The sequence below is a fragment of the Chelonoidis abingdonii genome, chromosome 4 (genome assembly GCF_003597395.2).
Source record: "Chelonoidis abingdonii isolate Lonesome George chromosome 4, CheloAbing_2.0, whole genome shotgun sequence".
Taxonomy (NCBI): domain Eukaryota; kingdom Metazoa; phylum Chordata; order Testudines; family Testudinidae; genus Chelonoidis; species Chelonoidis abingdonii.
Window position 1 is genome coordinate 89,192,082 of NC_133772.1, and position 144,179 is coordinate 89,336,260.

Consider the following 144,179-nt stretch of genomic DNA (forward strand, 5'->3'; position numbering starts at 1 on the left):
CTCCCAGGGGGAATTTCCTTTTGATTATTTCAAAATGATTTTTTTTTAATTTCCTGCCACAGGAAATTTCAAAACTTTTACTTTTTATTCTAAAACAGAATCCCCTCCCCCGCAACATTTTGGAATTTCTCATGACCTATTTTCATTCTGAAAAATGTGCCATCTGGGTTAGACACATCAGAATATCACTCCAAATATTACCAAGGTCTATGTTTGTCATACTGTAGTCATTCTTGCCTTTCTTTACAAAATACAGGCAAGTTAGCACCTGTACATTGAGGAACTGGAAAATATTTCACCAATGGCTGCTTCAAGCTATTATTCACATAAAATAGCCAGATAAAATCATGCATAAAGAGGTTGCTCAAACAACTTGAAGAAATCTCTATGGAAGCACAGCTGCATCTTAACATGGATAATAAGCTCCCAAAGAAATCATGGAATGGGAAAAGACCAAGAGGCAAACTGAGGAAGAGACATAAAGATTCTTGATAAAGAACTTCTTGTCTTGTGAAATCAATATTAACATGGGAAGCTACAGCAGAAATCAGTTTAGCAATCAGCAAAGTAATATCTGCTGTAGGAAGATTTGAAGTGAAGTGAGAGAAGAAGTATTTGGCAAACAGTAGTTACAGACTCAACAAGAAATACCCTCTTCTCTTGTATTTCTTTTCTTGGCCTGCAGAAATGCCTGTGAAACAATAATTAAACTTTCAAGCCATTTGAAGACTTATAAGAGCACTTGCTAGATCTGTGACAAGTGAAATATTTCACTGCACTGTATATTGATAACTACAGAGGTGGCTCTTAAAAACTTGCTAATTTTACCTATTAGCTTTCACTTAGCAATTTAACTATATGGTTTCTTGCTTGCATATATATACTGCCCCTGGAAATTTCCACTATATGCATCCAACGAAGTGGGTATTCACCCACGAAAGCTCATGCTCCAATACGTCTGTTAGTCTATAAGGTGCCACAGGACTCTCTGCTGCTTTGACAGACCCAGACTAACATGGCTACCCCTCTGATACTTAACTATATTTAGTTTTTTTAAAGTGTGAAAAAACCCAAAACAAAATGAGAAACTGAAAAAAATTGATTTGGATCAAAAACCACCATGAAAACTAAACAAAATGAAAGATGAGATACATTTGGTTTCATTTTGAATTTTTTGTTTTGTTTTGCATTTGTGTAGTGTGTTTTTTGTTTTTATCCAAAGCAAAAAAATTCTGTTTCTTGCTGTGGCAAGAAAACCTTAAAACAAAACAAAAAAACACTTTCAGTTCTAAAAGACTTTTATCCTGTTCCTTTCCCCCACCCCTGATATTTGGCAACTGAACTGAAAAAAAACAATGATTTGCTCAACTCCTAATATGTGACACTCATAATCTGGAATGGGACTGTCTACACAAGGAGTTAATCAGAAACAACTATATGTGTAGACTAGCCCTGAGTCTTCAGACAGCCTGAAATGATAGCTTTGTGACGTATGAACTGCTCTATTCATCTCAAGGTGCTGAGGTACTAACTCTGAAATACTATATATAGGTGACTTTTGAATGTCATTATTAATAACATTAACAATAGTAATACTAATAATAGCATTGTTAATACTGACCATTTTAAGCAGAAACATCAAATTAAAGAGTTTATGTCAGTTCCAAACTGCCTACCACACCTTCTCACTTTTCAACAGCTCCAACCCACGCCTCCTCACCTGCCAAAACCTAGTTTTTCCAGTGACAGTTTCTCTGAGGCAGTTGTGCTCTGTCAAAACAGAACTCTGCAATACATAACAAACTGAAAATGTGGGTGCCACACACAAAGTTGACAAGTTTTAATTAAACTGGTTTAACATCACATCTTTAGTTAATTCAGTGCAACTCTGTGTGTACACCAGATTTAAGTCAACACTATTATGAGAAGTTTAATATTTTTCATTTCCTGACTTGAATCTTTAACAAAGGAATTGGAAAGTTATATTGAAAATTCTTCTTGTTTATTTACTGATGGCAAGTGGGTGTCCTGAGTAGTGGGTAATGTAGCCTGTTTCCCTGCTTTCAATCAGCTCTGGCAATTGTACAGGGAAGGGGCTGTAGCCCTATATGGGGAGCATGCAAGGCAGCCCTGCCCACTGATCCCTGTTCAAGAGGCAATGAGTCTGGCCCCTTCACTAGTACTAATTTATAGAGCTGCTCAAAAATGATCAATATGTAGATTAAATATTGTTGCCAAAAGTTTTCATGAAAACTGTATACAGCATAAACTTTAAAAATCTCAAACATTTGAAATGTCATGAAAGTTTTTGCAAATAGTGCTTAAGGCTGTGCTAAATGGTGAAAAATATTTAAACTACTTTTCAAACAACATTTTTCACTCATCATTTCAGACAATTCTGACCTATGAAGTTTGTTTCTCCCCCTCCCCAAGGCCCCCCCTCCACTTAATGTATTTTCACATCTGAAACATAATGAGTCAAATTTGGAACCTTGAATTTCAAAGTCAAGCTTAACTCAGAATGAGCCTACTGTATTTTAAAGCAAAAAGTCATTGAAATTGTTACAAAATATGGAAATTTTGAGTAGTTTCACTATTTACTGAAAATATTTTGCATAGTCTTATGATGATTCATTTGCATTTTTAATCTTGCTACTGTGATGAAATCAGTTGTGTTTTGGCATCTGGTAAAGCAGGCAACTGCCGGTAAAACTTGAAAGGCAGCTGCTCTATTTCAGTGCAGCTCTGCTTGATTTGATATTGCATAATGTGAGTTGCTACCACACCCTTTCATATCCCAGGTCTATGGATTTAAGACACTTACTTACATTATAGCCCTCGTACTGCCAATTTCTAATCCTGAGTAGTAGCTATTTAGCATTAAAGTGCAGGTGAATACACATCAGCATAATTAAGCGCAACAGTAATGGTCTTTAAAAATACAACTGATTTTCATACATATTGCATACAAAACTCTTACAGAAATGAATGGCAAATAGGACAGAGAAATTAAGAGGCATAGGAAAGAAATTGGGGTGGGAGAGATTTCCAAATCCGTTTTGGAGAGAGATTTAGAGTAGATGAGGCAGCGAGACAGGGGACAGCTGCCACCTTATGACAGTTCAGGGTTATAACACTCATGTGACTGCTTATATTACAGGCAAAATGTAACAGGGCTCCATCCGTGAAAGCAGGCACTGTAGAGCTGTGAATATCTTAATATTCAGATGATGATCAGGTCTCCAGGAATGCCATTATTAGGAAGATATTCAGGAATCTTAGGAGAAACTTAAATCTGGAACTAAAAAAGCTAAAACTGAGGGATGATGGGCAGGGTAGTGAGAAGACACAAGAAAAGGCAAAGTGCAAGAGAAGTGAGCATTGTTCTATTTTTATAAATTACAAGTGTCTCCTTCATGAGAATAGTGGCAAAGATGCAGGGGGCACCTAGATTAAGGATGGTACAACAGTGACAGAAGTATGTGAGTGGAAGTGGCTGGAAGATGGGCAGCAGGCAGCACTGCATTGGCAGTCAGGCAGAAGAAATTCAGCACATACGTACCTCATGAGTGGGATGAACTTGCCCCAGCATCACAGTTGTAGACAGAAATGAGAGAAGAAGTCAGCCAGTCCTGGGATTTTATTGGTTTGGTTTTTTTACAGTATTTCACAATGAGTGGGGGGACTGTCTTCTTTTGCACTATGCCCCTTCATGAATGCAAAGGCTGAAATATCAGCAGATAGACATATGCTGTCTTGAGTGGGCATTGGGCACAGCACAATGTGGGCTAGGAATGACCCAGGAGTTCAAGAACTCAATGAAAACCCAAAGTTGATATTTAAAATCCAAAAGAGGGAAGTGGATCTTGAGAAATATTAGAGGCTCATAGTCCAGTATGGGGGATGCTGCATCCCCTTCAGTTCTAACTATCCTCTGTGGGAGAACAGTTGTAGGTAACTGGATGACAAGAGAAGCATTACGATAGTGTGCTAATATAAGCCAGGATTGTGACTCTTGAGCTCTGTGAGGCAGAGTACTCCCATATGGGAATGGGAGTTCTCCGTCTCACAGGTATGCCTTCAATACACGCTCAGGAGAAGGCAGATGTGTTCAGTAAGTAGGGAAATACTGAGCTCTGGCCAATCACTCTTGTGGCTGGTGCTTTCTAAGCTGACACACATAACGAGACAAGACATAATAGTTTAGTTTCCTGTGAACTGTAATACTTTGGTCTAATTTGTGTTGGGTTAAGTATGTGGGTGCTGGGTGGAGTTGGTGGCCTGTGATATGGAGGAGGTCAGACTAGATAGTCTGGTGGTCCCTTCTAGCCTTAAACTCTATGACTTTGTCATGTGCACTAGATTCCATGCTACCACTGGGTATATTGCCAAGGTTATGGATGTCCCACCCATAGCTGCTAAGGCCTCAGGTAGACTCACCGAATTCTGTCCCTGCTGCCTCCATGCTCCTTCCCATTTGTTCCCATATTTGCTGGCCCACTTGATAATAAAATTGTTCAACACCTTCAGTTTTCTGTACAAAATTCAGTAATGCAAAGACAGTGATTAACTGTCTGGGTAGCTTTACCCTTACAAGATTTGCAAGTTCTGTAGATCTGTCCTTGGATCTTCAATTCCCAGCTCCAGGAATCTAGGTATGGAAGTCTGGCTACATGCATGACAGGGCAGAGTTAGCTGAGTGAGGATGCTCTTTCTCTGGGCTCAAGTGTGCTGCGTTACACAGTTCTGGTCCCCTAACTAGTGCCTCCATTCAGAGCCAATGGAAGTGGCCTGGTATTTCTTCTGTAGTCTATGTCTAAGGCCCTTTGTTTTCAGATTTTACTGATTTTTTTTTTAACTGAAAATTTCCTGAGTTTTTGACAAGCTTTTATTTGATTGTTACCAGTTTTTCACCTGGAAGTGCTGGAACTCCCTGAACCCTGCTCCCAACTCTAGAAGGAAAGATGGTGGCTTGGTAACCTGGGCAAAGCCCAGGGGGATCCCCTGGACCTGACTCACTGCTCTGGAAGGAAAGACAGTGGCTCCAGGAAGCAGAAGTGGTGGAGAAGGAAGCATGATGAGATGTTGCCCTCACCGAGTCCACCTCTTCTGCCTCCAGGCCTACTCTGGAAGGCGAAATGGGCTGTCCAGGTTACTGAGCTGCCATGTCAGAAGTATTGGAATGCTGTTCAGTCCTCCAGTTCACCAATACTAAACCCAATATTTACCCAGAAAACTGTAAAAAGAACAGGAGTACTTGTGGCACCTTAGAGACTAACAAATTTATTTTGAGCATAAGCTTTCGTGGGCTACAGCCCACTTCATCAAATGCACAGAATGGAACATATAGCGAGAAGGTATATATACATACAGAGAACATAAAGTGGAAGTAGCCATACCAACTGTAAGAGGCTAATGTACATGGCCAAACCGGACAGTCTCTACGTAAAAGAATAAATGGACACAAATCTGACATCAGGAATCATAACTCCAATGAGAAACAGCTGAGCCTGAATTAATATGCAAACTAGATCCCATTAACTTGGGTTTGAATAGAGACTGGGAGTGGCTGGCTCATTACACATATTGAATCTATTTCCCCATGTTAAGTAGCCTCACACCTTCTTGTCAACTGTCTAAAATGGTCCATCTTGATTATCACTACAAAAGTCCTCCTGCTGATAATAGCTCATCTTAATTAATTAGCGTCTTACAGTTGGTATGGCTACTTCCACTTTTTCATATTCTCTGTAGGTATATATACTTCTTACTATATGTGCCATTCTATGAATCTGATGAAGTGGGCTGTAGCCCACGAAAGCTAATGCTCAAATAAGTTTATTAGCCTCTAAGGTGCCACAAGTACTCCTGTTCTTTTTGCTGATACAGACTAACAGGTTTGCTACTCTGAAACCAGAAAACTGTGACATTAATTGTTTACACTGCTTTTCACTTTTTACATTTTTGTAATAAGCACAGATCAATTCCATGTTCACAGCCTGACTTGAGCAGCTGCTGGCAGTGACAGAATGAGATTTATGGGCAAGAATGGCACTGCTGCTGCTGCTGCTGTTACTAGTCCCTAAGGAGGAGAGACATAAGGATAGCACTATCAGAAAGGGGGAAAGAGCATGACAAGGAAGAGGAGGAGGAGCAGGAGCAGGAAAGGGGGTGGGGGAGAGTGCTATCTGGCTTGTTGTCAACATCACTACATCTTCCCTCATACAGGGCAGGCAGTTCTGAATACATTGTACTGCCACTAGACATAGTGAGTGGGGCACACAGCTCAGGACCACACAGCTGTGATCCTTTGATGGCAACCAGCCACTACATGGAGATGTTTGCTACAGACAGGATTCTACATAAGTGCTTGTAATGTGGACTTTGTGAAATAATTCAGAATTAAGCCGACCCAACTGTCTCTTAAACTCAGGGAGCTGTGCTTAGGGTTCCATCAATTGAGAGGTGGAGGCGGCCCAGTGGCAGACCAAGTCTGTTCTGTTGTTGGACTCTCAGACTGTGAAGCATTTGTATTTGCTCAGGAACGGACCAAATGGCAAACGATCACTACAGCTGACTGTCTGGCTAAACATTGAAAAAAGAGAGAGAGAGCGAGAGAGAGCTGTGCTGGTGTTGACAAAGCACAGCCATCACTCATCCCCAAATGCAGTCTGATTGCAAAGCTGAGTGCACAGAAGAGCCCTGTTGTGTTGATCTTCCAAAGCTTTTCAACCCACCCCCAGTCTCACTGCTGTGCCACAGGGCGCCTCTGGCTTGCTTTCCTTGCTTCTCGCTCCTCCTGTAAATAAACAGGATTCATAAGGGAGAGTTTCAGGTTGTTACTAAATTATAAAATGTTTCTTCGGAGTATTTGACAGTGTGAAGCATTCGCTAGTAGAGACTTTCAAGGCCAAATTCACCATGGGCATAGGAGGTCTGCTGCAAATCAGTCAAGTTGTACCAGCTTTACTTCATTGAGTGAGCAGCAGAAACAGTTTCTACTCTCAGCCAGTGCCTATGACAGAGTGAACATTGAATGCAAATTCCAAAATAGCTGACTCACATAGGTCGGACGAGCAGCTAAAGCTGACCGCTGATAAACTGCAATGCTCTCCTGAGGCATATCTTCCTCTTCTCCCTTGGTAGTGCTATGTGTCCATATTCTCCAAAATGCTCGGGATCAGAGATTTTACACTTAAAAGGCCAAATCCACAGCCTGTGTAAAATCACTGCCTGGGATGGTCATTGTAAGGGAGGGAATGTGGGAGGTGGGAAATTTTGATTTGTAATATGCTTGAAGACTGGTGGTAAGTTTTTGGGGAAGAGGGAGAAAAGTGTTGCTGTTTTAGTTTTGTAATTTTGTAAATCTGTGCAACATTCAGAAATGTTCAGAATTCCCTGTGAGACAAAAACTTGCGACATTTGGAAAATGCCTATTGAGATGGTGCATCTTCAGCAAAAAATTGGTAGCCTTGAAATTATGCTCACCAGAGCCCTGCAAAAATTTGAATGGTATTAAACAAGTTTATGGAGAAAGACAAAAATAAGTTTTTCCATTAAAATATTTCCAAGACTAGCTCCAAATTGGTCTCTCTCCAGTCTCTCCCACTACAAAGGCATGTGGAGAAATGTCTGTTCCTATAATGTCAGATATTTGGCATTCACCCAACATTTCAGAGAACTTCTGGCAGAGGTGCACCAGAGATAAAGTGAATGATACTGTTTGGTTTTATGTCTATTTCTTCTGTACCTTTTTATGGATTTTTACATGAGTGCTGCATGGCCATCTGTCCCGACAACTGGATAAAATCTTTATGGAGGATTTTTAAATCCCACTGCAGACGAAGGGTGCTGAGTGTCCAATATATCTCTGCATATATAGATCAAAGTTGCACTGCCTGTCTGGTTGGTTTTCTGCTATCGTCCATTAGACCCTTTTTGGCAATACTGTTTTCTCGGTTTATTGCTCCGTTGGAATTTATGTGTGTGACTGTTTGTCTACAGATGCAATGTTGCTTAAATAGAAATATATTACCGCTAATGTTGCTTAAATAGATTATATTTGCCATGGTCCTTGCTGAAGAGCCGAAGCACTGTAATAGAGATTTCAGTACCCTGGACTGTGGTTACCCTTTTAACTAGTGTCAATGGAGGCTTGTAAATTTCTGTGTTGAATACCATTTTTATTTTCTGCTCTGATTTTTAATCTTTCAAGGTCCCTTTGTGTTCCCCACTTCCCTTCCCATGTTTGTATCCTCTTTGAATTGAATTAAAGTGCTCTTTACTACTTCGTCCAAATCATTAATTAAGACATTACATAAGACTGCAACTGACAGTAAAATGTCATGAGACATCTTCCCAAGTTGATACTTTGCCGTTTAGCATAACTCTTTCTCTTTGCTCCTTTGCAGTTTGTCAATCCTTTTGCCAGTGTTCCCATCCAAGCCAATTTGAAATAATTTTGGGAGACATAGGTCCAGTTTCTCAGCCCTACTTGCTTAAGTGGAATTGCACTGATTTATACCATCTGCAAATGCAGCACAGAATATCAAATAATTTCGGTTATCATACAATAGATTACTGTGCAAGTGTTGCTTCTTTCCAGCTGAGGTTTAAGATGTTTGTTTCCAGTCTAAGTTTGTTTTGTTAGAAGTTGCTTTTCTTTTTGCTCTGCGTGGAGGCTTTATTTGGGCATATGTTGTCTCACTTTATTGTGATTTACTTTCCTTTTGTTATGGTTACCAGAAGACATTGATCTTGGGTATCTAGACTTTTTAAATGTTTTATTACTACTACAAAGGACCATATCAAGCCATGAATATAGTCAACAAATGATTTTACTATTTCCTCTACTCCTCTGCAGAGGAAGAACTGCTTCTTCCTGGAAGGCCACATGAGTTGAATACTCATGTGGTTATTTCTGCATGTAAACTTACTGGTATTGTCTGAGAGGTCTTAACAGAATGTGTAACAGTTTCACAGTTCCACAGTTTCCTAGAGGACTTTCAGGTGTGCGAATACCAACACAACAAAGCTTTTAGCTGCAGCTATCAAAAGGTAAGGCCTCTTGATTTTAATTCTATCGTCGAGATGGTTTGGGTTCTGTTGTTTAGTGAAGTGACCTGCATTGTTTTTAAGTCCAGAGTTAAAAAATTGAAGATAATTTACTAAAGTGAATTGCCCCCCACCCCCCAGATGTTTAAAAATGGGTTTCTAGAGCTTGGCTCCTAAATCATTAATTAGGTGTTTAAGTAAGTGACCCAATTTTCAGAAATGATTAATATACAACAGCTCCCATTGACTTCGTTTGATACCTAACTAAGGATTTGGGAGCCTACCTTTAGGCACCTCTTTTTTAAAAAAACCTTGTCCCAAAATAGTTGCTCAATCAAGTATGTTGCATAGAATTGAAAATCCTTGTTATAACTGGCTTATTAGGTGGCAGTTACTTTTCCACTGGGTTTCAATTTAATTGGCAAAACAACTTCTGTTTTGGAATAATTCAGTTTTTCCTGAAAAGAGGGAAGAGTCTAACTGGATACATAGAATCTCCTTTCACTTCAGGAAAGAGAGGCCAGGCAGGTCAAGAATGGGTGGAAGGGATGTGAGAAAATCTACAAGTGAATGAACAGTTTCCTATCTCAGAGAGGTTTTTCTCCTCTAAGTCAAGGCTGAACTTCAGTGATATATCTTGGTGTATCAAGGACCAGTTGGAAATGAGAAGGTGAATTTTCCTCTCATTAGAGAAGAAGGACATCTACTGTTCTTGCAGGGTTCACTTAGTGCAAGAAATATTTGCCTTTTATATACTGTGCTAGACACTTTCCCCAAACAGCTAGTGGAAAAAGAAGGGATCTTGTCACTGGTAGATACTTCAAAGTACGCTGATATCAACCACCCACCGTTCATGAGGACAGAGATGAAAGTGCATATTTTCCTACATTTAAACTGTTCTTTAGGACCACAGCCATCAGTGAGAGCCGTCATATTGTTCTTTGCTTTCTTCAATAATGACCACGGTCTTATAGACCTTTAGCCCTTCAGGAGCCAGAATCACTGACTTCCCATTTCTACACATAAGATGGGGAAGCTGATTCCAAGTGAAAAAGATTTTCATTAGCAATACCAGTTCGTAAGTGCCCAGGTATCATCGTGCTGGGTTCTGTTCTGAATAGCACAGAAGTAATGTCAACCTTTTAAAATGTTCATTCTCATTACTCCTGGCCTAGATAACTGGCCATCTCCCTAAGCTTTCCCTCTTTCCAGAACCTTGAAATGGCTGGTTGTATTCCTTCTGTTGGTAATTTATTCTGGGTCCATTGTTTATGATGTCATGCTTTGGTTCCTAATTTCTGATCCTGTGCTCTCGCCTTTAGGAAGCTACATACATTAGGATAGTGAGAGGGATGCAATAACTTGCCCAGATGTCCTTGATAATATCTTGATTTTTTTCTTTTAGAGATTTGGAGGTGTCATAAATAGATAGCTACGGGTTAATGTTTCTTTTACCTGTAAAGGGTTAAGAAAGGGAACCAAACACCTGACCAGAGGACCAATCAGGAAACTGGATTTTTTCAAAGTCAGGGAGGGAATTTTTGGACTTTGAGTCTTGTTTGTTCTCAGTCTATGAAAGAAGCTTCTTTCTTCTTCTAATGCTTCTGTTCCAAACTGTAAGTACAGGTAGAAAAACAATTAGGCTTTATGTTGTTTGTGTATTTACATGTGTGGTAACTTGCCGAATGTTTCAAATTGGAGTATCTTTTTTTGACTCAGACTGTTATTCATGTTTTTCTTATAAGTCAATAGCCCTGTTAAATGTCATTTGTTACAGAGAAATGTTTATGTCTTTTTTCTTCTCTTTAATATAGAAGCTTCTTTTAAAACCTGTTTGAGTTTTTCTCTGGTTAAGGAGAAAGAAAGAAGGGGGAGGAAAACATACGCTCTGTGTTAACTCTCCAGTGTCCATGGGCGGAAACGAAGCTACGGGGAAGAGAGAGAGAATCTTTCTGTTTCTTAGCTATTTTGGGTTTGTCCTTTGGGTGGAACAGAAAAAAAGGAAGAAACAAAAACATGTTTTTCTTGTATTGGTGGATCGTAAAGAGATTGCATCAATATCTCAGGTAGCCCAGAGAGGAAAGTTGGAGTGGAGAGGAGGGGGAAGGGAAGTGGTTTAATTTCCCTTTGTTGGAGACTCAAAGCATCTGAGTCTTGCGGGGTTCCCCAGGGAAGGTTTTGGGGGGCTCAAGTGTACCAGGCACGGATTCCTGGTTGGTGGCAGCGAGATAAGATCCAAGCTGGTAATTAAGCTTGGAGGTTCATACTAAGCACCCAGATTTTGGACGCTAAGGTCCAGATTTGAGAAAGAGGCTTATGATAGGAGGCCAATCACACTTTGATGCCATGTTCATTACCCAACCCCAGATTAGATCTGGGCTCAGAATTAGTATAGTTAGTGGGTTTAAAAGTTTTAAATAGAACTTACTGAAGACTAAGGGTACGTCTACATGGGGATAAAAAGCCATGGCTGGTTCAGGTCAGCTGACTGAGGCTCGTGGGGCTTGGGCTCAGGGCTAAAAATTGCTGTGTAGATGTTCAGGCCTTGGCTGAAGCCTAAGGTCTGGGACTCTCCCCCCTCATAGGGTGGCAGAGCTTAGGCTCTTAACTTGGGAGTTTAAATCTCATTTAAAGTCAATGAGACTTATGCTCCTGAGTACCTAAGTCACTTTTCAAAATGTATCCTTTTGGCAGTTTTAGTGCAGCATTGTTAATACCATAAATTACAAATAACACCCTTATGAATTTGTTGTAGTGGTTTGTTTTTTTTAATTAAAACACATAGTTACTAGGGTGGCTGGAACTGTAAATATGAATGCAAATTAATTAATCACTAACACATTTTGAATCTTATGTCGTCCTAGCCCCTCCTTATAAATTGATTATCTGCATGTGAGTGAAGGAATTAGCATGCATTTCCCCAGAATTTCCTATTATTGCATGAGAGCATTACACAAAAGAACTGTGGAACTCAGCATGCGGATGCACCATCTAAGAAGCTAAAAAACAACAACCCACCAATGAGATTTTGGACACCTTGAAATGCCTGGGAATGCAGATGTTCTCCCAAGAGGTCTGTGGTGCCATTCATTAGGACGAAAATAAAGAAATTTACAAGCAACATGTATTATAGTTATGTCCGCACTGGTCCATAGTATCATTTTGCTTCCATCCTTGTTGTTCTATACTGAAAAGGGTGATGATGGAAAGGCTATTAACAGTAAGAGTGAGGAGGGCCTTAAGTTTCTCAGCACCCAGCTCTGAGCCCGTCTGTGGCGTCATCTGGAATTTGTAACACCCGAACAGAAGCCATTGGAAACAATACATTATGTTTTCACACTACAAGTTTTAAAAATGAAAGACTATCTGTCTGCATATAATACCCCAAAGTGCGACCTGAGCAAGAATGACCAATGGGAGGGCAGAGTGCCTCGCTTCCAGCAGAAGCAGCTTCCCCATTCTCAACTTCTGGTATGTGGATTAACAGGTAACATCTCGCACATCCTGATCTCCCTCACACCATTTATCATCCTTCCCCTATTACTCATCCTTAATTTCTCTCCCTCATGTGGCTTCTTTTCCTCTCCTCAAACAATCCATACTCTTTCCTATCTTTAGAAAACTCTCTCCAGCTACCACCCAATCTCCCTCCTCCTCTTTGCCCACATTCTTTGAAGTCTCTTGCTACCTCAGATTTCTTACCTTCAACTTGCCCTTCAACACCTAATTCTCTTCCTTTCTACTGATACCCCATAGGGTTCTGTCCAGGGCCTTTTTCTTTCCTTCCACCATATCCTATCTCTGAATGATCTCATCCACTCTAGTGACGTCATTTGTTAGCTCTGCACATGACTCCAAATCTATCGTTTGATCATCGGCCTCTCTCACTTGTTCAGACTTGCACATTCTGGGTTTCGCACTGCCTTGGAGAAGCAAGGGGAAAAAGAGAGGGAGAGAGACTTGGAAGACCAAGGGAGAAAATGATATGGAGTGGAGAATGGAAGGAGACCTGAAGGAGGGGGAAAGAATAACCAATACCTGAAGACAACTGAAAAGAGAGTTATGGAGGAAACTTGGCAATGGAGGGAAATAATAAGAGGTTGAGATGGGCTGGGGAGGAAAATAGATATGTGAGAGAGCATAGAGTCAAAAGTGGAAAATTAAGGTCTCCAGTATAGGATCATCAGCTGTTCCCAGCTTGCCTTTCTGGTAATTAGCCCTATACATTTGGAAGAGAAAAGTCCTTGGTCCCCTAAACTGGGTATTTTGCAGTTGGTTGTTGCTTGCTGTATCATCCTCTCTCCCAGCTAATAAACATTCTTAGCTTCTCTTGTTTTTCCCTCTGATTTTTCCCTTTCTTATTGTAAGGAAATGGCGCAACGTCATAAGGTCCTTCATTATACAGCTAGAAAACTGACATGTTTGCACATACAATAGCATGTTGTTTTAACTCAAGGTAAATTATTGTTTGTTTCTTCAAAATCACAATTCCCAGTGTTCATTTGGCTAAAGTCCAGCACTTCTCCCACCAATCTTGGTACTGTCTAATCCAAGCTGTGACCTCTTCCCTAGTGTGTATTTCTTCTATTTTGTCTAGCTACTTTGCAATTGCATAACATGGTTTGTTCTTGTGAGTCGTAGTGTGCAGTTACATCTTAAACAACTCTAGCTTCTCCTAGACAGAGTATGAGCAAGTAGGCCACAAAACATTTTCTGGGTCTCTTCACAGATCCATGCATTTTGGTCACACATGCATCAAAAACTACAGCCTATTATGGTCTTGAAGCCCCTCCTGCAAATTCACAACATAACAAAAATATTTATAGAGCATACTAACAATAGCAGCAGATGAGCCTATCAGCATAAGACTCATAAGAGTGAACCCTACACTGATAATTTAGAGAAACAAAATATGAGAAATACAAGATATGGCATAGATCACAGTTTGGATTAGACTGCCCCAAAACCCATTTGAGAAGTGTTCTGCTATAGTCACTGCACTGCAGTAATTATAATACAAACAGAACAAAAGCAAACACGAATATCATTGAGATAAAGCAACATACTACATCATTAATTTTGTTAGTCTCTTATTTGTGTACTGAATAAATAACACTTGTGAATATAACAATTGTACACCAAAATTTCATGTACCTAATATATAAACTGCATCAGTCTTGCTTATTTACATATAAATACAGAGGAGAATATACAAGTAGATGTACAGGTTTTAGGAATGATAATTATATACAGGGAAAGTTATTTGGTGCAGCAATGGTGTTGCATCAAATATTTGTATACTTCAGGGTTGGTATCAGTCATACTTAAAATCTGTATATCCACGTGTTTGTTGTGGATACACATTGATCTCTGTATTTATAGGTAAACATATATACTTTAAAAAGAACAAGATTCAGTACGACAGAGGCAAATGAGGCAAGTGAAGAGAGTTCTGGAATGGTGTTAATAATTTAAAGGATTTTTTAATTGAGATTCTAACTGCATTAGACATAATGAGAGAGGTCATTCTAGAAGTGTCGAAAATACTTCTGCAGCGTTTTATACGTTGTCATCAATGATATTAACAGAGTCCAAGGTAAAGATATGTTGCTGGTTTATAATGTCTTTTTCAGACTTCCTGGAAGGGCTAGAAAAGCCAGTTTTATAAGATATAGACAAGAATCCAAGGAAACTGCAGTGCTGTGGATAAGCTCTGCCTCTTTGTTTATAATTATTCAATATTCTTGTGTTTGAGGAAGCAGTGAGAAGACTATTAAACCCCCAATCTGGCAAAGCATTTAAGCAACAGGACTACACTTGAATTTAAAGTTAACATGTACTTAAGTGCTTTGCTAGGTTGGGGCTACACTCTTGGTTGGATGCTGAGGGATAGTCATTAAGGGCCTGATCCAAAGCTAATTGTAGTCAATGGAAAGATTTTAACAGGCTTCAATAAGCTTTGGATCAGGCCTGATTTTCAAAGGTGTTGAATTTCCAAAACACTCATTAAAGTCAACAGGAGCTTCTGGTGCTCAGCAAGTCTGGGGAATAAACAGAAATATTTCCATATCTTTTAAAACAAATTGCTATTGTTCTTAAAAGTTGCAAATGATAAATGGTAATGATGCAAGACATGGAGAAAACGGAAATATATTAGAGATGAGGGAAATATTTGTGGCAAACTAATATTTAGAGAATTTCATCTTTTTTCTTTTCAGGCAGCATTTGTGAACAGACTTGGATTTTCGCCAGTGAGTTCATTACTGAAGAGTATTCAATGACTGTTACATTCAAATGTATTTCAACCTATTTGTTTCTTGCAAAATTCACTCATAGCCTGCATTTGCTCTTTGTTCTTACCGTTATCACCTTCTGAGGGCCAGCTTCTAAGTCCTGTCACTGGAAGCATAGTGAGTGTGGGGCTGGGTGCAGGAGGAGCATGTCACAGGCACAGTGGCAGTATTTTAGGGAGCTGCAGACAGGCTGCCGTAACTTAGGCTCCCAGAGATATCTAAATTATGCCAGAGGCTGCAGCCAAGCCGAGTGCAGGATCAGGAAGGTGTTAAGGTGGCTTAAAGTCACCCTACCCCTCACTCTTTCTTAGGCTACGTCTACACTTGGAGCTAGGGGTGTGATTCCCACCTTGAGTAGACATACTAGCACTAGCTTATAGTAGGGTAGCTATGGTGGCACGGGCACCCTGCGTACGCATCCACTGGGTCTGTACTTAGAGCGGGTAGCCCTTGCTGTTGCTTGCCCTGCCTGTGAGCCCACGGGTACACTTCTGTTTTTAGCATGAGGGTATCTACTCAAACTGGGAACCCCCATCTCCAAATGTAGATGTAGCCTCAGAGGCATAGCACATGCCACCTGAGTCTTTAATTCTTCCAGGGAGAGAATAGAAGCATCTTGTGCAATTAGGACCTGGTGGATCACTAGGATTTGGGAATTTTGGGGACATTTAAAACCCGTTCCGTTACCAAACCTCTAGTCAGGCTTTGTCTCAGACATAACTGCTAGAAAGTGTATATTGTAAATTAAAAGCTGGGGGAAGATTTAAAATTAATTTTCTCTCATCATATTTACACACAGTACTTGCAAGTGATATGTGAGTGTGCTGTCCTAACTGTGAAGGACATGGCCATACCCTTGTCTGGCCTATTTAATTGCCCCTGTACTAGGACTGCAACCAGGGTTTTTGTGTGATCTTAGCTGTGATGGATGTGACACTCAACCTGTATGCTTCATTTACTTATGTCAGGGCCAGGGCTGTAGGGCCAGGTTTTTAAAGGTATTTAGACACCTAAAGATGCAGATAGGCACCTACTGGGACTTTCAAAAGCTCCTAGACACCCATCTCCCACTGATTTTAACACAGTGGACAGGCTAGCCAGCTCATCAGAGTTTCAGTGTTTATGTTGCTATGTGCACTGACATTCTACTGGACTGACCAACCTGGGGATACCTGGTCAGCTGTCTATAATAGGAGTACAGGTCTTTTGTTTCCCCTGGAAGGTGCTCCACAGTCAGAGGGTACTTTTTCTTTGTAGTGCTCCTGTAGGGAAGCCCCACAAAGTCAAATTTGTTTTTGAGTTCAGTTCCAGCAGGAGTTCTTGTAGGTGCTGCCGGGAGTATCCATGAGCTGAGGCAATAAGGTGTAACTGAACCTAGAGCGCTCTGAAGCTTAAACAGGGGGATGGCTTGGCTACTTTTATACTGGAGAGTGAGAGCTATGTATGTAGATATGCATGCCTGCCTAGATGCCAGGGCAAGAAGCTGTAGAAGCAGAAGAACTGTATTGGGTTAATAGAGAGTTCTGGCTGTGAAGGTGGCTTTTTTTTTTTTTTTTTTTTTTAATTTAAGTTGCATGTCCCCAGAGATTGTGGTGGATCTTTTTGTTTGTGTTCTTTTGGTTGAAGAAGAACTCTATAAAATAAACCTGAAACTGCATATAGCTTAATGTTTTAATTTACTTTACTTTACCTGACAGGCCTCCTGCAAAACTAATAATAATAATTCCTGCTTTGTAAAACCTGCTCCTATCACACTGCCTTTCTGTGGAGACCTTAATCAGTGAGCTTCTGTCTGCTTAGATGTTATTCATTTCCCTGCCGTTTTGGTCTAGTGGGGATTTGACCAAATATATCAGCCTAAATTTCCCCTCTTCTACTGAAAGTACTGGGGCCGGGGGGTGGGGGGTAGTTAAACTCTCTCCGCAACAAAGAAAGATGCATTTTGTTGTACAGACACAGAGAGAAGGTTTTTAGGATCTTGTTAGATTAAAAGTGCTTTACAAAGAATGGGGGACCCTTTTGGTCTGGTCTCCCTTGCCCGCTAGAGCTGCTTGGAGTCTGGAATTCCCATTTTGTGGAAATTCGAAAATGTTGGAGAAATTTTCTTTCCACATCAGAATGAAAACTCAAAATTTCAAATGTTCCCTGTGGAATGGGGGGTTCTGAAATTGGGTTTGGAAAAAAAGCAAAAAAAAACACCTTTTGAATTGATCTTTCTGAAATGTTTCCCAGGCTCTCAACCTGCCAGGGGCTCCAGATGCCCACCTCGTGGGATGCTGAGAAGCCAGGCACCTGCAAGTCCAAGGAACGGGACCTCAAGGGTATTTCCACACAGCAAGTGGCAGCTTGCAGCAATGAGTCTCAGTGCCTTGGTCCATAGACTTGGGCTTGCAGGGCTTGCACTATGATGCTAAAAACAGTTGCATAGGTGCATGCTTGGGCTCAGGCTTGGGCTGGAGCTGGGGCTCGGAAGTCCAGCCCCTCCCTAGGCTTCCGAACCTGAGCTCCAGCCCGAGCTGCTACGTTTGCATCTCTATTTTTAAGAGCCCGAGCCCAAGCCTGAATCTTTCAACCCAGACTCTGGGATTTGCTGCTGCAGGTTGCCACTTGCTGTAAGAGATGTATCCCCGGAAGGTCCCAGTTTCATTGGCAGCCCACCAAGTGGGCTGCAGAGGAGGCAGCTCAGATTGCAGGAAACCAGGTAGATTTCCCTTTTAAACCTGCATGATTTCTGTCCAAATTTTACTGAAAATGAGATGTTTCTGCAGAACATTTCAATTTTGATGAATCAGTATTTTACAATAAAAAAAATCCCATTGGAAAATTTCCTACCAGCTCTACTGCCCAATACAGCTGCAAAATAAATCTCTCCAGTTTACAGTCATCCAGTGCGTTCAATCACACTCTATAGTAGTGGGAGGAGGCTGGGAGGGGCCATCTTTCCTTGCAGAAATGAGCTGGGTGGAGCTCTAAGTAAGTCCATTTATAAAACAACTTCTCACTGACTCCGGCCAGTGTAAAGTCTGCAAACATGTTTCAGGAGCCACTGCCAGCTCATGTGCCAGTAGTAACATATGACTTGCTTGCAACAGAGACCAAAATGGCATCATGTGCCAGTTCACCTCAGGTAAGAAAGCCCTAACACCAAATTTGTTTAAGGTTTCAATTCAGATGTGTACAGCACAAAGCAGGTAATATGAGTCCTGCTTTATTATAGTATTTATGTGCCAGCTGCTGTGCATGATTCTTTCCTGACAGGAAGCATGACAATATGTCTCAGCCTGAAGAGTGAAATCCTGGCTTCACTGAAATCAATGGCAAAATTTACGTTGACTTCAATGCAGCTAAGATTTCATCCTTGATGTCTGAATGAGACATGGTAGCAGGCTATGGGGAAATAAAAGGAAGGGAAACAAAAGAAGTGAGAGAGATTAAGAATTCAGATCATCTGTGTTGTTTTGTTTTGCATTTTTCATAGTTTTTATTTTTATTTTAAATATAAGCAGAGGAAATAGGAAGCACAGAACTGAGATCTGAGATAGAAAAGCAAAACTTTATTACAGGTTAGTATATAGGAAGCAGGTTTGCTGCTGCTTTGATGTCCCACAGCTGAGAGGAATCTTCCTCCATTGTTTCATAGAAAAGGGTGGCACTTACATGGGGTTTCATACCCATCTTGCACCCCAGTTATGCCAATTAAAGCATGTGAGTTCAAAATGACCTGGTAGTAGGGACACCAGTGTGAGTATTGAAACATAGAACAGCCATGCTAATTTAAGGGTTCAGCCTGGGTTACTGCAACTATGAACTCATGATAAAGCTCAACAATGTTTTTACTTCCCCACTTCTCTTTTCAGGATCGAAACATTAAAACACATCCTTTGGGAAATGTCAAAACTGAGCATGGGATTCACTGTGCAGCGCAGGGGAATACTGAATTTAAGGTACTGTAAATTAGAGGATTTCAAAACCAAGCTCGTGTAGCTGGAGGGAGGAAAGGTTGGGACATAATGGAGCATCAGTTTAAATTGACAACTAATGATAGCAGCAGCTCCAGTTTCATGGGTGAAAATCCTTGGGTTTAGCATTTGAACCATCTTATTTAATTTTGGGAATTTCAGAATTGCTTTCTGTATTTCTCTTTGCATTTGATTTGATTAGGGTGACCAGACAGCAAATATGAAAAATCGGTACAGCGGTTGGGGGTAATGGGAGGCTATATAAGATAAAGACCCCAAAATCAGGACTGTCTCTATAAAATTGGGACATCTGGTCACTCTAGATTTGATGCTTGAAAAATATCCCTTCTCTCGTTACCTTCATTACTTATAAAGATGGAATTTTGTCTCTAAAATATTTCTTGTTACTGACTCAGAGTCACATTCAGCAATGGTGTAAGCAGACACCACCTCATCAGCTTCAATAGAGTCACCTCTGACCACATGTATTACTTTCATGACATCGTGGTTAAAGGTCTTTTGTGTGCTTAAACCCTGATTTCCAGGATATTTGCTCACCCTCAGCTCTTCTGGAAGGAAAACCAGCATAACAAAGGGCTTCAGAGGGAGGAAGGAATTTTGGATTCCTAGGAAGTCAGTGATGGATCCATTTTTGTACTCGTTACATGTCAGTGGCACTGGTGAGAGTTCTGCTGGGGTGCGATTTCCAGGGTGAGGAGAAATACCCATACTATCTCAGATTGAGCCAGTGTGCTAAAAATAGAGTGTAGTTGTTGCAGCACAAGTGGCAGGAGGACTAGCTGGCCCGAGAACATGTCTTGGACAGATATGTACCTGGGGCAGCTAGCCTGTTCCGCTGCAGCTACACTCTGTTTTCAGCATACGAGCTTGGTCAGAGCTAGCACTGGTATGTCTCCTCAAGCAGGGAATCACACCCCCGGCTGAAAGTGTTGACATACCCTCTATTACACTGTTTGCTCTCTGTCTGTGCGGTAGTCAGCTGTAGTCAGCTCAAAACTGAATAAGGGGGGATTTAAATGAAGATCTAATTTAGATTCATCAATGGTATCCAAAATAGAACACAACTGATGATCCTAGAAATCTAGAGACATTTGTTTCCACATTCTATGCCATTAAAAAGTCTGAGAAAATCTGTGTTGTTAAATGTTGCAATACAGATATTGTACTAGAGACCTATTTGAATAATAAAACCCTGATTTGTGACTGGAAATATCAGTTTGGTTTCTTGTGAACCACAAGTTGTTCATTATGTGGATGGTCAACTGATATTAATGAAAATATTTATGAATTCTGGAAGTTTCACAAATGATTATCTGAAAAGTTACTCTGGAATTTCCTCATTCTACTGTTTAAAAAGTTGGAGACATCAAATTGTGGAGCAGAAATAATGCCATTTGATTTTGATAACCAATCATGCAATGCAACTAATGAATACTCAGAGCAAATTGATAATTTCACTGAACAATTTTAGCCTATATGTATGCTAATAAATGAACATGCACACACATCTGGATTTGTTTGCATATAACTCCTGAATCAAAAAAGGATACTGAATTCACCGCAAATAGTTTGACCAGCTGTAATAACCAGATGGTTTGTTCAAAATGACATCAATCAATTACAACAATGAAAGTTTGCTTAAAGCACAAATTTTTACCAGGGTATTTGCAAGTGCAATGCAAAGGATAAATATAAGGGTAATTAACCACTGGAACAAACTACCAAAGGATGTGGTGGATTTGCCATCATTAGATATCTTTAAATCAAGATTGAATGTCTTTCTAAAAGATATGCTATAGTTCAACATCGTGTTATTGGGCATGATTGGGAACTCCAAAGTGAAATTCTATAGACTGCAATGGAGAAGGTCAAACTAAACCTTCTCCATAGCAGATCTAAACTAGATTAAAATGATTTAGAATTAAACTGATGATACCCCAAAATTTGAAAGCATGGACTGTGATGGTTATCGAGAGCCTCTGGCAGCACAAGCATGGCCTTCCAAGCGTCCGCAGGCCCTGCTTGCTCTTAACAGGTTAACAATAGGCATATTCTGGTGCTCAGAGAGTCTCCCCGGAGTGCCCAGCCCCAGATCCATTGGACACTCACAGAATTCCCAGATCCTCTGTTCCTGAAGGAATAGTACACTGCAGCTTACCAGTATGCTAAAGAACACAGCTCTGCATAACATGACACCTAGATTTGTTCATAAACAAAGCTAATATAAATTTATTTAACAAAGACAAATAGTCAAATGATAGCAAATAAAATAGTAGAAACAAAGGGTTGCATATAAAATAAAATCATGAGATGCATAGTTGAACCTGAACTTAACTAACAAGACATTGTCATGTCATACAGATCCAAAGCTCACCCAAAATCTGTCCAGTGTATTACAGTCAGGCTGTGACCTTCCATTCATGAGACTTGCATGCTGTCTTCTTGACTCCTCAGTGGAAAGATACAGAGTTTATTTCTCTGGCCTGGTCTACACTACAGGTTTATACCGAATTTAGCAGTGTTAAACCAAATTAACCCTGCACCCGTCCACACAACAAAGCCCTTTATTTCGATATCAAGGGCTCATAATATCGATATCTGTATTCCTCCCCACCGAGGGGAGTAGTGCTCAAATCGATATTGCCATTTCGAATTAGGGTTAGTGTGGCCACAAGTCGATGGTATTGGCCTCCGGGAGCTATCCCACAGTGCACCATTGTGACCGCTCTGGACAGCAATCTGGACTTGCATGCACTGACCAGGTAGATGGGGAAAAAGGGGAAAAGCCCGTGAACTTTTGAATTTCATTTTCTGTTTGCCCAGCGTGGAGCACTGATCAGCATGGGTGGCCATGCATCCCAAATCCAAGAAGAGCTCCAGCATGGACCATACGGGAGATACTGGATCTGATCGCTGAATGGGGAGACAAATCTGTTCTATTAGAGCTCCATTCCAGAAGACGAAATGCCAAAGCATTTGAAAAAAATCTCCAGGCTATGATAGACAGAGGCCACAGCAGGGACTCAACACAGTGCTGTGTGACAAGTGTAACAGAGGGGAGGGATAGCTCAGTGGTTTGAGCATTGGCCTGCTAAACCCAGGGTTGTGAGTTCAATCCTTGAGGGGGCCACTTAAGGGTCTGGAGCAGAAATTGGTCACCGCTAGTGAAGGCAGGGGGCTGGACTCAATGACCTTTCAAGGTCCCTTCCAGTTCTAGGAGATTGGTATATCTCCAATTATTAAAATGTAAAGTAAATGGACGCGGAGGGAGGGGAGACTGAGGACTCAAGCTATCCCACAGTTCCTGCAATCTCTGAAAGGCATTTGCATTCTTGGCTGAGCTCCCAATGCCTGAAGGATCAAAGTGGTTCAGGGTATATGTCATCAATTTACCCCCCGCTGTCAAAGAAAAGAGAAAAAAATCATTTCTCACCTCTTTTCAATATCACTGTATGTCTGCTGGATGCTGCCGGTAGACGGGGTGCTGCAGCGCTAAACAGCAGCATCCCCTCCCCTCCGCGATGGCAGATGGTGCAATATGACTGATAGCCAACCTCATAATTATCCCGTGAGTGCTCCTGGCTGGCCTCGGTGAGGTCGGCTGGGGGCACATGGACAAAAATGTGAATGACTCCCAGTCATTCCCTTCTTTAAGCTTTGTCTCCTGGAGAATCAGTCCTGGCAGAAGGTACAATAGGGCTGGTAACCATCCTCATCATAGCAGCTGGAGGCTGAGCTCCTCTTCCCCCACCCTTTCATATCTAATCGAGATTCTAGACTATCATAGCAGCGGGAGGCTGTGCTCCTCTCCCTCCCACCCTTTAATGTCCCTGACTGGACTATCATAGCAGTGGGAGGCTGCGCTCCAGTCCCCGCCACCCTTTAATGTCCTGCCTGGAATATCATAGCAGCTGGAGGCTGCCTCTTCCTCATTTTATCTCACTAAAAAGTTATTGTTTCTTATTCCTGCATTATTACTTCATCACACAAATGGGGGGATAACTGCCACGGAGGGGTGTGGGAGGAAGGAAGCAACAGGTGGGGTTGTTGCAGGGGCACCCCCTAGAATGGCATGCAGCTCATCATTTCTGAGGGATATCTGGGGCTCTGACCCAGAGCGGCTGTGTTCTCTGGTTCTCTAGTAGATTTGCCCCATATTCTAGCCGGGACTGACTCTATTTTTAGACAAAACATAAAGAAGGGTATGACCTGGGTAGTCATTCCCATTTTTTTCCATGCACCCCTGGCTGACCTCAGCTAAGGCCAGCCAGGAGCACCCATGACAGCAGCAGACGGTACAATAGGACTGGTAACCATCATCACCAATTTCCAAAGCAGCAGATGGTGCAATAGGGCTGGTAACCATCTCTGCTACCTTGCAAAGGCAAATGAAGGCTGCTGTGTAGCACTGCAGTACTGCCTCTGTCAGCAGCATCCAGTACACATACGGTGACAGTGACAAAAGGCAAAAGAGTCTTCATGGTTGCCATGCTATGGCGTCTGCCAGGGCAATCCAGGGAAAAAGGGCACGAAATGATTGTCTGCCGTTGCTTTCACGGAGGAAGGATTGAGTGACGACATTTACCCAGAATCACCCGCGACACTGTTTTTGCATTGGGATCTCAACCCAGAATTCCAGTGGGTGGGAGAGACTGCGGGAACTATGAAATAGCTATGGGATAGCTACTCACAGTGCAATGCTCCAGAAATCGATGCTAGCCTCGGTACATGGACGCACACCGCCGAATTAGTATGCTTAGTGTATCCGCGTGCACTCGACTTTATACAATCTGTTTTACAAAACCGGTTTATGTAATATTGGAATAATCCCATAGTGTAGACATACCCTCTGTCTCTACAGTGATAGTCCAAAAAGCCATTGTCTTGCTTGCAAACAGGATAACCACCCACTGCTTGTGTTTTCCTATCTAGGATCTCTGCTGAGGACTTTGCAATCACTTGATTAGCATTTGGCTCAGTCTGTACTTAGGCATTCATTGTGAGTATACAATACTCAATTCACATGTAGGCAGACTGATACATAAACATCTTCTGGCTGAAATAAACCTGTTCTCACTGTTTGGTGGCCAGCCCCAAGTCACAGACCTTAAGAACATAATTTTCAGTACATATACATAAGTCATTACATATTATCCATACACACATACCAGAACCAGGGGCTCTTTGTAACACTTATGCACCCCAGGTCCTCTGCCAATTGGCACCGAGAGATTGCTGGGTCACATGGACATTTGCAGTTAAGGCATCCAAAATATCCTAACTCTGTCCTTCTAGCGATCCCTTCTACTATCTTTCCTTCCTTGCATCTGGAGTATTATAAATGTGCTCTACAAAACATAGTTTTATGATTAGTTTTGTGAATTAGTTTCTCTGGGTATGTCTACACTATGAACTAGAGATGTGATTCCCAACTCATGTAGACATATTTGTGATAGCTCTTATCTGAGCAGTTGTGCTAAAAGTAGTAGCGTAGCCACATAGCACAGGCAGTGGCATGGGCTAATGGCTCCAAATATGTACCACAGGGTTTAGGTGGGTTTGTACTTGGGGCAGCTAGCTTGTGCCACTGATGCCTATGGTACTGTGGCCAAACCAGGGCCGGCGCTTCCATTTAGGTGGCCTAGGCAATCGCCTAGGGTGCCAGGATTATTAGGGGGCAGCATTTTGCTGGGGGGGGCGGCAGGCGGCTCCAGTGGACCTGCCTCAGTCGTGCTGCGGAGGGTCCTCTGGTCCCGCGGCTCCCGTGGAGCTGCCACACGCATTCCTGCGGATGGTCTGCTGCTCCCGCGTCTCCGGTGGACCTCCCGCAGGCACGGCTGCCGCAGCTGTACCGGAGCCGCAGACCGGCGGACCCTCCGCAGGCACAACTGCGGCAGATCCACTGGAGCCACGGGACCAGTGCACGGGGCGGCAAAATGGCTGTGCGCCTAGGGCGCTAAAAACACTAGCGCCAGTTCTGGGCCAAACTAATATTTTTAGTGCTCTAGTTGAGAAGAGAACTTGCTCGAGTACATGTAGGTGAGTTCAGAATCTCACACCTACGTCATAGTGCAGACATAGCCTCTTATACACAGGCCATGCCTACATGAGAAGTGTGCATTGGTTCTACCTAAGCAGATATAACAACATCCACATAACCTTTTGCACCAGTTTAAATTAAGCCTTAACTTAAACTGATGCCACTTTCTCATGTAGACAAGCTTTAAACATGATGCTTTGTCACCGTACTAAGCTTTTTGTGGAAATGCTGTAAACTCATAACCTGAATTTAGGTGGTTTGTATATGTTAGTGCTGTGTATCATGTCACTTGGATAATTGACTGGCAAAGGGAATAGCATGATGCCAAGGCATAAACTGCCCTTAGATCCTTACACGATCAGGCACTAATGAAGGGTGGAGAAGAATTGCATTCAATATACTTCTTCACCTGACAAGGAATTTGTAAAGGTTTTATTTTAAAATCCAGTGAACCCTCTGTTTTTAGAAGACTTTTGTCTAGTTTGCATCCAGTTCGGTAGAAATAGTCCTCTGTTCTCTGATGACATGTTTGGAGTTTCTTCTTGCAGTGCCAGACCTTGTCACAGTAATTGGTCTTTGTGACTTCTACACTGGGACAGTGCAGTGTGTTGTATGTGGTGCTACACTTGAAGAACACATATATTCTTTGCCTGTTTAATCTTCTGTCTTCTCTTTTCCTTTCTCGCAACTATAAGTTTTTATCTGGTGTTCATCACTGAAGTATATGAGGACTTACAACCGAATGCATCTGCTTGCCTATTACACAGAATCAGTTGTATGGAAGCATATTATATCATATTCCAGGACCAGCACAGGGTTCCTATTTGCTTCTGGGCACAACTCAAGGTGCTGACTTTGATCTTTAATGAAGAAGTATATTATTTTGGTCCTGACCATTCCTTTCCCCACATGCTACAATAGCAATTAAGGTCAGCAGTGGCATTCAGGCTAACAGTCCCTAAATTTAAACAGTTGAAGACTTGTGACAGGACTTTCATAATGGAGGGTCCTTTACTAAGGAGTTTCCTTCCCCATTTGTACAACGAAACTCTAGTCTGTTGACATTTAGCACATTGTGCAAAGCTCTTCTTTTCGCTCAGTTATTTTGCACATGGAAGAGCGTTTTTGTTTTCATTTGGGGGACTGTCCTATTCTTTTTGCTAAAAATAATAGATTTAATATAGTTTTCATTAGATTTTGTGCGTAGTGCATTTAATAGCCTACATTTTCAAATGAACGTGTACCTAGTTAGATTGCATGGTGTTTGCATGCAAATTCTAATATGTGAATATATGTACTTAGCTGTCAGATTGGCTTTAGTACATGCAGTGTTTCTTGTATCTACATTATGCAGGGTTATGTGTTTGTGCACGCTATTTTGCAGGCGTTCAAATGAAGATGGCTTGACAATTAGTAGTAAATCACTCACAGAATAAATGTTTCTGTTTTATCTCAAGTGCAACTTAAGTTTGATGGCAAGGTAATTAAAGTATTGTACATCACTCCCTTGTTCATTCCACTTTAGAATTCTGTTTGGGACCCTCCAAATTTTGACTCCATCATTAAAGCCTATATATATAAAAACAGCTCTTCTATTTGTTACTAATAAGTGAAGCATGATATAATTATAGTGTTAATGATGTGTTATGCAGATTAGAATGGACCTGAAATTGCTTTTCTTTGAGTTTACATAGGCAAAGTAGCAGAATTCAGTTTGAGAAATGCTGGTCTAGGATTTGAATGTATATGCTCACTGTTGGAGGAAGGGTTCCTAGAGTATGAGGAAACAGCAGCGTCTGTGAGTGGGCCTTGTCACCGAGTGTCTTGGTCACAGGAAATACTGAATTTTTTATGGGCTCTGTCACAGCAGCATTTTGCCAGGATGACTTGACTATATGCAGCATATGCAAATATACCATCAGGAAACATCTTATTTTAGAAAAAAAGAAAATCATATTATCCTGTCATCATGTAGTATTGTCAGTAGCAGCAATGTATTGGAGACTGGCTTGATAAAAGACTATGGCTGGGATTTTCAAAGGAGCTTAAGGGAGCTGGGCACCATAGCCCCACTGATTTCAATAGGATTGATGAACCTAACTCCTCTAGCCATAAAGTCTCCCAGAAATACTTCTCAACTGAATTTCTGGGTCTTGGTATTTGGTGGAATTAGGCATTTAGGGTATATGGTGACTACAAATTGCTCTCTCCTAATAGAAAGAAGGATAGGAGACAAAGGGAAACGCTGAGGTTTTGAAGACCAGGAATAGTTCCCAACAAAAGAAACCTCTCAATTAGCTTTTTAGGAGTCTGGGATTTACCTGTTAGTGATAGTGCGTTGGGAGGAGACTTCAAATCACATAGGGATGCTACAAACACCCTATTAAGCTAGAAGAGCTTTATATGGTGAGGGTTTCAGAGCACCGAAGGCCATATTATGAGTAACATTGTTACCTTCCTTCTTATTTTCTTATTGTTTCTTGTCCTTTTAATGACTAAAGCCTGAAAACGGAGTGCATGGAGTACTGGGTTTCCTGCTGTAGTGCAACTGGTGGAGCCTACAGCCCAGATTCTCAGGGTATGTCTACACTGGAGTTGGAGAGGTAATTTCCAGCCTATGTAGACTTACCCATGATAGCTCTGATAGAGACAGCATGCTAAAAATAGAAGTGTAACCAAGAAAGAGATAGATAATAGAACAGAAAGTATGATGTTGCCTCTGTATAAATCCATGGTACGCCCACATCTTGAATACTGTGTGCAAAAGTGGTCGCCCCATCTCAAAAATATATATATTGGAATTGCAAAAGGTTCAGAAAAGAGCAACAAAAATTATTAGGGGTATGGAACGGCTTCCGTATGAGGAGAGACTAATAAGACTGGGACTTTTCATCTTGGAAAAGAGATGGCTAAGGAGAGATATGATTGAGGTCTATAAAATCATGACTGGTATAGAGAAAGTAGATAAGGAAGTGTCATTTACTCCTTCTCATAACACAAGAACTAGGATCACCAAATGATATTAATAGGCAGCAGGTTTAAGACAAATGACAGGAAGTATTTCTTCACACTGTGCACAGTCAACCTGTGGAACTCTTTGCCAGAGGATGTTGTGAAGGCCAAGACCATAACAGGGTTAAAAAAAAAAAAACTAGATAAGTTCATGGAGGATAGCTCCATCAATGGCTATTAGCTAGGATGGGCAGAAAGGGTGTCCCTAGCCTCTGTTTGCCAGAAGCTGGGAATGAGCAACAGGGGATGGATCACTTGATGATTACCTGTTCTGTTCATTCCCTCTGGGGCACCTGGCATTGGCCACTGTCGGAAGACAGGATACTGGGCTAGGTGGACCCTTGGTCTGACCCAGTAAGGCCATTCTTATGTTCTTACAGCAGCGCAATCAGTGGGATGGGCTAGCCATTCCAAGTACATACCTAGGATTTCAGAGGGATTGTACTTGGGCAGCTACCCCATCCCTCAGCTTGAGCCATTGCAGTTAACACTTCTATTTATAGTGTGGTAGCTTGATGAGAGCTAGTTCTGCTTGAGCTAAAACTTACACCTCTGTGTTGGCATAATTGTTATGTTAAACAGAGTTAAACTTACTGGTTTTATTTGAGTTTCGTTTTGATATTCTGGTTTGTCTGAATGTAAAATTCACACAGAATCTCAAGCAGCACAAACCCATGTGACTCAGAACTGAAGGAAAGATTCTCACAATCTTCTGTACACTCACCATTGAGTTTAGCTCAAGTCCACAATGCACTTACAACAAATTACTTCAAAGCAATATATGCACCATGGTGGGTAGCACAAGGGAGGTATCAAAGTACCTAATTTGAGCATAGAACCAGCCTGGGGACCATGGAGTAAATTTTGCCCTCTAGAAGGCTCCAACACACTAAAAAAAGCTTTGCTGAGAATACCAGCCACTTTCCTGACTCCTGTATTTGAGAAGACCAACTCCATGTACTGCAACTGTTGGCAACTGGTTCCATAGAATTAAAATTGTACTATTTGTTAAAAACAAACACACAAACAAACAAAAAACAAAAAAACCCACCAACCCTGCAATTTTTCCTTCTTTCCCCTAAAAAACTCAGTGAAAAAACCTAAACTCACAAGTATGCCCTGAATTTTTTGGAAAAACACAGTTGCACTTTCCTTAACAATAAATAAATAAAGGAATAAATTCATGATTCGTGATGATGATCCCTGATCTTGTGAATCTCTATATATCAGTGTAGAAAATGACTTATAAAATGTTCAGCAAAAATATGTTAATTGTCATACAATACTTGATTAGGTTCTTCATTTGTTAGGTATCACGTTTTTAAATTTAACCTTTCTTTCATATATCATTCTTCTACAGATGGAATTATCTCCTTGTTACTTGCTCGCTATAAGAATAATACGAATGAGAAATCTCCGTCGGGCAGATACACGTGAGTGTCTCTACTCTTCCTAGAATTGTTCCTACTTCTGAAAGTAATCAGTGCACAACTGAACACTGCAAACACCATGAGTCAAAAAAAGGAAGTAATTGATTTTACTAGGGTATACATAAACAGCTACAGTATCGCAGTATATTTGGTTATCAGAGCATGACCTGAGACCTAGTATTTATGTTACTGTGCAAGTATAACTAGTCAAATGACCTTCCATGTGTAGCAAGAAAGACAACATATTGTTCAAAACAAATTAAGTGTCACAAGGAGTATTGTTTACCAGGAATGAAAAGGTACTAGTTTTTCTTTTACATATATATCAATATCATAAACCATGTGTTTCTGAAATAATCCAGCATCTCATATCAATAAAACATGACAGGCCAAATGCATCTTTGTTATTATATCATTGAAATTAATGGAGCTACACCTGGGTTGAGATTGCTGTGATTGGTTTTAAGGACAAATGTTTCTGTACTGTCTTCTATTGACAGGGCAGTTTCTGGAGTGCATTGAGATAGTAGTCCATGCATTTTGGACAAGCTTAGTTTTAAAAAAGCAGTATTTTCATGCCCATCTGGCAACCTATTTTTCTCCAATACACTTAAGAGAATCATCTTGACCTATGAGTTTAGATGCACTTCATAAAGTTTGCTAAGATGCTTATTTACTTTGGGGCTTATTTACTTTGAGATCTAATGAGACAGCTCTTTCCTTGTATTTTAGACATTTTTAAAAAAATGCATTAGACTCTTAGGTCAAAATAAAACAACCATATAAAACATAAAGGGCCTGGTCCAATGTCTGTTAAAATCAATGGGAGCCTTTCCATTCACTCCATTTGGGCATTGGATCAGGCCCAAAGTTTGTTTTGGCAACAGTTTATTACAGCTGACCACCTCGAGCTCATAATCAATAACTTGCTACTGCTATTCCTCCATACATGCATGAAATAGCAGGCCAAATCCTCAGCTGCCCTAGGCACAGGAGAAGGTGGTTCTAAGCCACCTGGCTATCTCCCCTAATTCTGGGGCTGCCCAAAAGTAACTAATGTTATGTCTACACTAGAGACCTTACACTTTACTGTGTGGCCACTCTGTGCTGAAGGGAGAGACTTCTCCTGTTGACATAATTAAACCACCCCCACCAAGCTGCAGTAGCTATGTTGGCAGGAGAATCTCTCCCACGGACATAGCACTGTGCACACTGCTACTTATGCTGCTCAGCAGGATGTCTTTTTCACACCCCTGAGAAACATGGTTTTAGAGTCATAGGATATCAGCGTTGGAAGGGACCTCAGAAGGTCATCTAGTCCAACCCCCTGCTCAAAGCAGGACCAATCCCCAAGCTGTTTTTTTGTGTGCCCCCAGATTCCTAAATGGCCCCCTTAAGGATTCAACTCATAACCCTGGGTTTAGCAGACCAATGCTCAAACCACTGAGCTATGTAGACATGGCCTAAATTAAGCTGGCTGCACGGGTCCCATAAGAACAATTATACCTGCTCAGGTTTTGACAGAGCACTGTGCACTCTGACCCTAACCCTCTCATCCTGACCATGCCCCTGACCTGCTTGTGTGTCCCTGAGGTGCCTCTTCTAAAGAGTGCAGGTGCTGTAGTGCTGTGTACTCTGGCTTTATTCCCAGAGCCCTTGGTTGTTCCTTTGGGGAAACTTTCAGGCCACTTTGTGCTGAGCAGAGCCGGAGCTGAAAATATGCCTGTGCAGTCTCTTTCTTCCAAAGATCTATGCTTTTTAATCACATGTTTTCTCTCTTGGCTTCACGCCTACATGTGGTTTGTGCTCGGAATCTGAACACTCCCATATACTTTACCCTTCTTGGGTGTGCTTAGCTCTCTGGTTCTTCAAACTAAACCTTGCAAAATCTATCTGCAATGTCTCTGATTCTGTACATGGGCATAAGGTTGAATTCAGAGGTAAATCTGAGGGAGTCCAGTGGGAATCAAAATTGGTGTAATTTGTACTTTTTTCAAGCCCCTCAATATGCATGTTATAGCAGTGTGGGCTCTTGTAGATTAAGTAGTTTTTGTTTACTTAGACTATCTCATCATCACACCCACTTACCTGTATGTAACTTGTGCTCCTGCCCTGCCAGATTACTTTTGAATTTGGCCCACTGAGTCAGAGTATAAATTGTATAACTCTCACATAGGTGGGGCTAGAAGAGAGGCATGCAGCAAAAAGAAACTAATACGAGAGCGTGAGTGCAAGCAGATCATCTCTAATTTAACTGGCACCTTACACCTTCCTCCATTTCCTTGACATTTCACGTAAATCACTTTAAATCCCCTCTGTGCTCTTATGCATTGGTAAGTGGGTGAAATAGTTACAAGAGACTCACATTTTCAAAAATAGGTACTGAGTTGAGACATGTTTGCTCTGATTTTCAGAGGTGCTGAGTACCTGCAGCTCCAGAGATAAGGGGTGCTTCAGCAGCTCTGAAAATCAGGCCTAAGGTGGACACTAAAAAATGGAGATACCCCAAATCAGTGGCCTTGTTTGAAAATTTAGGCTCAGGATGTCTGTAAGTGTAAGGCAGCCTAGCTTGCATCACTTTCCACATCACCACTGCTCTTTGCATCTGTACTTGCAATATGGTTTTCTTGATGATAGCAGAAGGCAACTCTATTTTTTCCTGTTTTTACCTCTGATCTTGATTCTGATTCATTTACATTAAATGAATAACAAAGTTCTTTCTAAAACTATTACCCCCAAAGCTAATGTTAATATTATTATTGGATATCAATTGCTGCTGACCCAAAGGTGAATTCTCTTTATTTTCAAATGCTTATCTAGCAATTTCATAATGGGGCAGCTATATATTACTATGTACATGGCATCTTTTAAAAATTCTTGTGGAACAGAGAGTGATGGAATGTGATATGAAACAGGGAGGTGAAAAGACCTTGCCTCTTGCATGCAGCACATGAGGCCTAAATTTGCCTCTTATCTATATCTGGGAAACTATTTTAAAATATAGATGGTCTGTAGCCAGAACCTTCTTTTTGAATCAGTGCAGCATAGATAAAAGGAAGTAGGGGATATGATCCTGTTTATAGTGTTTTGATTACAGTATGGATGCAAGATGGCCTGGTCCTGGGATCCAGTTTGGCTCCCCCACTTCCTCAGCAACTGAAATATTACAGTATATTGCATAGCACAGAAACTACCAGCATACCCATAAGTACAGTGTAAAAGAATAAAGACAGCATTGCCTGCCAGGCCACACTCAGGAAAAAAAATACATGAGCCAGGGTGCAAGTAACACAGTGGTGGGGCAGATTATTGCATATTTCAGAGGACTCTCCAGTACATAGCCAACAAATTTAATAAGGCCGATATAACCGGTCTGAAGATACCAAAGAAATACATAGTACTAAGCTGCATCTCTACAAAGATAGGTAAATCCTAACATGATGTGCATGTAGCTAAAACTACTGTGGGCAATATGTCTCACTTTCTATAAAAGAGTTTTGTCAAACACTGGTCATATTGATCAAGAACTGAATTATTACCCAGATTAAAAAGACATGATTTGCACATAGAAGATTGCAGCATGGATGTGGAAGCAGCATGGAGTCACTCAAAAGACCAAACTTTATGTTTCCGTACTGTAGTATCCTGCACTTACTCTGGGATTATGAAACAGCAATGCTGGCACATTAAATCAGAAGTGTTTCATCAAGGGCTCTTTTAAACTCTTATGCATATCAACTGATATAAGATAATAAGGTTATGGGAAGAGGTTGCAAAATAGTATCAAAGTGAAGCTTTTAAATGCAGTTTTTCTAGTTAGCTCACATCTATTGTCTATATTTAAGGCCCTTAATTTCTGGTTTTTATTGTTTTTAAATTTCCTGGGAATTTATCAATGTTTAATTCAAAAAATGGGTGAAAATCAGGGCAAAAATTAATGTCACAGTTTTCTGGGTTAATACCGGGGGATAGGAGGACAGGAAAAAAACAACACAGAGAGAAAAGTAAGAGTTTATTGTTTATAAAACCATTATCTTTAATCCGCATTACAAAAAGAAAACTTCTTTTTAAATAAAAACAGTTGACTATATTTTGACTTGAAGAGTTACCCTTGATATAAGGGGCTTCAGTGTGAATTCCTGGGGATTGTAGGCTCCCAGCAGTTTTTCCAACGTGTTTTTTTCCCGAGGCTTTTTCCATTGTCTCAGAAAAGGTTCTTTCCCGCAGTCAAAAATGGGTTGCTGTTACCTGAAGGACACCAGAGTCAATAGTAATTGTACAGAATCCTCTCCCCGGATCATCATCTTTCCTGTCACAGAGGTGGGCCACAGGGACTGGAAACCAGAAGAGAGGCAATCCCAATCACTGAGATACAGACCCATCAGAAACAGGTCCTGTTTCCTTTTACTGGCCATGGGGCAGGAAGGGCTCTGTCTGGCAGGTGAAGTAGGTGGGGCTTTGTGCCCTGGAGTTCATCTCCAGGTGGTGACATGTCTCTAGGCCCAGATACTCACAAGGCAAAGATGACAGGGGGTGCCCAGTGCACTGGGGGGAGTAGTTGGTGGGAGTTCCTGACACTAATGTGGGGAGCCCATAGGGGTGGGAGCCAGCAGGGAGAGAGGCTTGTTTCATAGTCACTTGATCCCGTACTGGTCTACATTATAGACCTGTAGCAGAGTGGATCTCTGCTCCAGCCCTGAAGGGGTTAAAAACAGCCCAGGAAAGGGGCTGGGGCTGGAGAAAGCAGCCTTTTAGGCTGGGCTGATTGGGGGAAGTGGCTGCAGCTGGGGCCATGCCCCAACTGAGCCACAGGCCCTTATAAAAGGGCAGAGAAGCCAGGAGCCCAAGACACTCTCTCTGTGTTCAGAGAGAGAAGGGCCTGGCTGCTGAGACAAGGTACCTAGCGTGGAGCAGGGCTGGAGAAAGGCAGAGGAGCTGGGGAGCTCCTGCCTGGAGAGCCCCAGGCTGTGGCCTAGCAGTAGGCTAGGAGGTACTGGGGGTTGCAGGGTGCAACCCAGGGGTAGGCCAAGGCAGCAGGCCCAAACCCCTTTGTCGATGATGAGAGGCTAACACTGCAGTCTGCCCCAGGGCGTGGGGCTAGCTAATGACTGGGCAGTTGCCAAGATCCTGAGGCAAAGTGGGGATAGAGGGTGGGGGGTTCCCTGGGGAGGGGAAACCCCTAAGAGAAAGGGGTTACTGCCAGGGGGGCAGCACTCCATGTAAAAGGGGCACCGGGGTCCAGGGAGGGACACGGGGCCAGAGGGCAGATCACCGACCTGCAGAGGGCGCTCCGAGTGGCATATTCGAGCTAATTCCCTGAAGCAACTAGCAGGAGGTGGTGCAGGGGTGAGTCACGCCCGGTTACAAGGCCTATAAGCAAGACATGAGAAGTCATTCTTCCGCTCTACTCTGTACTGGTCAGGCCTCAACTGGAGTATTGTGTCCAGTTCTGGGCACTGCATTTCAAGAAAGATGTGGAGAAATTGGAGAGGGTCCAGAGAAGAGCAAAAAGAATGATTCAAGGTCTAGAGAACATGACCAATGAAGGAAGGCTGAAAGAATTGAGTTTGTTTAGTTTAAAAAAGAGAAGACTGAGAGCGGACATGATAGCAATTTTCAGGTATCTAAAAGGGTATCATAAGGAGGTGGGAGAAAACTTGTTCACCTTAGCCTTTAAGGATGGAACAAGAAGCAATGGGCTTAAACTGCAGCAAGGGAGGTTTAGGTTGGACATTAGGAAAAAGTTCCTAAGTGTCAGGGTGGTTAAACACTGGAATAAATTGCCTAGGGAGCTTGTGGCATCTCCATCTCTGGAGATATTTAAGAGTAGGTTAGATAGATGTTTATCAGGGATGGTCTAGACAGTATTTGGTCCTGCCATGAGGGCAGGGGACTGGACTCGATAACCTCTCAAGGTCCCTTCCAGTCCTAGAGTCTATGAATCTATGAATAACTACGTCTCTCAGGGGAGAGAAAAATCCACACACCCTGAGTGACATAGTTATACCAGCCTAACCATCCATGTGTACTGTGCTCTCCTGCTGACATAGCTGCCCCCTCTTGGGGAGGTGGATTAACTAAGCTGACGAGAGAGAGCTCTCTCCGGTTGGGGTTTAGAGTGTCTTCATGACCGCACTACAGCTGTGCAACTGTGTAGACATGCCCTTAGAAATTAGGAGAAACTTCTTAATTATAAGGGAGACAAGGTGGGTGCGGTAGTAACTTTTATTGGATGAACTTCTGTTGGTGAGACACACAGTTTTGAGCCATACACAGCTCTTCTTCAGGTCTGGGAAAGTTACTCCCAGCATCATTGCAAAATGCAAGGTGGAACAAATTGTTTAGCATAAGTAGTTAGCACATATTGTAAGGGACCATTCAAGATAGAGTGGCCTGTTGAAACCTCTGCAGTTGTAGGACAAAAAGAGGGGACTAGTGGGTTACAGATTATTGTAATAAACCATAATTCCAGTGTCTAAATTCAGTCCATGATTCTCAGTGTCTAGCAGAATAAATAATTTAAGCTCCCGGGCTTGTCTTTTGAAAGTGTTGGCAGGTTTCCTTTGAGGATGAGGACTGATAGGTCGGAGTGATCGCTTTGTGAAAAGTGTGAATCCATAGGTGATACGGTGTTTGTCTTATCATTTTCCTGTGAGTTAGTGGGCCATTCTACCTTGCTGCAACTGAAGTCAATGAAAGCTGTGCTCTGGACATATAAAGTGCTATATAATTCTAAGTACTATGAAAAACCAGCTCCTGGGTATTTCAAATTGGGCATCCAATTGGGACACTTTTACTTCAATCTGTGTGCCTCAGTTCCCCATCTGTAAAATGGGGATAACAGCATCCCTTAATCACACAGAGGTGATGTTAGAATAAATTAATTCAATTTTGTGAAGCACTCAGACAATATAGTGGTGGCAGGAGTTCTGTGGCAAAATAGTATGTGATCATGAAATTAAAGACTGTCATAATTCATATGCACATGAGAATTGAATTAAGGCACAGGCCTGCTGCTGAGAACCTGAGATGTGTTTTATATATAAATTACCCTAATCTGTCTTTAAATAAATACAACTTAATTTTAGTGCAGTGCACTAATTTCTTCAGTACCACTTAAGATGGGGAGTTTTGATACATTAACAGTTATACTGTACCTCTTTTTATACAGTAAGCCATTCTGATTGCTACATCAGCCTGTCATTGCCAACAGCTACATATGAAAAGATCCGCACCAAAAGTGTCAATGACTGCAGAAACCCAGTGTGGAATGAAACATTCTACTTCAGGATCCAGAGTCAGATCAAGGTAAGAAACTGAGAATTCCCCTCTTTCAGCAGCCTGGAGATCTGTTAGCACTTAGGCAGAAGTAGGATTTTCAAGTCTTCTACAACCTGCAGTTTAAAACACTAGATGATTAAAATACCCCCAATAAAACTCTTTTGAGGTCACTTTCTCATTTTTGATAACTATTGGTTTGGAGAATCCATATTTTAAGTGTCTGGAGTGAATTAAGATAGCTAAAATTCATTCTTAATAAAGAAATTGTTATTTTTCTGTGTTAATGGAAACTACACTAGTAAACAGGAGCCACAAAATTCAGGCTTATTCTTAAACTTCATTACCACGCAACCCCCTACAGGCACTGAATGACAACATGTTCTGTGTAACATGGAGGGAAACAATGAATCATCATAACAAATTCAGTGATTCTAGGAATAAGTGCTGGTAAATATTCAGAATTTTATGTAACTTTTTCAGCTACCTGCCCATCATGGTTAAAGTACTAATTATTCAAACCCTATTCATAGTCAATTGATGGAAGCTAACCTCCAGAGACCCTAGTGTTCAGAAGATAATAGCCATTCAGGGTTCTCAACAGAATGGAAGAAAAATCTTTATAGGGTGAAATAGGCAATCAACTGAAATCTATTCTCTTTAAATAAACTGATTCCTTAGTATTTTCCCAGTGTTGGTATAAGTTGTTGTCTGTGGTATACCTCAGGGCTCTTTCCTCTTCTCTCTGATTTGATGTATAAAAGCATCTCTGAATGATGGATTATTGTGTCATTGCAGCCTGCAAAGGACTAATTTGTTTCACTGATTTCTCTTTAGGCAGATAGCCAGATAGCCACAGGCAATTCTCATATGCCGAAATTTCTTTTCATTCCAAATTGGGGGCGGGGAAGGGGGAAATCAATATTCTGTGGCATAGAAAGTTCCAAAAAAAACTTGGTTCAGAAATGTTGAAATGAAACATTTGCACATTTCCACAGCAAAATGTTTCACTTCAGTTTGTTGAACGAAATCAAAACGTGTTGCTTCAGCTTGGCTCAACATTAGTCTGTGTCACCCTGAGCTACTGAAGTGCCTTATGGGAGTAGTAATTTTGGTGTCTCATGCCCCCATTCTCCCAAAAGGGCCAAAAGCCCCAGCTGGACTGCATCTGCCCGTATGTATCATGCTTGTTCAACCAGGGTGAGTCTTCAGAACATCATGGGAGATGGAGCCTAACCAGGAAGTCCAGTCCATAGAGGAGAACGGAGGTGCAAGGCACCCAAACTAGAAATCCTATGAGGCATTGTAGCACCTCAGGCAAATACAGATTAATGTTGAATTAAACATTTCATTTAGATTTTTCCTAAAAGAACATGCAAAACTCCAGATAAATCTAAATTTTTCCAGAAAAGTTTTTTTTATTTTATGGAAACTGCATTTTCCACAAAAAACCCCAAACCAACAAACCCCCAAACACATTTTGATGAAGAATTCCCAACCAGCTCTACTAACTACTACTGAATTGACTGATGCTTTAGTGGATGTTATATACAGCAATGTTTTATCTACTCAATACCTGACAAATTTTGAACCATTTAAAGCATTGAGATTCCTCACTGAGTTTTACTTTGCTGTTCTATCTGCCATCAGAGTGATTCAATCTCAGAACACAATGCACTCCATTCAGCCGTGAAGCTGAGCTGGGAGGCCTGAATTGGTGAATTGTGTGCATTACAACTAAACTGACGAATATGTAAGCCAGAAGAAGGGTTATCATGGGAAAGCTGGTTGTACTGGGATAGAGAGGCCAGTGACTAGTGTCACATAAGGAACCTAATTTTCTACAATGAATTTAATTTCCCATATACATTTTGCTGTCAATAGAGTGTGGTGTTCTTTTATCCATAGAATACTCTTGCTGGAGAAGCCAGCAGCATTGGTAAGTTCTGTCAGCTGAACTGAAGTAATTCAATGAATTTACAATTGCCAAATACTATGCTATATGTTATCTCATTATACTCATCTTCATACCATATCTATAATCTTAATAAAATTACTCTGTCAGAAGAAAATAACAATCTACATTTTTTTGCATATTAGTGTTTTTAAATATTTATTAAATGACAAAAGGGATTCTAAGACCCAAATCTTTAAAAAAAAAAAAAAAAAAAACAGCTAAGGTAGTAACGACACTTCAAGTAAGTGATAGTAAAACTACATTGTTAGAATAGTAACAATAACACTTAAAAGTTATGCCACTTCTTATGTTCAAAGTGCTTTTTAAACATTAACTAGTTAAATATTATATTAACTAACTGTTGGGGCATTGAGTTATTAAGAAACAGTTATATGAAAACCTGGAAAATGTGAAGTTAAGGTTAAAGATCAAGTTAAAAATACTAAACATTTACAAGTCAAAAATGTTATAGTTTAGGTTAAAGTCTTTGTTAGCAGCTTGGTATCAAGCTAAAGTGCTGGGTAAACTGCAGGATATTTGGACTATTTCTTTAGTTAAAAGTGTTTATTTTTCAGCACACAAATGTCATGTAAATATAATTTCCTTATATGTGATGACAAAAGATTTACTTGGAATTGCTGTGCAATTAGGCATAATAATATAAAATCCCCACATACAGCATTAGAATTCCATATGGTAGGTACTTTACCATAGTAATTACTATATTACTTGCATGCTGATGTGTAGAAAATAAACCACATAGCTTATTATAGATTACATGGCATTTGCTTTGAATCAGTTGAATCATTAATAGAATAATGTCAAGTACATAAAAAAACTCAATGTAATTTGACAATAAATGAATTCTTACAGTAACCACAGCTACACAATTCATAGGCAGTGTTCACCTGCCTGCTCAGTGAGACTGTATCAATTCGACCAAGTTTGTGACCCTGAGCTTTGTGCTAGAGGACAGGTTTTGCTCTTTAGTTACAGGCTACTCATAGCGGTCCTGCCCCTGATCACACTGAAGTCAGTAGCATCATTTGCACTGATGTCAATGGGAGCAAAATGGAGCCCAATATATGTGGCCTGTAGCTTAGAGGCAAATCGTTCCCCCTCTTCCACAAAGTGAAAAGTCCCATATGCAATGAAACTGGGGTATTTATACTGCACAGGAACAGGATTTGTGGGGTCATGGGGCCCTGTACAGTCCCTTGCAGTGGAGGTTGGGCATGTGGTCAGTGTACCCACCATCATGCAGATCCACCAATCATTTCTCCCTGTACAACAAGGAATGTAGGAGCAGCTGGGATTTGGCTTCTAACAAATTTTCTAGTTTCCTTCAGTTTTTCCATTGTCTCTCTCATGATATCTTTCCTACACAGGGCATGACAATTAGGTTCCTGGCTGTCATAGAGTGCTAATATGTCATAATTCATTGGAAGGGCCTGGTTTCTCACTTATTCTGACGAAACAGAATGTATCATTCACTCACATAGCTAACTTTTATAGCATTTAAATTGAACTGGGGAAGAAACCGTATTACTTAAATTTAGAATAGATTTCTTCAAAGGTGGATATTTGCAAAATTTCTGTATCCCTTCACTTTTCTTCCTCTCCTTGTACAACATAAAAATAGACTGTCCCCAGGAATCCCTGCTTCCTGGGCTCTGTGAAAGCCAGAATGTAGGATTGCTAAAACCCCTCATCTCCCTTCGCAGAACGTGCTGGAGCTGAGAGTCTACGACGAAGATGTCGTCACCCAGGACGATCACCTTTTCACTGTATACTTCGATGTAGCTAAACTTCCACTTGGAGAAAGAGTTCTCATATACTTTAAGACTGACCCAAAGGTGAGGTCTGAAATAATAGGCAGGGCTGGGTGAGAAAGACACACTTGCCTCGGTTTCCTGCCAGCTATTCATACTACTACTACTATTTTTCTTCCCTATGTCATGGATTGGCGAGCTATACCTCCAGTATGTCTCAGCTACTACGCAGTAAAACTGCTTCACCTTTATACAGAGCAATTTGGCCTCAGTGTACTTGGCCAGTGGAGCATGGCAAACGTATGATGCTCTTCGCAAAGACCCTTTCTCCTGGTCTTCCCACCAAGAACGAACCTCCCAGAGACTGTCAACTCCAAGGGCTGTAATCAGTGATCTGTTGTCCAAGTTTTCCATTGTCCCAGCAACTATGTGACTGTAACATCTAGATCTGGTGCTAGTTTAAACTCAGCTAAAAATTATATACTTGGACGCAATTTTCAAATACTGAAATCTGAATGAGATTTCTAAATCCCACATTTGGTCACTTAAATTTGCATTTAAAAACATGAATTCATATTTGAAAGGTAAATGCAGGATCTAAATATATTTAAGTGTCCATATTTAGAAGACTGGGCTCTGTAGTTCACAAAAAAAATTCTAAATGATTAAATTACGTATAGCTGAAATGGAGTGGAATATAGCAGGAAAGCTTAGCATCTAGACATCTGGCCATTGTATTTGTTTTAACAATATCGCTGGCATATTGGTGCTGTTGATGCAAATACAAGGAACATTCACAGGAGAGTTAACAATGTCCCTTAATCATTCAGTAATAGCAAGTTGTTTTTTAACATCCCTCAGAGAGGTTAAAGAGATTAGGTAACAGGACATATAACCCTGTTAACCTGCCCATATTAATAGCAAGAGCAGCTACTGGTTAGTAGAATAATGTCAAGTACATAAAAAAATTAAGACCCTAGAAGATGAAGCAAACTGACTGACTTTACACCAAAAAACAAAACTGTGGGTTAATTTGCAGAAGCTTCATAGAGTTTTAGGCCAGAAGGGACCATTAGAACATCTCATCTGACCCTCTGTATTTCACAGGCCATTAAATTTCACCCACTTCTTCCTCTATTGCATACTAGAGGACTAACCCTGTGGGGAGAGAATAGCATATAGTGACTTCACTCATTTCTGTTTTTTTATTTTTAGGCACAGGAGGAACTAGAGGTAGAATTTACCTTGGAGAGCATGTAAGTGAAATACAAATTAATTAGAAGATTCAAAAATTCAGAGAGTAATAAACCAGCAACTGGAAACCTGCTTAATATAATTGCTGCCTCCAAAGGAATTTGCCAGACCCGTTGCATTCAGAACTCTAGTAAATTCCCCACTGGAATCATGTATACAGCTTATCTGTGTCAGCAGAATATGGGCGTTTGTTCTATTATCTGATCACTTTTAATGTAAAAAAATTCTTCCTGGCATTGGCGAGTCTCTGCACAACATCAATTTGTGGCCTAGTTGTACTCTTTAGAAGACTTATTTGTATCAATCTTTTCGTGTATGCTCAAGCTCAGATGTGGTGGAAAATCTTTTGACTTGTACTTGTAAATCAAATTGTTTGGTTAATTTTTCATCCTAATTCATACTCACAAAGCCGAGAATCCTTTGATTGCCACCCACAGCACTGCTTCAGTCCCAGAAATGTTCTCCCCTATATACTAAATTGAATAATTAATAATCATAAATAAATAATACAACATAGTTTTTTTTCATCCATAGATCTCCATATGACAGGTGAGTCACATTGAGGTCACTCTCCTGCCTTAAATAGCTTTGCATATGGTGGGAACCCTTTGTTTCCAAACTTAGTTCCCATGCCAGTCTGTGGAAAAACACTGGTATTCCAGGATGGATTCCAGTACCAGGTGACTTGATCACAGGACCTTTCAGTCATAACTCAAAGACTAGTTGTAACATCCTCAGGAAGCCTTCCCAGGAAAGTGGGAGATTAGCATCTCCAAAGGCCTATTGTTCTGTCTAATGGCTTTTCCTCACAGCGAGCCAACTAGATCAGTGGTTTTCAAACTGTGGGACACGACCCAGTACTGGGTCTCAGAACGTAAGGCACTGGGTCACGACAGCTCTGGTCAACACTACCGACCAGGCCATTAAAAGTCCCGTCGGCGGTGCTGCTCGGCTAAGGCAGGCTAGTCCCTACCTGTTCTGACACCATGCTACTCCCTTGAAGTGGTCAGCAGCATGTCCAGCTCCCAGGTGGGGGGGCCACAGTGCTCCGCGTGCTGCCCTCGCCCCAAGCACTGGCTTCCCAGTCCCATGGGCTGGTTCCCTGCTAATGGGCTTTGGGGGGCGGTGCCTTGCTTGGCAGATGGACCTGCTGCTGGCCGCTTTCAGGGCACAGCATGGTCTGCAGCGCCAGGACAGGCACGAAGCTGCCTTAGCACCCCCACTGTGCTGCAGACTGGGAGCCTGCCGAGGTAAGCCGATGCCCCAGCCCTGAGCTCCCCCCAAGCCCCTTCCCGCACCCCAAACCACTCATCCCTGACCCCCTCCTGCACCCAACCCTTTGCCCCAGCCTTGAGCCCCCCCAAACCCAGAGCCCCCTCCCATACCCTGAACCCCTCATTCCCGGACTCAACGTGCAGCCCTCACCCCGCCCCAGCCCTGAGCCCCCCAAACCCCTCATCCTCAGCTCTGTTGGGTCATGGGCATCAACAATTTTCTTCAACTAGGTCACCAGAAAAAAAAGTTTGAAAACCATTGCTCTAGACTGATTGCATTCTGGCTGGTGGGTATTCCCCAGATGTGAACCCACTTGTAATTGATACACAATCAATATTCCTAACTTCAGATACAGAAATGATACATGCATACAAATAGGAGAATCATATTCAGTAAATCACAACCTTTCCAATGATATCTCACATGCCTTATCTTGCCCCAAATACATCTTAGTTATGCCATAATCACATAACAATATCTCTATGAAGAATATGGGGGTGTAGTGTCACACTTAGAATCAAGACACTTCTCAGCATGTATATCCTAGTGGACTAGCATAATGTTGGTAGATTAAGTGTACTTGACAACATGGCCTGTCCTGAGAGGTGGAGTTTAACTGGCTAAACTAAGAGTCCAATTGACATGGTTACAGGACTGTGATAGCAATGTGATAGACTGTGAAAAATTATGTAGCCCCATTATCAAGCATGATCGAAATTGTTTTGAAAAAATTGTGATTTCTTCATATCAGTCAGTTCTAGCACAATGATAAAGCTCTGCTTAGAAGAACAAGAATAACAGGAACTGTAGCAGCTATGCATAGTCAAAGCAAGCATTGTGAGGAACTTTGCATCACATGTCTGCCACAATTACTCTTGTTACCTGGTCTTCGCTATCATTCCCACACTTCCATATGAGTAACAAGCAAGATAAATATCCAGGGGGAAAGAGTGGTTACTTGATTTAACCTAGCCATGAAATATGTATTTTTCATTTTGTTTCCTAGTTCAGGCCCTCCTGAAGCCATCGTAACTAATGGAGCACTAGTGGTAACTTTTTGTTCTGTGATCTTTCCTGTCCTATAGCAATACTGGTAATATAGGTGGGACTAGAGTAGCTGTGAGCAGCTGCACAGTCAGCAGGCCAACACCCTCTCTTTCCTGTTGAGATAGGCTGGGAATGAAGTAACTATGATTTCTCTGCTTCTTAAAGTAAGTGTGTATCTTAAGAGTGTCCCATGATAGGAGAAGCTGTGATTTGAGTAGCTGTGAGTTCCCTCAAGCCAGCATTCTTCCAAAAATGTACAGTCACTCCTACTTGCAAAAACTGGAAGTGGTCTAACTGTGAACCTCCTCATAGCCAGTTCACCCACCCCATTCCTTACAGTGGGAGATGCTGAGATAGGTGTAGCTGTCAGCTCCCCTCAGACATCAGTCCGCCACAATTTCATACAGTGACAGAGGAACTACTGCCACCTAAACATTAATAACAATATTTTAGACAAGGACTGTTTCCACCAATGACTCCCGTGCTTTCAGTAGATTTCTCTAATTATGTTTTTGCCTTGTTTAGTCTTTTGTATCCCTGTTAGGACCCTAAAAGTGCTGCCATTTTGCGTCCTGACACACTTAACTCTAGACACCATTTAGTTTGTCATCAGCCCCCACTGATGACTAGATATGATTCCTCCAGAGCCTTTCACTTTTACTCATCATTGACTAGAGGGCTCAGTGCTGAGCAGTGCCAGGCAATTACCTCTTCCAGGGACTGAGAGTGCTACCTGCACAGTGTTCAAACCCTGCAGGCAGCTCAGATAGTAATAGATTAGGATGGGGAATGGAATCTCAAACTGAGACATTCTCTGTGATGAGTTGTTTTATTCTTCTTCTCTGTTATAGTCTCGTGCACTTTGCTGTTTGGAAGTTCAGGTGGATGAGAAGAAGCAGCATAAATCAAGTGAGGTTACTGCTTTATTAACTGGCTGTTAATAACCAGATACTTACACTACTATAGTGATATGTGTTCTATAGATCATTACAATAAATGCATGGAATAAAATAATATTTTCAAATGATTTGTACTTTTTAACAACTACAGAAAGATGTGTGATCTCTGTTACGTATTACATTGACTCCATCCCATACATCTATGTGGCTGTATGCAAATAGACTACATTAAAACAACACTAAAGAGAAGATTTTAATCGCACAAGTGTCAGGACATTCAGAGTTATGTTTCTATGATAGCAGCCTTAACTTTGGTCCCTTGCATTAGCTGATGTATATTACAACATGGTTTTCATTAGCAAACAGGAAATAATTCAGAGCCCTAAATTTTTGCATCTTTAATTATAGAAAGGAATTCAGAGTCTTTGTATTGTATTAGTTTATCCAGTATTATGAGATCATGCAATAAACAAATCCGTTGTAGAGCATACATGCCATGTGTAGAATTAGGGCAGACCAAACACACAGACAAACGAAACCCATACAGTTAGGTTTCTAAATCCAGATCTAGTGCCAGAACAATTTTCAGATGTGCTGAGCAGTCAGCATTATGATGCTATAAGAACCCATGCAAAAACTACAGGGAAGATTATTATACCACCAACTTATTGTCTGTAAAGGAACTAAACATAAAACAAATGGAACCAAAGAAGCAAGTCTATGAGCTCATTTAACAAGAACTCTTGGTTAGTGTGTATGATATAAAATGCTATAGTAGAAATTCACTTCACTGGAGTATAGTGCACAAAAATTTTCATTTCAACCCCCATGTGTATGAACCCTTCAGTACAGGTTTCAGAGTAGCAGCCATGTTAGTCTGTATCCACAAAAAGAACAGGAGTACTTGTGGAACCTTAGAGACTAACAAATTTACTTATGCTGAAATAAATTTGTTAGTTTCTAAGGTGCCACAAGTACTCCTGTTCCCTTCAATACAAATCTCCTTCTCATCCTAATTTCAGCTACATCCCACCTATATATATCATCTGTCAAAAATCTGGCTTGATTATTTTAATCCCTTTGATTCAAATATTTTTGATGTCTCCATGTCATATTGAATAAATTGCTCTGTATTGTATGGCCTACATTTTTAAAAGTGATGGTGATGTTAATGTAAAACTGAAGACATCTGAAAAGGACCTGATTTTCAGTGGGCAGGTGCTCAGTACTTCCAAAAAGTCAGGCTCCCTCAAGATGTCTCAAATTGAGTACCCAAAAATCAGGCATCACTTTTGAAAATGTAAGCCTATTTCATACACTACAATCATGGAACAAAGGCAATAACATACAGTGTGTTGCGGAAAAGCTTGAAGATATTGTTTAGTGTATCATACAGATGCTTATTACTACGTACAGAAGTTGACTGTTTTATGCAGACGTTTAGTATTAATATTTTAGTAGATGAGCTACAGGTGTGAACCAGAATTAATTACCATGTCCACTTTTTTTAGTATGAAAAAGCATGGTAGTTATTTTTCATGAGCATTAGTTCTGTCACACTTGTATACATTAGGTTTCATTTTGTTTAGCTGAGTAGTAGGCTTTTTTCTAGAGGGATTATGTTTTTCTTGGTTTATTAGATGGACTCTTTGAATGCAATATAGAAAACTCCTACGTGTTTTCTTAAATTTGATCACGTAAGCATAGTTTTGCAGTCAGATAATAATAACGTTCTCTGTGTGCTTTTTCTTTTTCCTTCAGGGAAAGACCTTTCCCTCACAGTGATGGGTTCCTATGAAGGAACACAAGATCTTACACTGGGCCCTGATGCTATCATTAGCCCTTCATTTCCTACCAAGTTTCACTATATCAAGTATATGGAGCCAACACTGAACATTATGCTACCGAAGAAGAAGCATTACAACGCTGTATGTTATAACTGTCCTTTATAAACATAATAGTAATAAGTAGATAACGTGATCTATTTTGATGGGGGAGCAGGGTAACCCTTTCCTTTTTGTGCAAATAATTTTTTTTTGCCCCCAGCGTACCTGTACCTACTCTATAGACACAGGCTCCCCAGTTGTGATGCTGAATTCACTCCCCATGGGAGAGAGAGTAACAGTAGCAGAGGTGAGTGCCAGCTGCCAGACTTTAGGAATTAACAGTGACCTATTTAAAAATTATAGTGTAAGAATAAAGGGCTAGATTATCCTCTCCTACAGAAAAAATCTGCAAGAGGGTATCAAGAGGGAAAAAAACTCTATGAATTTCTCTTCAGACCTTGGAGAAAGGAACTGCTTCCTTCTGCATGGAGCTGGGATCTGTGCTGCAGGCATGACTACCGCTTCTCTGGCTCCTTTTTCCATAGCATCATAGGCACTGCTAAAGGCCATGCTGTCATTTGGCTGGGTCACCTTGCACATGATAACATAGGATATAGAGATAGATAATACAGCTGAGTTCAGAGCAGAGAAGGGTGTCAGTGAGTGTAATGCCTCCCTTGCTCCATCTCCACCTCCCATAAACAGTTTGCTGATCCCCTTCTGCACTGAGAAGCATCCGTAAAGGGACATTTTGTGGGGCCAGTGAAGGTGGATGATGCCACAGCATTGTCTTTTCAGCATCCAGATCTCCAAGAGACAATCTGGGCCAATGCATTAAAAAAATAGTGGTGTTGTGCAAATGTGTCTTGAACTGTCCTTTAAAAAGAGGAGAGGCAGGCTGGACAGCAGGGAGCCCCCATTCCCCGGCCTGTACGTATTCTGCCTCCTTAATTCCCCAGCCGCACTCCCTCTCCCTCTCTAACTCTGCCTCTCAGGGCAGCTCCTCAGCTGCACAGTAAGCTGGCCAGTCTGCCTTCATAGATTTTGAGGCAACCATTGTCCTTTTGCTTCAGAAGGTGACCTATGATAACGAGGAGTTTCTTGGTGCAGTTTATAATATCTGTCTTGCCATCAGTGCTATCCATCTAGCTTTCTCTGTCTCAGAAGGGTGTACTGATGTCAACCATATGTACAGCACATTGTACTAAACAGAAAAAAATACAGACACATAAAGAATATTATAAGGACTGTAACAACCACATTTTTAAACAATAGAGGCTAAGATTCACATGCAACAGGCTTACACATATTTGCACGCAGAAACCTATCCACTGCATGTCCAGGTAGAAAATGTGTGTGCAAATACCAATTAGCATGATTAGCATGTGCAGTTAATTGCTTTGCCTACATAAACGTGGGCACAAGCACTTCAATTCCCCCCCAAAATATTACTTCTAAGAAAAATGAAATGTTTCTCAGTGTGGCAAAGCTTTTTGAAACAACCTGGCATCCAATATGCTTCCTAATCACAGAAAAAAGCTCCAGTTCTGGTACTTCAGGCTTTTGAGACTCATGTGCTAGGCTTCCATTATCTGTCTTAATCATGAGCCTTTCTGCTGGGTCCTGGTATATCTTATTTTCATTTGTGCACTGTCTAATGCACAATAGATCTTTGACTGTTGCTAGGCAAAGTCTTGCAGTTATGAGACTGAATCTGGGAGCTCCAAGATTTTACTCTTCATTGCGTTTTTGATGGTTTGCATAATTGAATGGGCACCGGAGGGAACTGGATGGTACCAATGAGGTCACAGTCAGGTAAATTGGTACAGTTGTCTGAAACCTTTGGGAAATACTGAGCTACTAAGAATAAATTCTATTACAAATAAATTGGTGGTTTTGAAGCTATTTGTCTCTTGGATTAGTGGGAGACTCAATTTTGTGGCTACTGTGCCTTGTTGGGGAGCAAATAAATTGCAATCTCAAGGCTGAAGGGAAGGAAGGAAAGCTTAAAACTATGATTGTACCTTCATAGTTACATTTTTGTTCTTCAGGAGAAAAGATTTGATTTACATGTGAAGGCAGAAGACTGGTAAGAGCTCTTCTCCTGTTTCTTTGGATGCTAGTGACATTGTCAGCCAAGCTTTGCCCATGCCACTTCCTGCATTTGTAAAAATCCAGACATTTTTGGATTGAAAACTAGAATGTATTTTTTAAAAGAATGCACAACACATACCCAATATATGACACTGGACATTAGATAGAAACTACATTAGACAGGGTAGCTAACAATTTGTGCACACACTGACCGATATGTTGCCCACTTCCTTAAGGTTATCCATAATCTTATGTAATATATAGCATGGGCAGATTAAGGTCCCAACTCAAGAAAGCATCCCTATTCAGGAGAGCACTGAAGTACCTACTTACAGTTAAATACATTCTTAAATCCTTTCCCGAACAGGGAGAGGCTTAAACATGTACTTCAGTGCCTTCCTGAAGCATGGCCTTAATCAATCACAATACAGCAATATTTATCCTTTTTCTGCATTAAAAAAAGGCTCTACAGCAGTCACTGCAGAATAGCACATGATTTTCATAGGGGAATCCCTCACCACCACTGCCACCTTGATCAACTTGTCTAACAGAAATGACTAGTTTCTGCTGCTCAAGCTGATGAAAATACCTCGGGCTGCCAAACAATAAACTTATCTATAACTTTCTTTTAGAATGTGTAACTAATTTCAAAGCAGTCAAAAATTATATACCCACTATACCAAGCAGTTCAATTTAGTGTTACGTCTGCTTATTAATTTATCTTCCAGTCACAGCACCAATAACAGCCCTATATTACTGAGTTCACTAAATATAATCACTAAGGGGCAAACCCTTCCCAACTGCACCAAGGCCAAGTACCTGGGTTCTGTGAATGGGGAAAAAGGAATGATCTCTCTGCTCCAGACCCTGGTTCAGCAGTGTAAAGTAGCTGCTCCTTGCTTACCAGTACTCTTCTAAGGCTGTCATAGCTCATGCTGTTGTAACCCACACACCTTCTGGGTGTGGTGTTCCGTCCCATCTTGTGGCACCGAGACTGCTTAGAGAGAGATGAATGAGTCTTCCTCAGCCTTAGCTAACAGCCATATGGCTTTTAGCTCATGCAGTAGAGGCTCACGCAGTAAGCTCCAGAAGTCCCTGGTTCGATCTCGACCACGATCGAGGTCTGTTGGTGTCACACTCTTCTCTTTCACCCGCATTCCGTCATGAATGTTCTGGTGGATCTGAACAGTGATGGGTCCACTGCCTCCAGCCTAGCCCTGTCCTGCCCACATTCTTTGCTCTGTGAGCCAGTCCTTAGGATGCACAGCAGCTCAGAGTCCCTGTATAAAGTCTACAGATCTCATCCTCTCCATGCTGCAGAACCTAACAAGTAGCATGGTACCAATGGTCATCTGCAGCCACTGAGCTAGGGACAGGATTTTCCCTTAATATAGCTGGTGCTGCTAGATATGGGGTTCTGCATCTGATGAGGAAAGGATAATCCTACCAATCATCATCAAAACCTATGTTAATATAAAATGAAAAATAGTGTAGTGCTGTATGACTCCTGATCTGCATGGCACACCAGTACCGAACTCTGCACCAGCACAACATAAATTCAGAACGAGTTTGTATTGCATTAAATATGTAAATGAATATTACAGTCAGTGCAGTGAACTTCTAAAATTGTTTATTGCAATAGAAAATCTCTTTATTCATTTCATAATGCAGCAGAAATTGCCATTCCAATGTAGAATTTAGCAGAGAAATAAGAAAGTTGTGCTGAATAATTGAGGTCCAGACTGTTGCAGACTACACAGGATTCTGCTTGCAACTAATATTTTGTTGTTATATTTTTCAAGCCTTTAGTCCACAAGTTAATTTCATTTGAAGTGCTGAAGAAAATCCACATAGCTGTTTCTGAGTTATCTTGGTGAAGGAAAAAAATGTTTTCTATACACTTTTCATCTTTGCACTTGGATAACTTTAAAAACAGTTTTGTTTTTAAAATTTAAATTTGACATGCCCATAATCTTCCTCCTTGAATAAGATTGTGCTTTGCTATTTGTGACTAAAACTAAACATGAAACATGCTTAGCTATGAAAAGCCATGCTTGAGCAGGAAGTTTAGAATTTCTAGAGTGAAATCCTGGCCCCACTGAAATCAATGACAAAACTCCCATTTACTTCAATAGGGCCAGGATCAAACCCTGTACCCTGTATGGACTGCGGCCAGTAGAGGGCGTCATGATTACATATACTTCAGAGATATTAAAAATGTAAATATAATTCTGGGATAGCCACAAGGGGGTGATGACACTCCACCAATTTTGCAGTCATCATTCAGGAGGCTCCTATGAAAATTTGGCCCTTTAGGTTTTTAACCTTAGAGGTAAAGCAGAAGTTCCACTTCATTAAATTGCAATATATAACTTTAGCTAATTTTAGAAAATAAAATTAAAATATCAGCTAATACTGACATCATCCTCTTCTCTGCTTATTATGTTACATCAACCTGATTACATAGGAGTGTGGAAAAGTTTTGTCTGTACATATATTTAGGGTTTTCTGTGGTGTAAATCCTGAAATTGATTAACAATATTAATATGTAATAAGAATGCATGTGATTATCCTAGTCATTGTTCCTGTCCACAAGACCTAGATGTGCGCTTAGGGTATGACCTGTGTGCAGAGGAGAAGGATTTTCTGTGCAAACGAAAGAAGTATGTTGCTGCTGCCCTGAAAAACGTTCTCCATCTAGAAGAGGACCTGCAGGACCATGAGGTATGTGAAGTGCAATCCTGGGTGTCCACTCTCTCCTTCTCTTGCGTGAGTGCTCAACAAACTGGACAGCAAATATGGCTAATAAACAAATAATAGCTGAATCATGTGCAACCCCTGTACCTAAAACAACAAGGAGTCCTTGTGGGACCTTAGAGATTAACACATGTATTTGGACATAAACTTTCATGGGCTAGAACCTACTTCGTCAGATGCATATATATACCTGCTACTGTATTTTCCACTGCATGCATCTGATGAAGTGGGTTCTAGCCCACGAAAGCTTATGCCCAGATACATTTGTTAGTCTCTAAAGTGCCACAAGGACGCCTCATTGTTTTTGCTGATACAGACTAACATGTCTACCCCTCTGAAACCTGTCATCCTGCAGCTACGTGTTTCTGTTCCAAGAGACTCTTAAGTTATGTTTTCATAAGTATAAAAATTATTGTTGTTGACACTTTTTCTGAACAGGTGTATCCTCTCAGCCGTTTGGGAGGTAAACTTGAAAGCTGGGTTAGATAGTTGCCTTTCAGGGGTCTGGAGAAGGTTTCCTCGATTTCCATATGGCTGAGATGACTACACTATGTGCAGCTCCCAAACTGTATTGATTCACATACTAGCTTCTTAAAACAATATTGTGAAGTGAATGGATGGAACATTACGCTTATGTGTCACCGCTGGTACTAGTACCAGTTTCGGAACCCCTGAATTCTAGGTCAATTGCAAAGACCTCAGTTACTTAGCTAATTAAAGACTACTGCATCTGGTGTCTGACTGCCCAGCAAGGGGTCCCCGTGCTGCAGGGGCAGCACAGTGAAGTCTTTATGCAGAAGGAGCACCATATGAGTCTCTCATATGTCTGGCCATTTTGTAATGTGTACACCAGGGGTCAGCAACCTTTCAGATGTGGGGTGCCGAGTCTTCATTTATTCACTCTAATTTAAGGTTTTGTGTACCGGTAATACATTTTAATGTTTTTAGAAGATCTCTTTCCATAAGTCAATAATATATAACTAAATTACTGTTGTACATAAAGTAAATAAGGTTTTTAAAATGTTTAAGAAACTTCATTTAAAATTAAATTAAAATGCAGAGTCCCCTGGACCGGTGGCCAAGACTCAGGCAGTGTGAGCGCCACTGAAAATCAGCTCCCGTGCCGCCTTCGGCACACATGCCATAGGTTGCCTACCGCTGGTGTACACCATCTCCAGTTCTGGGGCTCGTACCTCTATGTTCCATTCTGGACCATAAGTAGTCTTGAATGATAAATACCCATGCACATTAACTAAACTAATTAGCAAGTATTTAATGCATTGCTTGAATTCCATCAATTGTGGAGTGAGTGATAAATCCCTTCAAGGGGCTCGGTTAACCTCTCCAGTGAATATTTTTTAAAACACCTGCCCTCTGTTGCAAGCTTGTGAATTCCAAAAGCAAAATTTCTGTTCGTTTAATTAACTTAATGATCCTGAAAAAAATAAAAAAGAAAAGGTCCAGGGGTGATTAAACAACAATTTTTGAACTTTCTCACAGGTTGATAAGGGGATTTAAAAAAAAGAAAGGGGGAATAGAATAGAATGAAGCAATATGGAAATGAAATGGCTGGGGGGTGAATACTACATTTCTTGCATTAATGAAAGCACCTGAACTTACCATGATTCCTGCCCTTCTCTATAGAGGCAGGGTTGACCCATTGGGTTTGGATCCATATCTGATTCCAAACTTACCCCAAGGAAAGATGTATTTGGATTTGCTATTCCAGTTCTGATCCAATAAACAGAGAGGCCTTAACTATGAAATTTTGGAATTGAACTGGGTCCAGTGTTCCGTTTCTGGTCCATTTCCAGTTCTGAGTAATTATGTGTGCTTGGTTTGCGCCATCTTTCTGTCTTTGTGTTGAAAAGATTCCGGTGGTGGCCATCATGACAACAGGTGGTGGAATGAGATCATTTACAACGACATATGGAAGTCTATTGGGTCTCAAGAAATTAAATGTCTTAGACTGTGCAACATACTTGAGTGGTTTGTCTGGCACAACATGGTAAGCAGGACTCAATCAGGGTTTTTATTTAATCTTTCTGTAAGGTGTTGATACAAAGAGCTCTGGTAAAAAAAAAAAAATCATGGAGATGGTAATAGCAGCTCTCCATCATAAAGATTGTAATCCTATTTCTATTATGGAGAACCTCCATTGGTAAGGGTGTAACCAACTTCCATTATAAAACCTTATTTTAGCCCTTCCCCATAAGTTGTCTTGACATTTTGGTTTGGTCTGAAAATTGCCAGAATGGCTGTGAAGATTCTGCAAAGCTTGAAGAAAATCTAACAAACTGCTTTTCAGTTACAGGTCATTAAATATTACCTTAATTTGAAAGTTTGACTTTGTCTAACATTTCTTTATCTGCCTCTTACTCAAAGTGACTTATTACATCTTCCAGCTTTCCGTCTACTGCAGTTAAAATCCTTTAATATGTTGCACCAGCTGTATCTGAAGAAAATGGGTAGTGTTTAAGCACTGTTGTTAGGGATTTGTGGTCGTTGATAGTTTTGGGTCCAAACCCGTTTCCACTGTTGTCTGTTGCTGGTCGGGACTACCACTACTATGAGGTGGGCTGGTTGGCTGTATAATGGAAGCATGGCAGTGCAGTGTGCATATTCGTCCTGTATGACATACATTTGGGATGGGATCAACTATCCCTCCCAGAGTTCCCTGGGGCAGTGCAGTTCCATTTCACCCTAAACATTGATTGGTCTGTCTGGCAGCCTTTGGCTCAGAGTGGGCAGTAATAAGATAAATGATGGTCTTAAAGTGAGGTGTTACCACCACTGTAGTTAAGGTTGAGACTAGCTTAGGTGTGGCCTGCACTAGAAAGTTTAATCAGCATGGTTTAACAGCTGATTTTTCTAAGTGCTCTAAAATTCACATGCATATTCTAATTGTCTTAAAAACTGTTGTCTAACATGAGGATCCAGAGTAGAATTAATGATCCAAATTTGAGGTAATTCGAAGTAGGGGGTTCTGAGATATAGTGCCTCCTCCCCCCCCCCCAAATTATGTGACATAAAAATGTTATGGTTCATAACTTTTTCCCTCACACCTTGGGCTCAGACTGTGGCTCTGAACCTCCCCAAGCTTATATTAAAGAGCAGGAAGATGAGAGACTCTAATAAGCAGTGGCATTAGGGTAATGTAATCATGCCACATGCTCCTAACAATGGGACTGCGTGTGATAAAAGAAAAGCAAGGGGTTGTGGCTCTCAGTAAGAACATAAGAACAGTCATCCATCTACCCCAGTATCCTGTCTTCCAAAAGCGTCCAATGCCAGTTGCCCCATAGGGAATGAACAGAACAGGTAATCATCAAGTGTTCCACCTCCATCACCCATTCCCAGCTTCTGGCAAACAGAGGCTGGGGACGCCATCCCTGTCCATCCTGGCCAATAACTATTGTTGGTCCTATCCTCCATGAACTTATCTAGTTCTTTTTTGAATCCTATAGCCTTCACAATATCCTTTGGCAAAGAGTTCCACAGGTTGACTGTATGTTGTGTGAAGAAATACTTCCTTTTGTTTGATTTAAACCTGCTGCCTATTAATTTCATTTGGTGACACCTAGTTCTTGTGTAATGAGAAGGAGTAAATAACACTTATTTACTTTCTCTACACCAATCATGATTTTATAGACCTTTATCATATCCCCACTTAGTCATCTCTTTTCCAAGATGAAAAGTCTCAATCTTATTAATCTCTCCTCATATGGAACCTATTCCATACCCCTAATAATTTTTGTTGATTTTCTGAACTTTTTTCAATTCCCATATATCTTTTTCGAGATGGAGTGACCACATCTGCACACAGTATTCAAGATGTGGACATAATATGGGTCTATATAGAGGCAATATGATATTTTGTCTTATTATCTATCCCCTTCTTAATTATTCCCAACATTTTACTAGCTTTTTTGATTGCTGCTGCATATTGAGTGAATATTTTCAGAGACAGCTAATTCAGCTAATTCAGACCCCATCATTTTATATATATCGTTGGGATTATGTTTCCTAATGTGTGTTATTTTGCATTTGTCAACATTGAATTTCATCTGCCATTTTGTTGCCCTATTACTCAATTTTATGAGATCCCTTTGTAGCCCTTTGCAGTCTGCTTTGGACTTAACTATCTTGAATAGTTTTGTATCAGCTGCGAATTTTGCCACATCACCATTTACTCCTTTTTCCAGATCATTTATGAATGTGTTGACTAGTACTGATACCAGTACAGACCTCTGGGGGACACCACTATTTACCTCTCCATTCTGAAAACTGACCATTTATTACTACCCTTTGTTTCCTATCTTTTAGCTAGTTACCGATCCATGAGAGAACCTTCCCTCTTACCCCATGATAGCATACTTTGCTTAAGAGCCTTTGATGTGAGACCTTGTTAACGGGTTTCTGAAAGTCTAAGTACACTATATCCACTGGATCCCCCTTGTCCACATACTTGTTGACCACCTCAAAGAATTCTAGTAGACTGGTAAAGCATGATTTCCCTTCACAAAAAACATGTTGACTCTTCCTCAACAAATTATTTTCATCGATATTTCTGACAATTCTGTTCTTTACTATAGTTTCATCCAGTTGCCAGATACTGATGTCAGGCTTATTGGCTTGTAATTGCCGGGATCACCTCTGGAGCCCTTTTTAAAAATTGGCATCACATTTGGTACAGAAATGAGTTGCCCACTGTCACACACAAACCCTGTAGTAAAGCCAGGATTTGAACCCACATTGCTTATGTCTTATCACCTTCACCACAAGACTACATTTCATCTCTCCTTTTCCTCTCACAAGGCCAGCAAGATCAAAGGGGTTGCTAAGCATTAGGCAATGCATCCAGAATAGAGAGCCATATTCTAAGGGGTGCCATAAAATTGATGCTGACTGTAATGTGATGCCAGAATACTGTCATCAGTCAAAACAAACATATATTCATCATGAAAAATAAACATAGAAAATAAAATTTTAGCTCTCTACAATAAATTATCCAATCTATGCAAACTAAAGATTCACACCTATTAATGTCACCCTTTAAAATGCTGCAGTTGTTGGAAAAAGAAAATATCAAACACTAGAAAAAAAATTTACTCCCATGGGCCCTTTATAGAACACTCATAGAAACCTCAAATGATATTTCCCCCCACAAACTGCTAAAAAAAACCCGAGTAGTGCACAAACTACAAGAAACACTTAAAACTGACACTCTAACAAAAGAACAGAATTTGTGTAGATTATTTTTTGTTTATGTTAATGTTTTTCTTTCTATATTACCCTTCCCCAGGACCATGTCAAACTTGTATAAAGATGCTTATTGGTCACAGAAGGATCTAGATGAGAAAATCCATGAAGCCCAGAAATGTGCAACCAAATGCAAGATGAGTTGTTTCTCTATGGAGCGCATGAAATATTTTAACCAGCAGCTGTGTCAGCGTAAACAAGAGGGATACAGGACATCATTTATAGATCTGTGGGGGCTGATCATTGAGTATATGCTGCATGATGGGGTACAGTATCTATTTATTTTCTGAGAGAGCTGCAGATGCTTTCTCTATAAGAATTAGAGGCAATAAATCTGAGGAGAGATTGCATGCTCTGTGGTGCTGTAGAGTTATCTGCATCAGGAAATTCTATTGGAATCAAATTAGTTTTGGAATGGTTAGGTATAAAATGATATCGTATATTGGGGTGGCCAAACGTACTGACCCTCTGAGCCGCATATGGCAATCTTCACAAGTTTGAGAGCGAGGGCACATCAGTTGGAGAGAGGCTTCAGCCCCATGGGGCACATCTGATGGGGGCTTCAGCTGCATTCGTGGTGAAGCCTAGAGCTCTGGAAGGTACTCCCCATCCAGCTGAAGCCCCAAGACTCCCTTCTTTCCGCAGGGCAGAAGCCCTGAGCTCCGCTCCAGTCTGGTAGGTGGAGAATGGGGTGCGCATGAGGGGCTTCACAAGCTGCACTTTAATTGTAAAAGAGCTTCATGCGACTCATGAACCTGTTTGGACACCCCTGCCATACATTAAATAAATTGTATTTTGACTGCAGGAACACTGAAAGTGCGGCAGATCCTTAACTACTTTGTGATATTAAACTGGAGGCCAGGCCTCTTTTTTGCAGATGGAATTTGCACATGGAAAAAGTGTTGGTGATGCAGATCACAATATTTTCATTTTTATGAAAATCCTGTGTAACAGCAAGGTGTCATTAGCAGTAGTAGTCATACCTCCTAATCTACAACCAGAGTCTCATAGCTAGAGATGTATGCATCCTGTTTTGCATCCACAATTTAATTATAGGTACAAAACTGTGAGTGCAAATTTTGCACGTGGATATTGCACTCGCAAAGGAGCAGTCACTCTCCAAATTCAGCCTTGAACCATAGGAGCCATGAAATTCCACCACAATAGCTTGTGACCCCCATTTGGGATTACTGGGAATATTCCGATTTTTAAATTGAAAATGTATCTTCGAAAGCTGTAGAATGGCCACAGGGTTTTGTCTTATAGCTCACAATTATCTGTGAAGTGTACACTGTAATGTCATCTCAATCTTAAGAGAGGTGAATGAACGTGGGCATGTGCAACGTCATTGATGCTTTTTCTGTGTTGCATTTCATACAGCTGGAGGTTATCACAAGATTTTTAATAAGTAAAGCATGCTTTTTAAGATCGCTGTGGAAATTAGGGTTGCATCAGCACTGCTATAACTGTAATTGAGGAAACACTCATCAGAATACTATTAGTGGGTGAAGTTGTCTATGCTTGTTCTAAGTGCAAGACTACATTTTACACTAGAATAGCATAAAATGTTTTTTTGCCCAGGCTTGAGATAGCCAAATGTGAAATAATGACACTTCTTACCAGTTAAAGATTTTCTATGCTGTTTTTGTGCTTAGATGACTCAAAACCAGCATTTCTGAAACTTGCAAAAAGGTCTACTATATGAAGCATACTACTATATTTTGTAGATTTTTTTCTTTTAGAAATAATTAAATGATATATATTTCAGAATAGCAAACAGGTTAGTTTTATACTATAATGGTAAGTGATGCACTGAAATACAGTGCTCTTGCTACACTATAATATATATGTGTGTATTTGTTTATGGAATGTTGTTCATTAAACTAGCATGTATACTGTTTAGGTGGTTCTGTCTTATGCTAGATCCATATGAAATCTTCTGCATACTTTAGCCAATTTTCCCTCCTTTTGAATAATCCTACCACATTTATTTAACTGTCAAACTGTCCATAATCTTCAAGGACATGCAGTTATCAAAGCTGTCTGCTGTTCATGGGACTTTGGAATATCCCAGACAGCCAGACCTCCCTGGTTGTAAATACAGCCTTATAGAGAAGAACTTGGTTGGGATTCAGGTATTTCACTATAATATTCTAAAACCAGACAAGGCACCAGATTATGATGGCCCTTGTGCAGTCACTGGGTGATGGGTTTATGGAAGAAACCTACTCACCCATCCCCTTACATGACCACTGAAAGGTCTCCCTCGATAGCAACCCCTTCAGTCAGAGAAAAGTAAGGACTATTTTCTCCCCACTCCACCCTGGGGAGCAAACTGTCTGAAAGGAGTTGGAGAGATGACAGGGTTGTGGCTCTTCCCTTCCTTCCATTCCTTGTACCAGCTCACAAAGCAAAGCTGAAACATCAGGAAGTGCAGACTGTGTACACCTGTGTGCATTGAGTAGCCCGGGGGGATTGTATCTGCCTGAGGAACAATCATTGCCAGTGTTTCTCCTGGGGTGGCATGGCTCTGTGCCACCCTGCGTACAGAGCTAGGGCATAAATGCTGCAATCTAGTTCTCAGTAGAGAGTTCCTGAGTCATTTCATGCATTCTCAGGTAATTATTTTTCTTAAAAACAGAAAGAGAACCAGAAACTCTCGGACCAGCGGGAAGCGGTGAAAGAGGGTCAGAACCCGTTGCCCATCTATGTGGCAATCAATGTCCGGGACAAATATAGCACTCTAGATTTCAAAGGTAACAATGATGTTCAAGTGATGTGTTTGGTTATAAATCTACCACGGTTTGGGTTTTGTCATAGGCATGCCTGTTCAGTTGTTGGTTGTTCTTTGCATCTAGAAGCGCTTAGAGACTGAACCCCCATTTGTGCTGTACAAACATTTGCAGAGGGTATGTCTGCCCTGCAATCAGGACAGCACATGTTGGCATATCCAAACTAGCCATAATGGGGCTAGCTTGCTAAAAATAGCAGGGTAGCCATGGCAACATAGGCAGCATAGCATTGGCTAGCCACCTGAGTATGTACATAGAACCTGTGCAGGATTATACTTGGGTGGCTAGCCCATGTCACCACCATGTCGCCAGGAATACACTACTATTTTCAGTGACGTAGCATGATCAAAGCTAGTTCGGGTATGCCTGCATGTGCTGCAGTTGTGCCTCATGGTTGTTGTGTAGACATACCCAAAGAGACAGCTAAGGACAGTTGTGGAGATTCCAAATTTCAGGATTCTGATCAGAATTAGAAGTATAAGTGTAGAAATATCATAAGACAGGCTGTTCTCAGAATATGATCTGGCCTGATTGGAAGAAGAAATCACTGGAAATATTTTGAGAAATAAATGCTGTTTTCATGACCCAAGAGGACTTCACTGAATCTTGCTCATCACTACTCCAGTATTTTTCTCTTCAGCCAAGAAGAGAAAAAAGCAAATCAAGTACTGGGCTTCCTTTCAGTGCTGAATTGGAAGTACTACACCCTCTTGGATGAAAAGAACATTATTTCCCCATGTTCTTTCAGCCCTGGGCTTTCTTCACACTGCCGTTAAAAGATCTCTGCACTGGATTTGAAAAGAACATCCCTGCTAGTGGAAGAGAAAATATCTGCCTTCATGATCATCAGTGTCACATATATGGAATCAAATCATTTACTTTGAACCAGATGTTCTAGATTAAACACAGAGTATTGCACATATACATTTGTATACACCTATTTTATGCGCACAATAGGCCTGATTCTGCTAACTCCACTGATGCCAGGGGAGTTACTCTGGTGTAAAACCAGTGAAAGAGAAAGCAGAATCAGGCCAAATGTACACACACAAAACAATGTATTTGTGTGTCCGCATGCCAAGTTAGTTGCCTAACTTGCATGTAAGGTAACTTCACAAATAAAAGAGACAAAAAATCATGAATTCAGCTCCATGCAGCTAACTTTGAAAATCTGGCCCAGGAGATCATAGAATCATAGAATATTAGGGTTGGAAGAGACCTCAGGAAGTCATCTTGTCCAATCCCCTGCTCAACTAAATCAGCATCAACTAAACCATCTCAGCCAAGGCTTTGTCAAGCCAGGCCTTAAAAACCTCTAAGGATGGAGATTCCACCACCTCTCTAGGTAACCCATTCCAGTGCTTCACCACCCTCCTAATGAAATAGTGTTTCCTAATGTCCAATCTAGATAGTGGTTTGTAAATTATACTTTGCAAAGATAAGATAGAAAACAGAAGGCTTATTCCATCTCAAACTCTTTGATTCATTTAGTGGCAGTTTCTCTCTTTCCAGTCATTTGGGAGACGTTTCTAAATGTCTTTTTTGTGGGTCTGTTTGCAGAATGGGTTGAGTTCACTCCTTATGAGGTGGGATTCCTGAAATATGGAGCATTTGTTCGCACAGAGGATTTTGGAAGTGAGTTCTTCATGGGACGGCTGTTAAGGAGGCTCCCCGAAAACCGGATCTGTTACCTTCATGGTGATGTATTGTCCTGCGAAATGTCAACCTACTGTAATAACACAAAACCATAACCAGGAAGTGGGTATTTGTTGGTCTGTAACATTTAGTACTAGGATAGTGCCTGCCAGGAGATCTATCTATCTATCTATCTCATCCAAATAAGTATGCTAAAGGAATGTTAAGATTGCAAAATAAAGTAATCAAAAGTTTGGAAATGCCACAATGAAAGTTGTCTGTGCAACTATAATTTGGCCTCCTTGTTCATATGTAATGTGATAGAATTGTACACAAGCTGATTTTTTGGTTCAGTGGCTGAACAGAAAAATCAAAACCAAATCAAATATTTTCCATATTTTTTGGTGAAACAAAAAAGTCGAAACACTTTTTTCAGGTACCATGAAACATTTCACTTAACTCAAAATGAAACATTTCATTTTGATTTTGGTTATTTAAAAAAAAAGTAAATTAAATTCAAAATAAGTCATTTTGAATAGAAAAGTTGTAACTTTTCATTTAAAAAATGTCAAAACAATAGATTTAGATTTTTTTGGTATTTTGTTTTTTACAGAAACAATTCAGCAAATTTGACACAAGTCTGTGGAATGTTTTGGTTGACTGGACTCTGCATATTTTGGTGAAAAAAAGTTTAAAATGAAAAATTTCACCCCACTCTAATTATGATAGAGTCTTTAATGACATGTTTCCATACTATTTTTCCACAGGATCTGTGCCTCCAACAGTCTGTAAAGTGGATGGTGCTCACTCAGTGAGCAACTATTCAATATTTTGTTTTCTCCTCATTGTTCAGTGTCTGGCTCCAGGCCTTATTTACTACACACCATTCAAACTCTGCTCTGGATACAGGATTATTAATGAACTCATGGGCTTTTCTGTGGTGCTTATCTCTGAAGTATTTGAGTGCTTCAGAACCCAATTTGAGATACCTAGTGCCTGATTTTTCAGAGTAGTTAGCATTAGATAGTACTTCATGTGTTCAAAGCAATTTCCAGTGACTTCAGATGCAGCTGTGTGTGCTCAATGCTTCTGCAAATCAGATGCAAGAGTCTCAAGTCAGGCGCGCAGAAAGTGAGGCACACACAATTAGTGATTAGGTGTGAATAGTTTGGTTTAGGTAACTTGCCCAACATCATACAGGAACTTTGTGGCAGAGGCAGTGAGAGAATACAATTCTCCAGAGCAGCATTCAATTGCCTTATATAGGAGACCATCCCTTCTCATTCTGCAATGCTCTGCCTCGTTCACTACTCACCTTTCAATTTCTGCACCAGATAAGGCACGGATTCCTTCGCTATATAACCCTGATTCATCTCCAGAGCAAGTCCATCCTGTGCATTACATGAGGCAGGATTCTGTGGAAAAAATATTATGTCATCATGTAAAAAAGGAAAAGAAAAAGCAGTAAATCCGTCATAGGATTCATATTGACTACCACCTGGGTCATCAGCAGTGCTGGAAACTTTAGGACCACCATACGAGCCTCTGTCACTTGAGCTAAGGGAATAACTGGTAGCAGTAGTAGGTTGTCACCCTTTATGTGAACCAGCCATTAGTGGAGGATGAGACATATACTTTGCAAGAGGGGTTTCATAGATATTTGCTGATGGCAGATGGTGATAAGACTCGGGAATATTGGGTTCTATTCCTGGTCTGGAAGGGAATGTTCTCTACTAGTCACGCATACCTGTCTGTCCTGTCCCTGTCTCAGTCCTGTCTCTTCTTCCCTACCTCATTCCTGAATCTTTGTCCCAGGCTCTGCACCTGGCCAGTCCCAGCAATCACTCCCTCTGGATCCTCATCCCAGGCTTTTCTTCCAGGATCTTTATCTGTTGTCCCCTACTACATCAGAGTCGCCTTCCCCAGTTTCCTCATTCCAGTACCCTCTAGCTCCTCATTAGAATGGAGTTATTTGGGAAAAAAACAGTCTGAAGTTCAGGACATTCTAAGTTCTCAGTCCACAGCCAAATGTAGCTTTGACCTTGTGTCTCTAGCCAGCAGGCAGCTAATGGAGATATGGGTTTATCAGCAGTATTAAAAATGAGACTGTAATACATTCTATGCACATGCTGACTCCCATATTCTCTTCCTTGGGAAGTAGTAAGGCCTTAGCCTACATATCCTAAAAGCATGTTTAAAACTAAGTCATATGGAGTGTTTTGCTCAAAGGTAAAGTTAAAATGGTAGATGTGGTTCCAAATGGGACCATTTGAGAGAGCTGTTCAGAGCAGCTCCCATCTGAGATGCCAAAAGTTCGAGTCTGAGAAGTATGAGAGAGGGTGTGGGCAGAAAAGTTGATCTTAGAAGGAAAAAAAGTGGATGGAATGTAGGGGGATGAGGAAGGTTTGGGGAGATGGCAGAACCCTTCAACATACCAGGGGGACTTTTCCTTTTGATAGGGTAAACTGTTGGGCTACCAGAGAATTCCCATTCAAAGGGGATTCAGGGCAACTCAAGGCTGGGATGACTTGTACAGACAGGAGAGCCCTGCTCAGTGAAGTTAGGGAACCACCAGAAAAGGTAAGTGGATGGGATGATCTCAGGCTTATTGCAATAAAGCTCTATTCAGCTTCCTGAGAGAGTATTTCTACACCTGGATTTCTCTCCCATCACTTCCTCTGTTTCGAGTGCAACATTACCTGTGGTAAGTTAGAGATATAACACTCCCTGTGGTTGACTTCTTCAATTAGTTAAAGTCAGCACCTTTGAAGTATCAAATACATTAAAACTTGAAGGTTTAGGAATGTATGAATTGTGCTTTTCAAGCTCCCTCAAAAATTAACTGGAAGAAAATTGGAAAAGTTGGTGGGGAAGGCAAAAGACAGTTGTCAGATGCTTCCAAACATTCACTAGATTAGTTTCCATAAAATCTTTTTCCCTTCACAGGCATGTGGAGCAGTGTATTTTCTCTGAACCTGTTATACATCTGGAGTTTGTCCAACAGTTCAGAGGACTTCTGGCACAGGTGGACTCGAGACAGAATAGTTGATATTGGTGAGACATTTGTATACCTCAACTTTGTCTTTCATTCATGTTTAAATTGGAGATTCATGCCTATCTGACATGTGAAGCCTGTCACATAGTGTGAACATATTCTCTCCAGGAAGTTTTTTTTAAACACTTACTGCAGAAGCCACACATGGAGCCAGGGGAATGCCTTTGCTGCTGTGCTAAGTTCTTTTGGCTGGTCTAGGAGTAGCACTGATGGGATCCTCCTCAGCTGAAAGAGAATTACCATGATGCATGGACTTAAAAGAGGAGGATGCAAATCAGGGGAAAATATTGCTGCAATTACGATAACTACAGTACTAAAACTACAGAGTGTGTTAAAAAGGGTTAAGCTTCATCAGGCAGTTGAAAGTTGCCACACATTCTGCAAAAAAGGATGGAGCATCACATTTGCTGTTGAATCTTACAGACAAACACATGCACAGACCAGAACCAGAGACCAACGCAGAGAATAAAACTAGGCAATATTATAGCAACAACAGTACCATGACTACTTTAAAAGTTATTATTTGTTGTTGGTTAAATAAATCATCCTCATACCTGCCTCAACCATCACTGAAATACAAGGACAACACCCCAAAAATAATTATACGAAACCAAAGTTTTTCTCTCCTTGTCTCCCCTGGTACAGAGGAAGAGCCCATGCTGCCTACTAGGCCACATGAGGTGAAAACTCACTTGCTCACTCCTGAAGGCTCTTTTTCCAGTGCTCTTCGAGATGCTTTAACACATCGCCTGTCGGTTGCTCAATATCACAATTTCCTCAAGGGCTTCCAGGTGCATAATGACTACCTGGGGAATGAGAAGTTTTGTAGATGGAAAGGTAATAGCACTGTTTTTTTAATGGTATCTTTTGAGGTGGTTTCGGGTGTGGAATTTAGTGAGGCAACTTGGGCTTGGAGGAAAGTGAATGAGCATCAATTTCTAACCCACTATAAGTAGTAAAATTTGAATCTAATTTAGAAAACAATTGTTTGACCAATCACCTGAATTGTGCAAGGCTGAAAATCTGTAGTAATATTAGTTTGGTAGGACTTAACTCCTGTCTCCTTGGGATACAGTCAGGGGCGGATCCACGTTTTTTGCTGCCCCAAGCCGAGCCAGTGGGAGTCGCGATCAGCTGGACCTGTGGACGCGGCAGGTGAACAAACCAGCCTGGCCTGCCAGGGGCTTTCCCTACACAAGTGGCATCCCAAGTTTGGGAAACACTGCTTTAGGATAAAGCTGAGCTATAGTAGTGTGGCAATGAAATTCAATTGACAGTGTGGGATGAACCCTTTCTTTTTCAACTCTGTTTTCTTCAAAGAAGTTGCAGATTTGCTCATACATTGTTTTTCTTATGACAAAAAATATTTGCCTTTTAGATACTGTGTTAGACTTGTCTCCCAACCAGCTGAGCGAGCAATTAGATCTCCTTGGCATGGTAGATGCTGGATTTTTCATCAATACCAGCTGCCCACCGCTTTTAAGGCTAGAGAGGAAAGTGGACATCATCCTGCATTTAAGTTACAGTGCAGGATCGCAGACATTGGTGAGATGAATCAATTTATTATTTGTTTTCTCCAGTAATAGCCTTTTGCCTGTAACCTTCCAATACTTAATAGCTAGAAATATTATGTTATTTTAATTATTTCAACTAATTTATTAAATTAATTACATTTTAATCCCTATATTTCCATTTCCAAGCATTAGAAGAGGAAGGTGATTCCAGGAGAGAGAAAATTCAGCTGCCAATTGTAGTGGTATGAATCCTTGTTTCAGACCATTGATCTACACATTGCAGTTAATTAAAGCATCTCACTTCCATCTTCATGTGATCTCATCATCACAGACCACTAGGGCTTAGAAACAAACAAACAAAAACAGAAATAAAAGAATACGGTTGTAGAATTCTTTTAGTGGCAGAGATTTGTGAGATGCATTCCACCTATGGTGAGTCTTTCAGTGTAGCAGTTAATGAAATTGTTCCAATTCCCTCTATTATGCTGGAAATGTCTGATGTTGATTTATGAATGTATTGAATCTTCTGAAAGACATCAGTCTGTTTTCCACCAGAGTTGTAAAAGGGACCTGTCGTGATATACACTGAATTGATTATGACTTCAGCTCAGACAAGATGGCTAATATTGTGGAAAACTCAAAGATGCTGCATAGGAATGCGGGGATCTTCTGTCGAGTCACATTAAACTCAGATTCTAGAAGTGTGAATAAAGATGAAGAGTAATTTCTGCTGCTTCCAACTAGATGTGTGTGTGTATGTGTGTAATAATGTGGTGTGTGTGCATATATAGCTATATCTATGACATGACAGCCTCTCTGGAGCAGAAGAATTTTACAGGCTGGGAATGAGGGATACTACAGGGAAAGCTCTGGAAGCTATCTTTGGGGGAGAATTTAGGCAGAATCTTAGGTTTTGTGGTTGTTAATTAAGTTACCTATAAAGCCTTAGCCCAGGGAAGGAGCAAATTTGCATATTTATATTAAGTGTATTTACTTTTTTAGGGGCTGCATGGGAATGTCATGTGCTTACATTGACCATCTTTGTAAAATGAGGCCATTGACATTTTTGTGAGTGACAATAGCTATGGCCCTACTTTTCAAGTTATGTGACACACAGTATGCATGCCTGACAAAGCATCATTTCATGTTATGGCATCGACTGGGATAAAATGAGTTTCATGTAGGAAGGATGCTGAGATTTTAGTATGTTGATACAAACTATTTTCTATTTGTTTAGCATATATAGAGTAGTATATAATACTACAAGATGATGATGTGTGCATTTTAGGTTGTGAATCAAGTAAGATATATTATGTTACTTGAGTCAGAGTATTGTAATCAAAATGTAATCCAATTAAAAACGTTATCATGATACTTATATACAAGGGTATGTGGTTGCATGCACAAACCAAACTTTGCTTCCTGATGTTTGAGCACTTAGCCATGAATCCAAAACATTTCCTTAACATAGTTTTTTCTGACTAAATTCCATAAATTATATTTAATGCAGCCTCTTTGCTTTCCTGACACTCCATGCTTTACTTTAAACTTTTGTTAGAGCGGGCCTATTCAAGACCCTGTTTTAAGAATTCTTATCAATCCATATTTCAAGTTATTAGTCTAGCTTTAAAACTCTATTTACAGTTTGTAACAGTTACTGAGTTCTATTCGTATCATGTGATGATTTTGTTTTGAGTACTCGCAGTGTGGGAGGGAGGGTAACTACAATACATAGTAGATGTTATTTAACATAGTCTCATGGGTCTCAAACTACGTGCAACCTCACAGGTGTGCCAGGAGTATCTTATAGGTATCCTATAATCTTAACCTCTTTGGGCTCTAATACTGTTCACTTCTGTAATGCTCTAGCCTCTGGACCAGGCCTGTAAATACTATGCAGATCAGAAAATCCCATTCCCCAAAGTTTTTCTGAGTGAAGAAGATAGGAAAAATCTAAAGGAGTGTTACCTGTTTCAAGATTCAGAAACTCCAGGAAGCCCCATTGTGGTATTTTTCCCACTTGTGAATGACACCTTCCGATATTATAAAGCACCTGGTAAGTTGTTAACAGCTGCAAAACATTTAACTAAGGGTCAGCATGGCCAGTCTACCCACTGACTGGATCCCCATTTGTCATTTGATGACTCTTTCTACTGGCTGGGTCCCCACTGGTCATTTCAATTCCATGAACCTCTCCATTGGTTAAAGTTACCATTTTCATTGTTACTTGTATCGTCAACTGTCCCTTGCTGTGAGATGCTCAGCCCTTGTTTCAGTCTCATGTTTCATTCTGTCTCTCACAAATCTGTTTATTATTAGTATTAAAATGTTGTCATCAAACTGTGATAAACCCAATACCATAGCAATGTCCTGTTGAATCTTTTTCCTAGGTGTGACACGCTGCTGCTCAGAGATGGAGGGGGGCAAAGTTGATGTTACTAGTTGCTCTTCCCCATATAATACATTCGCAGTGACATACACTGATGAGAATTACCACCAGCTGGTAAATCTAAGTGAATACAACATCCTGAATAACGCACACCTGATTCTGCAGGCCTTGCGTACAGCAGTGGAACGGAAAAGGCAACAGAAGAAGTAGACACATCCCAAATGTCTATATCTTCAGGGTTGAGATTTTTGTATTTCCCAGCACATGGAAGGACCAAAGCTTGCTGATGATTGACCATTACACACCACAGAAGCTGCTTAGCTTGGATACCTCAGTGGATTCTCTTTCATCTCTGTGAAGTGGCTGACTTAGATAATCAAAATTCACCATCTGTGAAGACTTTATACATCCTTTGTTCCCTAATTAATTTAATTACAACAAAGCTGTTGGTAGACTACTTTAAAATTATTCCAGAACTCTAATAATGAAGTTTAAGTAATGCTAAGCTAATACAGTATAATTTATGGCATATAGGAAATATATTTTAAATCCTTTTAAAATGTAAAAGTAAACCAAGACAACATAGGTGCAATTGTAATGCCAACAGACCCTGGTTGCCGGCAGGTGGGATTGAATCAGGGACCTCTAGAGTTTAGTGCATAAGCTTCTACCGCATGAGCTAAAAGCCAACTGGCTGTTAGCTAAGGCTGTAGAGCAAACTCATCAACTGCACTCTCTTTAAGTGGTCTCAGTGCCACTAGATGGGACAGAACACCACACCAGAAGATGTGTGGGTTACACAATCACTGAGGGGAATGGGATGGGTTGAATGAGTGGTTTCTTCCCTACAACTTTCCTTCCTCTAGTGCAGTCCACACCAAACTTTCTTGTGCCAGTGAGGAAAACAGGAGATGCTCCTTTTCTTCCTTCCTTCCCACTGTTGCTAGTCTCTGTAATAGCCCCCAATTAAACCATTCTTTTACCTTCCCCGCTGTAGCTCCTGTGGTTGGTCTGGTCATACAGATCCAGCTTCACACACAACCTGCAGCAGAGATAGACGTGTCAGCTGCTGCAGGGCTTATTCCACCTGCCTTCAGGGGGCGATGTAGGAAGGCTGCATAAGGATACTCCTTCTTTCCCACCAGTTATGTTCCCAATTCTGAGGTAACACTGAACCCAGGAGGGGGCACCAGAAAGCACTTAAGCAGGAGCCATGCACTCAGGAGTGGTGTATATACTGCATAAGGCAAAGTATCCACACCATGCAGGTGGCATTTGATCCCCCAAACTACTTTCAGTTTAGCAGTTATCTTGAAGGTCTGTGTCAAAGTGTCTGGAAGCACAGTAAGGACAAATGCCCCGCACAGTCATACAAACAGAGCAGTGAATGGCTTCTAGCTGTGTAATGAGCCCTCTTAGATTTGGGTGAATCAGACACATAGGTAGAGTAGCATACTAGAGAGTCAAACTCTGTACCTGCATGCTCCATCCCACTGGTAGCTTGGGGTGGATAGCAGACCTATATGTGGGATCAAAGACTGACAGGGCTTGCCAGGGGGCTGCATTAAAAAAATGTCTTTTTTTTAAAGGAAAGTGTCTTTCCACTACTGTGAGAGCACCTGGTGTTAGCTGTAAAATGACAAACATACTGTAGCAGTGGCTGCATTTCACAAACAAGACATGTTGACAGTAATTCCCACTTTACTAATAAACTTGAGGTCCTGATGCTGCAAATCTATGGCTCAGGGTCCAGACATCAGTTTTTTAGAACTCAGGAGTTGTGAATAAATCTGTGTTTTTGTTCCTTTTCTGCAACACCTTCTACAGCAAGCTCACTAGCTTTAATCTGAAATAAGATGCTCTGTATGCCAAATCAACAACATAAGAAATATCACCCATTTGAACCTCCAATCCTTGCTGTGAAAAAAATGATTGATTGTTTTTAGGACTAAACACAAACACACTTAACACACTTGCGCCAGTTGGGATGAAATGTTATAAGCAAATATTTAATGTTTTGATATGTTGCACAATAAAGGGTTATGTGCAAAAGGTAAAATCAGCCTCTGCTCATATATTCAACTGATTCACTTCAGTGACATATTTCATGATCACATCATGTTCTTTGTGACAATAATACAGCTATTATTGGGACAAAAAGCATAACAAACAAAGCCTCATTATGAGTATAGTGAATAAGGGAACAAATTATCCACAGTTACCCTGATTTCCGCTATCTTTTTGAACAGCCTGATATGGGAGTTGATCCGGGGGCACGTGATTCCCCTTAACTGCACTTGGTATGGTTTACAAATGTTATCCACGGTAAGTCAAATCTGAAGAATGATTTCCTGCAGCCTGTAACTTGTGCAGAAGGATGTATACCATTGTTAACTCCCCTCTGCACAAGGAGCATAGATTATGCTTTGCACTCCTTGTGGGATTTTACTGCACTTCATCATCATATATTCATATGGTGTTATGATATCTAAAAAGGACTAACTGTGTTCTTAGTCGAGCATCTGCTTATGACAGTAGACCCTCTGGGACCAACTCCTGAAGTAGTATAAATAGTGTAGCTGCATTGACTTCAATGGAGCTGTGCTGATTTAGAGCAGCTGAGGATGTGGCCCTAAATATCACAGTTAGTATTTTCATTATATTCTGGGGATCATTGCTGTAAACAACACAGCTTTGCATTGCACTCTGGAACTGTAGTGCCTACTTTTCCTTTTCCTCTTACACTATTTACTAGAATATGGTGATTTCATTACATAATGTATTTCAGTTTACCAAGAGCCACCACCGCTAGAGTGTGCTAATAAAAAGCCATTATTAACTTGATGGAGCCCTGCTTTGCAGTAAAATATGCCATCAGCTTACATTAATTAATTAAAAGTAAGGCTATTGAGTTCTGATCTTAGAAATCCAACTCAACCACTTATACTGTGTTTGATTTAGTTAGACAACTAGTTTCCACAGAGTAAAGTGTTGCTTTGGGCTAGCAAATTATTGCAGATCCAACTTGTCGCCAAGGATACGTGTATGCTTTCTGACTGCCTGGATTGTGCTCAGCACCATATAATGATGGATAAGAAGCGTGAGTGAGTACTTTTCCTGATGAAATAAGATACTGTGTACTGTCTCCCAGTGTGACTAGTACTCCCACGTTCTGTTCAAATACATACTTTCCCATTGCATATTTAAATTAAAGATTGTAATGATTCAGAATATTTGATATAAATATTTGCCCCCTGAGAAGAAGAGAATTTCCATAGGGATTAGCCAGAGGAGATTCAGCAACATCATGTCTTCACAACCTCCGGAGCTCCCTGGGATCTGCACAGCCAATGTACCTTTCTTTATACTGAATGGGGCTGGACATTTGTCTGGTTGGAGATATGGACAGTAAGATGGGGGTGAGGCAAGAGGTTGCTGGTTGGAGGGATAGGGAAGAAGGAAGGAGTTAATATCACAGTTTGGAACAAATTTAATTACCTTCCTGGTTCAGATCCACTAAGCCTCTACATTCTGTTTGTTCTATCTGTTCCCTCTGAAAGACTCATTTTTTCCATGGTGTCCTTAAGAAGTCAGTTAATAATTACTATTTATTATTACTGGGGGGCATGACTTGAACAAGATGTGCATATGCCTTTACGGAGTAGCTGGATGATTTTTATCGCTATAATACCTCCTCACTCATCTCTCCCTACTGTTTGTTTCTCTACTCTTCTCACCTCTCCAGAACTAGACTGTAAGCTCATCAAGTCAAAGTCCATGTCTATTTCTTGCATCTGTAAAGTATTTGTAGAGACATGAATTTCTGAAGCAGTGTCCATTTGGTCTGCATTGGGCCTGGAAAATGTAAGCAGAAGATGCTCCTTCAGCACACCCAGTTCTTTGCAGTATTTCTTGAATTTTACTTGCTTTGATGTCAGTACTGATCCTCACACCATGTAATTTTTTAGAGCCTAATTTACAAAGGTACTTAAGTACCTCAAGTTGCAGATAGGTAGCTGGTAGAATTTCCAAAAGTGCCTAAGGGAGTTGGGTGCCTAAACTGCTTATGTGCTTTTGTAGATCCCACTGGGGTATAGCTTATATTTGGGCACCTAAATATCTTTGTAAATCTGGCCTTTAATATTTAAGATATGAATTTACAAATTCTTCAGTGATTGAGCATCTCTCCACTGGAACTGTGCCAGGGATGAACTGCTCTCTTGACTCTGAATAAGCTTAACCCAGGAACCAGAATTTATTTCCTGTTTCATGCCAAACCCTCAGATGGCTTCTCTGCTCTGGTCTAGACTAGGAAAAAGGTGCTTTTTTCAATCAAGCTTTAGCAGATCAATTTATAGCTTAAGGTTCTGCCTTAGCTATAATTGACATATCTGAATGAAGCTGAAGTTAAACTGTACTGACATTTGTGTTAAATGACATTGCCAATTGAATTAAACTAGCTTGACTAAGATAAATAGACTGAATAAAATACCTTTGTCCTCGCCTAGACAAGCCTCAGAGATTAGCATTTGTGGTCCTGTTTTGACTCAAATTGTTGACCTCTGCCAGTTGGAAGTGTGGCAGGAGGTTCTGGTTCAGCCACCTGCCTTCAATCAAGAAGAGATTCAGGCTATGTCTACACTACAGGATAATTCCGAATTACATTAAACCGGTTTTATAAAACAGATATTATAAACTCGAGTTCACGCGGCCACACTAGGCACAGTAATTCGGTGGTGTGCATCCATGGTCCGAGGCTAGCGTCGATTTCTGGAGCGTTGCATTGTGGGTAGCTATTCCATAGCTATCCCATAGTTCCCGCAGTCTCCCTGCTCCTTGGAATTCTGGGTTGAATCATTGTCGCGGGTGGTTCTGGGTAAATGTCTTCAGTCATTCCTTCCTCCGGGAAAACAACAGCAGACAATCCTTTCGCGCCTTTTCCCTGGATTGCCCTGGCAGACGCCATAGCACGGCAACCATGGAGCCCGTTCAGCTTTTTTATTTTACAGTCACCATATGTGTACTGGATGCCGCGGACAGAGGCGATACTCCAGCGCTACACAGCAGCATTCATTTGCTTTTGCATGATAGCAGAGATGGTTACCAGTCGTTCTGTACCGTCTACTGCTGGAGTAAACTGGCAATGAGATGACGGTTATCTCTCCCCCTTGTACTGTCTACTGCTATCATGAGTGCCCCTGGCTGAGATCGGCCGGGGGCGCAAAAGCAAAACTGGGAATGACTCCCCGAGTCAATCCCTCCTTTATGGTTTCTAAAAATAGAGTCAGTCCTGCCTAGAATATGGGGCAAGTGTACTAGAGGACCAGTGTATCAGAGAGCACAGCTGCTCCGTGTCAGTATTCACAGGGGTGCCCCTGCAACAACCCCACCCCGTTGCTTCCCTCCTCCCCCAACCTTCCTGGGCTACCGTGGCAGTGTCCCGCCCATTTGTGTGAAGTTCATGAAGTAATGCAAATAGAATGCAACACTGGAGTTTTTTAGTGACATAAAATGAGGGGGAGGCAGCCTCCCGGTGCTATGATAGTCCAGGCAGGACATTAAGCGGTGTGGGGGAGAGGAGCCCAGCATCCTGCTGCTATGATAGTCCAGGCAGTACAGAATCTTTTCTTTACACATGAAAGGGAGGGGGCTGATTGAAGCTCAGCCCCAGTTGCTATGATGAAGATGGTTACCAGCCGTTCTGTAACATCTACTGGGAGTGACCAGGAATCATTCCTGTTCTGTTTTTAGCCAGGCGCACCCCCCGGGCTGGCCTCATCTCAGGCCAACATGTTAGATATTGAACTTATCAAGCATTGAGCGCTCGGGTTCATAAGGACCGTTACCAGTCCTACTGCACCGTCTGCCACAGGAGAGGGGAGAGGAGCGAATACTGCGCTTCACTGCTGCAGCATAGCGTCTACCAGCAGCATTCAGTAGACATAGGGTGACATTGAAAGAAGTCAAGAAATGATTTCTTTCCCTTTTCTTTCACGTGTGGGGGGGGGGGGGGAGTAAATGAGGAGCTATTCCCTGAACCACGCCGGACAATGTGTTTGAACCTACAGGCACTGGGAGCTCAGCCAAGAATGCAAATAGTTTTCGGAGACTGCTGTGGACTGTGGGATAGCTGGAGTCCTCAGTACCCCCTCCCTCCATTAGCGTCCATTTGAGTCTCTGGCTTGCCCGTTACGCTTGTCACGCAGCACTGTGTAGCCTGGAGATTTTTTTTTCAAACGCTTTGGCATTTCGTCTTCCGTAACAGAGCTCTGATAGAACAGATTTGTCTCCCCATACAGCGATCAGATCCAGTATCTCCCCGTACGGTCCATGCTGGAGCTCTTTTTGGATTTGGGACTGCATCGCCACCCGTGCTGATCAGAGCTCCATGCTGGGCAAACAGGAAATATAATTCAAAAGTTCGCGGGGCTTTTCCTGTTTACCTGCCCACTGCGTCCGAGTTCAGATTGCTGTCCAGAGCGGTCAGTGGTGCACTGTGGGATACCTCCCGGAGGCCATTAATGTCGATTTCCGTCCACACTAACAGTATTCCAAATTAATACTATCGATTTTAGCATTACTCCTCTCATTTTGTAGGAGTACAGAAATCGATTTAAAGAGCCCTTTAAATCGATTTAAAGAGCACCGTAGTGTGGATGGGTACAGCATTAAATCGATTTAATGCTGTTAAAATCGATTTAACAGCGTAGTGTGGACCAGGCCTCAGATTGCAGTACATTGGCTCAAGTCTGGGAAGGCACCAGCAATTTGTAACATCACCCTTGAGTTGCTAAAGACAAATGAAAGTATTATTTTGATGGGGCTGCATAGATTCTTCCAGCTAGTCTGGTGCACTACTATCATCCCTCAATAACGAAAAGAATAGTATTATTTTGCCTCTGTTCAAAATGAGTGATAAATATAGCAATTCTAGAGGCAAAGGGAAGTCTTTGTTTCTGAGTCAATGTGGCAAAGGCCGGGATACTTACTGTGGCTTTCAACATAGTCATCCCACTCTTGATCAGATCTTCACCTTGAGATAATGTTTTGAGAAGATGGTTGAATTTAATAAGCTCTGTGCAGCACTTTTTATAGACTTCCATCAGGCCTTTGATTCAGTGCATTGAGCAAGTGTGTGGCATCTGATAAGGCAACTTAGTGCCCCTGGGCTGACAGTCATTGATAGAAGAGGTCTGTAATGGAACAGAAAACTGTGTTTTAATTAACGGTAGATATGTGACATGGTTTCCTATTTTCAGGTGAGTTTGGCCAGGCTGCATCTGAATGTCTAGCCAAACCATCTTGAAGACCTAATGAAATATTGACACAGGTGGTACTCTCTCTCTCCAAGAAGGTTATGTCCCTTTGAAATTTACCTAGATTGTGATTTAACTCCAGTTAATTGACCGCCAGTTAACGGAAATTCACTAACACATTTATAAATGGTAGTCCACATGCTCCGCAAACATTTGTATACTAGCCTAAACCACAAATGTTTGTGTCTTAGAGCAAATGTATGTAGATAATCAAGACTTGTTTTTGTAGCTGTGTTAATTTACTCAGCAATTAATTAACTCTTGTTAAAATAGGGCCACAAATTTTAGTCTAGACATAGCCTAAGGGCCTATTTTTCTATTTCCCTGCACACTAAAGAGTCAATTATATCATTGCCAAGTGGATGTAGAATGCTGACAACTTAAAGTGCTACTGATTTACTCATTTGCCCTAATATAATGACTGCATAAGATACAGAACAGCAGAGAATCAGGCCCTAACTGTGCATTCTGAGGTTGCCAACATACATGATTAAACAAGGTAAAATTTAAGGATAACTGTATTAAGTAAATACATTACCTAACACTAGAAATTGGATTTTATTCTGGACTTTTTTGCAACTGTAGTTGATGCATTCTACGGAACATAAATTAAGGCACTCTTCCCATTCTACAGAGATTCCCCACAGCAATAGACTTCCCATTAAATCCTCCCCTAAAGCATAAAATATCCTTAAATATAATGAGGTATGTTTATGTCATAGGGATGTAGCTGTTTTGCACCTAATTCAGAATGGCAAGGAGTATACATATGATGCTTATTAGCAGAGCTGCTCAGGAATTTGTCAAGAAATGCCAGTTCATCGAAACCAAAACTGTTTGTGAAACAGGCTTGGGTTCAACAAATTTCCCAGTGCTGAGAAAAAGGGTTTCTGAATTGTTGAGACATTTTGTTTCAACATTTTCTCAATTTTAGTTTTCTGGTTCAAGACTTTTCATTTCAAAATGTAAGCTAATTAGATCGAAAAGAGCTTCAAAAAGGGTCAAAATCAAAAACATTTCTAAATTATTGAAATCAAAGATTTGATTGACCCAAAATTAAAAAAAAATGTTTTTCTGTCTGTGTATAGTTTTGAGATTTCAGTTTTTCATCCTGATTTGAGCTGGGAAAATTTTTTGGACTTTTGGAAATATTCATGGGCCAGGAAAACTGTTTCCCACCCTCTCTACTTATCAGCAAGAGTGATTATAGAATGTGACCGAAATAAAAAAGGCATTCCACAGTGCTATATTATTGCAGCCTGCATACAGAGAAATTGCACAATGCATGTAGGTGTTATACTCTGCAGTGTTTTGAAATAATGTAGCCCATAGCAAGAATTACAATATTGCGCTGACTATGCCAGTTGCCAAATTATTTGGCATGGCAGGCAGGGAAAGACTGTCTCTAATTTATGTAACAGATTTGTAATGTACTTCTTGGTAATCCTAGCTGCACCTATGTTTCAATAAATTTGGAAATATACAAACAGTTTTGCACGCCTGGAAATTCTTCATTCTATTGCTCCATTCCAGGCAAACCAGAAAGGCAATACAGGAGTCACAGTTGTAGCTGATGCTGGCAACTGGCCCATAGTTCTGTCCTTTTACAGAGTAGTAAGCTCTGGTGAATTTCAGATCTCTGCATAAGTGATGGCAATGTCTTCAAGTTCTGAGTACGCACTGAAAGAGATAATAACCTACTCTTATTATAGGAAATCTCATGTAATCATCTGGAGTCATCACAAGTCATTTTCAAACATTCAGTTCCTCCCTGTTGCCAAGTGAACAAACAGGGCCCAGAGAAAAAACTCCCAACTGCGATGGCAGGGAATATACTGAAAAAATTGGCCTCTGAATTAGATTCTTAAGTCCTTGTTCCCAGATACTATGTCTGTAGCAGTTAGAAGATCCGGTCTTTGAGGTTGCTGAGCCAGGTAATTCAGATATCAGCTTGACCTTGTCCCTTGAACGCCTGATCACTCTTTCAGTGATTCAAGCACTAATGACAGACGCGGAGGTTAGTGAGCACCAAACAAGCAAACACAGTGGAGAGCAATCCCTTAACATTAAACATTTATATATTAAGTAGAGATGTGCAAATAACTGTTTTGTTTTTTTTTAATTTGGTGGCTGAACTAAAAATAATTTAAAAAATATTGTTTCTGGTCAAACTCAATGTTTAGTTTAACCTTAAATGAAATGTTTTCTTTTCTTTTCAGGTTTTGTTAACCCTTTTAAAAAAATTAAATTACAGTAAAATTCCAAACAAAAAGGTGTTTGGAATTGAAAAATGGAAATATTTCATTCTGAAAATGTCAAAACAAAACATTTCAATTTTTTTTCTTTGAAACAATTCAGTGAATTCAACCAGAATTCACAAAACGTTTCAGTTGACCTGAATCTGCATTTTTTCAGTGAAAAAAGGTTTTGGATGAAGAATTTTGCCCAGCTCTAATTTTCAGTCAATACAAGCTGACAAGTTAAAGCATTTCTGTAACTCAGTTTGGAGCCACTTTGATTCTGCCAGGAGAAAAGGTTAAGGACATTTTTCACATTAAAGAATACTCCTTTCCCACAATGCCTTGTGAAGCTGCTAAATACCCCAATGTCCCTTGATACCCAGCTGCCCCACTAATTTCCCTATACCGTATAGAGTTCGGGCAGGTCTACACTTCAAATGCTACAGCGGCGCAGCTGCACTGCTGTAGCACTTTAGTGAAGACATTACTTATGTAGATGGCAGAGCTTCCACCGTTGGCGTAGTTAATCCACCTCCACAAGATGCAGTAGCAATGTTGATAGGAGAAGCTCTTCTGTTGACATCGTGCTATCTACCCTGGAGGTTAGGTCAGTGTAACTGCATCGTTCAGGAGTGTGGATTTTTCACACCCCTGAGTGATGTAGTTATACCGATGTAAATTTATAGAGTAGACCTGATTCCCCACAGTCCCCTGCCTCCCTAGAGTTGAGCAGGACAGCCATGTAGGTCAGGGATCTTGAGGACACTCAGAACAGTTTTAAGCAGTTCAACTCAAGAGGCCTGCAGTTTCTTGTTCTTGGCCAATGCTATTAGGATGACAGCCTACCCAAAGACTATCATTTATATCCAGCTGTTTTGACCTCTCATGAAGGTACAGAAGACCAGTGTCTTTGATAGTTCCTTGTTGTCAAGTTCATGTGGGGTTTGGGCCCTACCATGCTGTCTGCTAATTGGTTATCACTATCTACAATCAGAGGTACTTGGGTTTCAGTGGTGCTCTAAGTGCATAGTTTACACAGGACTTTTTTGGATTCCTTTGAGAGGAAAGGTGCAATATAAATGGAAAAAAATAAATTTTGTTATCATTTATTACTATTTACTAAAAACCCCATCACTGGGAAGAATAGGGAACTGTGGTTTCAGCATCTCCTGTCCTCCAATCACTGCATCTGCAACAGAAATCTTCTCCCTTTGCAGTCACCCAAAAGATTCACCTTCCTAGGGTGAGGAAAGGGGGAAAATTCTTTTTGTTTGATAAGTCAGAGAGGGGTGGAGCTCTGAGTCAGTTTATAAAACAGCTGCTCAGCTGCTTCTGCTGGTTTTAAAACCATAAATATGTTTTAAGAGTGTTGGATATGGTATTCAAGTGCCATTGGTCGCATCAGACTTGCATGTTACAGATACCACAATGGAATTATGTGCCAGTTTATCTCAGGTAAGAAAGCCCCGACGACAAAATAAGATTGCTTGAAATTCCAGCCCACTGAGGTGTGTACAGCACAAGGCAGGTGCTGTTCATCCTGCTTGGTCATTAATTATTATTATATTAATTGTTGCATGTGGATCTTTCCAGACAGGGGAGAAGGTCCTTGCCTTGGGGAACTTATACTCTCAATGAGAAATGACAACAGGCTGGGAGGAGGGGGAAACCTCTTTGGAAAGAGAGAGATTCACTTACAAAGATATCAGATCACCTGGGGCCTTTTGTGTGTTTCATGTTTTTCTTGTTTTAAAATGTTATTCTAAAATGTGATATGATTAGCCCCTAGGGAGGGAGCAGGTAGCTGAGATTCAGTGGAAAGCAAGGCGGGTGAGTATACAGGGAGCAGGTTTACTGTTCCTTTTATAGCCACAGCTGAGAGAATCCTTCATCCTCTGCTGTTTCGTACAAACAGTGGCACTGATGTGGTTTTTGTACCTACAGTCATAACAATTCAAGTAACTAGGGTGTACAAAATGAGGTAGTACTTGGTGCACCAGATGAGCATTGCCACATTCTGGGGCTCTGTGATCCACAGCTCTGAATTTGGGCTTTTCAGCCTTTGTTATAGCGGTTACACATTTATAATGGTGAATGATACTGGATGTTGAGAAGTTTCTTTTCAGTGTTACCATTTCCCTCTCTTGCTTCAGGACCTGAACACTAAGACTAATCCATTGCGAATGGGAGAGGCCAAGGAGAGGAATCTGTGGACAGTGGAGGGGACTGTTGACAATAAGGTGCTATAAAAGAGAATTTCAAAATCAAACCATGTTAGGGTTGTTTATGCCGGAGGAGGGAAGGGGAGGACAAATTTATTCACTGATAATTTGAATAGCTCCTTAATGGCTAAGCAATCCCAGCTTCATGGGTGAAACATGCTGATGTTTAACATTTGAATCATTCTTTGTTCATATTAAAATTCTTTAGCTTTGGTGCATGGAAAACTTTTAGTATCTCTGTTACTTGAAAAGGGATTGGTTTAAACAAACTTTTTAGTGTAAAATATGTATTACTACAGACGAGGACAAATTTACTGCTGGTTTGAGGGGTAATTGACATTAGTGAAGTGAGGCTATTTGCACCTTCAATGAAGCTGGCACAGTGTCTCATCGGTTTCTCAAATGGTGCAAACCCCAGTTTTATGGGTCAGCATTACTTCTGGCCTCTGCTGGAGGGAAAGTCATCACAACACAGAACTTCTGGGGGAGTTAATACATATTATATTAAATCCTTCAGTGGGAAGTCAGGGTAACAGCTTTACTCAAGAAGACATCTTTTCATGCTGACAAACTCTCCAGTTTTCATCTTGTCTCTAACCTTCCCTTTTGTTAGTGAAGTGTATTGAGAAGGTGACGCTAGTGTCATCCAGAATCATTGCATTTCACTTGGTCCCTGGCTTTAGTCCAGGGCATGGTACAGAGACCACACTGGTCTCATTAGTTGATGATCTCCTCTGAGGAATATACAGCGTTCATGTGTCCGTGTTGATTATCCATTTTGGCTGAGGTGCAAATTGGAATTGTTCAAGTGTGTTTGACCTGCAAAAGTGCTTTTGTTTACCTAAGTGGAGGCTGATGACTAAAAGTCAGGCCCTATAATCCAATCTGTTAAACACAGCTCTGATTTATGTGATGTGCCACTTAACTGTAGAATCATAGAAATGTAGGGCTGGAAGGGACCTGGAGAGGTCATCTAGTCCAGCCCTCCGTACAGGCGCAGGACAAACCAAACCTGGATATTTATATTTTATGTATGTTAATATTTGATAAGACCTAATCCTGCATCTCCGAAGTGATTGGGAGTTTTGCCATTGACTGCAGTGGGTGCTGGTTAATCCATAGTTAGGGTGACCAGATGTCTTGATTTTATAGGGACAATCACAATTTTTGGGTCTTTTTCTTATATAGGCTCCTATTACCCCCCATCCCCTGTCCTGATTTTTCACACTTGCTGTCTGGTTACCCTATCCATAGTGCATAAAAGAGTTAAAAAATTGTCCTATTTCTCCCTGTCCATCCACTGTAGAAAACACTTTTATTATGGAGTCTCTGAATGTGGCATGGCTGAATAGATTAAAACCTGTATATGTAAACGACAGACTTTGTTAGCAATAAAGGGAATATGCTAACATTGAATAATATTTTCTCAGATCATGAAGGATTTGAATGGTTTTCTGTTGAATCTCCATGGGCAAATTAATAGAATTAAGAGAATCTATCTCTAATATGATGGCATTTATTAAACTATTTAGGAAACACCACTTATTTTTCTCAGGTGGGATCACAAAATATTGAGTTGCAAACATCATATTGATTGTTTAAGAAATTTCCCCCTCCTGTTCATTAATTGGATATAATACATTAATATAAAAATAATGCTGCACTTCCCTAGAGTCTTTCATCCACGGATCAAAAGTTGCTTTATAAACTTTGAATCAAATCCTTCAAGAGTTCTTTAGGCAAAACTGCCATTGATTTAAATGGTAGATTTGCATTAGTAAAGACTGTTTCATTTCGTCCATTAATTATTTAAGCTCTCACAATATCTTCTGAGAGCTCTTGAGTATATTACTTGCACTATGTACAGTATGTTAAGTTGGAATGTTTTGAGTTATGATTTACTGCCAATTAATTTTGTGTCCTATTTTGTTTTTTTCCTTTTTGGAACCTTTGAAATGGAGGGTTAGTAGTAAGGAAAGTGTGAACTGAATGAAAAAAATTAATAAAATGGGGGAAATGAAGAAGACCCCAAGAAAGGATCAGGGGAGCAATGTGAGAGTTTGGGGGAGAAAAGGTAAATCTCACCCTAGGAGATGCAGTCTGGTTAAAAGTAATTAAACAGCTGGGTAAAGGAGATGAAGGATTTTTATGTGAAACAGGGTTAAACATGGTAGTTTCACTTGAGTTTCATTTCAGATTTCTGGGGCGAACTCCAAGGGTCCAAACCCAGGTGATTCAAAGTTAAAGGAGATTCTCACAAATCTCTGTACACTGAAATCACAGAGCTTAGCTCAGTGCTCTCATGCAGTTACAAGACATCACTTCAAAGGAATCAATATGCCATGGGGAGTAGCATGAGGGAGGTATCAAAGTAGAGAGAACCAAAATTGAGATTAGAAGCAACTTGGGGACCCTGGAGTAAATATTGCCTGTAACAGGCTTCAACGCACTAAGAAAAGCTCTGCTGAGAACAGCGGCCACTTCGCTGACTCCCAAACCACATGTACTGCACCAGTGGCAGCTGGATCTCAAAGAACTAAAATTGTACCATTTGTAAAAACCTCTGCAATTTTTCCTTTTCTCACCTAAAAACTATGTGAAAAATCCACCTCCCAACTAGGCCCTGAATTATACAATCTAACACAACTGGACTTTAGTTAGAAACCAAACCAAGCTCCCCTAATTGTATGAATCTGCGTCTCATGTTGTTTTAATCACAGAACCTGGCTTAGATGATTAGTAGTAAAATAGATTTGTTGATCATTTTATTATCATACAGAAGTTGCCTGAGCAGGTTGCTTATATGTTAGATATACCTCTACCCTGATACAATGCTGTCCTCAGCAGCCAAAAAATTTTACCGCATTATAGGTGAAACTGCGTTCTACCGAACTTGCTTTGATCCGCTGGAGCGCTGCTTTACTGCATTGTATCTGAATTTGTGTTATATTGGGCCACATTATATCAGGGTAGAAGTGTATTTATCCCTACCTCCTGACCATTTTGATCTAATAGATATACCCCACATTTTAAAGTTCGCCCTTGCCTTTTGTATGTTTATTCTCCAGACAGAATCATCTCCTTGTTACTTGCTCACTGTGAGAGTCATAAGGGCGAGGAATCTCCATCGGACAGATGCATGTAAGTAACTTTACTGATCTAGAGGTTCCACGTAGTTCTGCACTGGGAATGGTGCTGAGCTGTTCTGCTCCAGGGGGACCTGAACTCCTCCAGGGAAGAAGAAGGCTTCCTAGACTTCCCCAGTGCCCAGAGGGAATCCACCCACTGCCGCACCCTTTTAAGAGATGCAGCATATTTACTTTGTGTGCTGATCTAGGGTGAAGTGCCAGAGTGGAGAGGAGCAGACAGGGCAATTGCTTGCACTTATTCCACACTTCTCCTCATGCTCAGAGGGAAATTGAGAATGCAGTTATTGCTCTCCACTGAAATCAAGGACTGCAACTGTGTCTGACCTTATGTATCAGAGGGGTAGCCATGTTAGTCTGGATCTGTAAAAGCAGCAAGGAGTCTTGTGCCACCTTATAGACTAACAGATGTTTTGAAGCATAAGCTTTCGTGAGTGAATACCCACTTCGTCGGTTGACCTTATGTAGGTTGTGCAAGGGTGGGGGAGGTTCCTTGTGCTCTCCCCCACACTATGCCCATATGTTAGGGCCAGGCATAAATTGGTGCAATATAGCTATGTTCTTTCTCTCAAGCTATAAAAAATATTCATGCTTTTTAAAAAAAATAAAATAAAAAGCTTAATAAAAAAATAACTGCTTCATTGTATAGAATGGAAAATCTTCTTTAAACAATGTGTTTATTGTGGCTCTTGTTGCGGTTCTACAAAGAAGAATCAATTTCCTCCTCTTCTCTGTCCCTATTATCTGGACTGGACTGGATATGTTGGACAGACATGAAGACTTTACTTTTGTTCAGTGTGTTCATTCCCCTAGTGCCAATTAGCACTGCATAAATTGTTGTGTTGTCATTTAGCAATGTTGTTTTTTGTTTTTAATATGCAGTAAGCCAATCTGATTGCTATGTGACCCTCTGGCTGCCGACAGCTTCAGTCGAAAAGTTCTGGACTAAAACCATCAACAACTGCAAAGACCCAGTCTGGAATGAAACCTTCTGCTACAGGATCCAGAGTCAGGTCAAGGTAAGGCCCTGAGAACTTCCTCCAATCTGTGCTCTAGAGAGTTCCTGCTAGGTATCTCTCCTGCAGAAAGGATGCAGGTAATGTTCCTGGCTGGCAGGAAGAGATGCAGAAAGATGTGAAATGACACATCTCAACTCAGAAGTTTGTCATCTTGCACCAGGCTGTGGAAGCCAAATGTATCAGTCAGCCACATGCCTAGCTTTGGGCTGGGGAAAACCCACATTACTTAGAGGTAGAAGATGTTTTTTCAAAGGTAGATCTTTGCATCATTTCCTCATTCCTCCTCTCTCGCATCATACACTCTCTTTCTCTTTCATCCTCTCTTTGTCACAAGATTTTCCCCAGGATTCCCTGCTTTCTGGGCTCTGTGAAAGCCAGAATGCAGAATTTCTAAAATCATTCACCTCCTTTCCCAGAATGTGCTGGAGCTGGGTGTCTACGATAAGGATGATGTTACCGAGGATGATCACCTCTTCACTGTGCGCTTTGATGTGGCTAAACTTCCACTTGGAGAAAGAGTTCTCATGTACTTTAAGTCTGACCCACAGGTGACGTATGAAGTAACAGGGAGGGCTGGGTGAAAGGGATGCACTCTCCTGGGTTTTCTGCCTCCACTACTATTTGGAATGTATTACTGTTTTCCTTCCTGTGTATTGGATTTCCCACCATAGTAGTCTGTCATTCTAACCCTCTGGAAAGGCCTCTTTGCTGTTGCTTCCTCCATTATACTCAAGGGTTTTGCCTCCACGCTCTTGGGCAATGGAGGCTGGTGAAAGTTGGATGCTCTTTGCAAAGCAGTCTCTTTGATGAGTTTGCCACCAAAGATGGCCCTAGTGGAGATTATTCTCCCTTCCAACGGGTATCACTCAGAGATCTCTGTCACAGCTTGTTGGCACCAACCCAGCAATTATGAGGTAGTAGCTCTGAGATCTGGAACCAATACTCGATTGTATCTAGTACTAGTTCACGCATAGCTTATAATTATACACTGTGACACTAATTTTGGCACATGGTTACCTAAATAAGGTGTCTAAATTGCACAGCCGTTTACTTAAATTGACAACTAGCTGTATAAATTCCTATTTAGAATGCAAATCTGAAAGTCACATCTGGAAAGTTGTCTCTTTTTTTTAACAGGTTTCCTAAATGATCACTTGCAATGTAATATACAGCTGGTGTGAAGGGGCAATTAACAGGAAAAGCTTAGTATCAAGAGATATAGCAGGTGTTTTATGTCCAAGCCACCTCACTGGTGTTGGTACTATGAGTGCTAAGGTAAAGAGGATTGGCTAGGTAGGAGAGATGAGAATATCCTTTGTGTGTTCATGTGGAGAATCTCTGTGTACTTTTCACAATGCCCAGAGAGGTCAAAGCAAAAGGAGCACAGAAGTATAGTATTTATATAAAGTATCCCACACAGACACAAACAGTGAGAGCAGTTCCTGCATTGCAAAATAATGTCAGGTATAGTGGAGGGGTTTTAAGACTAAAAAAAAAAGTAGTAGTCTGCATCTGCTGCAAAAAATTGAAGGTGACTTTGCAACAGCACTTTTTGTTCTGGGGTCAAGTTTATATATGCAACAGGGCTTTTCTGAACTGGAAGCATTATCGTGTTGTTCAGGGGTGCTTAATGTTTTTCATATCATGGACCAAACCTGTTGGCGAGACTGTCACATTTGCCTCCCAACATCTCAGTCATGATCCCATTTTCTGATCCCAAAACATGCCCGAGAGAGCTACAATAATTGCTTATATGCAAAAGTAATAGTTGGAAAGAATGTAGGTATGTTTTTAGCTGTCTTTAATGTGATAAGTGTATTGTCCTTTTAAAAAGACTATACTAATCACACAGAACCCTTTCACTCTTCAATTATTCATCTCCTCTCTTCCCATCTGACCCTTCCGCTCTTTGGACATGGTTTCCTTCCAGCTGATCCCCTTCTTCTCCAGGCCCCATCCATGCTGCCCTAATTCCAGATTACTCTACTCTATTCTACTCTGCTGCTCTGGGCAGATTGCCAAGTGACCTTGTCCTCTTCCACTGTTCTCCTGCATGTTTCTCAGGGTATGTCTACACTGCAGGCTGGGGGTGTCTTTCCAAGCTCTGTTCAAGCCAGTGCACTAAAAAGAGAGTGTACCTACGGAAGCGCGAGCAGTGGGAAATATCTCATTTGCAGTGAGTGTAGTTGAATGCAGGTTAAGTTGAACAAGTAGAACTCTATTAAACATTCTGGACTGGTCTGTCCATGTGACTGAGTTGCTTTCAGCCTAACTCCTAGCACTTCCTCCTTTCCTGTTGTCCCCTCAAGAACAGTCCCTTACCGGAACATGGCCATCTGACTCCACTCCATTGATCATCATACATGAGGGGCTAACTGCTTTGAATATGTATGTACTGTCTTGGCCAGACCGCAGCTACACTCTATACACTCTATTTTTAGCACGCTAGCTCAATCGGAGCTAGTGAGAGTACGTCTTCTCACGCTGGGACTCACATCCCCCTTCCCCTGCTTGAAGTGTAGACACATCCTCAGAGCAGTCTGTCTACACTGCAGCTGGGAGGTGTGATTCCCAAAGTGGGAACAGGCTCAGCTAAAGCTAATGTGCTAAATATAGCTATGTGGAAGTTACAGCACTGGCAGCATTTTGAGCTAGCCACCCAAGCTCAGACCTAGGGGGTCAAGGAGGCTTGGGCTCAGGTGGGTAGCCCAGGCTGTGACATCCACACTGCTATGTTTAGCATGTTAGCTCAGCTCAAGCTAGTGTGAGTCTGTCTACCTACACTGAAAATCACACCTCCCAGCTGCAGTGTAGACATACGCTAGAAGGCTTCCTTCTGTTGACAGCCTCTAGCTCCTCTCCCACTGGTCGGTTGCAACTCCAGTCCCACTGGTGGCAATGATCCCAGACAGCATCTCCTTTCTCCCCTCCCACCCCGCCCCTATTATGTGACAGCAGCTCCCAGTAGAGGAAGGCAAGCTGACACCTCTTCTTTGTTAACAGCTGCTTTTACAGACATCCAGGCTCTTCTTAGCAATAAAGAGCTGTAATGCTTGTGTAAAAGCAGCTAGAAGCAAGGAGGAGAAGCCAACACCAAGTGAACTGACAGGTATCCATGGGCCACCACTAAGTGCTCCACAGATCACTATCAATGCATGGGACATAGTTTGAGAACCTTTGGTATAATAATCATGTTAACTTTTTTTCTTCAGAGAAACGAGGAGTTGGAGGTGGAATTCAGACTGGAGAATGTGTAAGTAAAAGCCAAATGATATAGGATCCGTAAGGGACAGAAGCAACAATTCAGAGACTAATGAATTAATCCATTTCATTGGCCCAGAATGCATCATTCTTTGACACTACTACTAATAAGCATAGTTTACAGTGAGATTTATGGTATCTGTAATATCAAAGAATGGCGCATTCTGGGAGAATCAGCAGTGAATCATGGACAGGCAGGAGAATTTCACAGAGGGGAAAGAATTATTAAAAAGCTAGTTAAGTTTTTCCTGTGCTGAATATCCATTAAGGCGTGATTAGTGGGACAGTCTTCCCCTGCATCTGGTATTAACTCAAATTTCATTTTAGCTTCATAGTTTGTCTTTGAGAAAAATGGGGCAATACTGTCCTCTTAATGGTATAATGGGATCTTTAATGAATGCATCAGTGTTTTATTTGGAATCCTTCTTTTACATTTGGAATCTTGATCCAATGAAGCCAACTGTAATCTCATTTTAGTGAATGTCAGAAAACAATTACGTGGTGTGGCCCAGTAGGAAATCTTTGTTAGCAGAACTTGACGACTAGAATGGCATGAGCTATAGTGGTTGTGTCATGGCAAAGTGGTATAGGGAGACTTGCACCATGAGGCTTCTAGAATTATTCCATTGTTCAGACACAACACTTCCAAAATTTAGCACAAAACTAAGATAAGCCAGATAACAGTGGGGAGAAAAGTGTCTCATTAAATTATACTGCACCACTTACTAAATATGCACTTTTCATTTTGTTTCCTAGTTCGGATCCCTCTGAAACCATCGTGACTAATGGAGTTCTAGTGGTAACCTTTATGTTCTGTTATCTTTCTTGTCCTGTAGCAATACTCATAATGCAGGTGTGATGAGGTTTGCCAGTTCTGATTGGATGTATTCCTGGAGGTTTCATCACATGGCATAATCTTTAATTAAAGATTAAACTTTAATTGCTAGAGACTCCAACCCTCGGTGGGACTAGAGAAACTGTGAGCTGCTTTAAAGCCAAGGCACACTCCTTCAGAGACAGGCTGAGACTGAACATAGATGTGATTCCCCTCTTAGTCATCTGCCTCACACCATCTCCACCCATGTATTGTGTTTGGAGAGCTATGACTGGAGCAGCTGTGAGATCCGCCAAGCTAGCTCTCCTACAATATTGCAGAGTGACGACTCCTGGCAAAAATTGGGCGTGGTACAGTGGTGAGCTGCCTCACAGCCAGCATTCTCACCTTATTTCCTGCAGTGGGAGGCACTGATATCTGTAAAGCTGTGAGCTCCCCCACAGATATTTTTATTCAGTCCCATCCTCTGAAACTGTATGAAATGGTGGAGGAACAATTTGCTTCCCCATAGTCTCTGTTCCTATACTATTCCCCCAAATTACTGGCACTTAAACATTCATAACAATAACACTTCCAACAAGGGCTTTGCTTGCCAGAGATACTGGTTCTCTTAGTAGCTTTCTCTCATTATTTGCTTTTTTCACCTGAATTAGTCCTTTCTGGCCCTCACTGTATCCTGAGAATGCTGTTAGTTTGGCCTGCCTCACACTCTTCAGAGGAGCTGTGTTGTAAGTCACAACCACCCATCCGTTCTGACAGCTGATGACTATATGTGGCTCCTTACAGTCATTCTGTTTAATTCATAATCGAATAGCAAGGTCATTGTGGAACATTTGGTTTTCCTAGGGGCTGAGCAAGCTGCCTACATAGCACTCAATCTGTGCATCAGTAGCAATACACTAGGATGGGAAATAGAACTTCAAACCATGATATTCTCCATCATAAATTATTTTATTGTTCTGCTCTGTTACAGTCTCGCAAAGTCTGCTGTTTGGACGTTCAGGTGGGTGAGAAGAAGAAGGAAAAGAAGAGGAAGCCTTCATCACGTGAGATTGTTGCTTCATTAACTGGCTATAAGTAACCAGATATTGATTCTACTATGGCAATCGGCCATTCTATGAATCATTAAAATAAATAAATGGAATTAAATAATATTTCCACATGATTCAACTTTCGTAAAATCAACTTTAAAATGAGTAATTTATGTTATCGGTTACATGGACTGCATCACATACATCTGTATAGTGAACTCCTTTAAAGTAACACTAAAGCTGAGATTTTAATCACATAGGGGTTAAAGTTATGATTCTGACAGCAAACTTCATTTTGGTTCCGTATGTGAGCTGATGTCCATTACAAAAGGCTTTTCACTAAATGATTACATAGCTTAAGGGAAATAATTCAGAATACAACATACAGAAAAAAGTACAATTTCTTTACATTACATTGTGTTGTACTATTTTCCAAGTATTGAATCATATTGTCCAGTATTAATGTAATCAGAGAGAAATCTGTCTAGGGCAAATATTCAAGTGTGTAGAATTAATATTGATTTTATAACTAGAATTGTCTGACCTATCTGTGATTAAAATCTTGAGCATGGTGTTGCAGTCATGTTGTTTTTACATATTCTTACCTTTGTTTTTTTATTTAAAAACATATTACAAAATCAGTGAAAACTTCCTGTATGTTACCTCAGAATGTCTCCTTTAGAGGCCTTTTTACAGATTTAGTCTCAAATGTATTGTTCATTTTTATATTGTGCACCATTGTGCTAGGCATTGTACGAACACACCTGTCTAAACTAGGGAAAAGGCTTGTTTAAAAACACTTGTTAGTTAAGACATTTTAATTAACATATTTTTAAAGCCCATTAAACACTTAGGCCCAGATGCTCCCTAACTCCCTTTGAAATCAAGAACCTAAATACCTTTGGTCCTGGGCTGATCATGACCATTTTACAGGTGCAAAATCTTGTCTATACTCCGTGTTAAGTAGTGTTTTAAAATGTGTTATTTTAGCTGGGCCCACTGCTCTAGCGCACTGGCTGCACTAGCTGCTCTTGGAGTGACCTGGGGCCAGCTGCTCCAGCAGTCCCTGGGGACAGCCACAATGACCACTGCTAGGGAGGCCCTGGGCAGCTGGCTCCAGGGACTGCCTGAGTAGCGGCTGGTGCGGCTGGTCTCGCAGACTGCCTGAGCAGCGGTCCTGGGCAGCTTCTGAGTAGCGATCCCAGGGGCTGCTCCAGGGTCAGCCACACCAGCTACTGCTGGAACTACCCGGGGCAGCTGGCTCTGGGGACCACCAGAACAGCAGCCAGTGTGGCTGACTTTGGGAAGCACCTGAGCAGCAGTCTTGGGGGTGCCCTGGGAACCCCCAAGCAGCAGCATTCCCGGAGTGGCTGAAGCAACCCCAGGGGCACCCAGAGGCCATCTGAAGAGTGGTCCCTGGGAGCACCAGCTAGGGGACAGTCAACCCCCAGCACTGGAGCAGGCCCTCTCAGCAGGGGATCTCAGAGCAATGAGGCCCCAGAAGTAGAGATTTAGTCAGGGGTATTTTTGGTAAAAGTCATGGACAGGCTGTTAATTTTTATTTATTGTCCTGACCTGTCCATGACTTTTACCAAAAATACCCCTGACTAAATCTTAGCTTTACATATGCTACATTAGTATAGATTTGCTGTACTGGAATCAAATAGAAGCAAATAAATGGTTCTCATATCTCATAAAACCCGATGTATCTGAGCCCCTTCTTTATCCTAATATCTATCAATACCTCTAGGGTCAATTACCTACCCCAAAATTTCCTTGATTACCCAACTCCTATTTCTCTAAATATTATATAATAGAATAATATTGACCAATAAATGGTCTCTTTGAGCTCAACGTAGAGAACTTCTAATCAGTTTAATGAAAGGCTTTTTTTTAATACCCTTATAATGCTATGTTTCCAGTCCAATAATAGTAACTTCTGTGTGTGCTTTGTCTCATTCCTTTAGGAAAACACATCTCCCTCACAGTGAAAGGATCCCACGAAGAGACCCAAGACCTTACATTGGCCTTTGATCCCATCATTAGATCCTCATGTCCCACTAAGTTTCACTATGTCAAGTATAAGCAGCCAGCCTTGGATGTTATTCTACCAAAGCAGAAACCACGTTACTCCTTTGTAAGTTTTCATTGGCCTTAATAAACTTAGTAGTAACTTTAAAGAAACACATGCATTAGATAGCAACATTAATCTATCTTCATTTTACTCTTTGTGATATAAACTTGTATGTATTTCTTCAGCGTAGCTGTTCCTATAACACAAAAGCAGACTTGCCAAATGTGGCTCTCAATTCACTTCCCACAGGAGAGAAAGTAACAATAGCAGAGGTGAGTGCCTATTGTGAGTCTTTAGGAATAAACACTGATCTGGATTATTACCCGTGTAACAATGATGGCCTAGATTGCCTCACTTCCTTGGAAAAAATAACGGAAAGGGGATAAGAGGAGGAGGAGAATGAAACTAATCCCCTCAATGAGTTTTTCTGGCATTATCCCTATGGTGAAAGAGATTAGAGAAATTTGATTTCAAAGGCTATGCCCCTTCCCACCTCCATGAATCTTGGGAGCCAGATCTCTGTCTGTCCCACAAGGGTCAACTGACTCTCCATGTGTTCTGTTGTTTCTGACAGTGGACCTCCAGCTGTAGCCATGCAACTATAGTGCTCCGGAATACAATCGTTGGAACCATTGTTGCATTGTTCCAGAATGCAATCTTCTATTTATGTATCTGGGATTGGGAGTTCCAAGATTTCAAACTCATTGCAGTGGGCCTAAGTGAATGGAAGATGGAGGACAATGGCTGATATAGCAGAGCTTTCGGCCCAGTACACTGGTGCAGTTGCCTGAAAAGGCTGGGAAGTTGGAAACTCCTGATTTATTCTATGGTTCTGAAATGTTATGGGGATTAACAATATGCTTTATGATTATGTAAACCCATGTTAAAGTACCACAGTTAAGTGATGTTGCTAAGAGCCAAAATTTAGCTTTGGAAAAGAAAACCCACTACTACTCACAAAAATCCTGGATTCTACAAAAGCTAATAGCTATAATGAGATTTTCATGACTAGCCAAACAAGTCACCTTGAACTGTCATTTATTCCACCAGTTCTCAACCAGTGCTCGCCTCTTCAGGCTTTTGTGAGTAACAGTCTAGACATTCCATCCTGATCTTAATGATAAATCACTGTGCTACGTCTTGGAGCACTGCTGCTCATCTCCTCCTGTCCAAGGGGTGGGGGTGGGGGCATTCTAACTAACCATGGAACTTCGGCAGCACCAGACTTCTTGGTGGGTTATGGATCACACACACTTTGTCTCCTTTGGAGGAGACAAAGGCTTGCTAGTACAGCCAAGGTGTTCATCTGTTTAAAATGGTACAATCACTGGAAAATGCTGAGAATTACTGTGCAGCTTTACAGAGAATAAATTAGTGGTGTGGAATCCATATACATAGCATCTCAGGTACGTGTCTGCATTGCTGAAAAGGATCAAGATAAAACTCACTCAAAAGCTGAAGGGAGGGGAAACCTTAAAAATGTGATGGCATTTAAAGTATTTGTATTCTTGGTTTTCAGGATAAAAAATTTGATTTGTATGTGAAGGCTACAGACTGGTAAGAGATCCATCCTCTTTAGATGTTAATGATTTTGTCAACTAAATTCTGCTCTCTCCCTGTCTGGTTATGAGAAAAAGTCTGCTTACTGTATGTCAACAATTTGTGCAAAGACATTAAAAGCACACAACTTTTAATTCCTTTAGACTGAAAGCTGGAACTTTATATATAAAAAGAACACAGCATATATTGTACCCAATATTTTCATCAGTTTAATAAGACTCATGTATGTTATAGAAGTAGTGGCAGAGTTAGCAATTTCAAATCTGTATTTGTCCTGTTATGTTGGTTTCCTGTTCAGCACAATCCATAATCTATCATGATGCTGTTTAGATATAAAGTTGATCAGTTACAGTCAGCAAAGCTTGTTCTACTACAGCTCTCGAAAAGAGATTGGGCTTTAATAACAGCCACCAGCTTATGTCTAAAATATAGCAGGATCCTCCTGGTAGCGCCTTCAGAAATTTTTATAGGAATTAATTTCCTCATTTTTTCTTGCTTTTCTCTCTCTCTTGTTCATGTTACATCAGTTTGTCTATATAGGAGTGTGGGAAAGACTCTTCTGTCAGACTGACTCTTTTTGGAAATGGTTGATTGTCTGCACTGTAAGTTCTAAAATTGACTATCTGTAACAACATGCAATTTGTGTGCCTGTGTTTTTCCTGGTCTGTGTTCCAGCTCAGAAGACCTAGACGTGCGCTTAGGGTTTGACTTGTGCACAGAGGAACAGGATTTCCTCTGTAAAAGGAAGAAATATGTTGCTGCTGCTCTGAAAAAGGTTCTCCAGCTAGAGAAGGACCTGCAGGATGATGAGGTATGTAGGACAGAATCCCAGATGTTCCTCCTAAGCTAAAATGACCACTCAGCAACTGGACACCTAATGTGACACGTTTACTATTATCAAAACTTCTGAATGGTCAGGAGGCCCTCGATTCAAGCGGTGGCCCTCTGATACCAGCATTCTCATCCATCACATCAGTAGACTCAGTTGTCTTATCCCTCCCCTCCTCTGTCTCCAACACACTTGACTCCTTTGCCACACAAAGCCCATCCCAATAAACCTCAGCCGTGGCACATTCCAAAAATCTGCTACCTCCTTTCCTGTTCCCATGTCACCAAAAGCCTGTGGTCCCACAACAAAGGCTCTTAAGCAAACTGTGCAGTCCTGGGATAAGAAGGAAAGTCCTCTCATAGATCAGTAACTGGTTAAGAGATAGGAAACAAAGCATAGGAAAGAAATGGCCAGTTTTCACAGTGGAGAGAGGTAAATAGCAGGGTCATTCAAAGATTTGTACTGGGACTAGTGCAGTTCAACATAGTCATGAATGATCTGGCAGTGAGGTGATAATGTTTGCAGATGATACAAAAGAGTGAAGTCCAAAGCATACTGTGAAGAATTACAAAGGGATCTCACAAAACTTGGTGACTGGGCAACACAATGGCAGATGAAATTGAATGTTGAAAAATGCAAAATAATATACATTGGAAAACATGATCCCAACTATATATACAAAATGATGGGATCTAAATTAGTTGTTATCACTGAAGAAAGAATCTGGATTCATTGTGGGTAGTTCTTTGAAAACATTTGCTCAATATGCAGCAGCAGTCAAAAAGACTAACAGAACGTTAGGAACTGTTAGGAAAGGGATAGATAATGAGTCAGAAAATATCATAATACCATTATATAAATCCATGGTAAACACAAGCGTTGAATACTCCGTACACTTCTGGTCATCCCATCTCAAAAAGTTATATTAGAATTGGAAAAAAGAATTTGGAAAAAAATCAATAAATGAGAATTGCCAGAGAAGGGAAACAACAATATGGAACAACTTCTATATGAGGACATATTAAAAAGATAGGGACCATTCATCTTACAAAAGAGACAACTAATAGGAAAGGCTACAATTGTGTCACAGAGGTCGCAGAAGTCATGGAATCCATGACTTCCAGAAACCTCTGACTTCAGCCCACAGCGGCTGGGAGCTGCAGGGTCTCCTTGCCATCTGTGGTGGTTGGGAGCTGCGGTGTACCGCGGGGACCAACTCTGAGCCGCTGTGGGTAGGATGACCAGGTGTCCAGTTTTTTACCAGAATACATGATTGAAAAGGGATCCTGGCAACTCCAGTCAGCACCACTGACCGGGCCATTGACTGTTCAGCTGGCGGCGCCACACAGCGGGGCTGGAAGGCTCCCTGCCAACCTCTGCGCCACGCAGCTCCCAGAAAGCAGTCAGTATGTCTCCTCTCTGGCTCCTATGAGTAGGGGCAGCCAGGGGGGCCTGCACACTGCCCCTGCCCCAAACTGCCAGACAGGGCAGCACGCAGAGCCACCTGGCCATGCCTCCGCATAGGAGCCAGAGAGGGGACATGCCACTGCTTCAGGGAGCTGCTTGAGGTAAGTGCTGCCTGGAAACTGCACCCCTGACTCCCTCCCATGACCCAATCCCCTGTCCCAGCCCTAATCCCTCTCCTGCACTCCGAACACCTTGATTCAAACTAGAAGCACCCTCCTACACCCCAGACCCATCATCCCCAGCCCCATACCAGAGCCTGCACCCCCAGCTGGAGCCCTCACCTCAGTCAACCCCCTGCCCCAGCCTTGATACCCCTCCAGGCCTCTGAACCCCTCGGTCTCAGCCCAGAGCACCCTCCTACAGTCAGTCTATCAGGCAGCTTAGCTGGCTCATTAGGGGTGTCTGGAGTACTGAGCAGTGTTAACTGCAAGGCCTTACTCCTGCCACTGGAGTAGTGGGCAGGTCTGGGTTCCCCTATCGGCCACACACAAAGCAGCATAAATCCCACAAAGGGGGCAGGGCTGAGCTAGGAACCCAAACAAAGGGCTGCATTTAAAGGAGACCAGAGTCAGGACAAATAGGCTGTTCATTTATTAGATAGTTTAATACCCCTGAAGGGATTCATTTGGGCTTTGTGACTCAGTTGGAGGGCCAAGCCATGGAAGACTTGCCAAGTGAGGTCGACAAAGCTACAGGAGGTGACAGCAGCGGAAAAAGCTTGTAGTACTGCAGCAGCAGCAGCAGGACTTGCGCAAGAAGTGAGTGCCCCTCCCCATTACAATTAGTAATTACTACATTCTTCCACATCCTCTTTATGCTTGAAGATAGAGACCAATATGCTTTTCCCCCATTAGTTGGATATTTTTTCAGTTTGGAGGATTAATTTAAGGAAGTTCATCATCACCACCACTGCCTGATGGCCCAGTGGCTTAAATACTTCAACTGCTACATGATCTGATCCCTCTGCCTTCCCATGTGTCATCATCTTTAATGCTGTCTGACTCACTAACACAGTGATAGCTCTTGTGAGGTTGTTGTTTGCCCAGACTTAGCACAATGATTGCCTCAGGTTCTCTCCCTTGAGCAGTTTCTCATAAAACCACTGACCTCTCCTAATGATTTTGCTATCTTCCACCAGTACTCTTCCATTTTTGTCTTTGATACACTTCACAACTCTCAGATCCCTAGTGCTTCTTCGTCAGATCTTTGCTAACCTCTATATTCCTTTTTGCCCTTCCTTCCTTGATAATCCTACATATAAAGCTTTAAATGCCTGACCCTTAGCTTCTGCAACCAGTATTTTCACTTTTCTCTTTACCAACCTGTATTCCTCATAACTGGCCACTATTCTTATTTCTGCCATCACTTAAGCCTTCCCTCCTTTTTTCTTATCTGTTTCCTGCACATCATTAGACCACTACCATTTCTTCTTTCATTTGTCAACAAACAGCTTGTGAGCTTTCTGTATTACCTGTGGATATTTTTCTCCAGACCTCATTGGTATCATCATGGCTGGTTTGGTCATTGTCTGACCTCTGTAGAAATCTCAGACTAACTTCCCTGTCTGCAGACCTTTACTACTTTATCCTTTGTTCCACAGCTCATCTTTTAGTTCCCCCCTTCCCTCGCCACTCATTGCCTTTTTCACTCAGAAGTCGGTTACATGCAACCTATGTTGCTCTGCAATCTGCTCTCCTGGGATCACTTTACAGTCTCACATTTTTTTAGATCTCTTCTTGTCAGGAAGTAATCAGTCTGGGACCTGTTGGCACTGCTCCAGTATATAATTAAGTGCTTCTCTCTCTTTGTGAAATATATATTGGCAACAATCAGGCCATGGGCTCTGACTAACTCCAAGATACCCTCACCAGCTTCATTTCTGGTACCAAAACTTCATCCTCTGACAGTCATTATAGCTCTCACTGTGTTCTCTCATATCTATTGAGATCTGCTCTGATAATCAGGTACTCAGCATGTGGTACTTTGCTCATCACTTGGCCCAATGCTATGTGGAACTCTACCTTCTCATCTCTCATATAGCCAACATGTGGAACAGATCAGCATATACCATAAAAGTTTTGGTTTCCAGTCAGTGCTGTTCTAACTTTCATCAGCTGGTCACTCTTTCTTTGGATGTCCACTATCATATCCTGTAATATTTATGCTACTGTTATTCCTACTCTATTCCTCTTTGCTGCTGCATATCACCTTGTAGCCTCCTTGATGTACGTGGATTTCAATCCCTTCCATTTTGTCTCTTGTATACAGACAACGTGCACTCTCCTTCCCTTCATCATCTCGACTACTACTTTTTGTTTCCTTTTCATTGTTCCCACATTCAGGGCAGCCAACTTTACTCTTAGGCTTGCTATTTTTAGCCATATGTGCCGCAATGTGGTAAGTTGGCCATTTTCCACAGTCGTCAGACAGAGAGGTTGTGTGTCACTTCTGGGTTGGGTGACCATATTTCGCTATGGTGAATACAGAACACCTGGTAAAATTACTCATACACAAGTGAGTTCAATGGCAATCAGTCAGAACTATGCAATACAAACATTCAAATTAATATCATGTTTACTGAGCTCCTGTTGAAAAGAATTACTGTGTAGTTGGATTCTTCTTATTTACCTTCTTATCGTTAAGGCTTTATGGTTAATATGGGGAGGGGTGACACTCCCCCCCACCCTCCTGTACACCTCTCTCACACAGGGGGAGTGAGAGAGTGACCGACCTAACCAACCCTCCCTGACCAGCGCTCTCTGCCCTCCATGCCTGACTGGGCCCCCATGATGGACTCACCTTTCCTGGCATGTGGGAGGGGGGACAGGACCGTAGGGTGACATGCCGCCCCACCCCAGATTTCTGCCAGGGTTCACACCAGAATGTGGCCAGCCACAGCCTTTCGGCACTGTGTGGGAAGGAAGGGACGAGAGCCGCTTCCAGACACAAGGGAGGAGGAGCAGGGGGAAGGGATGACCTGGCAAATGTCTCTGCAGAGCTCATCTCTTCTCCCCCCTTGTCGTTTCCTGCTTGCACAGTGTCAAAAGGCAGGTAATGCCTCCAGGCTGCTGCTGGCCACCAACATAATCCAGATGCCTCCAGCTACAGCGTGGGCAGGAAGGGGTTAAGCCCTAAGGATGCACTGTGCACCAGGGCCCAGGGAACCTGACTGCAGGGGCTTCATGGAACCAAGTCAGAGAGGTGGCTCAGCAGGGGAGGGTGCCTAGGGGACCGAGCAGCCCTGCACTTCTTGGGGGCAGGACCTAGGGTGGGAGTGGGTGGATGAAGAAGATGCTAAGCCCCTGCTCCCAGGGCTGCTGTGAAGCCTGTAGGTTCGGGGTGGGAACAGGCTGGAAATTGCTCCCCCCCTCTGCACACACATACTCCAGAGCTTGGCTGAGGGGTGGAGAGGCTTCCCCTTGCCAGCACTGCACAGGGCATTGGCACAGGCAGGGCTTGGCTCTGCCTGGGCAGTGCCCTGGGCCAGAGGGTCTTGGGTTTTCCCAGGGCACTGGCCTAGCCAGAGGTTGTGGGAGAAGGAAGGAGCCTGCCAGCCAGGCTGTTGGTGATTTGAGCGCTCTGACCAGGGGCTGGTTCAACACACAGCGTTGGGAGCGGGATGTGCCCTGCTGAGGAGGAGCAGAGGAGCTGGGAGGGGCAAAGGGGCAAAGCAGGGAGAGGACAGCAAGAGCGGGAGCATGTAAAGGGCCGATTGGTGGGCAGCAGAGGCAACACGTAACTGGCTGCTGCCTGCTGCCTGCCCAGACTCACCAGCCACTGCAGCTCGCAGCATACAGCCAGCACCGACCAGAAATGGCATGTCAGGGGGGTGGAGCCCTGCTGGCTGAGAGCCCACGCACAGCAGTGGCTGCCCTGACAGACTAGCAGGGGGAGCAGTTGGCTCTATGTGTTGCATCTTTGCCCCATCACCAGCCTTGCACACCCACCCCCGTCATCGGTCACTGGACCCCCACCCCCAACTCACTGCTGATGGGCAGGTAGCTGGCAAGCAAGGATCAGTCCAGCAGCAGGACCCACCAGTACTGATGTGGAGGAGACAGAAAATATGGGACAATTTGCCCATTTTTAAGAAAAAGTTGGGACACTTGCAGAAATATGGGACTGTCCCTTTAAAAATGGCACATGTGTCCCCCAGAAGTAGGATGACCAGCTTACCCTTTGTACTGATATACTTGTTGAAGATGAAGACCTGTGGAACATGTGAAAATGACACAACTTTTACAAACTTGCTAGCCACGCTTGACATTCTTGGTTTGAAATTGGAGTTTTTCCTTCTCCTAGGTGGACTGCCTGCATGGCTAGTGAGCCCCACCTGCCTGGAGCAAGCCACTCATAATGCACCAGACCCCCATCCTTCACACCCCCACGTCCAGTTAAAAATGCCTCTGCCATGAGAAGGCAAGTGGTAGGGGGCTGACTGTTAGAAGCTATGTATTGAGACAGCCATATGATGCAGTGGTGGGCAATCTGCGGCCTGTGGGCTGCATGTGGCCCGTCAGGGTAATCCACTGGCAGGCCGCGAGACAGCTTGTTTACACTGACAGTCCACAGGCATGGCTGCCTGCAGCTCCTAGTGACCACGGTTCGCCATTCCTGGCCAATGGGAGCTGTGGGAAACGGTGGCCAGCATGTCCTTGCGGCCTGTGCCACTTCCCGCAGCTCCCAGTGGTTGAGAACAGCAAATTGCAGTCACTAGGAGCTGCAGGTGGCCATGCCTGCAGACGGTCAATGTAAACAAACTGTCTTGCGGTCTGCCAGTAGATTACCTTGACAGACTGCATGCAGGCTGCAGGTTGCCCACCACTGTTCTAGGCAGAGCTCATCCTTCAACCCATCTTGGCCACAAAAACTCTTTAGTGGGAACAAAAGCAACTGAACTTATTATAAGTCCTTCCCTTCTCTATTCCAAATAGAGAGGGCCTGAGCTACTGAGTTTGGGTCCAAATCAGATTCTAAACTTCTCGGGCGTTCAGGAGTGTGTGTAAGTGTTTTAGTTTTGACCTTGTCAGAAGAGAGACTACAGTTGTGATTTGCAACTGGATTGAGTCTAGTGTTCCATTTCAGATTCTCTAAATATTCATATATCATTTGCTTTGCAGTAATTTGCTGTCTTTGTATTGAACAGATTCCTGTGGTGGCAATCATGACAACGGGTGGTGGAATGAGATCACTGACAACGACATATGGCAGTCTACTGGGTCTCAAGAAGTTAAATGTCATAGACTGTGCTATGTACCTGACTGGCTTGTCTGGCACGACATGGTAAGGAAGACATGAGCAGAGTTTCTCTATGCTGCTGATACAATGATCTATGCTAAAGAAATACTATGGAGCTGCGAGTAGCAGCTCCCTCATAGCCAGCATTGTAACCCAAAGCCTATTTTTGATCCATTTATAACTTTACCAGAAAAATTTCTTTTTGGAGTGGGAAATTCTTATAGTTAGTGTCAGCACAGAAGTATATGTTTAAAAAAATATTTTAGGGAAATTAGCCAGTAATTTTAAATTTACCAGGCAGGGGAAATGTAATGTTTGTGATTTTAAAAAAATGTAATGTTTTTTGGGGAACCTAGAACTCAAAGGCAGCATAGATTTAGGACATGAAACCTTTTGTGAAGTTTACATTAACCCTTCAAATTGAAAATGTTAAATTTAGTACCTTCTCTAATAAAAGCCTCCATTTGTTTTTTCCCCTTCAATATATTTCCCAGGACTATGGCAAATTTGTACAGAGATGCTAATTGGTCACAGCAGGATCTATCTGGGAAAATAAATGAAGCTCGAAAACATGTGACCAAATGCAAGATGGGTTCTTTTTCCATGGAGCGTATGAAGTATTATAACAAGCAGCTGTGTCAGCGGAAACAAGAAGGACACAGGACATCTTCTATAGATCTGTGGGGGCTTATTGTTGAATATTTGTTACATGATGGGGTACAGTATGTCAAAGCATGGTTTTCTTAAATCATTATGGTGATTAATATTGCACTAATAATCTTATCTTTATAGCTGAGGAAACACTTCCCTTAAAAGCCACTCAGTTTTCAGAGGCTTATAACTTTCTGACACTGACCCATGTGGGACAACATTTTTTCATGCTTCTTCTGAATGCAGGGGGGGGGGGCAGAATGACAATTTTCACTGGTAGGTTTTTGGATGCTTTTTATTGGAAAAATCATATTTTGAAAAAGTAATAGTTAAGTGCTGTAGGTATATTTTAAAGATGTTTTCTTTAGAAATAATGAAATTATAGGTGTTTTAGAATAGCAAACAGTAGACTATTATCCACTCATTTTTCACAGCACATGCAATTGCATTACTCCTGATACATGCATGCCCAATCCTGTGTATAGCTGCAGTATTGTACATTAAACTAGGATGTCAGCTGGTTATGAGACTCATTTTTAACTTAGACCACTCCAGAGCCTCTATGCTGTAGAAAGAACAGGAGCACTTGTGGCATCTTAGAGATTAACAAATTTATTTGGGCATAAGCTTTCGTGGGCTACCGCCCATGTCATTGGATGCATGTAGTGGAAAATACAGTAGAAGATATACACACAGAGAACAGAAAAAATGAGTGTTACCATGAACACTATAACGAGAGTGATCAGTTAAGGTGAGCTATTATCAGCAGGAGAGAAAAAGAACGGTTTGTAGTGGTAATGAAAATGGCCACTGTAGGCATCTCTTTCTCCTTTTTAGCCACTCCTATCATGTTGGTCTGAAAGTGCCATCAAATCATGTACCATATAGTTATCAAGAACTTGCAGCCACCATGGTTGTCAGCTGTTTCTGAGAATTTTGACAAGTATGGAAATCCCAGACATATTAACCGCGGCACACAATTCAGTCATACAATGGAGAACATGGCTGAAATGCAGGCATTTTAACGCGTTCCAAGTACAGATATAGTGAGTAGATTCCTATTTCAGTTCCTTTCCCCCACCCCCTTTAATTTAGCTACTTTTCTTGTAAAAACAGAAAGACAACCATAAACTTTCAGATCAGCGACAGGCAGTGGATCAGGGTCAGAACCCACTGCCCATCTACGTGGCAATCAATGTCAAGGACAACTATAGCACTTTGGATTTCAAAGGTAAAAATATTCTGGAGATGTACTTGATCTTAAATCTAGGAGGTGGCTCAGTATTGTGTGTAAGACCTCATATAGATTACATAAAACCCCCTCTAAATTAAAGACCAGACTATGGCCTGGTAAAAATTGGCATAGTTCCACTGAAGTCGATGGAGCTACATCAGCTTACACCAGCTGGCTTTTTGTAATTGCTAGTTTTAATTTTTGTGGTGTTTCTACATTTCTGGTGTTTATCCTGGATCGGAAATAACTTTCAGTGGTTCAACCTTTTTCTAATGCCTTGTATCCATTTGATAACAGCATAATTCTTTATCCTCAGCCAGGGGTCTATGCTAAAAGATTTTTTGGGGTTTTGTTTTTGTCTTTTTGTTTGTGGCTCTGTTTGCAGAATGGCTGGAATTCACCCCCTATGAAGTTGGATTCATGAAATATGGAGCTTTCATTCGCTCTGAGGACTTTGGAAGCGAGTTTTTCATGGGTCGGCTGATGAAGAGGCTCCCAGAATCCCGGATCTGCTACTTGGAAGGTGATTTATTGTCCTGGGAAAATGTCAAACTAATAAAAAACATAATTGATTACATAAACCGGCCACTGTTGAGTCACTGCTGTGTGATTGGCAGCAATAGTACAGTATCACCTACCAGAATATATGCCAGTACCATATACGAATTAATATTTAATAAAGTGGTTTCTTTTGCATTGTTAAAGCAGAAAACTTAAAATAACAGGTGAATGGCAACTACTAGACTTTAAACATTTTCTATCTAAAATTTTCTAACTGTTTTTGCATAACAATACAGTTTGCTACCAGCCCATGAGTAAAATCCTGGCCCCTGTGAAGTCAATAGGATTTTGCCATTTATTTCAACTGGACCAGGATTTTGTCCAAAGGCCAAATCTACACTGTGCACTAGGGGTGTGATTCCTAGCTCGCACACACATATGCTAGCTCTCATCTGAGTTAGTGTGCTAAAAATAGTGTCACCATGGTGGCATGGGCAGTAGCAGTGGTGTCATGGTCTAGCCACCCTGAATATATACCTAGGGGGTTCAGGCAGGTTTGTATTTGAGGTAACTAACCTGTGCTGCCGCTACCCATGCTACTGTGGCTACACTCCTGTTTTTAGTGCATTGGCTCAGATGAGAGCTACTGCAAGTATGTGTATTTAAGCTGGGACTCACACTCTGAGCTCGCAATGCAGATGTAGCCCACCCGTCTTGAGTTTAATCTCTTAAACATGGTCTTAATCCAGAATTTTAACTCAGATGGATATGTCTGTGTGTGTGTGTAGTCCGTCGGTGCGACGATGACGTTTTCATGCTATCTCTTTTTGTGGATTCTGCAGTGACTCTGAAGTCCCAAGCGTGATGCGCATGCTCATGAGCATATAGGGCAGAAAAGATCATTGGGGAGCATCTTGGTAGCTATACCAGTAGTATGATGCTTTTCCCTGGCAGCTAACAATCGATTATTTCTGTTCTCTTCGAAGGCTTGAAAAGCTCTGAGCGTTGTGTGCTGCCCTGCTGATCTACTTAACGCAGCCTTCTCATGATCATTCCATTTTATTGCACCAAAGTGTATACTATTCTTGATACTGTCCTTGTAGTGGTTTCTAGGGTGGCCTTGATTCTGGTGTCCTTGTGCCAATTCTCCATAGACATTTTTTCTGGGGAGTCGATATTCAGGCATCCTAATGATGTGACTAACCCAGCGTAGTTGGGCTTTTATTAACATGGCCTCGATGCTTGTGGCATTTGACTTTTGGAGAACATCCAGGTTGGTTATTTTGTCCTGCCAGTGGATCCCCATAATGGCAAGCAGAGACCACATATGGAAGGCCTCTGGCTGTTTGATATGCCATTTGTATGGTGTCCAGGTCTCACAGCCGTAGAGGAGAGATGAGAGCACAAAAGCATTATAAAGTTTTATTTTTGTTGAGAGGGTTATGTTGTGAGATTTCAGGACTTCGTTATGTATCTTTCCTAATGACTGAGAAGCTGTCTGTATCCTGTTAGTGATTCGTTTATCAAGAGATCCATCATTGGAGATATTGCTGCCGAGATCTGCTTTAGCTGGATTCCACTAATGGATATGCAAGGGGATACCACACAAAGCAGTGAAGATGATTGATGCAACACCACATTTTTCTCTAGGCTGATTGTAAGGCCAAACAATTTTGATGCTTTAGCGAAGCAATCTACACTGAACTGGAGATCTCCTTCTGTGTGTGCTAGGAGGGCACAATCATCTGCAAAGAGTACTTATCTTAGTAGTAGTTCTGTTACTTTTGTTTTTGCTTTAAGCTTTATAAAATTGAAGACTGAGCCGTTGTGTCTGTATCTGATGTATATGCCTCTGTTTAACTCATTTATAGCATGGATGAGAACTTGGGTGAAGAAAAGGTTGAACAGTACACAGGCAAGGACACAGCCTTGTCTGACTCCATTTGAAATAGGAAAGGAGCCAGTGAGATCATAGAATCATAGAATATCAGGGTTGGAAGGGACCTCAGGAGGTCATCTAGTCTAGTCCCCTGCTCAAAGCAGGACCAATCCCCAGCTAAATCATCCCAGCCAGGGCTTTGTCAAGCCTGACCTTAAAAACCTCTCTCCATCGCTGTAACAGTGTGACAAAAGGTGACAAAACCTCACAGGGTCAGTGAAACTGTAATGCTCTGCAACACAAGCACACCAGTGATATGTAGAAAATAATAGAGTAAAACTGACCCTTCTGAGAATCTGACATACCAGTGCTGCCCATATTTCAAAATTCTGCAGAGTTAATACACTCCTCAAAAGAGGAAGAGAAATTAAGAGCCGTAAGCAACAGAGAAAAGAAAGATGACATAGGAAGGAAGAGAATCGGTGATCTGGAGAGATACAAGAAGGCTTCCATCTTATGATGGATATGACCTATAACCCTCACTGTGACAGACTATCTGAATTAGAGTTGAGCAAAATTGTACCATTCAGGGAGAGACCTGTAAAGAATTGCACTGCCTGAGGAATTACTTGGGAGGGTGGGGGTTGAGGGGGCATTGTGCCCTAGGAATCATAAAGTCCTTTTCAAGCTCTTAGTTGTGCATGAGTATGCAAGCTGCACCATGCTTTAAAAATGGTTAAAATTGTTCCCTTGGTGCACCAGACCTGGTCTACAGAGTGAGCAGCATACATGAGAAAAGAGCATCCCTGTATTTTCCAGAGCACAGGCACTGTCCTGGCCCCTTTCAAGGCTTAAGCAAGAGAGGAAGATTCTTTGCATCCTACCTGCACACCCACACAAAGCCAGACACAATCTGGTCCTTAGTATCTAAAGCCCTCAAGTCAAATATTAAAAGCAGAAGTTTGGAATTGTGCAGAGACAGATGCCTGCAAAAAATAGAAGATAAGGGAACAACTTCAGATGAAAGGATAAAAAGGCAATTTTCAATTAAATGCTCCCAAGACTCGATCAGATAGGTCTCCATAAAATCTCTAGCATGGCCCACTCTCATGATTTTATCACAAGTCATGAGTTATTTGGTGTTTTTTTTCTTGAAGCCTAGAATCATGGGAGTATGTGAGAAGTGCAACTTTCATTTAAAAAATATTTCTTAGCCCTCATGGTTTTAGAGCAAAGCTTGAAAATGTGCACCAAGAATGCCCTAAAGGTTTAAAAAAGCAGAAAACAAATATAAATAACTCAACATTTATTATTTAAAAACAAATCTCATTATTTTTAATCCAATCTTTTATGATTTTGGAGGGCGTGACTCATGATTTTTGAATGTTTAGGATTGGCAATACTGATCTATCTCTCCTTTCACAGGCATGTGGAGTAGTTTATTTTCCCTGAATCTGTTATATATCTGGAATTTGTCCCACACTTCAGAGGACTTTTGGCACAGGTGGACCCGAGACAGAGTAAATGATATTGGTAAGTTACTTTGTACCTCTGCCTTATCATTTATTTATCATTATGCTTCACACCCATTTGTTGTGTAAACAATGCACTTGCTTTTTGAAGTTTTATTTTTAAAAATTTGCAAAGGCATCATATCTTGCCTGGAAGGAACCAGTTTCAAAAGACTAATATTGACTACCATCATGGGATCATTTCTGAATAACTCATAGACTGCCCTTTGATCACTAGCAATAATCACTGAATGTGTAAGAGAGTAAATATATTCAAGAATAATGATCCTGGTTTGCAGCTAATTAGACACTCAAAAAACAACCCATGAATATTTGCTGAATTTTTAATTTGACAAATACAGTTCAGCTTGATTTATTTTTCAGGGTTATGATTTGTAGGTGGTGTGACGTTGTATGGCTTATTGAATGTTAGGGCTTTGTTTTTTATCCAGCCTTCGGGTATCTTAAGAAATTTTGTCTTAATAGATCAAAAAAATGTTTATCTACCTTTTGTTAAGGTGCTGGTGAGACCTTTCATCATGGACACCATAAGCTAATAGTGTAGAGATTGTTGTTATTTATTATTGCTATTTTGGCGGCTCCTCAGAAACATTTATCTAGGAAAACAAACCCTTTATTTACTTCTTTTGCAGAAGAAGAGCCTGCCCTACCTCTGAGGCCACACGAACAGAAGACTCAAGTATTCACCACAGCAAGCCCCCTTTCCCGTGTTCTTCGTGGTGCCATTACAGAGCGCACGTCAGTTGCCCAGTACCACAATTTCCTGAAAGGCCTCCAGCTGCATAATGACTACCTAGAGAATGACAAGTTTTGTAGATGGAAAGGTAATAGCACTTGCCTTTCAGCAGCATCCTTTGCAGGAATTTGAGGTCTGCGATATAGTGAGGAGATCTCCGTGACTTGGGAGAGAATGAACTGATTTTATTTAATAACAAAACAAACAATTCCCACTTCCCCCTCAAACCCTGCCCCCCCCCGCCCGCTTCCTGATATGCCAAAGTTTGAATCTACTTTTAAACAGAATTGTTTGATCAATCAATTGAACTATACAGGGCTGAAAATCTTTAGTGACATGGATTTGATGGGATTCAAGCTCATTTCTCTTTGGGCTGTAGCCAGTTGATTAAATCTCCATAGTTTGGCTCAGTGTGTTGGCAGTATTCCCAGTCTTTATGAACAGAGAGGAGACATTAAGGCCCAGACTCTCAAAGGTATTTAGGCACCTAACTCCAATGGGAGTTTGAGCATCTGGGCCTTAGTGGGTAGAATGAAGAAATCTTTGATCAGTAGAAGAGAGTGCCACTTCAGATCAAAAGGACCAAATGTCAGCTTCCTAGAGACTCGTGACTTGCTTATTTAATGCTCCACTAAAGCATCTGCATTTTAAACAGAACAACAAATTAATTTATTTTTTTACCGTTAGCAGCTAAATTCTGTGGGTATGTCTACACTGCACTTAGACACTTGCGGCTGGCCTGTACTGCCTCATGGGGCTTGGGCTGCCTGGCTGTTTAATTGTAGTGAAGACTTCCGGGCTCTGAGACTCTCACAGGGTCCCAGAGCCCAGCATCCAGCCCAAGCCTGGAAGTCTTCGCTGGAATTAAACAGCCCGATAGGCTGAGTCCTGTGAGCCTGTCAGCTGTCACACGCCAACCACGGGTTTTTAATTGCAGTGTAGACATACACTGTATTGCACATTGTTGGAAAAATGTGACCCCTCCTGTGGTACTGTGGTAAAGAAAAATATAGATTGATCTTGTAATGGAAAAGCTTTCAAAGCAAGTTACGTACATGAGAGAAACACCAAAAAGAGGATAGGTATTTAGGAATTTGGTCACCCTTTCTAGTGTACTCATAGGAGAAGGGCTCCCAAGCCAGAAAGCCAGAATCTTTAGCCAAGTTCTTTGAATATTAATCTGATCCTGAACAAGTAATGTGCAATGTAGTGTGTTAATGTTTTCTTGTAACTTTGACTTAATACACACACACACACACACACACGCACAATGCATCCAAAAGAAAAAGAGGGGGTAAGTGAGAGGGAGAATGGGTGGCTAGCACAGTTTGAATGAGCCAGAAATAGAATGAATATGGAGAGTCTGACATCAGAGAAAATAGTTGTTCTAATTTAAGGCTGAGCAACAGTGATGTAAAGAGTTTATCAAATGTCTAATGAAATTAGAAATGTGGAATGGGGCTGAATACCCTTTTTTCTTGAACAGTGTATTCATCAGAGCATCAGCAAACTGCTCTTCTGCAATTTCCCTTATAGCAAGAAATATTTTCCTTTTAGATACTGTGCTGGACACATCACCCAACCAGCTGACTGAAACAACAGAATACCTGTCCCTGATAGATACTGGATTCTTCATCAATACCAGCTGCCCTCCACTTTTGAGGCCAGAGAGGAAAGTGGATGTTATCCTGCATTTAAATTACAGTGCAGGATCACAGATACTGGTGAGAGAAATCAAATTATTCTGTTTTCTCCAGTAAGTCCTTTGTCTTAAGTTTTTAGTGATATTGTTCCTATTAAAAGCCCTGTGTTAAGTATTCTGAACCACAGTATTTTAGCTTAATGCTATATCTTAAAATTGTATTCACAGCCTGTAACCTAACCATTTTCTTTTGTGGTACTCAGTGTTTTTTGTTGAGTACTCCAGGGAAAATTAAAAAACCTGTCCATGTATTTTTATATAATGCATGTTTCTTGAACCACATTCTTTCCAAGAGGTAGCCTAGCACAATTTAGTATTAGTTGCTGTACTTCAAGAAATCCTGATCTCAGACTATTCTTTGGGTTCTCATGTTGTTCTCTTCCTTGATCCAGCCTCTGGATCAGTCCTGTAAGTACTACTCAGAACAAGGAATCCCATTCCCCAAAGTTGAGCTGAGTGAAGAAGAGAGGAAAAACCTAAAGGAGTGCTACCTCTTTGATGATGCCAAGACTCCCGGAGCTCCTATATTGCTATTTTTCCCATTAGTGAATGACACCTACCAAAGTTACAAAGCACCTGGTAAGTTATCAACGGTAGCCAAGCATTCAATGAAGACCACCCTGGCGAGCCTATCAACAGATTGAATTTCATTCTTTAATTCATTCTTCTCCACTTGTTCATTTCCTTACAACAAACCTCTCCATTGCCTAACTTACCATTTTCATTTAGTTCTACTAAATATTTCTTATTAAGAAGAATAGGATCCTGTTTTACTTCCAGATTCACCTTCATCTGTTACATACCCCTAGTTATCTTGCTGTATATTAGTGTAAATTGTTGTAATAAAAATGCAAAATCTTTAAACTAAGGTCAAAGGAAATGTACATTTAAGGAGAAAACCCAAAATAATTACAAGCTTCCTTCTCTTTTAGCAGACTTTTCTTTCCTTGTTTTGGTGTCTCTAATGTTGGGTCTCTGTCCCAAGTATAAAAAGACCAATGTCACAACTCTGAGCATTGATGGGTATGAGAGCTTTGCTTTCCTTGTAAATAACCTATTCACTGACTGGATCACTATTCCTCTTTTCAGTAGGAATAGCCTTTCCATTGGACAGGACACTGTTTCACCTATTAAATATCTTTTGAGGCTTCTACTCTACTTTTGGTTCCATTCCCCTTCTTCAAATTCTGCCATTTGCCATGTCAGAATTTCCCTTTCCTGCTTGAGTCACAGATGTGATGACTTCTCTAAGGCTGTTATGAGCAGATAACAGGAGACACTCATAGGGATAGTCACCTACACCTCTTCCTTCAGCACATCAGGCAACTGACATTCCCCTGATCCAGGGATCAAATTACTGGATTGCAACAGAAACACTTGTAAAACATGCCCAGAGCATTTAAATGGGTGAGCGTTCTTACTACAGAGAAATCTCCTTCTCTGAGCTGTTACTGGTGGTACATGACAGAAATAAGCCCAGTACTACAGCAATGTCCTTTTGAATTTTTTCCCCAGGTGTGAAGCGCTCCAGCGAAGAGATGGAGGAGGGCAAAGTTGATCTCACCAGTCGCTTTTCCCCCTATTCTACATATTCAGTCACATACAAGGAGCAAGATTATGATCAGCTGGTTAAACTGACTGAGTACAACATCCTGAATAACAAACACCTGATTCTTCAAGCCTTGCATACAGCAGTGGAACGGAAAAGGCGACATAAAAAATAGTTACCATGCCAAGTGCCTTTATTCCTGGGAGAATGTTTTTGTATCCTCAGGCTTATGGAGAACCACAGCTTTTCTGAAGATTGGCCAACAGTCTTCAGTGGATTCCAGTTTGACCCTATTAACTGGCTGTCTCTGATGAACAAATGTCACCAGATAGAGACCTTCCTTGTTCCCCAAAGAATTTCATTGCTACAAAATTAATTTAGGAGAAAAAAGTGCAATTTGCGACATGTTGGAAATACAGTACCTGGGTAGCCATATACAAGGAGCTGCTGTGGTGGTGGCATGGTCTAAATACCTAGAGAGTGAGCTTAAAAATATATAAGTCCAAACTACAGTGGACACACTGGATTCAATTAATCTTTGAATAATAGTAGTTCTGCCTTGTTTTAGTGGCTGTTCTGTGAACTATTGTCCATGGGTCAGACTGTTGTTGTGCTGAAGCGCACTGTAAGGAAGAGGACTAGGAATCTTGCCAGTCAACCCATTCAAGGCTCAAGGACAGCTACTATCCCTGTGATGGGGGGAACACAAGGACTGTGCTCTCTTAGATACTTACAGGCAGTCTTTAAGGGATAGTCTAGTTTTTGATCTGAGATTGCTGCAGATCCCCCGCTCAGTGCCTACAGGGTTAGGCAGCAGCCAAGTGGGGATTTTGTGGATTGCAGTGGAGCCTAAAACTGGGGCTTTAGGTTTGTTTGAAGTTCAAGTTCCGAAGTACCTTTGTGGATCTGGTCCCTAGTTTTTGCAACACAATCAGCTTAAGTTTATCTTGAACTTCTACTTCCCATTGGTTTTTCAACATATAAACTGAATGTTCCTCCTGGTCTTAAAAGTAACATAGATGCCCTTGTCATTATCTGTTAAGTATGTTTTTAATCAACAATTCGAATTTAAAATAAACACATATCCTGACTTGACCATTGTCTGGGACTTGATGATATTTAAGGGTAATTTTAAAGGCAAACTGATCTAGAGTACACTTTCCTTTTCTTCTTCACTCCTTACCTGTGTAAAGCAACCTAGCAGGTGGTCATATAAACCCACATAATCGGACAATTCTTTGTTATCACTACTCTTCTGTGTGGAGCCAGAGCATTAATACTGTGTGAGTGCTAGTTGGCATGGCCTGTTCAGTCTGGCATCGATATGTTTAATGGCAGCTTCACGTGTGTAGTTCTGATTTTTCTGAAGCTCTGGCGATGGAGACCCAGAAATATTGACTCCTTCAAATTTGTCTCCCCTAAACATGTATTTCCTCTTTGGAAGAAGGGGAAATTGACTTTCATGTCTGAGTTTTAGTAGCACTTTCAAGCTTTTGTAAATCCTCAGACCACAGAGCGACTCCTTGAAAAATAAGAGATTTCAGGCACAATGGTTGTTCGTGCCTGAGTGCTCTGCAAGGACGAGGCCCACACACGCACAGTGAGTTATTTGGCTTTAATGAAGGTAACGTGACATACCTGCAACGGAGACTCCAAGCGTTGCTGTCCCAGAGACGGGGAACAAAGTCCAAAGCGAAATATACCCTGCAGCACTTATAGCATTATGCTAATACCATGCAAAGCAGCTTATGCCTATGCAAAGCAGGGCTTTCCATCAGCCATGGCCACCCCCCTTGGACTGTGGCCATGGGCTTTCTGCACTTCCCCATACACACAGGGGCTTCCCACGCTAGGCGGTTCTAACTGGCTACAGGCAGAATAAACTGGTGTGCTGCATCCGCTAATAACCTGTCCTAGGCGATAAGCCCTAGCTAGGCCATAACAAACTCTTCCATGGTCCCTTACAATGGTGATTAAAGCCAACATGAAATAGAATGTGCCTATATGTTTATCTATTTTGAGCTCCGTAAGAACTTTTCTTTTATATGCATTTATGAGAGACTTCCCTTTGAGATTTTGCAATTGCTTTGATACAGTCTTTCATTGTCTGGTTATTAATACAATTTAATCCTTTCAGTTAGCCTGATTTTGAGGACCGAAGTGGTGCATTGATCTCGTACTGGACTTCAGCACAGGGGTAAATTTCACCATGTGTGAGTTTATGGTATGATGACTAGCTTCGACTGCCTGCCTATTCCCAGCTCCTATGCTCAGGTTAATAGCAGACTGCAGTGTTTTGGCACACTCAAGGGAATTGCTTTTTATTGATAGTATCTGTGAAGAGTCAGGTATTTTGCTTCAGTAAGTATACAAGGAATGCATGATTGACTGTATTTGTGATATGGACACAATATGGCATAGTAATACAGGGTAATTCTTAGCAGAACCTGTGCTTGCTAGCCCCCACCTACATGATGTGTTGTGTACAGCTCTGCATATTGCACAATGGGTCACAATGTAGTAAGTCATCATAGCATTGAAAGGGCTTCAATATATGGTGAGATTCCAGATTTGAGAGCTGCTACAGGGCAAGTATCATTCCCATACAAGAACCAGGCGGCACCAGTGACTAGGAATGTTAGCACATTGAAATAGACATGGGTAAACACGTCACTTAACCCTATGTTTCAACCCATACGTGATACCATATAGAAACAATGTCCAAAATGTGTAGAACACCTTTGCTTCTTCCTCTCCCAAGTCACAGACCAGGTCTACACTGCGACTTTAAATTGGTTTAATGGCCGATATACCGATTTAACGCTGTACCCGTTCACACGACGTCGTCATTAATATCGAGTTAAACGGCTCCTTAAATCGATTTCGGAACTCCTCCCAGACGAGAGGAGTAGCGCTAAATTCGATAGTGATAACTCGGATTAGGGGTCATGTGGACGGAAATCGACGTTATTGGCCTCCGGGCGGCATCCCAGAGTGCAGCACTGACCGCTCTGGACAGCAATCTGAACTCGGATGCAGCGGGCAGGTAAACAGGAAAAGCCCCGCGAACTTTTGAATTACATTTCCTGCTTGCCCAGCGTGGAGCTCTGATCAGCACGGCTGGCGATGCAGTTTGAAATCGAAAAAGAGCTCCAGCATAGACCGTACGGGAGATACTAGGTCTGATCGCTGTATGGGGAGACAAATCTGTTGTATCCAGCTCCGTTACAGAACACGAAATGCCAAAGCGTTTGAATAAAAAACTCCAGGATACACAGCGCTGTGTGACAAGCGTAACGGGAAGCCAGAGACTCAAATGGACGCTCATGAAGGGAGGGAGGGGGTACTGAGGACTCCAGCTATCCCACAGTCCACAGCAGTCTCTGAAAATTATTTGCATTCTTGGCTGAGCTCCCAATCTCTGTAGGTTCAAACACAGTGTCTGGCGTGGTTCAGGGAACAGCTCCTCAGTTTATTTCCCCCCACCACCACGTGAAAAAAAAAAGGGAAAGATTGCTGTGCTATGGCGTTTGCTCAATGCACTCCGCGAAAAAGGCGCCAAAGGGTTGTCTGCTGCCTTCACAAAGGGAGGGGTGAGGCTGTACCCAGCACCACCCGGGGCAGTGTTTTCTGCCCCATCAGGCACTGTGCTCTCAACACGGAAGTGGGAACTATGGGATAGCTGAGGAACAGCTACCCACAGTGCACCGCTCCTGAAATCGATGGTAGCTTTGGACCATAGACGCAAACAATCGATTTCGTGATCCCACTGTGAACGCGCTAAACCGATTTTATTAGATCTATTTTGTAATATCGGTTTAAGCTAATTCGAAATAATCGTGCAGTGTAGACGTACCCACATTGTCACCACTGCTGCTTCTTGTATTCTATTCCACCCATGGCCTGTGCTTCCTAGCTCTCTCCCCAGGACTATAATAGAGGAAGCTACCAGCTTTGCCACAGAACTCTGGAGTGCTGCCAGTAGGAGGAGAAGCAGGCAGTACATGTTAGTGCAGTAAAACTGGCTGGCTCCATCTAGCTCTCTCTGATTATCAGTAGTCACTTGATCCTCCTGCTGTATTGCATCAGTGACAACGAGGTTCTAATCTGGGAACCACTCCCAAAACCATAGAAAAAACTCAAACTCTCGCATTTTCACTGAAAATCAGTAGGCCTCCCTTCAGCATTGCCCTATGTTTGATGTCATCAGACTTCTTCTGATGGCTGCAGCTATGTTACAGGAATGAATATTGGATCACTTGGTGCCTACATGAATAGAGAGATGACTGAAGAACCAGCACAGGCTCCTTCCAAGGGAAGCATAGGGAATGCTGGTTGGTCAAGGGAAATGCTTTGAAGAACTGGCAGAGCCTGCAGCTATAAGGCGTACACAAAAGGGAGTGAACAGCGGTTGAACATTTTGGACAACTCCCAACTGTGTTCCCCAGAGGTGGTAATTTTTAGTCATTCCCTTACCTCACTGGTTGGGGTGCTGTGGTATGGGTGTAGTCGCTTTGATTTGGAGCACTGTTTTTGCACAGGCCTCCTACATCTCTGCTCTGTGTTACAGGGGTGTGCTGTATGGTTATGATGAAAGAATGTTTTTGAAGGACAGAATTTGATTTTTGAAGCATGTTACATTTGGTGAGCCAGTCACAAGGGGGTGTTAGCTACTGGCCCCTGGAGTTAAAAAACAACTCTTCCATAGAGCAGAACTTAGAAGACAACACAGCTCGTAGCTGCAGTTGGAAGTGGTGTCTGGGAGATACTGAGCACAGGAAACAAAGATAGGAACATGACGTAAGACTGGCCAGACAGGCTTCATCAAGCCTGGTATTCAGTCTTCTGACAGTGACTAGTGCCAGATGCTTCAGAGGGAATGAACAGAACAGGATAATTATTGAATAAGCCAGCCCTGGCATCCAGCCCCAGCTTCTGGCAGTCAGAGGTTTAGGGATGGGATTGCGTTCCTGACCATCTTGGCTAATAGCCATTGATAGACCTGTCTTTCATCAATTTTTCTAATTCTTTTTTCAACCTAGTTATAGTTTTGACCTTCACAGCATCCCCTGACAAAGAGTTCCATAGACTGACTGTGCATTATGTGAAGAAATACTTTCTTACGTTTGTTTTAAATCTGCTGCCCATTGATTTTATTGGGTGACCTCTGATTCTTGTGTTATGTGAATAGTGCATCCTTACTCACTTTCTCCACCAAGTTCATGATTTTATAGGCCTCCATCATATTCCCCATTAGTTGTCTCTTTTGTAAGATGAACAGTCCAAGTCTTTTTAATCTCTCCTCTTGCAGAAGTTGTTCCATATCCCTGATAATTTTTGTTGACCTTCTCTGTACCTTTTCCAATTCTAATATTTTTTTTTGAGGTATGGTGACCAGAACTGCACTTAGTATTTAAGATGTGGGTGTGCCATAGATTTATATAATGGCTAGGGCTGTCAAGCGATTAAAAAATTAATCGTGATTAATCACTCGATTAAAAAATTAATTGCAATTAATCGTGCAATTAATTACACTGTTAAACAATAATTGAATGTCATTTATTTAAATATTTTTGGAAGTTTTCTACATTTTCAAATATATTGATTTCAATTACAACACAGAACAGAAAATGTACAGTGTTCACCTTATTTTTTATTACAAATATTTGCACTGTAAAAAAGAAAAGAAATACTATTTTTCAGTTCACCTCATACAAGTATTGTAGTGCAGTCTCTTTATCATGAAAGTTGAACTTACAAATGTAGAATTATGTACAAAAAATAACTGCATTCAAAAATAAAACAATGTAAAACTTTAGAGCCTAAAAGTCCACTCTGTTCTACTTCTTGTTCAGCCAGTCACGCAGACAAACAAGTTTGTTTACATTTGCAGGAGATAATGCTGCCTGCTTCTTGTTTACAATGTCACCTGAAAGTGAGAACAGGCGTTCTCATGTCACTTTTGTAGCTGGCTTTTCAAGATATTTACATGCCAGATGCGCTAAAGATTCATATGTCCCTTTATGCTTCAACCACCATTCCAGAGGACATGCATCCATGCTGATCACAGGTTCTGCTCGATATTGATCCAAAGGACTGCAGACCAACATGTTTATTTTCATCATCTGAGTCAGATGTCACCAGCAGAAGGTTGATTTTCTGTTTTGGTGGTTCGGGTTCTGTAGTTTCCACATTGGAGTGTTGCTCTTTTAAGACGTCTGAAAGCATTCTCTACACCTCGTCCCTCTCAGATTTTGGAAGGCATTCCAGAGCCTTAGCTTTAGATTCTTAAAGCTTGGGTTGAGTGCTGTAGCTATCTTTAAAAATCTCACATTGGTACCTTCTTTGAGTTTTGTCAGATCTGCGGTGAATATGTTCTTAAAACAAACAACATGTGCTGGATCATCAGCCGAGACTGCTAAAACATGAAATATATGGCAGAATGCAGGCAAAACAGAGCAAGAGACATACTATTCTCCCCCAAGCAGTTCAGTAGAAAATGTAATTAACTTATTTTTTTTTTAAACAAGCGTCATCAGCATGGAAGCATGTCCTCTGGAATGGTGGCTGAAGTATGAAGGGGCATACAAATGTTTAGCATATCTGACATGTAAATACCTTGCAATGCTGGCTACAAAAGTGCCATGTGAACTCCTGTTCTCACTTTCAGGTGACATTGTAAATAAGAAGCCAGCAGCATTATCTCCCATAAATGTAAACACATTTGTTTGTCTTAGTGATTGGCTGAACAAGAAGTAGGACTGAGTGGCCTTGTAAGCTCTAAAGTTTTACATTGTTCTGTTTTGAATGCAGTTCTGTAATAAAAAAAAATCTACATTTGTAAGTTGCACTTTCATGGTAAAGAGATTGCACTACAGTACTTGTATGAGGTAAATTGAAAACTGCAATTTTTTATAATTTTTACAGTACAAATATTTATAATAAAAATAATATGAAGTGAACACAGTAAACTTTGTATTATGTGGTGTGATAGAAATCAATATATTTGAAAATGTAGAAAAATATCCAAAAATATTTAATAGATTTCAATTGGTATTCTATTGTTTAACACTGCAATTAATCATGATTAATTTTTTTGAGTTAATCACTTGAGTTAACTGCGATTAATCGACAGCCCTAATAATGGTATTATATTTTCTGTCTCATTACCTTTCCCGTTCCCAATGGTTCCTAACATTCTGTTAGCTTTTTTGACTGCTGCTACACGTTGAGCAGATGTTTTCAGAGAACTATCCACAATGACTCCAAGATCTCTTTCTTGAGTGTGTAGACTTTTATTGTATTTAATGTTAATTATACTACTCTGGTTTCAACTCTGGCAGCTACAGTTTCAAGGTCAACAGAGTCATTTGTTTGTTCTGGCTCTAGAGCCCATAGGAACAGATGAAACTATAGGCAAGTAACACATACAATCACAAGAACAAGGTCCACTATCTTTTAGCAGTTTTATTAAAGTTACCAACAAAGTTATAAATGTCACAGCATATACAATTACTAAATATATCCATGTACCAGCTATAATTACACACATACTTACATCTTCCTAAATGATGTAAGAATCTGGTGGCCCTCTCATGATTGATCATTAATACTGGGGTAATTCCTGCTGGAGGTTTCCCATAAGAAGCTCAATTTTCCTGCTCTGGGCACTCTTTTTTATAATGTGATTTTGTCTATAGCTACATTCTGCGCATGTACGTAAAAGTGTCAACCTTCTATTTCTTATTGGTCTATGTCCCCTAGAAACACAAGAGACCCAAAATTCTACAGGCTGCATAGGTTGACATTAACATTGATGTACCACCTTTATCCTGTGGTTAAGACACATGTTGGAGACAATATTTGCTGTTACAGCATTTTGGAATTTAAAATTGAATCTTCGGGCTAGACATTTGAAATATTACCAGTTGGTACCTCTTTTCCCATAATCTTAGGGTATGTCTACACTACGAAATTAGGTCGAGTTTATAGGAGTCGTTTTTTTAGAAATCGTTTGTATACAGTCCATTGTGCATGTCCCCACACAAAATGCTCTAAGTGCATTAAGTCGGTGGATGGCATCCACAGTACCGAGACTAGCGTTGACTTCCAGAGCATTGCACTGTGGGTAGCTGTGAGTAGCTATCCCACAGTTCCTGCAGTCTCCGCTGCCCATTGGAATTCTGGGTTGAGATCTCAATGCCTGATGGGGCAAAAAACGTGTCGCAGGTGGTTCTAGGTACATGTCATCAGGCCCCCCTCTCCCTTCCTTCCTCCATGAAAGCAATGTCAGAGAATCGTTTTGCACCTTTTTTCCTGGGTTACCTGAGCAGACGCCATACCACGGCAAGCATGGAGCCTACTCACCTCATCGTCACTGTACGTCTCGTGGGTGCTGGCAGGCCTGGGACTGCATTGCTACACAGCAGCATCTCATTGCCTTTTGGCAGCAGATGGTGCATTATGATTGGTAACCATCATCATCGTACTCCTGGGTGCTCTTTTAGCCGACCTTGGTGAGGTCGGTCGGGGCGCCTAAGCAGACATGGGAGTGACTCAGCCAGGTCATTCCCATCTTCTGCCAAGCACCCAGGAGATGACGATGGCTAGCACTCATACTGCACCATCTTCTGGCGAGCAGCCAGGAGATGATGATAGCTAGCAATCGTAATGCAGCATCTTCTGCCAAGCACCCAGGAGATGACAGTGGATAGCAGTTGCACTGCACCATCTGCTGCCAGCCTAAGTTGTAAAAGATAGATGGAGTGGATCAAAACAAGAAATTGACAGATGTGTTTTGTGAAATCAACGGCCTGCTAAACCCAGGGTTTTGAGCTCAATCCTTGAGGGGACCATTCTGTGTGACATTTGTTTGTGTTTCTCCTTGACGCTAAGCCACCTCTTTTGTTAATTTTAATTCCCTGTAAGTCATCAGTCACCTCTTCCTCCATCAGAGCAATGGCAGACAATTGTTTTGTGGCTTTTTTCAGAACAGATGCTATAGCACTGGGATCGTGGAGCCTGCTCAGATCACCACGGCAATTATAAGCGTTGTAAACACCACTCGCATTATCCTGGCGTATATGCAGAACCAGAAGCTGCAAAAGCAAAGCCAGGTGAGGTGGTGATGGCAGTGTGATGACGAGAGTGATGAGGACATAGATATGAACCTGGACTTCTCACAAAGTACGGGCCGGGCAATGTGCCCTGGCAATGTGCACATCATGCTGATGAGCTCTGCATGGTCACCTGAGCTGATCAGCTCGCCACGCTGGCCAAACAGGAAATGAAATTCAAAAGTTTGAGGGGCCTTTTCCTGTCTACCTGCCCAGTCCATCTGAGTTGAGAGCGCTGTCCAGAGCGGTCACAATGGAGCACTCTGGGATAGCTCCAGGAGGCTAATACTGTTGAATTGCGTCCACACTATCCCAAATTTGACTCAGCAAGGCCGATTTCAGCACTAATCCCCTCGTCATAGGTAGAGTAAAGAAATCAATTTAAAGATCCCTTTAAGTTAAAAAAAAAAAAAAGGGCTTCGTCGTGTGAATGGGTCCAGGGTTAAATCAAGGTAATGCTGCTAAATTCAACCTAAAATTGTAGTATAGGCCAGGCCTTAGAGCATTGGATTATTTCTTGATTATTGACTTATGTCAGCATTTCTTGTCTCCAAGGCCTAAAATCTTACAGGCCTCATCCTACAGTTTCTTGAATTTCAGCTTGTCTTACTTATGTCTAATATACGATTCTTTTAATTACTGATATTTTTATAATCCTACAAATTAACTCTAATATTCAATGAATATAAATGATATAACATGTTGATTAACCATAACCTCCTGCAATAAATGAATAATAAACTAAAATCTTTGGTTACATCTCCTCCCCTTGACAGGGTGAGTGTTTTCTTATTTTCAAGTGATAATTAGACAATCAGAGCCCTGTCACATATATATGACAGTATACAGCAATGATTAATAGAATAGTAACTGATATATTGCTCAAATCTTATGTGTAACTTAGATCTATGCATAAAGGGTATATGTAATTTAACTCTATCTGCATGCCATTATTCTATACTACTAGGGAATGGTTTTTTCTCTAGGGATCCTTTCAAGTGGTAGATCAATTACTCCTCTGTATTGTGGCACATAATTATAATCATATGGAGCTTCTGGAACTTGATGTGGACTTATGTTTCACATTTCTTCATAAGTATCAACATCCTCATATACCTCCCTCATATTAGATCTGGCTGCTTCTATTGATGTGACAGTTGACCACAAGGGAAAGGAAACAGGCTGAATCATATGTGGCAGGGGGTTAACACTTCTTGTACACATGGGTTCTAAGTTTTCCTCCCATATAACATACGGCAAAGATGATGCACATCGTAAAGATACTATGGCCAGTAATCCATCCCTTCCATCCAGTTCCTGTTCCTTCAGGTGTACTGTCTTGTGAATTGACATCAGGGCTGGCTCCAGGTCCCAGCACGCCAAGCGCGTGCTTGGGGCGGCATGCCGCGGGGGCGCTCTGCTGGTTGCCAGGAGGGCGGCAAGCGGCTCCGGTGGACCTCCTGCAGGCGTGCCTGCGGAGTGTCCGCTGGTCCCACGGCTCCGGTGGAGCATCCGCAGGCACGCCTGCGGGAGGTCCACCGGAGCCGCGGGACCGGCGAGCGGCAGTACGCCCCCCACGCTGTGCCACCGTGCTTGGGGTGGCGAAATGGCTAGAGCTGACCCTGATTGACACTATCTAAAATTGTAACTATTGCTTGATTTGCTTTATCCATGTCATTACTAATTTCAATGAAATGTGAATCTTTTCTTTCTAATAATTGTTTTACCTGTAAGGTTAGTGGTGGTATATATGCATGAAACACTGGAGTACTTTGTCTGATCAAATCCTGATAATCAGAGTTACTCAGAATAGTGGTTTCATTTTCAAAAGTGGGTATTAGAAATATTGTTGTGTGACCAATCATTGTTGGCACTCGTGGTTTAAAATAAAAATTTGGATTTGTGACCATACATCTGTGTTGACCATGATAGAATTCTTTATGGTTGGTTACTACGCAATACTGTCTTTGTCTTGCATAGGCTATTTGTTCCATAGGACATCTCCATTTGCTTAGTTGTACTGGACATGATATCTGTGTTGCATTCACTGCCACTTTTCCAGCTGACCACACAGTGGAGTTATTACCTCAAAGACGGGGTGGGCAAAGTTTTTGGCCCAAGGGCCACATCTGGGTATGGAAATTCAATTGGGGCCATGAATGCTCATGAAATTGGGGGTTGGAGTGCTGGAGGGGGTGTGGGCTCTGGGGTGGGGCTGAGGATGAGGGGTTAGGAGTACAGGAGGGTGCTTTGGGCTGGAACCGAGGGGTTCAGAGGGTAGGAGGGGGATTGGGGCAGGAAGTTGGGGCACAGGAGAGGGTTGGGGTGCAGGCTCTGGGCAGCGCTTACCTCAAGCAGCTCCCAGAAGCAGTGGCATAGTCTTCCTCCAGATCCTACATGGTGGCGCGGCCAGGTGGCTGCCCCTACACGTAGGAGCTGGAGGAGGAACATGCCACTGCTTCTGGGAGCCGTGCAGAGCAGGGCAAGCCCCTGACCCAGCTTCCCGGTGAGAGCTTGAGGGACGAATGTGGCCCCCAGGCCATAGTTTCCCAACCCCTGCTCAAAGACATCACACCTACAGATCCACTGATGCCCCTTTTGAGAGCAAAAAGCCATCTGCAAGAGGTAGTACCACGGAGGTACTTGAATCCATTCCTTGTAAATGTCATTTTCTGGGTGGCCTATGGACTGGACAGTAGCCAATTGATCGGTTACTCCAAATCTCTGCGTAGAATAATAAGAAGGTGACCTGTACAACAGGTTCGACTCCTACCAGCATCTATCAACTGGGAAAATTAGAAATCTGTGTGCCTCCCACCCATGTTGCATTGAAATGAAGGATAGACAGAATATAACCTTAAACAGAAAGAAGATTTATTAAGGAATAGTTACAACTGGGGGAAGATACACTATGGGGAACACTACAAATACAACTACCCACGAATAGATTCCAGTAAGGGGGCATAAAGCCCAGGCCTTTAAACTCTCCCTTGGCTGAACTAATAAATGCCCAAAATAATTATTGTCTCTCTTCTAACTGCAGATGGAGGACACTGGCAATGGATGGTTCGTGTTAGGATCTCTGGAATATGGATGGATCTGGCTCTCTTACTGCTGAAGCAGAAGATCAACAGATCTGAGCTGATGACAAGCCTTCACTGGATCCTTTGGAGGATTACAGGAATCAGGTAAGTATCAAAGTCCTTGACAGATGTTAGTAGCCAAAGTCTTAATCCAATGCCACACAAAGAACCTGGACGTGGCTGCCTCGATGGTGGACAACCCCTGCGTCACTGCTGACAGACCCTTTATACGCTGTCTGTGGTGCGCCTTTCTGAGGCACACTCTGATAGGCACACACTTACAGGCCCTGCCCCCAACCATTTCCAGACAGTTCTCAGTTCCTCAAGTTCTGCCTAGAAACAGAGTTTTGGCACCAAGATGGAGTTCAAACCCTCCCTAACATATGCATCATCTTGAATTTCTAATCTCCATTTTGAATTGCAGCAACATTCCTAGCAGAATATAATCATGTACCAAAAAACACCTTACAGATCAAATACATCTTTATCTGGATCGAACATAGGTAGCAATAGAGTGAACAAAGCATATAAGGATTGTTTCATGTCACAGGGTTTTTTTAAATAACATGTGTCATGATTTGAATGGGGTGTCACAGATCCTAGGATTCTAATTGCCCCAACGATATTTTTTTACATTCCATTTGACATTCAACTTTCTCTCCTCCATGCTTTTGAATACATTGTGGACAATAGAAGTTCAAAATTTGCTGGTCTCTAATAAATTCTGGTACCTTTTTCAGTTCCAAGAATTGTAAGGTATTCTTAATCGTGTTGATTACCTGTTCTCCATATGCTGAAAAAAATAATTTCTTTCCCAAGAATAGGGTTTCTGTCCTGATCATTATTATAGTTTACCAATTGATTGATTTTCTCTTGGGTTTCATTAAACAATCTAGCTAAAAATGGAGATCACTGCTACCCAAGTAGTTCTGAGAACACCCCATTATGACAGAAGGAAGGAGACCATGCCAATTTACCCCAAAGAGAGCACCTCTAAGGTGGGGCTCTCCTCCCTACCAGAAAAAGGATGAGGACAATACTTGCAACCCCTGCTTTCAGTGTAGAAGTGAAGGGCACAATTAGTCTGGATGTTGTCTCATCAGGAGGCCAAAGGGAGTGGACTGGAAGGGAAACTATCCCCAGTCACTCCAAAGGGACCTTGAGTGATCAACCAGCCCCAACGTTTCCACGGTGAGACAGTTGCCAGAAATGAATAAGAAATTGAGAAACCCCTGGGACTAATAAAGTGAGACATGTTAAAATCTGGTATAGATGTACTTGGACAAGGAACCAGTAACCGTGAGTATAATTGTAATATTGAAAGGATAGAAGGAAATTGTTCATTGACACCAAAGCAGTATGCTAAGATACCTAACACAGTGGGAAAGAAATGTCTGGTTTGGTGTATCTTGGATGAGTTTAAGTAGCATCTTTGTGGGACACTGATGCACAGGTATGCATAGTGCCAAGCCAGTGAGTGGAGAACCTTCCCAACGTACTAGCCAGAGAGCTCAGAGAGTTGCTTGAGAGAGATCAAAGCCTGAGGCTCACAGATGCTAATTGTACCCTTCTTCCCTATGATGAGTGCGTTGCAACACAATTTCAGTACTAACATGCTGGTCACAACTCAGGAGATGGAGAGTCCTGTAACTGGATACAATGTTACTGAAGAGGATGATAAACAGTATTGTCATGAATGACCAGATGATACAGTACCCCTAGCCCTCTATAGTCATTTGTCAACTGCCTTTTCCCATTTCAGCAGAAAAAAATAAATGTGTTAGTACACCTTTGAACAGCCACAAAGTCTGCGGACATTGGTATGGCATGCATAGGTAAATGTGGGATCAAAATTTAAAAAGGGGACATGATATACTTGAGATGTTGAACTTATATACATTGCCTTTCTGCTGGGGTACCAACCATTTTAGAGCCAGGGATTTGGGATTATTGGCCAGAAGGGTTAGAGATTAGGGAGACCCTACTCAGAATTCCACAGGGGTCATGGCAGAAAGTCAGTATTCCCATCAGTATTTCAATCCAACATGGATATTACATTCCACCAGCACACAGTGCTGGGATGATAACAGATGATCCAGACAGTAATTCCACTGCCAGTACCAGGACTAGCTCTGAACCAGGCCAAGTTCAAAGTGAAGAGAGCTGGATGTGACACGGTTCCTAGTGGTAATAACACCAGGTCAAATCAGCCAGCTGGGAATTCACACCCTTGTAATGCCTTAGGATACCACTAGTTGACCTTGATCACTTTAGTAAGGAACAGCAGGAGGCCATCCAATGCATGTTATGAGAGGTGTCAGGTACTTTTGCAATGATCAGGACATAAGCCAAGTTGAGAGTTTAAAAATGCACATAAAGAGGGATTGTCTAGCAGTCCCCTGGCCCCTCTACTAGGAATTAAACCATTTGCAAGACTTATTGAACTGTGGATATGTCATTAGGTTCAGCTCGTCCTATTCTTCACTGGTTGTCTGTGTGCAGAAAAAGGAGGGTAGTTTATGGCTCTGTATTGACAACTGAGAACTGAATCAAAAGACAGTGCCAGATTGTCAGCCTTTTCCCCATAGAGGAGTTAGATGGCATGGTAGGAAGTCATGGGTTTTTGTTCTAGTCCAGGGCAAGGCCTACCAGAGTGCTGAGAGCTGACCCCTTCACAGCCTTTATTACACCCTGTGGGTTGTATGAATGGATTCACATTCCATTTAGGATTACGGATGCTTCTGCCACCTTCCAGAGGTGTCTGGAAGACTGTCCTGATGGTCTGAGAGATCAGAGTTGTGTCCCATATTTAGATGATGCCTTGGTCCGCAGTAGAACTTTTGAGGAACACCGAAAGCATGTTTGGGAAGTCTTTCAGCAATATCAAAAATATGGTACAAAACTACAGACTGAAAAGTGTGACTTATTTAGAGGGGAGGTCCAATATCTGGGTGTGACTGTAACAGCTGAGAGATATAAAATGGACCCAGCTGACACCTTTGCAGTAGTGACATTGGAAGAGAAGAAAACATTGCAATGTGAGCAAGTTGTGGAAGGTATTGGGCTTCCTAAATTATTATTACCAGTACATTATGGACTTTTTAAAAGTGCCAAGGCTTTTGTATGACCTGTTGTCTTTTCTGCCTCATAATAAGATCACCAGTCAAAGTATCTGTGGGAAAAGTGCCTTGCAGAAAGCGGAAAAAGAATAGGAAGGTCAAGTGCCTCCTAGCCAACTAATCATCTAGACTGAGGAACATCAGAAAATATTAGAAAAGTTGCTTGACATTCTGATACAACCCCTAGTAATAGCCTATCCAGATTTCTCCTCTCATTCATTTTACACACAGATGCATCTTCTCATGGGTGGGGAGCTGTGACAGGAGGGAAGTTCCAAGTGATAGGCTGTGGCTCTAGGACTGTCTTTTAGAAAAAAAGATAATTTGCATTCTGGGAAACTGGAGATTCTGGCTTTAATTGGGCAATTATACTGTGATTTTGGGATTATTTATATTATGTGTCATCCTTTCCTGTTTATATAGATAACCCGTTGATATATTGACTTATGTCAGCTAACCTGAACAGAGGTGTAGTGAGCGCTCTCCGACTGGAGGGGGCCCCACAAGGAAGGGGCCCCCTAAAAGTGGCAAAAAAAAATGTAAGGTATAACTAGGTAAGTGACATTTATTGACGCTATTGCACAATCCATGTCGGTTTTACTGACAAAACCGTGAAGTCATTATGATACATCATAATGCTATTGGCTACATCAGTTGTCTATTGGTCAGTTTCGAATTTTAGTTGGACCCATTCAAAGAATGTGTATTTGCGTTCATAATGGCGGTCGGCGGATAAATGTTATTAATTTAGTTGTTTAGTTTTTTATCGTTTCCAACGCAGAAGCGTGCTTTGTGATGTCTAAGAGAATGTATAAGAGCGGAGCTAGTAAACGAAAGGCAGCAAAAGATGCCGAGAAGGAACTTGAGAAAATTCCAAAGTTGTCAATGTATTTTGCGCTGCAATCCAACGTACAGGTACAGGCACATGAAACGGACAGCGCTAGCAGCGACGAATCGTATCCAGAAGTATCCAGAAGTGCTTCAAGTGAGGTCGAAGGTGAAGCCAGTTGTTCTACCAAACAAACTGTGACAGATATTCCAGCTGCTGCCAGGAAAGAAGTATCTGAATCAGAACCACTGACTGATGATCCAGGAGATTGGCCGTCTATAATATCGGACAGGCAAGTGTGTGACATTGTTGCACGTGGCCCACCGCAGCAGAATGAAAGTTACGAATTTCCATTTAACGAGGAAAGACGGAGGTTCACAAGTACTCATTTCTATCGAACCATGGCAAATGGCGAGAAAATAAGACGTTTATGGTTAATGTACTCAGTTCAGAAAGATGCCATTTTTTGTTTTTGTTGTAAATTATTTGGCACTGGCGACATACCGCTACGTCGTGGAACATCTGCTTGGAAAGCACTGTCAAAAAGACTTCAGCAGCATGAAACAGGCAAAGGTCATCAAGACTGTATGGTGAAATGGTTTGACCTTCGGTCAGGCATAGTAAACCGTACATCTATTGACCAATTCAAATTGCAGGCTTTTCTGAAAGAAACAGATTTCTGGAGAAATGTTGTCAAACGCATGGTTGATGTCGTTATTTTCTTGTCCGAAAGAAACTTGGCATTTCGAGGAAGTAATGAAAAGCTCGGCGATCCTTCGAATGGCAACTTTTTGGGACTGTTTGAATTGCTTGCAAAGTATGATACTGTCCTCAGCGAACTTTTACAGAGGATTAAGAAGGCAGAGACACATGTTCAGTACCTCAGTCCACAGATCCAAAACGAGCTGATTCAACTTGTTGCCAGTAACATTCAAGAGGCCAACATAGCGCAGCTTAAAAAAGCAAAATATTATTCAGTTATTTTGGACTGTACTCCCGACGTGTCACATGAAGAACAGATGTCTGTGGTGTTACGCTTTGTTGAATGCAACGGTGAAGATGGTGTCAATATTCGTGAAGCGTTTGTTGGTTTTCTTAATGTTCATGATACAACTGGCGAGGGCTTATTGGAAGCGTTTCTTGAAAAGGCAAACAACTTAGGAATAGACATTGCTGATATGAGAGGCCAAGCTTATGATAACGGCACAAATATGAGAGGAAAGAATAAAGGAGTTCAAGCCCGCATGCTAGAAATAAATAACCGTTCCTTGTATGTACCATGTGGAGCTCACACTTGGAATCTTGTGATCTCAGACGCGGCAAAGTCATCGAAATATGCCGTTGACTTTTTTGGTAAGGGGCCCCGGACATATGTTCGGAGGGGGCCACGTTCTTTGTTGCTACGGCCCTGAACCTGAACGCCGCTGGACAACAGTGACTGGATAGTGAGTTGACTTTAATTTCTGTATCAGATACTAGCCTGCAAAATCTTACATTGATGCTGATATTTTGCACTGTATGTCATTTGATATGGGTCAGTTCATGGAAGAGTGTACTGAGGAAATATCTATTGCTGTTGTAAATGCTGTACTAAAATTAGTACAGGCCCAGGAGGAAGGGCTCATATCCTGGATAACTGCTATCCCTACGGATGGGTGGAGATAAACTAACAAGTGCATCTTCAACACCTAGACCCATCGTTTACCGATTTACTTTATATTTGGTTTAATGGGGAATTAGGAATTAGTGGAGAACTGTGGTGATTATCTGCAAAAGTAAAAAGCACAGATGAGAGAAACTTTTGACTTAGGCAACGAAAACTCCAGAAAATTGGCTGCAAAGAACAAGAATTACTATGATTGCACAGCTCACAGTGCCACCCTTTCCCCACATGAGATTGGGTACTTGTCTGGAAATCGTCAGCACATGGGGGACCTGCAAAATTGCCTACTGGAAAAGCAAATTCACATTGTTACCAAAAAGATGGGTGATCAGCAAGTATATGAAGTGGTTCCAGAGAATTGGCAAGGAACAGCAGCGATTACATGACTAGTGATAGTCCAACAACAAGGAAAAAACCAAGAAAAGTGCGACTAGTGATGCCTTCCCAGGAACAGGACTCCTCTGACAGTTCAGATGATTACAGACACAAGGGGAGTAAGGTAATATATTTTTTATTGGACCAACTTCTATTGGTGAAGGAGACAAGCTTTCAAGCCATACACAGCTCTTCTTCAGGTCTGGGAAAAAGAAGGAGTACTTGTGGTATCCTAGAGACTAACAAATTTATTTGGGCATAAGCTTTCGTGGGCTAAAACCCACTTCATCAGATGCATGGAGTGGAAAATACAGGAGGAAGATAGATAGATAGATAGATAGATAACATGAAAAGATGGGGATTGGCTTACCAACTCTAACAAGACAAATCAATTAAAGTGAGCTGTTATCAGCAGGAGGGAATATCACTTCTGTAGCGGTAATCAGGATGGCCCATTTCAAACAGTTGACAAGAAGGTGTGAGTAACAGTAGGGGGGGAAATTAGCATGGGGAAATAGTTTTTAGTTTGTGTAATGACCCATCCACTCCCTGTCTTTGTTTAGGCCTAATTTGATGGTGTCTAGTTTGCAAATTAATTCCAGTTTTGCAGTTTCTCATTGGAGTCTGTTTTTAAGTTTTTTGGTTAAAGAATTGCCACTTTTAGACCTGTAATTGAGTATCCATGGAGGCTGAAGTGTTCTCCGACTGGTTTTTGAATGTTATAATTCTTGACATCTGATTTGTGTCCATTTATTCTTTTGTTTCCTATCTTTTAACCAGTTACCAATCCATGTGAGGACCTTCCCTCTTATCCCGTGACAGCTTATTTTGCTTAAGAGCCTTTGGTGAGGGAACTTGTCAAAGACTTTCTGAAAATCTAAGTACACTATATCCACTGGATCCCCCTTGTCCCCATGCTTGTTGACCACCTCAAATAATTCTTTTTAAATTCTAAAATTCTAAGTTTTAATTATGTTAAAATGAATAATTATCTTTTTACAATATTAATAATACATAGTAATCATATTAATAATTGGTAAAGTGGCACTTTGATTTTTTTAAGTTCATGTTGTGGCACACCTTGCAAAAAGGATGGCCAGCACCGCCATAGAAGGTGTGGATCGTGTGTTTGAACTTGAAGGAGTCACAGAAGCTTGCAGTTCAAATTTGTCTCTCAGCAGCAATAATGCCAAAGAAACAAACTGCAGTTACTGTGTGGATGCAAAATACCTGTAGTTGCCAATTTTGGGAAAATGCATTTGGCTTTTCAAAAAAGTTGTCTTATAGTTGACTCCCCGTTGTGGATGTTATGTTTTTTGTTTTCTTACTGTCATCAGGAGAAATAGTATAGGGGAAGGCATGAAGAGTCCCAAATATAATTGAAAAATTGAGGTCAATACATAATATTAAGGTAGGATAAATACAAGATGATTATGACCTCAGACTACTCTCACAGATTGAGCAGACCAATAGTCATAGAGTTTAAGGCCAGAGGGGATTACCAGATCATCTCATCTGACCTCCCGTACATCACAGGCCACCAACACCATCCAGAATCTGCACAATAAACCCAACAACTGAAGTTAGACCGGCATATTACAGCCCACAGGAGACTTGACTGTTATGTGCCAACATTATCCTTTAGATTAAATATCTCAACCACCTCCCTGGTGTTTATCCTCCTGACATATTTATAGAGAGCAATCGTATCCCGTCTCAGGCTTCATTTGACTAGGTTAAGCAAACCAAGCTCTTCCAGTCTCCTCTCATAAGGTAAAAACAACAAGGAGTACTTGTGGCACTTTATAGACTAAACACATTTATTTGGGCATAAGCTTTCGTGGGCTAAAACCCACTTCATAGATGCATGGAGTGGAAAATACAGGAGGAAGATATATATAGCAGTTTATGAAAAGAGGGGAGTTGCCTTACCCAGTGGTGCCACAAGTACTCCTTGTTGTTTTTGCTCATGCAGGCTAACACGGCTACCACTCTAAAATCTCTCATAAGGTAGGCTTTCCATTCCCCTGATCATCCTAGTAGCTCTTCTCTGCACCTGTTCCAGTTTGAATTAATCTTTCTTGAACATGACTGACCACAATTGTACAACGTATCCCAAATGAGGCCTTACCAGTCCCTTGTACAATGGCACTAAAACCTCTTTATCTCTACTGGAAATGCCTCACCTGATAAATCCTTTTTTACAGACGTTTGACGTTGGTGGCTAAAAACAATAAAAACATTTAAAGGGAAAAACCCAAAACAAATGTCCTTTCATGAGATGCATCTCTTGCTGTTGTCATTAGGAAAATAATGCCATCTAAACATATGCAAATCAAAATCTGATCCTAAAGTCTAATTATTTCCAAGGAAATACAGTTGTGTACAATATTTAATTTAGTCCCAAGAAATTGTCAGCATGCCTCTATTGAGAAAATATTGGCATATACTTGTTCCCTAACCCAATACTAGGTAAGAAACAAGTAACTTGGTGACTTTTCTCCCATCTAATACTCTTGAAGTTCAATACCATTTCAGCTGGTTGACTCATGGTGCGAACAAAATAAAGATGGGACAGATTATACTTTTTATTCAGGTCACCTCTCCTTGTACTCTTCTGGATAGGAAAAATCACAGTGTGATAGAGGTAGGCTTGGCAGAATTTGATTTTTGAAAAAATAATTTTGATGGATAATATTGATTTATTTTTAAATATTTTGCTTTTTATCGATTTAAATTTTCACAATTGTGCAAAATTATGGGGTTTAAGGTTTTTTTTTATTTTTATTGATTTAAATTTTCACAGTTGCAGGAACTTATGGGGAGGGAGGTGGTCAATAATTTAATGACAAGATGATAAGATTCAAAAAGTTAAAGCTTTATGGCTTTTAAAACACACACTGTCAATGTCAATGTCAAATTACAAAATATACAAAGTAAATATTCTTAAATCAAACTCTAATAAATTCTCAGGCAGCATTTTTCTTGCTTGATTTATCTGTACATTTTGATTGGTTTGTGTGTGTGTGTGTGTGGCAAAATAGACATTTACCAACACTACAGTCCTTTCAGGCCTAGTTATAGATGACTTCACTATTTTTGGTTCTGTCTGGCCTTAAAGTCTATGAGTCTATGAGATCATTTCCCAGTGAGGGCAAATGATCTCCATGAATGGTAGTAAATGACATTGAAGGGTTTAATCACTTAGGCCCTGATCCTGCAAACACTTATGCACTTGCTAAATTTTACTACCGTGAGTAATCCCATTGATTTCAAGGAGACTACTCATAGTAGTAAAATTAAGCACATGTGTAACTGTTTAGCAGGATGTGGACCCTAAGATAAGGTGTTTCAAAATAAAGATGGTTCACAGAATTAAGGTCCTGAGTCTGCAAAGCTCTTGCTAAACTTTAAGTAAGTAACTTGTCCCATTGAACTTCAAAGTAATTGTTTGTGTGATTAAAGGTAGTCATATGCTTAAATGCTTTGCTGTACAAGGATGGGATTGGTCATGTGTTTACAATTAATCACATATTTAAGAACTTTGCTGAACTGGGGCCTGAAAAAGTTCCAATTTTGTAAACAATAAAGATACAAAAAGATAAAGATGGCAGAATATTGTGGGAAACCATCAAAGTGATTATAAGAGGAGAATGCATAGATGTTGCTGTTAATAAAACAGAAGATATACACATTGGCAATGTGCCCTTTCCCAGGTGTTGCAATTTAGACCTGGGATGAGGATATGAAAGATAATGAAATCATTTAGAGGAGTCTTGCCTTTTACGCCCGTTGATGATTATCTTTGGTTGAGGTGAATTGTACACAGAAGCTTATTAGAGTCCTGCATAATAATAATAAGGCCATAAGAACAGCCATACTGGGTCAGACCAAAGGTCCATCCAGCCCAGGATCCTGTCTGCCGACAGTGGCCAATGCCAGGTGCCCCAGAGGGAGTGAACCTAACAGGTAATGACCAAGTGATCTCTCTCCTGCCATCCATCCCCACCCTCTGACAAACAGAGGCTAGGGACACCATTCCTTACCCATCCTGGCTAATAGCCATTAATGGACTTAACCTCCAAGAATTTATCTAGTTCTCTTTTAAACCCTGTTACAGTCCCAGCCTTCACAATCCCCTCAGGCAAGGAGTTCACAGGTTGACTGTGAGCTGTGTGAAGAAGAACTTCCTTTTACTTGTTTTAAACCTGATGCCCATTAATTTCATTTGGTGGCCCCTAGTTCTTATATTATGGGAATAAGTAAATAACTTTTCCTTATTAACTTTCTCCACACCACTCATGATTTTACATACCTCTATCATATCCCCCCGTAGTCTTTTCCAAGCTGAAAAGTCCTAGCCTCTTTAATCTCTCCTCATATGGGACCCATTCCAAACCCCTAATCATTTTAGTTGCCCTTTTCTGAACTTTTTCTAATATATTCACACCTGTTTATTAGTAAAGTGTTCAGATCTTTACAGAATTACTTCCCTCCCCATTTTTTCCAGTTGCAAAACGTAGGAAAAAATGGGGAGCATAGGGGACAAAAGAAGAGAAAAGAAGGGAAAAAATCAAAAATCTGAAAAATGTTTGGTTTTCTGTTTTGGTTTTTCATCAAAAATCCAATTTTTGTTTTAATTTTCAGAAAAAGCAATTGGGATTTCTCAACCATACCTAGTCATATTCCTGTCTCTGCCAAAGATTTCTTATCTGACCTTGGAGAAATCATTTAACCTCTCTCTGCCTCAGTTTTTCCATATGAAAAATAGGGATAAAATACTTATCTGCCTCACAACAGTATAGTGTGAGACTAAAATAATTAATGGAATTGTATTAAAGGTGTGTCACACAGGAGTGGTGGGAAGAATGTTCCTGGTTTCAGTCACCTGACCCCCTCAGGCAGAGTTGCCAACTTTTGTGATTTTTATCACATCTTGTGACATTTGGCATGGTTTTTGGTTTGGTCTTTCTTTACTTTTGTTTGTTTATTTAAGATTTTATGATCTCTTGATTTCTGGAATGAAATTTCTCAATGTTTGCTTTTATTCAAAATGGCCACCACATACTATTGCTTTTAATATAAATGAAACTACTTGTTGACATTAGTCAAAATGGCCACCATTTTCCTGCTTCCTTTGGAGGTCGAAGAGTGACTGGTCCTAGTGAACATGGCTACATCTCCCAGTGTTTCCAGTAAGACTGAAGCCAAGCTGCCGTCAGGCAAGATGGCTGCTTCCTTTCTTCTGTGGTTAGGAGAGTGGTCAGGAAACAATGACAGGACAAGGGTATGTGCTAGAGCAGGAGGGAGGCTATGGAGTTTGTAATAGAATATGGGGTGCAGGATGAGACTGAAGGGGGAGGTAAAGAAATGTGGGGTACAGGAGGAAGCTGAGCAGGTACAGTGAATGTGGAGCTCAGGAGGAGGTTGGGGGGGGATGCACGTTAATTGTGAAGGGCAGGGAAGGCAACTGAAGGGAGTTGCAGGAGAGTGCGGTGCAGAGAAAAGCATGTAACCTGGCATTGATTTTTTACTTATCCTTATCTGTCACTGCTACAAACCTAGATGTGACCAGCTCTCTCATTTAGTTGCAGATATGTTATATTATAACATCAACATTGACTTAGTTCACTCATTGGTTGTAGCCTTGGAGAGAGAGAGAAAAAAAAACAACAAGCTTATAGGAAAAGGATAATAATAGGCTTCCCTCCAATCTCAAGAAAATGTCTTGGCCCTAGATTTTCCCAAGTTCCATCTAGGAGGAAGGATAACTGTGGGAATTCTGAGAGACTTGGTGGAAAATTAACATTGCCTGCAATTGCTTAGGTGAGCATTTAACTCACTTAGACAGCCAGAACCATTCAAAGTTTGTGGAACTTCATAAGCAGAAGCATCAGGGCCATGCAAGCAGTGCTGGCTCCAGCTTTTTTCCCACCCGAAGCGCCGGAAAAAAAAAGAAACCCGATCAAGCTGCCGCTGAAGAGGAAGATAGCAAGTAAAGGACCTGTCGCTGAATCGCTGCCGATTTGGAGCGGGCTGATTGAGCTGCTGCTGAAGTGCCACCGCCGCTGAACTGGACATGCCGCCCCAACAACGCCCCTTTCTACTGGCCGCCCCAGGCACCTGCTTCCTTCATTGGTGCCTGGAGCCAGCCCTGCATGCAAGAGTGCAAAAGAGATGGCACTTTATTTAGAAGCCATGCATAACTGTCATAGCACACAGTGCCTTGCACTGAGATTAAGTTATAGGAAAGCAAAATAAAGAAGTAAATAGATTTGTTATTAGCTTTATTACCAGAGGCTGTTGTGCTCCTTACTTTTGCCACAACACCTCTAGAGTCAGGCTCAGATCCCCAGGAGGAGGGAGAGAAAAATAAGCATCTTTACACCCCAGCAATGCCTAGCTACCAGATTGATCCTAAGGGTCCAATGACAGCCAATGCAAACTAGAGCAACCTTAAGGCTGCTCTGTCTTATGCTAGGGAGTGAAAAGCTGCCCCCAAGATGGCATTAGAGTGGAGGCATAAAAGTGGCTCAATACTATTTTTCTCCTCCACCTTCCTCCCCTAAACATCATGAAGCACACCACTAGGACCTTAGATTGACTGCAAATGAAATATGACAGTTTAATTTCTACCTTTATATGTACAATGAGGAGTCCGGTGGCACCTTAAAGACTAACAAATTTATTTGGCATAAGCTTTTGGGGGTAAAAACCCTACTTCAGATGCATGGAGTGAATATTGTTGTTTTCGTGGTTACAGGCTAAAAAGGCTACTCCTCTGATACTTGTTATCTTATCTATAGTTCCAAAGTCACTTTTCTGAACAAAGTTGATGTATTGGCGCTTACAATATTAAATTTTGTATCCTCTACTAACCTTTACAGCAAGAACTGTGCTATTCGTTGCCCAAATGAATGATTAATATAAGCTTTTATTTGCATATTACTAGAGCTCTGCCTATGGAGTTTTGACACAGTTCTTGCAATACAAAACAACCACCAGTTAACAGAATGCCCAAGTTCCTGATTGCTCTGTGTTATCAGTATCGGTGAAACTTTGGAAAGAAATAATTGAAGAAGATGCATTTTAATGATTACTCAATGTGTATGTTGTAACAGGAAAAAGACAATTGTAATTTTTGTATAACTGCAAATGGGAACACACTTTGCAAAGAAAAGCTAATATTGAACTCTGCTACCACTCCAAGTAGCTAGTTAATTGTGTCATCTTTGAATAAAAGGAAAACATGCTTGCATCCGCCTTGGGGCTTTGGCAACACAGATTAGCTGTTAGGCTGCAACCTGCTCTTAGGGCTTAGCTACACCTGCAAGTTAGAGCACATTAAATCAGCCCCGGGTGCCCTAACTCCTGAGGCGTCCACACTGGCAAGGCACATAGAGCACCCGGACTCCGCGGCTGGAGCGCCCCCTAGTCCAGTGCCCACCTCCACGAGAAGCAAAGAGCTTGCTTCGCCCTGGTTGGAGTGCCTCGGTGCCAGTGCGGATGCCCTGGTCTATTAATGCTCTCTGATTGGCCTCCAGAAAGTGTCCCACAATGCCTGTTCTAGCCATTCTGGTCATCACTTTCAAACCTACTGCCCTGCCTCAGGTGACCAACCATCAGACCCACCTTTTAAATTCTCTGGGAATTTTGAAATTCCCCTTCCTGTTTGCTCAGCCAGGTGTGGAGCGCTCTCATCTAATCTTTCCAGGTGACCAGGACTCCACGTGCCAGGAATCCCCAGTATGGAGCAATAGTGAGGTGCTGGACCCATCAGTGTTTGAGGGGAGGAAGCTGTTCAGTCCCAGCTGTGCTCCAGCTGTAGGAATTACGATATCTACGGGCAGATATCAACAGGGCTGCCCAGAGGATTCAGGGGGCCTGTGATCCTCAGCGGTGGGGAGCCCCCGCTTCGGCAATTAATTTGGTGACAGAGGGTCCTTCCTCTCCAGGACCTGCCACCGAAGTACTCTGAAGACCTGCGGCGGGGGCCCCCCACTGCCGAATTACTGCCAAAGACCCGGCACTTAAGTGACAGGTTCCACTCTGGTGGTAATTCAGCAGCGATCCCCCGCCGCCGAAGATCCTGAGCGGAAGAAGCTCCGGGGGCCCAGGCCCAGTGAGATTTTTCTGGGGCCCTCTGAGCAAGTGAAAGACCCCGCTTCAGGGCCCCCGAAAAACTCTTGTGGGGGTCTGGGGCAAATTGCTCCACTTGTTCCCCCCCGCCGGGCGGCCCTGGATATCAAGGGCCATGATAGAAAAGGGCCATGACACTTCAATACAGGGTTAAAGTGAAGGAGCTGTGGAATGCCCACCACAAAGCGCAGGAGCTGGTGCTGCCCCCATGACCTGCTGTTTCTACGAAGTGCTGGACGAGATACTTTTGGGCAACCCCACCTCCACTCTGAAGAGCACCATGGACACTTCAGAGGCTGTGGCAGCCCAGAGTGCAACAAGGCACAAGGAGGAAAGCGGGAGCGAGGTTGATGAGGAGGAATGGGGCCCAGAGCCAGAGGATGGCATGGCATCCCTAGATGCATGCAGCCAGGAGATTTTTTCAAGTCAGGAAGAAGGTAGCCAGTCGCAGCAGATGGTGCTTGGTGAAGAACAAACAGCAGCTGAGGTGCCAGGTAAGAGGCTTTTATTTTGAGAAGGGAGTTGTTGAGTGCAGACTGTTGGGGTGAGGAGGGTGGCAGAAAGAAATGTTTGGGCTGTGTGCTTGTGGAACAGAGCATTGATATTCTCTCTCACATCATGGTAATCGGTCTCCATGATCTCATTAAAGGTCTCATGCAGAAGCTGGGCAATCCGCTACTGTGCTCCTTGCCCCAGTAAGGCTAACATATCCATGCCACTGTGCTGTGAGGGGTGGGGGGGCCATTGCTGCACACAGGCAAGCCGCATAAGGGCCAGGTCAGAAGCTGCAAGTTGCAGAAGACCCTCCCTTGCTTCCCAGGTCACCTTCAGCAGCGAAATATCTTCCAGGACGAACCTATCTTGTGTAAAATGTGGGGACAGTGATGAGTCTCAGCAGCTGTTGGCTCTCCCCAAGGCACAGGACCCCAGAGGACAGTACGGCCCTGGAACAATCATTCCCCCCTACCCTTGTGGTTACTCACCATTTTGGGACTCTTGTGGGTTATGTGCGCTCACCTTGGGACACACAGTTTGGGATATTATGTGCGTTGTGCTTGTCTATATAAGTTCTATGAAATCATCGCTCTGTCTAGTGTTAACAGTGCTGCCTCTGTTAAATGTTGCATTTTGGTTTTACAGATGCAACCTTGAGATCCTAGCCATCCTGAAAGGCTGCAAAGGCTCAGGAAGCAGCCATGAAAAAGCGAGGAGGACCTTCTGCATGAAGTCATGCAGCAGTCCCATACTGAAAATAAAAAAGTGTAGGAGTGGCGGGAGAGTGAAAGGAAGGTCTGCCAGGAGAATGCGAATCGCTGGCAACAAAAAACAGAGTGGCTCCTAAGCATTATGGAGCGCCAAGTGGACTCGACTCATAGCACTGCATATGGAGTAGATATGCGCCCACCCTCCCCCCGCCCTGGAAATTTTCTCGATACTCTTTCCCTTGCACCCCCATGTCACCGCCACCCCACGTTCCCCAACATCTGGTTTCTTATCTCCACCAGCTGCATCCAATACCTTTAGCTTCACTGTGCAGCCCTGCAAACTACGACCCTTACCCACTGCACTCAACCCCCATCACCAATTATTTTAGCCAGCCTGAAGCGCAGCACTCATTGCACGGCACTCCAGACAGGAAGGCTGAGTATGATAACAGGACATCTCCATCCTTAGAGGTTTTTAAGGCCTGGCTTGACAAAGCCTTGGCTGGGATGATTTAGTTGGTGTTAGTCCTGCTTTGAGCAGGGGATTGGACTAGATGACCTGCTGTGGTTTCTTCCAACCCTAATATTCTATGATTCTATGACATACGCAAATCTGTGATTGTTCCATTCCCCACCCTTTCCCCTTCCCTCCTATCACACAGCACTGATGTGTCATGTCATGTGTGTTTCTCCAGCAGTTGTGTTTCTTTTCAATAAATGAATTTTTTTGGTTTTGGAAACATTCTTTATTGCATTAAGTAAAAGATAGCATAGCCCAGGAAAGCAACAGGCACTACTAGTCAGTGCATCATACATAGCAAACACAGATGCCTACTAGCATTTGAATCACTGCACTTCATTCCCATGAAGGGCACCAAACATTACTAGTGGCTTTCAGTATTGAATTGCTCCCTCAAGGCATCCCTAATCCTTACGGCCCCGATGCTGGACCCAGGGCTGCCCAGAGGATTCAGGGGGCCTGGAGCAAAGCAATTTCAGGGGTCTCTTCCATGAAAAAAAGTTGCAATACTATAGAATACTATATTGTCATGGGGGCCCCTAGGGGTCTGGGGCAAATTGCCCTGCTTGCCCCACCTCCCAGGCAGCCCTGTCTGGACCCCTCTAATAGCCTTGTTCTCTGGCTATTCAAATTCAGCCTCCAGGTGTTCAACCTCAGCGGCCCATGCCTAAGTGAAGCTTTCACCCTTCCCTTCACAAATGTTACGAATAGTACAGCATGCGCCTATAACCATAGGGATGTTGTCATCGGCCAGGTCCAGATTCCCATACAGACAGCGCCAGTGGCCCTTTAAACGGCCAAAAGCACACTCAACAGTCATTCTGCACTGACTTAGCCTGTTGTCAAACCACTCCTTGCTGCTGTCAAGGCTCCCTGTGTATGGTTTCATGAGCCAGCGCATTAAAGAGTATGAGAGGTCTCCAAGGATCACAATGGGCATTTCAACTTCCCATATGGTGATCTTCTTTTCCAGGAAGGAAGTCCCAGCTTGCAGCTTCCTGAACAGGCCTGTGTTCTGAAAGATGTGTGCATCATGCACCTTTCCGGGTCAGCCTGAGTTAATATGCGTGAAGTGCTTGGAAAGACATCGAGAAATACTGCTTCTGATTTATGTACTTGGAGGCTAGGTGGTCTGGTGCCAGAATTGGAATATGTGTAACATCTATCACCTCTCCGCAGTTAGGGAAACCCATTTGTGCAAAACCAGCCACAATGTCATGCATGTTACCGAGAGTCACGGTTCTTCTGAGTAGGATGCATTTAATGGCCCTGCACACTTGCATCAACACGATTCCAGTGGTCGAATTGCCCACTCCGAACTGGTTAGTGACTGATCGGTAGCAGTATGGAGTAGCCAGCTTCCAGACTGCAATCAACACATGCTTCTCCACCATCAGGGCAGCTCTCAATCTCTCATCCTTTCTATGCAGGGCTGGGAAGAGCTCATCACACAGTTCCATAAAAATGGCTTTCCTCATTAGAAAGTTCTGCAGCCACTGCTCATCATCACAGACTTGCAGGATGATGTGATCCTACCACTCAGTGCTTGTTTCCTGAGTCCAAAAGCGGCGTGCCATGGTGATGAGCATGTCCATGAATGCCACAAGCAATCTCATGTCATATGCTTTATGAGTGTTGATATCATCGTCGGACTCCTCACTGTCACTTTGTAGCTTAAGGAGTAACTCAACTACAATTCGTGATGTGCTGGCGAGACCCATCAGCATATTCCTCAGCAGTTCGGGATCCATTCCCACAGACCGAAAGGGAAGACAGAGCGCGCAGTACAAAAAACATTGAAAGATGGTGCCAAATGTGGATGGAAGAACAGATATTGCTGGGATACGAAGTGATGCATCACAGGGCATTGGGACAGGACCTAGGATGCCCTGTCCCCGCTCTCCCCCTTCCCACAAGCCTCAGCGCCAGAATGGGAAGAGGTGCTCTGTGGGATAGCTGCCCATAATGCACCACTCCGAATACCGCTGCAAGTGCTACAAATGTGGCCACTCCAGTGCGCTTGCAGTGTGCTTGCAGTGCACTTGCAGCTGACAGTGTGAACACACAGCAGCGCTTTCCCTGCTGCTGTCTCTGAGGGTTGGTTTAACTCCCAGCGCTCTACATCTGAAAGTGTAGCCATAGTGTTAGTCATGATACTGGATTTTTACTTTAAGCCCCAAAACTGCAATGTGATGCATGCAACTAGATCTCTGCTCTCCTGCACAGCCCCACTGATTTCAACATATATTTCAACAAGAATAGCGTAGTTGAAGTCGACATATCTTAGATGGACTTAGAATCACTTACTTCGCATCCTTGCAGCACAGAATCGATGGCTGCTGCTCCCCTGTCGACTTTGCTTCCAGCCCTCGCCGAGCTGGAGTTCAGCAGTCAACGGGAGAGCATTCAGGGATCAATTTATTGTGTCTACACTAGACGGATCGGTGGGTAGTGTAGAAGTACCCTTATAGTGCCAAGGGCCAGTGCATGCAGAGGCATTGCTCAAAGAGTGTAGAGGGAAGGTGACATGGGGAACCTTTTCCTCCCATTTTTCCTTCCTTTTTTGTTCTGTAAAAGTACTAGATGGAATCCTGTGGATGTGGGTGAATTCGTTATGAAAGTTGGTGAAGAGTTTGTACATTTCAGCAACTGTGCAGTTGGCAGAATAAAGGTATATGTGTTAATGGGGTATATTGTGGCAGACGTTTTCATTTTGCTCAATTTAGTGTTCTGCAAGGGAATAACATACCACCAAGCAACTTTAGCTCTGCATTAACATAGCTTTTTGCCACTGAATGCATTTACATTTAGCACTATTTGAATACATATCGTTTGCTTGCCCCAGTTTACCAGATAATCCAGATAATTCTATATATGTAACCTATCTTCATTATTTACCACTCTTCCAATTTTTGTTTCGTCTGCGAACTTTATCAGTGATGATTTATGTTTTCTTCCAGGTCATTGATAAAAATGTTAAATAGCTCAGGGCCAAGAACGAATCCCTGCAGGACCCCACTAGAAACACACCTCCTTGATGGTAATTCCTTATTTACAATTATATTTGAGGTCTATTGTTTAGCTAGTTTTTAATTTATGTGTGACATTAATTTTATATTAGCCCAGTTCTTTAATCAAAATAGTGTGCTATACCAAGTTGAATGCCTTGAAGGAGTCTATTAGATCAACACAACACAATTATCTTTATCAACCAAACTTGATACCTCTCACTGTAATTCTTATACCACACCCATCACCATAATATCTGAGAGGCTATGATTTCATAAACATAAAATTTTTGAATTGTAAGTGTCAAGTTTCATCATCACACTAATCTTGATTCCTTTCAAGTAAGTGCTACAGTTTCATTATTTGGGAGGATTTTCTACATAGATGTATTAGATATGTGTTTATGACACTTGCATTATTGATCAGAACATATAATCATTCAGCCCACTTCTTTGAGGTGCTAAGAGATCCTTCCAATTTACCAGCCTCAGCCCAGTAAATTCTTCCGGTCTTTCTAGTAATGCCGTATTACCATGTTACTTGACTAGAGCTGGGCAAAACTTGGAATTTCTGTTCCAGGCGAAACACTGACATTTCAGAATTTGTTTTTGTTCTAATTCAGAACAAAAATAAAAATTTAGAAATTTCCCACAAAATAAAATTCTAAAGAAAAAATTAATTTTAGGTTGAACAAAATGTTTTGTTTTGACAAACTAGAAATAGTTTGTTCTACTTTAGACTTTTTACAAAATATTGTATTATATAACCTTTTAAAAATTGAAACAGAGAGTCATTTCAATATGTAAAGTAAAAACGTTGCATTCTGAAAATGGAATACTGACCGAAAAGCTTTTCCAATTTTTTTCTCAATAATTTGTCAAAAGCAACACCCTTCCATCAGAGTGGATTTGATTTAAAACAATTTGTAAATAGTGATTTATTTTGAAAACTTTTCAGATTAGTTTTACAGCTATATCAGAAAATCAGTGATTGTTTGGTTATTTCATTTAAAAAGGTAAATGAAGCAGATAGTTCACCTCCCAATGACTTCATAAATATCTGCAATTCAACAGGTTAATTATTATTATCATTAATATTTGGAGGATTTTCTTGCCATGCTGTATTAGGAGGAGAACGTCACCAGACAGACATTTAAACTGTTTTATTTAACTAAAACAGCAACTTTAAATATTCTGGATTTTTTTCTTCAACAGCAAACATAATATTTTAATGAAAAAGCATATGTCCCTCGTGTCTCACATTTATTTCCAGTCTTCTCCTTGTCCAGATCTATTCCACCTCCAACAATCTTCTATTCATTGAACTTTTTGAAACTTTGCACTTTTAGAGAGAGGTAAGAGATTGACTTTGTGTACACAGATTTGCAGAGGGACAATAGAGTTGACGTCTGTTATTTCTCACTTCTATCTATTTATTTATTTTAAAACATTTTTGCTGTTAGCAAACATGCTACCTCTGGAGACACAAATCCACAGTTTGAGAACTGCAAAACTAAGCATTTCTGATCGTATCTTCTAGACTGAGCGCTGAGTCGCATTGGATAAATAGAAAGATTAACCTAAATAATCTGTACAGAAGCCTGTGGAACCCTATAAGATTGGGTCCCTAATCCATGAACTATTGGAACTCATTTACAAAACTTTTTTTAAACATTACATGACTATATTGTCCCATACTATAAAATTAGAATTTATAATCCCTATTCCATGATGAGATATCTTTGAGCTATGATGTATCTTAATTAAAACTATCTTTAGATGGGTTTTTCCCTCAAAAAGCATTTTCTCAAAAAATCCAATTTAAATATAAAAATCTGATTTTTTGATTTTTTAAAAAAATCATTGATTTTTATCCATCCTAGTTTCCATAGAAGTTTTTGAATGTGAAAAAGATGGCATTTTCCAAAGGAGAAATGTTCCAGTGGAAAAATCTCAACCAGGTCTAGAGTTGAGTGCTTATGTAGACCTCTACCTGGAGACACCACTTATTATGTTTGTCAGTACCTACCCTGCAAATCCATCAGATGTCTGGGCAGGGGTAAAAGTAACATAAAGGACTTACCAGTATGCTGGAGTCCTGAGCAGGGGGCATGGCCTTAATCAGAAGAGGTGAGATCTTTAAATACCCAGACCCTTTAAATCCAGGGGCTCTAGCTGTGGCTGGGAGTCCTGGGGCCTTTAAATCTCCCTCAGACCTCCCAGCTGCAGAGGTGGCTGGGAGCCCCGGGGCTCAGGGGTGATTTAAAGGGCCTGGAGATCCGGCTGCTGCTACTGCAGCGGAGCCCATGGCACTTTAAATCACCACCGGAACCCTGCTGCTGCTACCCCAGGGCTCCGGCAGCAGGGCTTGGGAGGTCATTTAAAGGGCCCAGGGCTCCGGTCACTGCAGGGATCCCCGGGTCCTTTAAATCACCAGCCTGGAGAAACCAGTCCAGACCAGCATGGTGTACTGGCTCTTGCTGGT

At 41.7% G+C, this 144,179-nt stretch overlaps 2 protein-coding genes across 2 annotated transcripts; both read left to right on the top strand.

The window, feature by feature from the left end:
- The first annotated feature begins 18,378 nt into the window (after positions 1-18,378).
- LOC116832826 (cytosolic phospholipase A2 epsilon-like) lies at positions 18,379-68,825 on the top strand. Its single transcript, XM_032793893.2, has 21 exons — positions 18,379-18,474; positions 19,205-19,291; positions 29,740-29,812; positions 36,981-37,117; positions 40,769-40,900; positions 42,032-42,072; positions 44,352-44,394; positions 45,244-45,301; positions 47,053-47,219; positions 47,338-47,424; positions 49,169-49,206; positions 51,788-51,935; positions 53,840-53,976; positions 57,274-57,496; positions 59,872-59,986; positions 61,583-61,720; positions 64,604-64,711; positions 65,358-65,549; positions 66,091-66,257; positions 68,096-68,282; positions 68,617-68,825. Exons 1-21 carry the CDS (start codon positions 18,379-18,381, stop codon positions 68,823-68,825), a joined length of 2,583 nt encoding a protein of 860 aa, XP_032649784.2.
- Positions 68,826-75,856: 7,031 nt separating this feature from the next.
- LOC116832823 (cytosolic phospholipase A2 epsilon-like) lies at positions 75,857-110,899 on the top strand. The gene is made up of 23 exons (XM_032793889.2): positions 75,857-75,874; positions 77,829-77,948; positions 79,537-79,626; positions 80,325-80,411; positions 83,462-83,534; positions 84,422-84,558; positions 84,975-85,106; positions 87,771-87,811; positions 88,576-88,618; positions 89,628-89,700; positions 91,653-91,822; positions 91,945-92,031; positions 93,279-93,316; positions 93,995-94,130; positions 100,762-100,898; positions 101,348-101,570; positions 102,621-102,735; positions 103,124-103,261; positions 106,544-106,651; positions 107,283-107,474; positions 108,944-109,110; positions 109,481-109,667; positions 110,604-110,899. Exons 1-23 carry the CDS (start codon positions 75,857-75,859, stop codon positions 110,810-110,812), a joined length of 2,721 nt encoding a protein of 906 aa, XP_032649780.1. The 3' UTR covers positions 110,813-110,899.
- Positions 110,900-144,179: the final 33,280 nt, after the last annotated feature.

Bases quoted from the DNA above. Each gene is read 5' to 3' on its own strand.
- LOC116832826 (XM_032793893.2), top strand. From the start codon at position 18,379: ATGTTTCAGGAGCCACTGCCAGCTCATGTGCCAGTAGTAACATATGAC. The intron at 61,721-64,603 runs GTGATGTATTGT...TTCCCTTCACAG, and splicing joins CCGGATCTGTTACCTTCATG to GCATGTGGAGCAGTGTATTT. The intron at 66,258-68,095 runs GTGAGATGAATC...GTAATGCTCTAG, and splicing joins GTGCAGGATCGCAGACATTG to CCTCTGGACCAGGCCTGTAA.
- LOC116832823 (XM_032793889.2), top strand. The intron at 89,701-91,652 runs GTGAGATTGTTG...TCATTCCTTTAG, and splicing joins GAAGAGGAAGCCTTCATCAC to GAAAACACATCTCCCTCACA. The intron at 101,571-102,620 runs GTACAGTATGTC...TTGTAAAAACAG, and splicing joins AATATTTGTTACATGATGGG to AAAGACAACCATAAACTTTC.